Genomic DNA, 144179 nt, shown 5'->3' with positions numbered 1-144179 from the left:
TCGTCCACGACAGACTGGAAGCATTAAGCTCGTCCTGAGGACTGGTAGTCAGCTCGCCCGCAGAGGGTTGGAAGCAGTAAAATAAATATTGAGCTCGTCTAAGAATGATTGGTAGCTCCCTGAAAGGGTAAAAATAGACTCGCCTGTAAGAATTGGTAGTCCTGCGTGGACTCATTCCGCAGTTTAAAAAGGCTGGAAGTCAGGGACTCGCCTGTAAGACGGAATTGGTAGTCCTGCGTGGACTCATTCCGCAGTTTAAAAGGCTGGAAGCACTACGCTCGCTTTAAGGAAGCTGGTAGCGTGAACGCGCGTTAAAACTGTCTGTCTTTTATTGTTTTTTTGGTGGAATAAGTTGATTTCTACAGCACAATAAGGAGGCTGAACTATTCCACTGATTTGTTTACTGTCGGTTGCTGAAGTACTGGTGAATCGAGAAGAAGGTCGTGTTTTATCACATAAAGTTGACACCGCTTTTGAGAATAGCTCAAAAGTAGAAGGGCGTGTCAGCCACCTCTCTCTGTTCTCGTGCCAGCGAAAGCGCCGCAGGTGTGTGTGTGTATTACTAAGCGCTAAATAAACAAAGAACTATCAAATAAAATAAATCAAAAATTAAATATGGGAAATAAATCTACAAAACCCGAATTGACTGCAGATGAACAATGGTTAGAGAAAAAATGCCCTGGTGCAGGAAAGATAAGCGCAAATAGGTGGAGAAATCCCAAAAAAACAAACTGCACCGCCTGGGAGGGGAACTGTAGCCCTGGCCAAATACAGCAATTAAGTAAATGCCTACACGCAGAGATAGAAAAGACTAGTGGCAAAAAGAAAGTCCTGCGCATGTTCGAATACGTAAGTTTCTTTGTACCATGGCAGGAGGAAAGTAAAAAGCGTGAAGAGAAAAGAAACAAAAAGCAAAATAAACAAAGCGAAAAGCCACCTACCGAAACCACCAATCCTCCTCCTTGTCAACCACCTCCCTCAGCCCCAAGTCCCCCTGATACTGAGCAACCATACCCCCCAAATCCTTATTCCCCTGTTTCAAAAAATCCCTTCGTGAAACCACAAGACCCTTATGTCTCAGCGAGACAACAACTGGACCTAATGACCCGCGAAGACCCACCGCCATGGCCTCCAGGCCCGTTAGGGCAATTTCCGTTAATTCAGGCGCCAAACCCAGATTACGGAAAAATAGGAGAAACAAAGCAAAAAGAAAACGAGTCTGCCTCTGACTTCCTAGACAGACTACGACCAGTCTTTAGACAAAACTCAGGTCTAGAATATGATGAGGGCGTGAACACCCCTTTTGAACAACAACTAAAAAACGCGTTTCTAAAAGGCCTCCTCCCAAAGGTCCGCGCCCACGTAGATAAACATTGGGTCACTCAAAATACCGGAAGTCTAGCTGATGCTTTACAGCATGCAGAGCATGCAGTAAAGGTACAGAAAAACAAAACAGCACTGCCAGACTATGAGAAACCATTTCATTTGCATGTGGATGGCAGCTCAGGCTATATGAAAGCAGTATTGACCCAAGCTTTTGGTGACAAACAACGACCGTTAGCCGTTTACTCATGTGAACTAGATTCAGTAGCCTCAGGCCTACCTACATGTGTGCAAGCCTGTGCAGCAGCAGCAGAGGCTGTTAAAAAATCTGCCGACATTGTTTTGGGACACAAGCTGATTATCAAGGTCCCACACGCAGTAACTCCAATACTACTACAGGCTAATCTTTCTTATCTAACACATGCAAGACAGCTCTCCTACATAGGCATCCTGCTCTCACAGTCACACATCACTGTTGAAAAGTGTGGTCAGCTAAACCAAAGCACCCTGCCCCCAACAAAAGCAGAGTGGATGACAAAACTACTGGAAAACAAAGAAATAGTTTTGAGCAACCAACTGCCGCGTGATTCTCTCCCAGTCTCTTCCAGGTCCTGCTCACAACACCCACAGCATGCAGGATTGCTGAACGACCCTCGTGGATTCATCAAAGCCACACAAAGAAGGTTGAACCAATCCAAGACCCACCAACATCTCCTCAAAGTGAGTGATAAGTTTAGACTCTGGTCCTCCCCAACCTCTAGTGTTCGCTCGGTGGGGGGTAGGGTGATCAGTGGCAACACTCGTGATCCCACTCCTCTGGCTGAGGTCTACTCATTAGAGGCTACGGGTGTGTCTGGTGGTCGAGAAGAGGAGAACACTCACAGGAATGGAGATGCTAGACAAAGAACCCAAGATTCCACTGAGGGAGAAAGGAGAGATGGACATAGACGACGTCAATATTGGACAACAGGATGCCAGCTAACAACAGTCACAACCCTGTGCTTCATGTTTGTGTTCTCAGTGTTCCTGACAATAGCCATTCCACTAAACTCATTCCACATTGGAGGCTATCAAGGTGACAAGTGGAACGAATATGACTGGTACCTGTCAAGCACGGACTGGGACCAAGGCTGGGACACTGTCTTCACCTATACTGGCAACGACTGGACACCCTACAGTGAGTACTGGCTGTGTGGACAACGTGCCTACTTCATACTGCCACCCGGATGGACGGGCACCTGTGCCCCAATCTTCATTTCAGACCACACCTTCAGGATGTCAGCTGTAAATATCTCTCAGACTACAAGACGACGACGAGACGTCTCCGCAGTGGAACCACATGACCCCATCTATGGCAGTGATGTGCCAGAGGGATTTAAGCTTTGGACCACCGGACAAAAGGTCCTCCACTCACTGTTTCCATGGGTGGGCACCGGAAAGAACATTTTAAGGATTGAAACTTTGGATTACCGCTTTGGACTGTTCCTGAATGCCTCGTGCAAAATCAACAATCAACAAAATGAAGAGATTGATGCCCTGCGCATAACTGTGATGCAACACCGAGTCGCACTGGACATGATTCTGGCTGAAAAAGGAGGACTCTGTATACTCTTTAACAACACATGCTGTACGTACATTCCAGATAATGTTCACTCTTCCAACATGACCGACGCCTTACGCACGCTGAAACAACTCAGGGACGCTCAGCAACAGGACTATGTCACGAACACTGAAGATTGGCTTACCTGGCTGTTGAGTGGTTCCTGGAAATCTCTTTTAATAAAAGGACTGGTTTTTGTAGGAGTTCTTCTACTCCTACTCTGTTGTTTTACTTCTTGTATTTTGCCATGTGCACAATCAATGATTAATAAAGTTGTTGCAGTTCATGTGCAGGCATACCTGACACTGCCCATGGACAAAGATGATGATAAATCCCCCTGACACTGAAATGCTGTGATACACCAATGTATGACGTGCTGATTAAAAATGCACTGCAAGAAATCAATGGTGTTTTAACTAGTGTGAAAGTTAAACAACAGGAGGGAAATGTGAAAAGATTTTGTTTATTATTCAAATATGCTTTGCTTGTGATTGTGTAAACTCTGAATGACGATTCACCCTGATAAAACATGAAACCTTGCCTATGCTTATCAAATGCCTGTGAAGACAAGTTCCTGTGCAAAGAGCAACGGAAAATGCCACTTAAGCAGACGTTTAGTATAGTACGGACAGAATGTTTAGTAAGATATGCATTTGTCAGTTAAGCAATATATTCTGAGAACAGGCGGAGACTGCCTCCGTCTGCTGTGTAACCTACATGCCTATATAACCTGCAATAAAGAAGAGTACTGTGTGACTCTCCCGAGAGTTCACCCATTGTACATATGATTTTTTATATTGTCTCACTGTGTCTCTGTTTTACTTTGGCAGCTTTCTATTTGGGAATTTTCCCCTGACAGTTATATACCTAATTTCTAGTAAGTGGCCCAGCCCATCCTATATTTTTATGTATGTGGCCCTCAGTGAAAAAAGTTTGGACACCCCTGCTGTAGTTGAACTAATTGGTGTCTGTTATCTGGCTTCATGGACAGATAGAGCTGGGTGTCATCCGCATAGCATAGAAAATGTATGCTATGTCTTCTAATGATACTGCCTAAGGGAAGCATGTATACTGTAAGCAGAATTGGTCCTAGCACTAAACCCTGTGGAACACCAGGATTGACCTTAGTGTGTGAAGAGGACTCTCCATTTACATGCACAAACTGGAGTCTATTAGATAGCTATGATTCAAACCACTGCAGCGCAGCACCTGTAAATTAAATTAATTTGTGGCCACATTCAAAAGAACTTCTCCCTGTGACTTTGTCTTTAATAGCGTTTAATGAGTGGTCTTCACAAAAACTGCTTCTTCACTTAGTAGTTGACAACAGACCTTAATCTAGAGGTTTAAGATTACCATTAAGATTACCATTTCGTAATCTTCAGTTAGCCAGCTGCATAAATTTGGGCACCCCAACAGAAAATTTACATCAATATTTAGTAGATCCTCCTTTTGCAGAAATAACAGCCTCTAATTGCTTCCTATCGCTTCCAATGACAGTCTGGATTCTGGTTGAAGGTATTTTGGACCATCTCCACAACATCTCCAGTTTAGCCAGTTTTCGTGGTTTTTGAGCATGAGCAGCCCACTTCAAGTCACACCGTAGAATTTCAATAATATTCAGGTCTGGGGACTGACATGGCCATACCAGAACATTGTACTTGTTTCTCTGCATGAATGCCTTACTAGATTTTGAGCAGTTTTTAGGATTGTTGTCTTGTTGAAGTTTCAGCCCCGGCGCAACTTCAACTTTGTCACTGATTCTTCAACATTGTTCTCAAGAATCTGCTGATACTGACTGGAATCATGTGATGTTTGTGTAATGTATGTATGGTTGGGAGGGTAAGATGGCGCTGGCAAGGCTGGCAGCCTTAACCCGCTCGAGGCAGGCGTTGCCGGTTTGGAACAGTTAAAAACTAACAACCTGATTACCCCACATACATATTTTATGAGTTGTTTTTTTTTTTTTACTCAGAAGTATCACTGCAGGACTCGGTTGTGCATTAGCAACAAAAACTTTATTTGAGCCTGAGAGGGTTAACCCAATTTCCCTTGGGATGAATATAGTATTATCAGTCAATCAATCAACACCCGGTTACGCCAATCGGAGGTCACTAAAATCAATATTGAATCAGTGTGTAACTTTGCCAAAACAATGTCGGACTCCGTAGTTTTCTCTGGTCCCCTCCCCAATCAGGCCAGGGCTGTATCCCAATTCAGGGTCTGCAGCCTTAAAGTACGCAGCCTTAATGGTCCTCAAGGGCCGCGTACTCAAAGACCGCTAAGGCCGGAAGTGCAAGGCTTGTAGGCTTGTGAAATGGGATGTCTAGCCTGCCCAGGTTGCCTAGCAACCATGATACTAACATCTGGTTTCATACAGCTTTGTTTGACAGAAATGAAGGAGAACATATTTTGTTCACTTGTTTCTACATGAGCTCTGTGTGATTTAATAAGTATCTGAGGCTGAGACCACAGGACTGTAAAACATGATTTTTGAGCTTCATTTCTGTACTGAACAATTTTAAGATTAGCTAGTAAATAACAATTAGCTAATGTTGTTCATGAGACTAAAGTCATCTCACTTTGGTAAAGTAAATATAATATGGCCAATATTATAGTTATTATATTAATCATTATTAGTTATTACAGCAGTGAGTTTGAACTCCGTGTCAAATACTGAGCTTCAGTAAAGATTCAAGTTGCAGTTATTTATATTTCCTATCACCTTAAATCTTCACTCAAAGACAAGTATCTTTGACAGTATATATAGATGTATTATATATAACAGACAAATATTGTTTTTACAGTATGTTGGCATTGCTAAATTTGGCTCAGTGCCAGTCCCTATATGTAACATTTAAAAGAGACATAAATACTAACTGCACTTTCTGTGGGGATCATCCAGAAACTGTGACAGATCTTTTTTGGTACTGTTCCTCTACACAGAGATTCTGGAAGGAATTTAGCATTTTTTTTATTGTCCATATTTTAATGGAGTTTTCTTAATAATGGGAAAATGTTTTATTCTGTTTCTTGAAGTTCCCCAGGAAGAATGATAAATGTTTTTATAATACATTTGTTAATACTTTTAGCTAAATTTTCTATCCATAAATGTAAGTTTATTAATAAAACACCATATTTCTGCCTTTTTCTAAGGATATGGAATTGTACATACAATCAATATCAGACTCAACCAACAAAAAGCCTCTCAGAACAATATTTATATGTTGATTTTTGCGCATACTCATATAATAATTTTTTTTACTCCTGGTTCTGTATGTTCATGTTCTGTTCTTTTGTAAACTTCATCTGTTTGTATGTTCTACACTCATTGTGTTTCAATAAAGTTCAATAAAAAAAGTATGTTCTAAATGAAGCTTCAGACGTCACTAATCACGTGACTCTGGCCAAACGAATCAAGCCTCGACACAGTGCTTCTGAAGCAGCGTGTTGATCTTTTTGACACACGCACCGGAGCGTCAGCTTCAAGCGGACCATCACTACCTCTCACATCTAAAGGTAAGTGCCAAGGTAACTTTGAACTGAGTTCAGTCAATCTCGAGTTTTTCGAAGTTTTCTGAATGAAGTTTTCTGTTGCTCTCTGTGAGAGAAGACCGTTAAAGGCGAGGCTCTCCAGAGTGTAGCAAAACAGGAAACCACAGCTGTGTGTGTGTAAGTGTGCAAACGAATAAATTAGAAGTGCAAGTGAGCCACGAGTATAGAAATGTCAAGTTTCGTGAGTTGTTTTTCTCATCACTGATCACGCGCTCAACACTCTACACATACTTGCATCACACGCGCGCTCTCAAGCATCAGTATTGTACAATTCTGGGCGTCACGTGAGTTGCAGGTGTTACCATAAAACGGAAATCTCCATTGTTCTGTAGCAGTGGTTCTCAAACGTTTCACAATGAGTTTCACCCTTACGAGCGACATCAAAGCGCAGTAGTATAGGCCTATTTAACACCACATACACATACTTGCAAACATTCAAAAGGGCTCTGTGTGTGTGTGTGTGTGTGTGTGTGCGTGTGTGTGTGTGTGTGTTTGAGAGTATATATACATGTGGACTGGTGTTCCAGATTAACTGGAGTTGGTTGAACAGATGTGCACCAAACACTAAATGTGTCATCTGTGACATTTGTGAGGTTACCTAAAACACACTCCATCAGTCTTGTTCCTCTTGAACAACAAAATGTTTAAAAATGTCGCGGGTTTACCTGGTGATATTCTCATGCCGATGCTGTTCACAGGACAGCAAGAGTAAACGATCGGGATCTAATAATCAACTCGCAAAATAAAACAAAATAAAAACAAAACAACAAACACAAAACACCAGATATTATGATACAGACTTATAGTTTGCACCGATGTTTTTTCGAAATTCTATAAATTCTATAAGCGAAAAGTGAGCGCGAGAGCCCTCGGTGCGCCTGCTCGCTGCTGAAGTCAAAGTAAACTTTGTTGTCATCTCCGCTACATACAGTCCAGTATATAGAGAGACTAGACGACGAGGCTCCAGTTACAGCAGTGCAAGTAAACAAACAATAAATATAAGAAGAGTAGAAAATAAATATTCACTTTAGGACCAGGGGTAAACGGATCAATAACAAATAAAAGTTTATAATTTACAGATTGATGATTTAAAGTCTCACACACAACCCCTGGAAAGGGGAGGGAGACATGCTGCTTCCAAATAGAGCACATTTCATTCATAATGTTGTAAATCCAAGCCCATTATGTATTCACGATCTGAATACTGGGTTGTGTAAAATCCCAGAAATAATCCTTAGACAAAGTGAATCTGTGAACTAAGGTGTAGGTCTATTAGGTTAATTGTGGTGATACTCTAGTTGGGGGATTTGTGTTCATATTGGAGTGCAAAATTAAAACCAATGGAAGGTGGACAAGAAAAGTTCAAAGCCATCAGGTGCTCAGTTTAGAAAAAGAGAAAAGAAAAGGAGGAGAAACGAGCAAAAGATACAGGAAGCAGATGTGTCATTGGATAATGGCAGGTCATCCTGAAACAATCAGACTAAACTCCAAACAATTCATTATGTTACAGATTTTAATATTAATTAGTCATTGTTGATTTGTCATGTTCTCATTGTATGACGAATTATGATGGCTGTTTGCATATACACTCTCTCTCTCTCTCTCTGTCTCTGTCTCTCTCTCTCTCTCTCCGTGTGTGTGTGTTTCTCTGGTGAAACAACAGTTTTATGTTAATGTACAATCCTTAATATGTTGTGTGTGTGTGTGTGTGTAAAGTTCCACAATACATGTGGAACTTTCTATTTTCTCTGATTTTGTGTCTTGCAAATAAACCTTTAAAATAAATTAAATTTTATTATGTATTTATTTTTGGCCTACATCAGTAAGAAATGCCAAATTATATACACAAAGTTATAGAAATCACCACCCCCGTTATTCATGATGATTTCAATAACATCACATAATAACATGTAACATCACATCCTGTAAGCATAGTCTGCCTGTGTCTTTTCTCTGGAAATGAACATTTTCAGCCAATATAGGTAATACATCAACATGGCTGCCATGGCTAAGTTAGGAATATTTATAATGTAATTTCCAAAACTTGCATATGATCTGCAATTTGTAGCAGATCTACTGACTGTCACAGAGCAGCTGGAGCAGTCTCAAATGGAGGTCAGTCCACTACTGCCACCTGTGGCCAAGTGCCATAGCCTACTACTAGATTAACTCGTGACACATCTGCACCTGTTTCTATGACCACATTGAGTCTGAGTGGCTGCACTTACACTGGTGCATTCAAATCCACCCACAAACATATTGAAAAATGCAATGTGGATTGTCAAGACTCAAACCAATCATTAAGCAAAGACAGCAGGGATCACTTGTTTCTGTTTATTATACAGCCAGATTTACTTGTGACACACATGTGCAGCTGGCTTTATCACCTATTTTGAATTTGTTTCAAGCACAATACATTTGTAACTTTCAGTGTTTTCCGGTCTTCCAAAAGAAGAAAAAAAACCTTCAACTACATGACATGCAATTGTGTATTTGTTTTCGCCTTATCATACACTTGAAGTTTTACAAATCACCACTCCTTTTGTTAATATCATTTCAGTCTCAGACAATCTAGTTTTTCTTACAGAGATTGAATGCACCTTCTGCGGATGGCGGTACCACACAGTGTGCGTGGACTTCCCCTGTACAGAAGGCAACTACAAATGTTGTGAATGCTAAATAAACAGAAACAAATGATCTCTGTTGTCTTTGCTTAATGATTGGTTTTAGTCTTGACAATCCTCATTGCTGGCATTCCATCTTTCAATGCCAGCAATGCCAGGTATCGGTGCTCAAACCTTTTGTGTTTGTTTCCAATAAGTTTCCCACCTCGGGAAACAAAAATGTGTTCTTTTACTTGTCAGATGAACATATGAGACACTTTGACTCTTCAGTGCAGTGTGGAGCCTAACAAAGATCTGTTTTGTGTCCCAGCTGATCAGCAGGAGGAGAAGAGTCTGACGGAGCAGCAGAGGAACATTTTCAGCTACTTGGACTCAGCTCAGCCACTACAGAGAAAACAATGAGCTCAACACAGAAGGTGACAGACAGAGCAGGGCGATATGACCAAAAATATTTATCACGATATACATTTGAAAATTTGCGATAACGATATAACTGACGATATAAACTAAATATAAATAAATATAAATGTAAAATAAACTCCACAACTTTATTAAAAAAAACCCATCAATGTATTTTCACTTAAACAAGCAGCTGTTTTTTTATGTGCATTAAAGTTATATAAAAATTTAACAGTGCAAATGCAAATTCCTCGCTGCTAGTTTAACCAAAAGGCATTTCCAGTGGAAACTGGCCGACATATCCTGAGCATAACCATGTATAATATCCACAAAACTTAAAAAGAGGTTATACAGTCGTGGCCAAAAGTTTTGAGAATTGCATAAATATTGGAAATTGGAAAAGTTGCTGCTTAAGTTTTTATAATAGCAATTTGCATACACTCCAGAATGTTATGAAGAGTGATCAGGTGAGAATGTTGACGAGCACAAGGCTGGAGATCATCATGGCTGTATCCCAATTCAGGTTCTGCAGATTTAAAGTACGCAGCCTCAACGGTAGTGATGTGTCCTGTGTGTCGAAGCTTCGATACCTGTGTCGGGTAATCTCGGGGGAGTTTTTGTGAAGCGCGTATCGAGGCTTGCTTTGATTACGTATGCAGTGACGTTCGAGGCGTCACGGGCAGTCCGTACCATGTGACTGATTCAGGAAGTGTCTCGCCGGTTCGGGCCATTTTCAAAATAAAATGGGCAGCAAAACACAGCTGATTTCCCCATCACACTGTGTTCTGCAATTGAATTAAGCGAACAATTGATGAACATAATAGGTTATGGAGGCGTAGCAGGGAAAGGTGTTTTGTTGGTGTTTTACAGGCAATTCCAGAACCAGAGCAAAACCACGGAGGGGTTGGCAAGAATCCAGGAGCCAACCAGAGAAAGAGAGACCGAAAAGAAGCACAGAGAACCTCATTTCCAGAGAATGTGTGGTTTAGGAGACTAAAAGCTCGTTAGACACAGGTTAAATGTGAGCATAAAAGTAATGAGAAGGACTTTAGTTATAGTTTGCAGGATTTCTATGTTATGTAAATTGCCCAAGAAGAGTGTCAAGGCCAGATATATGTTACCCGTAGAGGGGGCGAAAAACCAGGAGTAAATTTTAACTCTATAGAGGCTGTTTCCAAAGAGTGATAAAAAGTAATGTCGGAACTGTTATTAGGAAAAGCTAATTATATCTGTTCGGATTTTACCGTGAACAGTGAGGGAAGTCAGAAGTGGGTTTAAACTGGGATTCTACTTAAAAAGGGGGTAATAATTAAGGGAGGACAGTTCACAGCCCAGCGCAAACGTGAGGTGCTGTCTAAGAGCTAGATGTTTGTTATATTTGAGCTATTACTGTCACATGAAAGTAAAACTTAATGAGATAAATTAGGGTTTATGTCGTCTTTTAAAAAAGAGGAAAAGGGGGTCTGTTGGGATTTAAATATATATTCTTAGTGCTTATTTGCTGATTATATTGTGAGGCCCAACTCTGAGTACAGTCTGTTCCAAAAAGTACTGACAGGAAACTACATGCTTATGCAGAAAATAGGAGCTGCAGCCAGAAAGTGAAACTAAGCAGAGTATTTGATCGAAACTTGAAGTGTGTGTGACGTCTAGAGGAAGTATATAAATAACTAGGCTTCCTGTTTGTGCTTCAGACCTGAGCTTATGTGTTCATGTGTTCAGGTCTCCATTCCTGGGAATGAAAAATAGAGATAAGTTTTTGAGCTTTGACCACTTTGAACCGTGTCTTTCTTTGCCGTAGGGAATACAAAGAACTGGGATTTAATACTTGTAGTTATAAAGAAAGCAATTCTGTTAAACACACCACATATTTTTTCTGCTCAGCTGCAGTATCCAGATGAAATACATAATCATATTACACAGTTTTCAACAAACTGCAATTTAGTAAATCCTCGAGTTAAAAGTAACTTTTTGTAAAACTGTTATATCTGTTACATCTGTTAAGTGGAATAAATTGCCTTATAAAATTAGAGAATTAGCAACTATTCAAAACTTCAATGAACATTTAAAAGCTGATTTACAGAGCTTTTAGTTGTTGTAAATATTGTAAGAGATGATTTGCTTTTGAAATTTGTGTAATGTGTCTCAATGTTATTATTATTATTATTATTGTTATTATTATTATTATTGATTGCTTATAGTTTAATTGTGAAACCCCACTGTGGATGTAAAATTATGTGGATATTTTGAATCCACTTTATTGTATAATATTTTATGTGATTGTATTGACCCTGTGCACTAGAAAATGCTAACTTCCTGGTTTGAGACCAGATGTGGGGTTGTACATTTCCGGTAGCTTTACTTTGCGGTCAATCGCTACTGTGAAGATATCAAAATCATGTCCAAAACTCGAAAACGGAAAGATCGCGTTAAGTTACAAAGAGGAGAAGGTGGGAACACTCACCACTGTTGTGTCATAAAAAATCTAATGATCAATTTTGACGTTTAAAGAGTTTAGATCGATCAGTTGTTTACATCACTCAACACAAGTAGAACTGCATTACAGAATCAGAAGACACATCGTCCACATTCAGAAGCACATCTCTGTATAGTGACTGGTCTTATGATTTAAACAGGCAAATGTTCAGCATTCAAACTACAGGTGAACAATAGTCAAACCAGATGTTTACCCGTTATGTCGATATCAGCTAGTCAAGTACACACCTACACAGCATGTTAACAAACTACGAAAAAAAGGCACACAAAAAAATGAACGATTGCTGGAAAGGGTTTCTATACATTAGTATTTACGAAGGGTATGTTGTGTGTACAAAAGGCCCCGTAGTTATGGTTTTATTCTGTTCAGTTGTTAGTTCACCTGTAGTTTTTAGAGTGGCCAGTAGAGGTCACCCCACCGAGCAGTGTTCTGGCCGACACTCCGTGGTAGCTGCAAACCTGAACTAGCACCTTACAGTCCTCCCAGTCCAAGCTATCTACCCAACATTAATGGTCCTTCGAGCCGGATGTAAGCTGCTTCTACCCTAACAAGATGGATGATATTCAGAACTTCTCAGCCCTTGGTGCGCGTCCACGGCGTAATGTACGTCGTCCCCTCAGCTATGAAGCTTATGAGACTGACTTCCCCGGGCTTGGTGCAGGTTACCAGGAGGAAAGTGAGACAGGAGGCGACACCCGTTCTTCCCACCATCCTCCGTCTGACCCCTCTGATGACTGCTCACACGGCCATGTCACACCATTGAGAGCAGAGTTAGAAGATATACAACGTGAAAGGTTCCTGTTCCAGCAGTCCCATGACCACATGAGAGCCGGGCTGGCTGATTTCCAGGCCCTTCATGCTAGTTTGCTGCAGCTGCTGGACCGTGCAGAGAGTCTGCAGCTCAGTCCACCGCCCAGAGCCCCTGCTGTTCATCTCCAGCCACCCCCTGTGGAAGAGGAAGAGGACTGGCCTCCACCACCTCCTCCTGTTGTGTTCAAGGAGGAATCTGTCTCCAGCTGGGGTCCAGTTGCGGACCGCATCAATACAGTGATGAAAGAGCTCCAGGATCTGAAGAGGGAGTCTATGGCTGCACAGGAGGGTCAGATCATCCCCCAACTTATGTCTGAATGACGGCAGATAATTCTGATGAAACTGACCCCGTAAGCACTTTGCAGCTGAGTCGAGGGTTCATGGAAATAAGGTCAGGAGGTGTCCAGCGTGAGTGCGCGTGCAGTCTGTCCATTTGGGACGTCTGACAGACACATTAGTGCAACTCAGAATGTGAGCAGCAACTCCTGTATACTAAACATAAGAAAAGTAATGTGTAGTGCTTCTTTTTTTTTAACCCGAGATTCCAGGGCTCATGCTTATATGGTTTTCTTTTATTTAAAAACAGGTTAGTTTAGTAACTGTGTCCTTGACCTTTTTACCGGCTTGAGGAGTTGGTTCCCTGGTGCAGATATTTGGGATGGTTCAAATGCCGAGTCTCCAAATGCAAACAACAGGATATTTTCCACGTTATTTCTTAAATGTGTATAAATGGGATGGGATGATGTTCGATAAAAATAATAAACAATAAATGTAAATCTGTTTTTCTAACTTTGCAGACTCATTTATCCACTCCAGTGACAGCGATAAAAAAAGATCATGGCTTTAAGGAGATTATGAACAAAATGCATTGCATTTTGTTTTTTGCTACATTAACAACTTTTCCAATTCTGATTCTCTGCAGGACCAACACGGACATCAGTTTAGACTGAAATCCAGTTCTGACGGCACACACAACATGTTCAAGCTTGCACAGAGGCATCTTTCTTTCAGCTGAACGAGTGAACCGTCAGCTCGTTCAAACACACGTTAAAGTCTGTTTGACGCGACATTAAAAAACAAAAACAAATATATGGAGATATATGGAGCATAAAAGCTGAATGCAGCTTCTCCGTGTCTGGTTCTGACTCTGGGAACTGATAAAAAAAACGGATCCAGGTGACCTGAGGGATCTGGAAGGTTCATACTGGGTCAGGAGGTCACTGATGTATTTTGGTCCTAAACCATTAAGAGCTTTATAGACCAGCATCAGAACTTTAAAGTCTATCCTCTGACGGACAGGCAGCCAGAGTAAAGACCTCAGAGCTGGACTGATGTGGTCCACTTTTTTGGTCTTAGTGAGGACTCGAGCAGCAGAGTTCTGAATGAGCTGTAGTTGTCTGACTGATTTTTTAGGTAGACCTATAAAGATGCTGTTACAGTAATCAAGCCTACTAAAAATGAATGCATGGACTAGTTTTTCCAGGTCCTGTTGAGACATCATATCAGTACTTACTTTTAAATGTTTACTCTTCCACCGTTTTTTTTCGGCAAAATTATCCACACCCACTGCCGCGCTATGCAATCTGGAATATGTTGGGCCATGAAGTCTACACCGACACATCCTTAAAATTCAGGGAAATGCAGACCATGAAGAGCCATCAAAATTTAGCGAATTGAATCATCTTTGTTTAGATGCAAGAAGAATCATATAGAAATGAAAAAGTATAAATATAAATCCAGAGCAAAGATATCCTCTAAATCAGCGTAGCACGTGCAGCTGCTGGGATTCACTTAAGCATTCGGCTCGTTGCTGTTGCAGATTTTTCTCTCGCTGTTCTGGCTCACAGCGCTGCAAGCACAAAAATAAATATCCCCAAAGGTGTGAAAGGGAGCTAATTAGTAAGGCTACGTCCACACGTACACGGGTATTTTTGAAAACGGAGATTTTCCGTTTTCGTTTTTAAAAATAATCCCGTCCACACGTAAACGCAGAAATGAAGGAAAACGCTGCTAGGAACATGCCAAAGCAGCAGGTGGCGATATATTCCTAACCGTGTAGAAATGTTGGCCAATCAGAAGTCTAGGAGCCTCGGTGGGAAATAGTAAATAAAGATGGGGCATAGAAGCAGAACCGAGTCGTATGTGTGGAGGGACAGTAACTGTGTGTGTATATGTAAGCATTTAAACACCGCAGAGAGTACAATTAACGGTAACAGTATTGTAGAAATTAATTTCACCGAAACAATAACGTGGCGCACAGTGTGACGTCAAAAAAGGCGCACACCTATGACGCTGCGTTTTCTCCGTTTTCCTCGTCCACACGTAAATGCAAAAACGGAGTTTTCGAAAATATCCACCCTGGCAGGCGTTTTTAGAAATCTCCGTTTTCAGTGACCGAAAACGCCGTTTACGTGTGGACGAAAGGTGCAAACGCATAGAAAAATCTGCGTTTTCAAAAATACCCGGGTACGTGTGGACATAGCCTAAGAGTATTGTTGCTCTCCCCAGGAGTAGTCCAGCAGTAGAAATCAGTCCAATAACAAGGTGTGTAACATCTAGCAGGGTGACAGAAAAACCCAGGGTAACTTCTAAGGACCTCAACGTCTCTCTCACATTGCGTTTTTTAACCATGTTTCCATTTGTCACTTCAGTCTTTACTCTGAAATACAGGAAGAGAAATCATGGCTGACACAATTTCTCATGAAACCAGGGGTGTGGTCCAACAGTCAGTTTTGGTGAGGAAGGTTCCTAACTGAGAGAAGTGACCCAGAAGTATCTGTGTAGCAGCCACAATGAATCAAGATCATGAGCTTTATTAACTGATCAAAGTCTATTCTTTCATCTTCTGTATTATTCAGTTTGCATTGGTAATGCCCATTATTGTAATGCTTTTTTAAGATGAGCAAAACTTTATTTTACTTTGGGTTAGCTGGGATAAGTGATGGATGGAGGGAACTTTACTTCAGTCACAGAAATCCTAAACAGGAAGGAGGAGCAGAGTTACAGTGGATCACTATCCAGCAGGGAAACAAGATTTATTTCAATTTCTTGGCCATGAGTGAGATTTACTAAGTGGGCAAATTAGGGTAACGATACCGTTCCAGAGTGATCTATTAATAGTGCACCAATTTACATTCAGAGATGCACGCAGCCAGTTGATTTCAGTATTAACTGGCTTTCTACCAACAAAAGCATAAAAACAGCAGATTCAATCATGGAGACACTGAATCTGCTAAACCAGGGGTCGGCAACGTTAGAGGCTCTTTAGTCCTTATACTGCGGCTCCGCGTGGTTTGGGAAAATAAATTAGAAGTATTTAGCTGAAGTGTATTTTATTTATGTTAGTTCTTTTTAACTTGTAGTTCTAAAATGGAAGATTATTGTCATATTAAAACATAAAAACAAAATTATATTCTATTTTTTTTTAATTGCTCAAAATAAGCATCACACTCGCGGAAGCCAAAATACCGCCAAACGGCATTCATTTATCGAGACTTTTAACCCCAGATAGGCCAATTATGGATCTTTGGATCCACATTATATCAGCAGCTGTTCTCCACCATACACTATGTTAAAAACAAACACCGTTCACACCTGACAGATGACAGCTTACAGTCCTGCGTAAAGTGACTTCGTACAGATTTGCAGACGCTGTGCGCAGAGATTCAGGAGCAGAAGTCTCATTGTAAACATATTACGGCAGACCCGACGATGTTTGCATGAACACGTTTTTCAGCATCTCTATATTGACCACTTTTCACACACGGTTGCTGTACGCATACAGCCGGCTGTAGCTTTTCAGCTCACAGCCCAACATATACCAACAACAACACAACAGCATAGGTAGCACAGACGTTAAGGCAGTGAGGCATGATTGCGGGTGCTCAGGTGCGTCCGCCTCCCCTGCAGCCGCGCTGCAGACCACGCCCCGCTGCACACATTAACCAGGTAAAATATTTAGGCAGAATTTTGCAAATATTTATGTTAAATTTTTTAGCAGCATAGTGCTTTTCCCCCAATTATTTTTTAAAAGTCAGGTCAAGGCTCCAAAAGCCCAAAGGCGATATAAGGGTGGCGGCTGACAACAGTTTTTGTTTGCTACATGGATCATTTTAGTTGAGCTGGGTGTCTTTGCTTTTGTTATATTTCTTTAAGAGTTCAAAATGTGTTGATTACATAAATAAAATCTAATTTTCTCTGTAACACTTCCTGGATTTCATAAGCAGCACACCTTAGTTGTTCACACAAAGCATAAAGGTAAAAACCAATATATACAGTGTTATCTTCATTTTAGATGTCAAAAACTATTTGCGGCTCCCAGTGTTTTCTTTTGCGTGGAAACTGGGTCCAAATTGGCTCTTTGGGTCTTAAAGGTTGCTGACCCCTGTGCTAAACTAATTAAAACATTGTAAGTGCAGGTCTTCAGTTTACGTTTCTTTGTGAAAACAGCACAGCAAAGGAGACTCTGATGTTTTGGTATAAGGGATAAATCTTCTGACCAAACCTGCTGGGACTGTGTGAGGTCCTGAGGCTAAGAGTAAGGATTTATCCACAGGAGAGCTGCGTTCTTACAAACCATCCCACTGTGTAAACCTGACATCTGTGGAACAGCTGAGCTGTATGATGTGTACAAGGACACAAAACATTATTTACCATCAGATCCCGAGCCCTCCATGTGTTAATCAAGAAACTGCTGCTGTGCTACATCCATAAATAATGAATAAATTAGGAGCTAAAGCTAAAAGGACAGTTTATTTGTACCATCTTCATGTGAACACATTCAAGAACATCACAGATGAAAGAAACATTAAAAACTTCCACACTACATAAAGCAAGAACAATAGTTTTTCTTTCAGGTGGTTTCAGAAAAACAGAAACATCAAACAGCTCCAAGACTCTCTTTGAAAGAACTAAAAACCTTTATTCTCATGGTCCAATCATGAGTGAACTCCCCGATGAAGCCTTGTGTGCTAAAACATGTCAGAGTTTTAAAGGTTAAACATGAGTTTCCAAAACGTTTTGCTGGAGAACAATGAACTATTTGACTGAGTTTCAATTATTTACAGACGAGCAAAACCAGGACAGAGAAAAAAGGACAAAACTGACTCAGTAAAACGACAGAAAATAAGATCCCATGTAAATCTGTATTATGTAGAAGTTCAGCCCAGCAACCAGTTCAGTTCAACACAAGTTTAAATGATTCTATCTGAACTCTGTGGAGCCTGATCTCAAGCTTTTTGAGTCTGACACTGAAACCAGAGGATCTTTCTGTCTCTTCAGATTCACTGTGATCCAGTGATGGGAGTGATTTCAGCCCTGAGTGATCACGCTGATGTTTGCACAGAGCAGACAATGAGGTGAATGTTTTGGCACATTGGTAACAGTGAAACAGTTTATTAGTAACGTGGGATCGTTTGTGTTCAGAGTATGAACTGAGATTCCTGAAGCTCTTGTCACACTGGTCACAGCTGTAGTTTCCTTCCATGTGTGTACGTTCATGATAGTTACGACTACTTGATTGTAAGAAGCTTTTGTCACAGTGTCTGCACTTGTACGGTTTCTCTCCTGTGTGGACTCGTTTGTGTGTTTTAAGTTGACCTGCAGTGGTGAAGGATGACCCACACTGATCACAGAGGTGCTTTTTAACCCCACTGTGAATCAGTTCATGTCGTTTTACCTCAGTTGATGTGGTGAAGCTTCTCCCACATTCTTTGCAATATTTCAGTTTGTCTCCAGTGTGTCTACGTTGATGTGTTTTTAAGTCAACTTTCCAACTGAAAGTTTTTCCACAGAGGTCACAACGAAACTCTTTCCCACCACCACAGTGATGACAGGGTTGAGAACTGGATCTATCTGTGTCGCTCTGCTTCTAAACAAAGACACAAAGACAGTGTAAGTCAGTCCTTCAACACTTTTATCCTGAACGTCGCCTGAAATAAAGAGCATCTCTGCAGACGTCCAATTACATTTGACTGTTTCAGTTAACACACTCAGTTTACTGGGCTGCAATAACTACAATACTACCACCATAATACTGCAGTAATACTAAAATCATAACTGACATGAAAATCTGAATAATCACTCAGAGCTGCTTTTCCATGCAGTAGAATTGCTAACATGCTAACACAGTTTAATGAGCAGAGTTGTTCCAAACAGTCAGGCTAAAATGACAAGATAACAATATAAATACATACCTCACAGTAACTGCACTTGTAGAGTCTCTTTCTGGTGTGGATCTGTTGGTGTCGTCTCAGGTGATGTGGAGATTTAAAAGTCTTCTCACACAGGTCACATTTATAAGGTCGTCCCTCAGTGTGGGTAAACATGTGTTGTTGTAACTGTGCGTCTGTAGCAAAGTATTTGCCACACTGTTCACAGCAGTACACATCATGTCTGGTGTGAATGCGTAGGTGTCTATTTCGGGCTCCTCTTAGGCTGAAAGTTTTTCCACAGATGTCACAGCTGTATGCTTTAATTCCAGAGTGGGTAACTAGATGAATCTGTAAGCTGCTACTGTGAGTAAAAGCTCTGCCACACTGATCACAGCTGTATGCTTTAATTCCACTGTGGATGAGTTGGTGTTTTTTTAGGTAAGCCTTCAAGGAAAAAGACTTTGCACACAAGTCACAGCTGAACGGTCTCTCTCTACTGTGGATGACCTGATGACGTTTTAGTTTATACTTCTCAGTAAAATCCTTCCCACACTCGTCACAGCTGTATGCCTTAATTCCAGAGTGGGTAACTAGATGGCTCTGCAAGTGGCCACTTTGAGTAAAAGCTCTGCCACACTGATCACAGCTGTACGCTTTAATTCCACTGTGGATGAGTTGGTGTTTTTTTAGGTGATCCTTTCTGGAAAAAGACTTTCCACACAAGTCACAGCTGAACGGTCTCTCTCTACTGTGGATGACCTGATGCTGTTTTAGTTTATACTTCTCAGTAAAATCCTTCCCACACTCGTCACAGCTGTATGCCTTAATTCCAGAGTGGGTAACTAGATGCCTCTGTAAGCTGCTACTGTGAGTAAAAGCTCTGCCACACTGATCACAGCTGTATGCCTTAATTCCAGAGTGGGTAGCTAGATGAATCTGTAAGCTGCTACTGTGAGTAAAAGCTCTGCCACACTGATCACAGCTGTACACTTTAATTCCACTGTGGATGAGTTGGTGTCTTTTTAGGGAACTCTTCCTGGAAAAAGACTTTCCACACAAGTCACAGCTGAACGGTCTCTCTCCAGTGTGGATGACCTGATGATGTTTTAGTTCATCCTTCACAGTAAACTCCTTCCCACACTCGTCACAGGTGTATGTTTTCTCTTTCTTTCTTCTGTGAGGTTTGTCGGCCTCCTGAGAGCGCTGACTTCTCGCTCCATGTTGGTCCTGCAGTGACAGAGATACAAACAGAGGCAGTGAGTGAAATGCAGTCGTGGAACAAACTGAACCTTCAAACTCCCTCCATTAACACTAGTTTTAAACCTGAAGGTGGAGTGTGGCACCAAACACCTTAAAGGTCTCTTATCGCCACCTGCTGGTAGTTCTAACACATTACATCCAACCTGGTGTTAAAAATAATTCATGACTTTTTAAACCAGGGGTGGGCAATCTCAGTCCTCGAGGGCCGGTGTCCCTGCAGGTTTTAGATCTCACCTTGGGTCAACACACCTGAATCACATGATTAGTTCGTTACCAGGCCTCTGGAGAACTTCAGGACATGTTGAGGAGCTAATTTAGCTATTTAAATCAGCTATGATGGTTCGAGGACACATCTAAAACCTGCAGGGACACCGGCCCTCGAGGACTGAGATTGTCCACCCCTGGTTTAAACACTAAAATCATGCCCATCCCTCCTGATTGTACACACACACACACACAAACTTATTTTATAAATTATATTATATTGTTGTTTTCTATTACATATTTCTATAACTTATATATATATATATATATATGTGTGTGTGTGTGTGTATAGGTTTGCAGTGTTGGGGAGTAACGGAATACATGTACCGCCGTTACGTATTTAGAATACCAAATATTTGTAACTGTATTCCGTTACAGTTACCGTTTAAAAAGGTGGTATTCAGAATACAGTTACTTTGTTGAAATAAATGGATTACACGGCGGTACTTTCCTGTTTCATATTGTCGCGGGTCAGGATTGTTTGGGTTTGTTTGACAGCTATGTTCTGTTGTTCCAGGCGGCAGCGTTACGGTTGCCATGGTTACAGGGTGACGCTCTCTCTCTGCGTGTTTCGTGGGTGAGAGAGCGCCTTTTTGTTGTTGTTGTTGTGCTAAGCTAATAGACAGAATGCTACAGGCATAGCTCTAAAGAATGTAGCCTCATGGGCAGTGTAGTCCGTGCTGCAGCGAGAATGGACTACCATACCCGTTATGTGTCTGTGAGCGAGGGAGGGAGAGAAAGGAAAAGTCCGAGCTGTCACGGAGCAAAAACGGGAGCTGGAAGCATGTAAATATAATAACAACCACTGCAGCCAAGAAGAGTGCCTGACGAGCCCAGTTGTAAGTAGGCTATTAAGACTCAACTGTACACTGTGTTCCTGTTTTCCTCCGGAAAAAATAAGTTCCGTTGGAGAAGCCTTTCAACGCCTCTCTCTGTCTCTGGCAAGCAAAGTTGACCCAGACAACAAAGTAAAGCTATTTTTCGGCTACCAACCCGACACGGAACCCGACGTATTAGCCAGAGGTCCCTTTACTACGTTTCGGAGCCGCGGACCTTCAGTAACAGTAATAAATCACAGCAATAGTACATTCACGTAGTTGTAAACAGCATGATAAGTAATCCAAAGTATTCAGAATACGTTACTGTCATTGAGTAACGTAACGGACTACGTTACAGAATACATTTTGGGGCATGTATTCAGTATTCTGTAATGGAATACATTTTAAAAGTAACCTTCCCAACACTGTATGTGTGTGTGTATATATATGATATATATATATATATATATATATATATACAGGGAGTGCAGAATTATTAGGCAAATGAGTATTTTGTCCACATCATCCTCTTCATGCATGTTGTCTTACTCCAAGCTGTATAGGCTCGAAAGCCTACTACCAATTAAGCATATTAGGTGATGTGCATCTCTGTAATGAGAAGGGGTGTGGTCTAATGACATCAACACCCTATATCAGGTGTGCATAATTATTAGGCAACTTCCTTTCCTTTGGCCAAATGGGTCAAAAGAAGGACTTGACAGGCTCAGAAAAGTCAAAAATAGTGAGATATCTTGCAGAGGGATGCAGCAGTCTTAAAATTGCAAAGCTTCTGAAGCGTGATCATCGAACAATCAAGCGTTTCATTCAAAATAGTCAACAGGGTCGCAAGAAGCGTGTGGAAAAACCAAGGTGCAAAATAACTGCCCATGAACTGAGAAAAGTCAAGCGTGCAGCTGCCAAGATGCCACTTGCCACCAGTCTGGCCATATTTCAGAGCTGCAACATCACTGGAGTGCCCAAAAGCACAAGGTGTGCAATACTCAGAGACATGGCCAAGGTAAGAAAGGCTGAAAGACGACCACCACTGAACAAGACACACAAGCTGAAACGTCAAGATTGGGCCAAGAAATATCTCAAGACTGATTTTTCTAAGGTTTTATGGACTGATGAAATGAGAGTGAGTCTTGATGGGCCAGATGGATGGGCCCGTGGCTGGATTGGTAAAGGGCAGAGAGCTCCAGTCCGACTCAGACGCCAGCAAGGTGGAGGTGGAGTACTGGTTTGGGCTGGTATCATCAAAGATGAGCTTGTGGGGCCTTTTCGGGTTGAGGATGGAGTCAAGCTCAACTCCCAGTCCTACTGCCAGTTTCTGGAAGACACCTTCTTCAAGCAGTGGTACAGGAAGAAGTCTGCATCCTTCAAGAAAAACATGATTTTCATGCAGGACAATGCTCCATCACACGCGTCCAAGTACTCCACAGCGTGGCTGGCAAGAAAGGGTATAAAAGAAGAAAAACCAATGACATGGCCTCCTTGTTCACCTGATCTGAACCCCATTGAGAACCTGTGGTCCATCATCAAATGTGAGATTTACAAGGAGGGAAAACAGTACACCTCTCTGAACAGTGTCTGGGAGGCTGTGGTTGCTGCTGCACGCAATGTTGATGGTGAACAGATCAAAACACTGACAGAATCCATGGATGGCAGGCTTTTGAGTGTCCCTGCAAAGAAAGGTGGCTATATTGGTCGCTGATTTGTTTTTGTTTTGTTTTTGAATGTCAGAAATGTATATTTGTGAATGTGGAGATGTTATATTGGTTTCACTGGTAAAAATAAATAATTGGAATGGGTATATATTTGGTTTTTGTTAAGTTGCCTAATAATTATGCACAGTAATAGTCACCTGCACACACAGATATCCCCCTAAAATAGCTCAAACTAAAAACAAACTAAAAACTACTTCCAAAAACATTCAGCTTTGATATTAATGAGTTTTTTGGGTTCATTAAGAACATGGTTGTTGTTCAATAATAAAATTATTCCTCAAAAATACAACTTGCCTAATAATTCTGCACTCCCTGTATATATGTATATATATATATATGTGTGTAAATAATCATTTACTGATAATAAATTGTATGTTTATTTATTTGTTTATTCATTTGTTTATTCAAAAGGAACCCCATTAGGTTCCACAACAGATGTTGCTCGTCTTCCGTCAAATACAATCACATAAAATATATTACAATAAAGTGGATTCAAGATATCCACATAATTTTACATCCACAGTGAGGTTTCACAGTTGTTAAAATATAAGCAATCAATAATAATAATATAATAATAATATCAATAACATTGAGGCACATTACACAAATTTCCTTTCTTACAATATTTACAACAACTAAAAACTCTCTTATCGACTTAAATCGACTTAAGTGTTCATTGAAGTTTTGAATAGTTGCTAATTCTCTAATTTTATAAGGCAATTTATTCCACTTAAAAGTTGCTCTAAATGTAACAGTTTTACACAAAGTTACTTTTAACTCGAGCATTTACTAAATTGCAGTTTGTTGAAAACTGTGTAATATGATTATGTATTTCATCTGGATACTGCAACTGAGCAGAAATAAATGTGGTGTGTTTAACAGAATTGCTTTCTTTATAACTACAAGTAAGCCATAGAATATTTTAGCCTGTACAGGAAGCCAAGAAAGTTGATTATGCATTTTATCAATATTAGTATAGTATGAACATCTTAACACTAATCTGGACGCCTTATTCTGGACTAACTGAAGTCTGTTAAGATCTGTCTTATTAGCTGCTGACCAAATGATTGAACAATACTCCAGATGAGACATTACTAGTGCATTAATGACATCTTTCATAATTGAAGAAGTGATACAGAAAGAGCATTTCATAGCCATAGCGATGCCTTGTCCCATTTTCTTAATAACAGAGTCGATGTGCTGAGACCATGAAAGGTGGTGATTTATGGTAACTACTTATGAGCACCTGCAATCGTTCTGGTGCTGTGACATAAAAACAAACGCTGACCCCTGACACTGGCACACAGTTTTGCCTCTTTTGCTCATTTTAATGTGTGATTAGTGCACGATCAGCTGGGCCATATCATACCGTTCATAGTTGTACCGGTATAATGTTGGGAAACGATAGGAAAGCGAAATATGACGATAGAATATGGGTAAAACGCGCATGCGCAGTGCCTTTGTTTTCATACGCACATGGAGGAAAAAGCATGGCAGCGACGGAGAATGAGAAGGGCGAAAGCGGATCGTTGAATGAAACAGATGAACCAGAACTGGTTTGTAAAAATGCTGCAACTTCAGTGGTGTGGAACTGGTTTAGCTTTCATCCGTCAGATACACAACAAAGCACTATTTGTGGTAGGACACGCTAGCAGGCCGTCGTTATTACTGTGTTTTTTGTGGAGTTGTAAAGTATTTTGTCTAGTGTCAGTTATATCATCAGTTATATTGTTATCACAAATTTTAAATGTGTTTGGTCATATCGCCCTGCTCTGTCTGTCACCTTCTGTGTTGAGCTCATTGTTTTCTCTGTAGTGGCTGAGCTGAGTCCAAGTAGCTGAAAATGTTCCTCTGCTGCTCCGTCAGACTCTTCTCCTCCTGCTGATCAGCTGGGACACAAAGCAGATCTTTGTTAGGCTCCACACTGCACTGAAGAGTCAAAGTGTCTCATATGTTCATCTCACAAGACAAAGAACACATTTTTGTTTCCTGAGGTGGGCAACTTATTGGAAACAAACACAAAAGGTTTGAGCACTGATACCTGGCATTGCTGGCATTGAAAGATGCAATGCCAGCAATGAGGATTGTCAAGACTAAAACCAATCATTAAGCAAAGACAACAGGGATCATTTGTTTCTGTTTATTTAGCATTCACAACATTTGTAGTTGCCTTCTGTACAGGGGAAGTCCACGCACACTGTGTGGTACCGCCATCCACAGAAGGTGCATTCAATCTCTGTAAGAAAAACTAGATTGTCTGAGACTGAAATGATATTAACAAAAGGAGTGGTGATTTGTAAAACTTCAAGTGTATGATAAGGTGAAAACAAATACACAATTGCATGTCATGTAGTTGAAGTTTTTTATTTTCTTCTTTTGCAAGACTGGAAAACACTGAAAGTTACAAATGTATTGTGCTTGAAACAAATTCAAAATAGGTGATAAAGCCAGCTGCACATGTGTGTCACAAGTAAATCTGGCTGTATAATAAACAGAAACAAGTGATCCCTGCTGTCTTTGCTTAATGGTTGGTTTGAGTCTTGACAATCCACATTGCATTTTTCAATATGTTTGTGGGTGGATTTGAATGCACCAGTGTAAGTGCAGCCACTCAGACTCAATGTGGTCATAGAAACAGGTGCAGATGTGTCACGAGTTAATCTAGTAGTAGGCTATGGCACTTGGCCACAGGTGGCAGTAGTGGACTGACCTCCATTTGAGACTGCTCCAGCTGCTCTGTGACAGTCAGTAGATCTGCTACAAATTGCAGATCATATGCAAGTTTTGGAAATTACATTATAAATATTCCTAACTTAGCCATGGCAGCCATGTTGATGTATTACCTATATTGGCTGAAAATGTTCATTTCCAGAGAAAAGACACAGGCAGACTATGCTTACAGGATGTGATGTTACATGTTATTATGTGATGTTATTGAAATCATCATGAATAAAGGGAGTGGTGATTTCTATAACTTTGTGTATATAATTTGGCATTTCTTACTGATGTAGGCCAAACATAAATACATAATAAAATTGAATTCATTTTAAAGGTTCATTTCCATGTATTGTGGAACTTTACACACACACATACATAAAACATATTAAGGATTGTGCATAAACATAAAACTGTTGTCGAAATTCACCAGAGAAACACATGAAGAGAGAGAGTGTATATGCAAACAGCCATCATAATTCGTCATACAATGAGAACATGACAAATCAACAATGACTAATTAATATTAAAATCTGTAACATAATTTATTGTTTGGAGTTTAGTCTGATTGTTTCAGGATGACCTGCCATTATCCAATGACACATCTGCTTACTTGTATCTTTTGCTCGTTTCTCCTCCTTTTCTTTTCTCTTTTTCTAAACTGAACACCTGATGGCTTTAAAACTTTTCTTGTCCACCTTCCATTGGTTTTAATTTTGCACTCCAGTATGAACACAAATCCCCCAACTCGAGTATCACCACAATTAACCTAATAGACCTACACCTTAGTACACAGATTCACTTTGTCTAAGGTTAATTTCTGGTAGGGCCGCTCAATTAATCGAATTTTAATCGTGATTACGATCTGGGCTTTCAACGATCATTAAAAATGACTGAGCCAATTATTAGCTCCTCCTCTCACGCTGCTCCGTGTGGCAAATCGAGCGCACCTCTCTGCGTTTCGAACACGCGTCACAACAATTAAGAGGACCCGAGGGAAGCTCGGAAAGCTCGGAAAGCTAAGCAGAAGTTATTTGGTGAGGAGAGGATAATGGCTGCTGAAGAAAGAATGCCATTGGTTGAAAAGAGAGGTAAAACGACTTAAGTGGTGTGGAAACATTATGGGTTCGCGGAGTCAGACGTGGATCAAGTAGACATAGTGTGGAAACTTTGCTACGGCTTCGTAGCTGCACCACAGAGCAACACTACAAATTTATTCAATCATTTGAAGACGGCTCACAAAGTGACATACGATCAAACAATGAAGGAACATAGAGAAAAAACTCTTGACAACACCTGCTTCATCCTCACAGACCTCCATTCACGCTACCCTGTACAACGCGACTAAATATCCCACCAGCTCCCAGAGACACAAGGAGATAACAAACGCAGTAACGTTTTCCTCGCCAAAGACCACTGCTCAATTAACACAGTGAACAACCAGTATTATGCAGTATTTTGAAGTTCACTAAACATAGATGTTTACAGTTTTCATTTATTTTTTATATTGCAAACATTTGCACTGTTATCAGTATTTGCACCCTGTTTTATATTATTTTTTGACATCTTTAAAGCCATTATTCAATACATTGTTATTGTTAAATAAATATCGTCAAATAATCGTGATCTGAATTTCAGTGAAAATAATCGTGATTATCATTTTTGCCATAATCAAGCAGCCCTAATTTCTGGGATTTCACACAACCCAGTACTCAGATCGTGAATACATAATGGGCTTGGATTTACAACATTATGAATGAAATGTGCTCTATTTGGAAGCAGCATGTCCCCCTCCCCTTTCCAGGGGTTGTGTGTGAGACTTTAAATCATCAAACTGTAACTTATTAATTTTTAATTGTTATTGATCCCCTTACCCCTGGTCCTAAAATGAATATTTATTTTCTTACTTTTCTTATATTTATTGTTTGTTTCCCTGCACTGCTGTAACTGGAGCCTCGTCGTCTCGTCTCTCTATATACTGGACTGTATGTAGCGGAGATGACAATAAAGTTTACTTTGACTTCAGCAGCAGGCGCACCTCGCAAACGGAGGGCGCCCTTACTTCCAGCAAATGGACGATAGAAAACCGATCGGTGCCTACGACATTTCCAATATGCTCTGGCATTATGTCGAGGCAGCATGAGTACGAACAATTTTTATTTTTCGCCGATGCCCGTGATGCCGCCCCCCACCACGATGCCGCTTCGGGAAACCGCACGGGTCAAAAATTGCTACTGCCTATACTACTGCGCTTTGATGTCTCTCGTAAGAGTGAAACTCATTGTGAAACGTTTGAGAACCACTGCTACAGAACAATGGAGATTTCCGTTATAAGGTGTAACCTGCAACTCACGTGACGCCCAGAATTGTACAATACTGATGCTTGAGAGCGCGCGTGTGATGCAAGTATCTGTAGAGTGTTGAGCGCGTGATCAGTGGTGAGAAAAACAACTCACGAAACTTGACCTTTCTATACTCGTGGCTCACTTGCACTTCTAATCTATTCGTTTGCACACTTAGACACACACAGCTGTGGTTTCCTGTTTTGCTACACTCTGGAGAGCCTCGCCTTTAACGGTCTTCTCTCACAGAGAGCAACAGAAAACTTCATTCAGAAAACTTCGGAAAACTCGAGATTGACTGAACTCAGTTCAAAGTTACCTTGGCACTTACCTTTAGATGTGAGAGGTAGTGATGGTCCGCTTGAAGCTGACGCTCCGGTGCGTTTGTCAAAGATCAACACGCTGCTTCAGAAGCACTGTGTCGAGGCTTGATTCGTTTGGCCAGAGTCACGTGATTAGTGACATCTGAAGCTTCATTTAGAACGTACCTTCTTTTTTAACTTTATTGAAACACAATGAGTGTAGAACATACAAACGGATAAAGTTTACAGAAGAAAAGAACATGAACATACAGAACCAGGGGTAAAAAAAACAGGTTATATTATAGCAGTAAAATATTTCTGTATCCCCACACTGTGAAAAGCAGATTTTTCCCACTGCTGACTCAGCTGGATCAGGGAGAGTGACTGACGTGGATATTGAACTGTCAGTGTTTTTATATAAGATTAAAGTACCTGAGGGTATGGCACCAAGCACCACTGAGAATTCCCAAACACTGATGGGAAAATTATATAGTGTAAGGAATTCATTGTAAGTAAGCAGTACTCCCTCTTTATTAACCAGCTGAGCCACCAATAGGATCCCATTTTGGACCCAAGTTTCCAGGAAAAGTGATTTATTTTGAAATAAAATATCTCTGTTGTTCCAGATGAGGTATTTGTGTGGTGAGAAGTTGTGTTTATAAATGAGGGTCCACGCTAAGAGGACCTGCTTATGGTTGCTTATGGTTTTTCCATATAAAATTAAAGTGCATGCGGTCAATGTCTTTACTAATCTTCTTGGAGAGAGCAGCATTTGCCAGTCGGGATATCCCTTCAGCTTTAGTAATTAACACTCTACCTTTCAGATATAAATCCCTTTGCAGCCACTGGTTGAACTTTTTTTTGTGTTTTTTGTATAATTGGAGTGAAGTTTGACGAGCATCTTGACTTTTGGTCTTTGGATATTAACAGTCCTGGGTATGTGACTTTTTGTTTAACAGAAATGTTACAGATAGCATTTGCAGTGCAGCCTTTAATTGCTAGTAATTCATATTTTTTTTAGGTTTAGACATAAACCAGATGCCTCAGAGAAATCACTAATAACACTAAGGGCTGGACGGATTTGATTTGCATTCTTCGAGAAGAGTGGTGTCATTAGCTAGCTGGCTGATGATGAGCTCCTTATCAGCTATGGTGATTCCTTGTATAACAGGTCAACTCTCGGGGTGGAGTCGTTAGTCATTTTAATTGAGTTATTGCAATTCGTGTACAAGGTTTTGAAGCTTTACAGAAAAATTCTCCAAAGCCAATTGTTTTTCCAAAGAGTGGAAAATAAATTGGTGTTCAATTGTATCAAAATCCTTTTAAAAAATCCAGAAAGACAATGAAGCTATTGTCAGATACCAAATCAGAGTAATCAAGTAGATCTAAAACCAGTCTAATGTCATTAGAAATGTGTCTATTTCTCATAAAGCCTGATTGTGTCTCATCGATAATTGTATCCAAGAACTCTTTAATTCTGTTAGCAAGTACTAAAGCCATAATCTCATAGTCATTATTGAGCAGACAGATGGGTCTCCAATGATCAATAAGAAGTAAGTCTTTGTTTGGCTTTGGAATAAGTGTTATGAGACCCTGAGTAAGAGTAGGAGGGAGGGTGTTATTCTCTATACTTTCTATCAAAACCTGCAGTAAGAACGGAGCCACGAGATTAGAAAATGATTTTTAAAACTCTGCAGTTAAACCATCTGTGCCAGGAGATTTTTTTTTTTTTTTTTTTTTTTAACCTGTCCCGTTTGGTTCTTTTGCCATCAGAAATATTGTCTAAAGGCGAAGAAAGATGCCCAATGGATTTACTTTACCAAATGGACCATCCCAGCCTTGCCGTAATGGTCTATTTGATTCACCTTTTATTGTTTATTTTATCTTCACTTGCTGAATACGGGACAGACTTGACTGGGGGAAAGAAAGGGGAGAAAGAAAGAGGGAAAGAAAAACAGCTGAGGAGAGGGACGGGGAAAAGGGCAAAAAACAAAAACCAACAGAATAAGCAGACAAAAAAATACATATATCGATCACCTGGATCACCTGTTGAGAAAGAAAAAAGAAAACAAGCAGAAGAAAACGAGAGTAATAAACAACATCACAATGATATATGGGAATATGACAGTAAATACTAATTATTAAACATTATTGTGAAGCACGTAAGATTGACAGCGCACAGTGTGCTTTGAGGTAAGAGCCAAAAAGGGTGTAGTTTGTGTGTGTGATCACCCGTGTGTACACCTGTGAGCATGAACGCGCTTGTTTTTAAGAGGTTCCTTCATGTAATGATCTGCTAGAGGGTGTGGGGGGCCACTGCCCCGTCCTCCAGGGCATGACGCAGGTGTGGAGGACATCAAAACTCCAGACATCCAGAGGCCCCCAGAACACAAGAGACCAAGGAAGACCAACAGAGGGGCAGCCGCGCCACTATCCCAGAAAGAGCTGAGGAGAGTCCCAGATGAGGGGTCACTCAGCAGCCACGGAGCATAAACCAGGGGGGTTGCAGTGACATGCCCGGGAGCTCTGCCGGCAGCCAGCTGTGCCTGAGTGACCGAGCCCCAGGCCGCGAGGCCGAGGGCACCCCACCCCCGAAGTGGCCCGAGTGAGCCCCAGGCTACATGCCCCGATAAGCAGCCACCAAGGAGTGAGCCGATGTGTACCTGGACGCCCATCCCCGGACACAAAGAACCACCAACACACCGATGTCTGAGGGCGTCCGCCACCGGCAGGGGAAAGTGGTGGCTCCCCTGCTGACCCCAGTAGGCACCCCCATACTCTGCAACCCGCCAGGGAAAGGGGGCCCAGGCCCATCCAGGAGATTTGTTGGCCTTAAGTGCAGAAATAGAATTACAAACTTCCTCCACAGTCAGAGGGCTGTCACAGTGACTTCTATCTTCCACAACAATAGTTTTTAGGTTGTTAATATTATTGAGAAATCGTGTTGAGACATCCTCATTATATTTTGATTTGTACAGTTTAGTATAGAACTTGGCACAAAAACTTTGAAATTTCTCTAGGATTGTCAGAGACAATGCCATTAATATTTAGTTGATTTTGGATCTGTATTTTTCAAGCCTGAAAAAGCAGAATTTTGTTCTCCCTCCTCCAGCCACCTCTTCCTGGATCTTACAAAAGCACCCTCAGCCTTGTGTCGATATAAATCATCCAATTTATTTTGAAGGTCTAATAAAGTTAATTTATCTTCCTCAGAGATTTCTTCTGGGGATTTCTGGTAATAACCCACATGGAAAAGATGAATATAAATCTTATCTTATAAGTTTGTATCTGTCTTGTGTGAAACTTGTATGAAAAGCATACAATAGTGAAAACAGATATAAGATCCCTAGAAAAATTATATAAATGACACTTGTATGTTTTGGATACTTACAAAAACAATGTATGAAAGTGGCGACTTTCATGAGTAAATCATATAAGCCTTGTATGATTTACTATATGAAGTAGGCCACATCTTATCCAATTGTACTTAGTAGTCAGTATAAACTTTTAATAAGTTTGGATATAATAGAATACTGCATGATGACCTTTTTATGACCCAGACTGATTGTTCTTTATGAAACTTGTTCTGTTATTTTGTCAGTTTCTTTCCCACAGTGATAATAGCTGAACAAGCAGTTTCACTCCCAGGAAGAGGAGAGCTGGACACTTTTATCTGCACTCCCTAATAAGAAGAGGGGCCGCGTCCTTCAGAATCACACACACACACACACATACACCTGCATACGCACTAACATTCTTCTGTCTATGAATAGACATATTCATTGTTGTATTACTCTTCTTGTGTATAAATAAAGACAAAATGATTAGCTGCAACCACTGTGGCTGCCAGCACCCAGACAGATGAAAGGGAGAGACAGACAAAAAAGTAAAATAAACAAAAGGCTAAATTAAATTAGAGCTTAACTGTAATGTATTCAAACTAATAATAGCAAGAATAACAACCTGTAAACTGGTATTAACAATGAAACATAGTTGGGATGAAGACCATGCCCAGAATGAATAGAATGAAAGAAAATCCATGATTCACAAAAACACATATTAAATGAAATAGAGTGATTCATAAGGTATATTAAATTGAAAGTGTGTGAAAAGGAAAATGTCTCCAGCTTGGGAAAAGGTGAAACTGCAGATCACCCGCAGCCCCTGGTGGATACAAATAAAATATAAATAAAATATTGTAATATACTATTCCTGATATATGAAAAAGATAATAGCATTAATAATAACATAATATTAATGTGAGGTGGATAATTGTTAGAAGTAGTCTGCATCAAGCTTAAGGTTTGCTCAAATTCAGTACAATGACATATGAGATGAAGGAAATAAAGAAAATATCTAAACTAATTAAGTGCATAGAGGCACTTGACCTGCTTGGAAACCTGTCATCCTAGATGAGACATTGCTGAACTATAGAGCACTCCTATACTAACTACTAATAAGCTAAACCCTGTATACAACAGCTAAAGTGGTGTCCAAGAAACGATGTGGGCTTCATAGATAATTGGCAAACCTTCTGGAGGAAACCTGGTCTTGTTAGGAGAGATGGCATCCATCCCACTTTGGATGGAGCAGCTCTCATTTCTAGAAATATGGACAAATTTATTAAACCCCCCAAAATATGACTATCCAGAGTTGGGACCAGGAAGCAGAGTTGCAATCTCGAAGCACAGGCCGAGGGGGCAGTGTGGCAGCAATTTTTCACACCAGCCTATTAATCAGCGAAAGACCAAGACAGACTTTTAATTCATTTGAAAGCCTGATGCTTAGCCTTGTCCAACCCAGCTGTAAAACTCGGAAACCAGTCTTACTTGTTATCATCTATCGTCCACCTGGGCCTTACACAGAGTTTCTCTCTGATTTCTCAGACTTTTTATCTGATTTAGTGCTCAGCTCAGATAAAATTATTATTGTGGGTGATTTTAACATCCATGTAGATGCTAAAAATGACAGCCTCAACATGGCATTTAATCTGTTATTAGACTCAATTGGCTTCTCTCAAAATGTAAAAGAACCCACCCACCACTTTAATCACACTCTAGATCTTGTTTTAACATATGGCATAGAAACTGAACATTTAACAGTGTTTCCTGAAAACCCTCTGCTGTCTGATCATTTCCTGATAACATTTACATTTACAATAATTGATTACACAGCAGTGGAGAGTAGACTTTATCACAGTAGATGTCTTTCTGAAAGTTCTGTAACTAAGTTTAAGAATATAATCCACCCACTGTTATCATCTTCAATGCCCTGTACCAACATAGAGCAGAGGAACTATCTGAACGCTACTCCAACAGAGGTCGATTATCTTGTTAATAATTTTACCTCCTCACTACGTACGACTCTGGATACTGTAGCTCCTGTGAAAACTAAGGCCTCAAATCAGAAGTACCTGACTCCGTGGTATAATTCTCAAACACGTAGCCTAAAGCAGATAACTCGTAAGCTGGAAAGGAAATGGCGTGTCACAAATTTAGAGGATCATCATTTAGCCTGGAGAAATAGTTTGCTGCTTTATAAGAAAGCCCTCCACAAAGCCAGAACATCTTACTGTTCGTCACTGGTTGAAGAAAATAAGAACAACCCCAGGTTTCTCTTCAGCACTGTAGCCAGGCTGACAAATGTCAGAGCTCTACTGAGCCAACAATCCCTTTAACTTGAACTAGTAATGACTTCATGAACTTCTTCACAAATAAAATGTTTATCATTAGAGAAAAAATTACCAATAATCATCCGACAGATGTTATATTATCTACAGCTACTCTTAGTACCATTGATGTTAAGACTCAATAACTTCAATAATTACTTCCTCCAAACCATCAACGTGTCTTTTAGACCCCATTCCTACAAAACTGCTCAAAGAAGTCCTGCCATTAATTAATTCTTCAATCTTAAATATGATCAACCTATCTCTAATAATCGGCTATGTACCACAGGCCTTCAAGCTGGCTGTAGTTAAACCTTTACTTAAAAAGCATCTCTAGACCCAGCTGTCTTAGCTAATTATAGGCCAATCTCGAACCTTCCTTTCATATCAAACATCCTTGAAAGAGTAGTTGTCAAACAGCTAACAGATCATCTGCAGAGGAATGGCTTATTTGAAGAGTTTCAGTCAGGTTTCAGAGCTCATCACAGCACAGAAACAGCTTTAGTGAAGGTTACAAATGATCTTCTTATGGCCTCTGACAGTGGACTCATCTCTGAACTTGTCCTGCTAGACCTTAGTGCTGCGTTCGATACTGTTGACCATAATATCCTATTAGAGCGATTAGAACATGCTGTAGGTATTACAGGTACTGTGCTGCAGTGGTTTGTATCATATCTATCTAATAGACTCCAATTTGTACATGTAAATGGAGAGTCCTCTTCACCCACTAAGGTCAATTATGGTGTTCCACAGGGTTCGGTGCTAGGACCAATTCTGTTTACATTGTACATGCTTCCCCTAGGCAGCATCATTAGAAGACATAGCATAAATTTTCACTGCTATGCAGATGACACCCAGCTCTATCTCTCCATGAAGCCAGGTAACACGCACCAATTAGTTAAACTGCAGGAATGTCTTAAAGACATAAAGACCTGGATGGCCGCTAACTTTCTGCTTCTTAATTCAGATAAAACTGAGGTTATTGTACTCGGCCCTGAAAATCTTAGAAATATGGTATTTCTATTATTTCTCCCATTTCTTTTGATCTTTGGGCTGAAGGAAGGACAAAACTCGGTGTATCAATGCTCAATCAACAATCTTTTATTCTATACAATTCAACACTTTATGAGCATAAACCATCATGATGGGGAGACATGCATGCAGAGGGTCACAGCAAATCTCCAACTGGTGGAGGGTTACTCAAGCTCTTATAGCCTCTAGTGGCCCCCACCTAGTCGTAAAATCCTAAACATTCACATTCTTTCTAACTCTCAGAGAGCCTGTGTTATGACCTTGGCTCCCTGTCTTTCTGACATAGAGAAAGGTGGGGGTAGAACTTCTGTGGAATGTGGTCTGTCTCTTCCACTATCAGAAAACAAGGCCTTCTGCACACAATATTCTCATCTTAACTCAACAGTATGAAATGCAATGAAACAGTGTAAATCATTCACATTAAATCAACAGTATAGGACAATATAGACCTATCTAATAAATCTAATGATTTTCACAATGTCATAAGCCATAGGTATAATGTAAATTATAGCTACATGCTAACTTTACTCTCTATAATACGGAGTAGGGTGTGGCTTACAGCAGTATAATGATTCACACAGTTCGATGATAGGGATAGGATAGCATATGACAAAATAAGAATCTTACAATTCCCCCTTTGATCTCTTTTTAAAGAGATCACTTACACCTTGCAATTGCAGGGCCCTCTGTCCACCTTTAACGTGTGGACCACGAGATGACCTCTGTGTTTGCACAGTTCACATGAAACAAAAACTATGATTACAACAACAATAGTAGGTACAGATGAAACTCCCATCACTCCCCAGTTCTCCCACAGCTTTTTTTTTGGAGCTCCAGTTTCCCACCCCCATTTTGGTGCCACCTTATACCTTCAAATGTACTTAGCAGAACTGCCTAGGAACAAAACCTGTGTGTTACACATTTGTCACTCAATTTTTCCAAACTGTCTTTCCCTCACTATTTTCAATCTCTTATTAGAGTGCTTGAACATGAAGTAGACTGCCTCCACAACAAATCAACACAGCTGTAAATGTGGCCAATTATCAATCAATTAACATTCAATAACAAAACAATTATTTTATGCATGTTTTAGTCAACCACTCACCCAGAGGACCTTCAATCCCAGAAAAATTCTTCTCCTCATTTCATAATGTCTGTCCTCCTTCCATGCCCTGGTAACTGGTCCATCCAGATCTATAGCATCTTGAAATATACATACAAGCCAAACCACACCTTGGTCACACCAACCCTTTCTCCACCCTGAGGATGTCCAACGCCATCCTAATCTGGACTTTAACGCCGACTGTTCCGACAATCCTTTTTATAACATTTCCTGGTCAGATTACCCAGTCTCTGCACACTGGAATAAACATAATCCACATGGTCAACATTTTACTGCGCGTTATTTCACCATCTTATCGATTCCAACGCTCCATCCTTATGTGGTTTGCTACATTATACTTATCTAGAACTCCACTCTGTCTCTAAATGTTTGGAGAATTTTATGTTTGGTGTCAAATTCTAAGAATTTGACCATAAGTGAAATTTATGATGTTATCACCCCCATCGGGGCTTACCTTTCCCACTTGTGGTTATATTCCACCCTCGAATAGTCGAAAACTGTTGGTGTGGTCAAGCAGGTGCTATAGGAAACAGAAACTCAGGACAGAACAGTTATCAGTCATGTGCTTCACACACAATTGACATATATTTTGATTTCATATTGATCCTCTGAGTGTAATGGCACATTTTAATTTGAACTTACCAAAACTAAACACAATAGGTTTTTCTTTCTTTACTTTGCTCTTGTTCTTTTGCAGTTCCACATCCTATCACATGCCCCTGTCGGTTATATTCTGCCTTTTAAATTATTCAAGGAAGAATCTACATTTTGTGGATCTTTGTTTTGTTTTGTTTTTGCAGGAGCAGGAAGATAACAGAGAGCAGAGGGGGAGACTGTAGCTTCACATGAGAGTGTGGAACTGCAGACTGAACCCTTTGGTTGCTAATTTTGAGTTACTGATGTTTGAATTAAGAAAACTGTGTTTTATTGGCTGTGTTTTAATTAGGGTATCACATTATATTGTTGGGAATGTTAAATGCTACAGTGAAGAAAACGTTTGATTTTACTCATGACTGGAATATGTTACTAATAAACATAGCAGGTCACTGTAAAAGCCAATTCTTAGAGGAAAAAGCCAAAAACTTTAACAATATTCATGAATAACAGGGGAATGGTAGACACACATTCAAAATAGAGATATGTAATAACAAACACCTAAATTTTGCTCAACATTTGCTACTCCTAAGGTCGGTGCAGTTTCTGTCTCAGCATCAAGTCAGTCAAAACATTTAGTCAGTCCATCACAGTCCAGTCACATGCATTCATTCACACACATTCATACCAGATGTTGCTGATAATGGAGTCTCACGCGCAACCTATTCAAGCATCCATCACCAGCAAGATGACATCATCATTTTAAAAGGAAAACAATTCCTTGTTTTTTATCCTGGATTGACTCGCTGCAACCCTTTTAGACTCAGGACTTACCATCTCATGTGATCAGTGTCCCATATAAGTGAATTTCTCCCAAGCCCATTATAATCATGGAGAAAAACACTTTGCGACTGTTCTCAGTAAGGATATTTCATAGCGCTTTATATTTCAATCTCTCAGGCCTGGTTTAAAGAGCTGATTGTAAAATCATGAACTCCCAATATATCACCACCGGTGGATCACACCTCTCAGTGCACTGTAACAAAAGCAAACACAAGCGTAACCAATAAAATACTAATAAAAAAAAATACTAGGGCCTGTTGCAAACATGTCCAAGCATAAAACAATCTCTCTCTCTCTTAGAGAAAGAAAACAACCCAAACCTCACTGATAAAATGAACCTAGTACTAAGCAAAACCCCAAAATCAACCAGAAATTCACAGGAAAGTTTTGCTTCCTCCCGGAACAACATTGTGTGGGAATGAGAACCTCAGGTGCCGTAACACCTTTTGTTCCTCCTTGAATTAAATCTCAATCACAGAAAATGCGGCGCTCAGACATAAAACTTACACCGTTAGTTCATCATTTTCACTCTGTACCACTGCTCCTCATCAGGCTGTGTGAAGCACAATAAACAATTCAATCAAGGCCTTGAGCAGCCATAAACAGACACCACGCACAGACATTGTTTTCATAACCAAACTGTCTTAGACCTTGTCCCTTAAATCTATATAAATGCTCTCTGGGTGACATAAAACACATTCTAAGTAATCAATGGCTCCTCATAATAATTGTGTATTTGGATGTTTGTGTGCAGCATTTTGCATATCAGCATAAGCATTTGTTAGCAAAGCATTCTTTATTGCATCAGCGTGTGTGTGTGTGCATCACTCTTCATTGCACAAGCGTGTGCATGTGTAGGTGTGTGGATCACTTCTCAGTGAATCAGCATTTCTATTTAGGTGTGTGTGTGTATCTGTGTCTTTTCTCACTCAATCAACGAGTGCACGTCTGTGCATGTATTTCTCTCCATTCTGAGTCAGTGTATGTAGATGTAAAAGTGTACTTTATTGATCCCCGTGGGGAAATTCCTCTCTGCATTTAACCCATTCACTCAGTGAAGCAGTGGTCAGCCATTGGGCGCCCGGGGAGCAGTGTATAGGGACGGTACCTTGCTCAGGGGTACCTTAGGGTAACTGTTCAGGGGAATCAAACCCCCAACCTTCCGATCATGGGGCCACCACTCTACCTACTGAGCTATCCCTGCCCCCAGATGTGTGTGTTTGTGTGTTCATCACAGATCCCTGTGGTGCTCCTGTGCTGCTGACCACAGTGTCCGACGTGATGTCCTTCAGCCTGACGTACTGTGGTCTGTCAGTGAGGTAGTCGGAGATCCAAGAGACCAGGCAGGGGTCCACCTGCATCCTGTTTAGTTTCTCCTGGAGCGGACAGGACCGGATTGTATTGAAGGCACTGGAAAAGTCAAGAAACAGGATCCTGACCGTGCCTTTACCCTTGTCCAGGTGTGAGTGGGCTCTGTGTAGGAGGTACAGGATGGCATCCTCCACTCCGACATCTGCCTTGTAGGCGAACTGTAGTGGGTCCTGGGCATGTTGTACCTGTGGTGGGAGGAGGTTGAGGAAAAGCCACTCTAGAGTCTTCATAAGATGTGACGTCAGTGCCACCGGTCGGAAGTCATTCAGCTCATTGGGCCGGTTCTTTTTGGGGACCGGGACGATGCAGGATGTCTTCCATAGGGCGGGCACTCTCCCCAGTCGCAGGCTGAGATTGAAGACTCGTTGTAGCGGCTCCCCAAGTTCAGCAGCACACGCCTTTAGCATCCTAGGACACACCTTGTCTGGGCCTGCTGCCTTTCTGGGACGAAGCTTCCTCAGTTGTCTCCTGACCTGATCCACTGTGACACTGGGAGATGGTTGGAAGGGGGAGGAGAGAGGCTGTCGAGCTGTTTAGAGAGGGTTTGGAGATGGAGGTGGGGGATGTCATAGTGTCAGGGAGGGGGGGAAGCGAGGTAGGTAGGAGAGTGGGGAGAGGGCTCTGTAGTAAAGGTGAGGGTGATTGTGGGGGGGTTGTGGGCTGGTCAAACCTGTTGAAGAAGTTGTTGAGTTTGTTTGCCTTCTCCACAGTCCCCCCCACTGTGCTGTTCTTGGTGTTGTGGCCTGTGATGGTTTTCACACCATTCCAGACCTCCCTCATATTGTTCCTCTCCAACTTCTGCTCCACCTTCCTCCTGTAGGTGTCCTTTGCTTCCCTCAGGCAGCGTTTCACCTCCCGCTGTGCTGCTTTCATCTCCTCCTTCACTTTGCTCCTGAAAGCCTTCTTCTTCATGTTGAGGACAGCTTTGACTTCCTGTGTTACCCATGGTTTGTTATTAGGATAACACCGTACTGTCTTAGCAGGGGCGACCGTGTCCACACAAAAGTTGAGGTAGTCCGTCAGACAGTGTGTCGCCCCCTCTATGTCCTCACCATGTGGGCTCAGAAGCACATCCCAGTCTGTGGTGTCATAGCAGTCTCTCAGAGCATCCTCCTTTTCTGGGGTCCATCTCCTAATGGAGCGTGTTGTGACACACCCCTCGCCTTTGGACGAGGGGTGTGTATTGTGGCTGTAGATAAACCAGGTTGTGGTCTGACTTCCCTAGTGGGGGGAGGGGGGTGGCTCTGTATGCATCTCTCACATTAGCATACAGTAGGTCAATTGTCCTGTTGCTCCTTGTGGGACAATTCACAAACTGGTGAAAAGCAGCCAGAGTAGAATCAAGAGTGGCATGGTTAAAGTCTCCAGATATAATAATGAAAGCCTCTGGGTTTTGTGTCTGCAGTCTTGCTGTAACTGTGTGTATTTTCTTACAGGCAGCTGCTGCGTCGGCCCTCGGAGGGATGTAAACACACACACAGATCACATGACTAAACTCCCGAGGTAGATAATATGGCCGCAAGCTAACGGCTAGCAGCTCCAGGTCCGAACGGCATACAGATACTTTAACGGAGACGTGTCCAGGGTTACAATATCTGTTGTTAATGTAGACAATGAGTCCCCCACCTCTGCTTTTTCCGCTGGCCTGTGTGTCCCTATTGGCTCTCACGGATGTGAATCCACATAGGTCTACGTTAGCCTGCGGTGTTAGCTCGGTTAGCCACGTCTCCGTGAAGATAAACAAACTGCACTCACGGTAGAGTCGGTGGTTGTTCAGAGCAGTCAGTTCATCAATCTTATTCTGTAATGAGTTCACGTTGCCCATGATCACTGTTGGGATTGATGGTTTGAATCGGCTCCGGTGATCCGCTTTCCTCGCTCCAGCCTTGCAGCCTCTGTAGCTCCTCTTTATCTCAGCCGGGATGTTGTGTCTCATGCCGGTCTGTGCCTTTGTGTTAAGTGCCAGCAGCTCCGCTCTTGAGTAGATGAAGGAGCTGGTTCCAGAAGTTTTAAAAAGTGTGTTATCCATAGTATATCTAAGAGGTAGAAAGTAAAGAGACTAAAGGAAGGTAAGAAAAGTTTGAAAGACTAGTCTAGCACAGTTAAAAGTTAAGAAACAAGTACGGTGTTGCAGAACTACTTGGAAAGGCTGCCGTCACTCCAGCGCCATCTTGCATCTTGCAAACTATCGTATACACCAACCTGTAAATGCTCTTTTGCACAATATTATTACTGGATTTTTTGCACTAACTTCTTTCCTTCCTAGTCTTCCTTAGATAGTGGATAGTTAGTTTTTGTTAATTTATGTTGTAATTTATGTTAGGTCAGTCTGTCTGGTCTTTGCTAGCCAGCTAACTAGGCCTCTTAGTTAGCTAGTTTAGTGTTTTCTGTTAACTTATGTTGTAAATTTATGTTGCATGTAGCACCTTGGTCATGGAGTAACGTTGTTTCGTTTCACTGTGAACTAACTGTATATGGTTGAAGTGACAACAAAGCCAACTTGAACTTGAACTTGAAAAACCTTTATTCTCATGGTCCAATCATGAGTGAACTCCCCGATGAAGCCTTGTGTGCTAAAACATGTCAGAGTTTTAAAGGTTAAACATGAGTTTCCAAAACATTTTGCTGGAGAACAATGAACTATTTGACTGAGTTTCAATTATTTACAGATGAACAAAACCAGGACAGAGAAAAAAGGACAAAACTGACTCAGTAAAACGACAGAAAATAAGATCCCATGTAAATCTGTATTATGTAGAAGTTCAGCCCAGCAACCAGTTCAGTTCAACACAAGTTTAAATGATTCTATCTGAACTCTGTGGAGCCTGATCTCAAGCTTTTTGAGTCTGACACTGAAACCAGAGGATCTTTCTGTCTCTTCAGATTCACTGTGATCCAGTGATGGGAGTGATTTCAGCCCTGAGTGATCACGCTGATGTTTGCACAGAGCAGACAATGAGGTGAATGTTTGGGCACATTGGTAACAGTGAAATAGTTTATTAGTAACGTGGGATCGTTTGTGTTTGGAGTATGAACTGAGATTCCTGAAGCTCTTGTCACACTGGTCACAGCTGTAGTTTCCTTCCATGTGTGTACGTTCATGATTGTTACGATTAGCTGATTGTGAGAAGCTTTTGTCACAGTGTCTGCACTTGTATGGTTTCTCTCCTGTGTGGACTCGTTTGTGTGTTTTAAGTTGACCTGCAGAGGTGAAGGATGACCCACACTGATCACAGAGGTGCTTTTTAACCCCACTGTGAATCAGTTCATGGCGTTTTAACTCACTTGATGTGGTGAAGCTTCTCCCACATTCTTTGCAATATTTCAGTTTGCCTCCAGTGTGTCTACATTGATGCCAACTGAAACCTTTTCCACAGAGGTCACAATGAAACTCTTTCCCACCACCACAGTGATGACAGGGTTGAGAACTGGATCCATCTGTGTCGTTCTGCTTCTAAACAAAGACACAAAGACAGTGTAAGTCAGTCCTTCAACATTTTTATCCTGAACGTCGTCTGAAATAAAGAGCATCTCTGCAGACGTCCAATTACATTTTACTGTTTCAGTTAAAACATTAAGTTTACTGGGCTGCAATAACTACTATACTACCACCATAATACTACAGTAATACTAAAACCATAACTGACATGAAAATCTGAATAATCACTCAGAGCTGCTTTTCCATGCAGTAGAATTGCTAACATGCTAACACAGTTTAATGAGCAGAGTTGTTCCAAACAGTCAGGCTAAAATGACAAGATAACAATATAAATACATACCTCACAGTAACTGCACTTGTAGAGTCTCTTTCTGGTGTGGATCTGTTGGTGTCGTCTCAGGTGATGTGGAGATTTAAAAGTCTTCTCACACAGGTCACATTTATAAGGTCGTCCCTCAGTGTGGGTAAACGTGTTGTTGTAACTGTGCATCTGTTGTAAACTCTTTGCCACACTGTTCACAGCTGTACACATCATGTCTGGTGTGAATGCGTAGGTGTATATTTTGGCTATCTTGCCGGCTGAAAGTTTTTCCACAGATGTCACAGGTGTATGCCTTAATTCCAGAGTGGGTAACTAGATGACTCTGTAAGCTGCTACTTTGAGTAAAAGCTCTGCCACACTGATCACAGCTGTACGCTTTAACTCCACTGTGGATGAGTTGGTGTTTTTTTAGGTAACCCTTCAAGGAAAAAGACTTTCCACACAAGTCACAGCTGAACGGTCTCTCTCCAGTGTGGATGACCTGATGACGTTTTAGTTCAGCCTTCCCAGTAAACTCCTTCCCACACTCGTCACAGGTGTATGCCTTAATTCCAGACTGGGTAACTAGATGCCTCTGTAATTGGCCACGTTGAGTAAAAGCTCTGCCACACTGATCACAGCTGTACGCTTTAACTCCACTGTGGATGAGTTGGTGTTGTTTTAGGTAACCCTTCCAGGAAAAAGACTTTCCACACAAGTCACAGCTGAACGGTCTCTCTCCAGTGTGGATGACCTGATGCTGTTTTAGTGAATTCTTCCTAGTAAAACCCTTCCCACACTCGTCACAGGTGTATGTTTTCTCTGCCTTTCTTCTGTGAGGTTTGTCGGCCTCCTGAGAGCGCTGACTTCTCGCTCCATGTTGGTCCTGCAGTGACAGAGATACAAACAGAGGCAGTGAGTGAAATGCAGTCGTGGAACAAACTGAACCTTCAAACTCCCTCCATTAACACTAGTTTTAAACCTGAAGGTGGAGTGTGGCACCAAACACCTTAAAGGTCTCTTATCCCCACCTGCTGGTAGTTCTAACACATTACATCCAACCTGGTGCTAAAAATAATTCATGACTGTTTAAACACTAAAATCATGCCCATCCCTCCTGATTGTACACACACACACACACACACACACTTATATTTTTTTGTAATTTAAATTATTATTTTTATAATTTATATTATATTGTTGTTTCCTATTACATATTTCTATAATTTTTATATACAGTTAAGCCCATAATTATTCATACCCCTGCCGAATTTTGACTTAAAGTTACTTTTGTTCAGCAAGCAAGTTCGTTTTTGAGCAGAAATGACACAGGTGTCTCCCCAAAGATAATAAGACGATGTACAAGAGGCATCATTGTGGAAAAAAATATTTCTCAGGTTTTATTTATATTTTAGCAAAAAGTATCATGTCCAGAATTATTCATATCCTTCTCAATAATCAATAGAAAAAAGCCTTTATTGGCTATTACAGCAATCAAACGCTTCCTATAATTGCAGACCAGCTTTTTGCATGTCTCCACAGGCATTTTTGCCCATTCATCTTTAACAATGAGCTCCAAATCTTTCAGGTTGGAGGGTCTTCTTGCCATCACCCTGATCTTTAGCTCCCTCCACAGATTCTCAATTGGATTCAAGTCAGGACTCTGGCTAGGCCACTGCAAAACGTTAATGTTGTTGTCTGCTAACCATTTCTTCACCACGTTTGCTGTATGTTTTGGGTCATTGTCGTGCTAAAATGTCCACTGGTTCCCAAGGCCAAGTTTTTCTGCCGACTGCCTGATGTTGTTGTTGAGAATCTTCATGTATTGCTCTTTTTTCATGGTGCTGTTGAGGCACAATGGTCACAATGATGTTGCCAAATGAAGGCAACATCATTGTGACCAAATAATTCAATTTTTGTTTCATCTGACCATAACACTGAAGACCAGAAACCTTCTTCTTTGTCCAGATGAGCATTTGCAAAGGCCAAATGAGCTTTGGCATGCCTTAGAAGTGCCTGGAGAAGTGGCGTTTTCCTTGGTCTGCATCCGTGGAACCCAACAGTGTCCGTTGGACTGTCTGCCTTGAGACATTGCCACCAGCAGAGCCCAGATTCACCAGAATGGCCTTGGTGGTGATCCTTGGATTCTTTTTCACCTCTCTCACTATTCTCCTGGCCAGCACAGGTTTCACTTTTGGCTTCCGACAACGTCCTCTGAGATTTTCCACAGTGCGGAACATCTTGTATTTTTTAATAATACTTTGTACTGTAGCCACTGGAACTTGAAAACATTTGGATATGGCCTTGTAGCCCATTCCTCACTTGTGAGCAGCCACAATGCACAGCTGCAGGTCCTCACTGAGTTCCTTTGTCTTAGCCATGAATGTCCACAGACCACCTGCAGAGAGCTGCTGTTTTTCAACTCTTGAGTTGATCAAAACAGCTATTTCCAATTAATCAGGGTAATTAGGATGCTTTAGAACAGCTTTGACTATTTGGAATGGTATGGAACTTTGGATTTTCCCAGAGACTGTGACAGTTTGTAAAGGGTATGAATAATTCTGGACATGATACTTTTTGCTCAAATGTAAATAAAAGCTGAGAAATATTTTTTTCCACAATGATGCGTCTTGTACATCATCTTATTATCTTTTGTGAGACGCCTGTGTCATTTCCAGTCAAAAAATAACTTGCTAGTTGAATAAAAGTAACTTTAAGTCAAAATTGGCCATGGGTATGAATAATTATGGGCTTAACTGTATATATATATAAATAATCATTTACTGATAATAAATCGTATGTTTGTTTATTTGTTTATTCAAAAGGAACCCCATTAGCTTCCACAACAGATGTTGCTCGTCTTCCGTCAAATACAATCACATAAAATATATTACAATAAAGTGGATTCAAGATATCCACATAATTTTACATCCACAGTGAGGTTTCACAATTGTTAAAATATAAGCAATCAATAATAATAATATAATAATAATATCAATAACATTGAGGCACATTACACAAATTTCAAAAACAAATCCTCTCTTACAATATTTACAACAACTAAAAGCTCTGTAAATCAGCTTTTAAGTGTTCATTGAAGTTTTGAATAGTTGCTAATTCTCTAATTTTATAAGGCAATTTATTCCACTTAAAAGTTGCTCTAAATGTAACAGTTTTACAAAAAGTTACTTTTAACTCGAGAATTTACTAAATTGCAGTTTGTTGAAAACTGTGTAATATGATTATGTATTTCATCTGGATACTGCAGCTGAGCAGAATAAATGTGGTGTGTTTAACAGAATTGCGTTCTTTATAACTACAAGTAAGCCATAGAATATTTTAGCCTGTACAGGAAGCCAAGAAAGTTGATTATGCATTTTATCGATATTAGTATAGTATGAACATCTTAACACTAATCTGGACGCCTTATTCTGGACTAACTGAAGTCTGTTAAGATCTGTCTTATTAGCTGCTGACCAAATGATTGAACAAAACTCCAGATGAGACATTACTAGTGCATTAATGACATCTTTCATAATTGAAGAAGTGATACAGAAAGAGCATTTCATAGCCATAGCTATGCCTTGTCCCATTTTCTTAAAAACAGTCGATGTGCTGACACCATGAAAGGTGGTGATTTATGGTAACGCCGAGTAGTTTAATCTGGGTGACGTGTTCTAACACTGGCTATGGAAAGACTCAGTTGTGGGCTGTTGACTAATCTGCTTCTAATTAACATAGATTTGGATTTAGATACATTTAAAATCATGTTATTTTTACTTATCCAGTCAAACACATTCAGCAAATTTTGTTGTGACACGCTGATCAATTCAGAGTTGTCACTGGCTGAATAAAACATGGTGGAATCATTGGCATACCCAAGATTAAGCCAAGACATATTGCAGATCGTTTGTGAAAACTGAATAGAGAAGTGAGGCAGCTGCCTTGGGGTAAACCACAGTTCATGTCGCAGCCCTCGGAGAAATAACCAGTATAATAAACCCTTTGTTATCTTCTGTCCAAATAATTTTTCATCCAGCACAGAGCAGCTGGTGAAAATCAATAACATTTTAGTTTATCAATCAAAAGATCAAAATTTATCAAATCAAATGCAGCACTAAAGTCCAAGAATACCACTTTCCCATCATCTAGACGTTTATACCACATGTTATCTGTCATATGAATTAGAGCTGAGCTGGTAAAATGACCAGCTTGGTCCAGTGAAGAAAAATGTCTGATTGTAACCTGAGGGGTTTTTTTACATTAAGAAAAAGGCACCAAACATCAAATCAATTTAAGCCTAAACAGTAACACATGAAAGTAGAGCAGGGCGATATGACCAAAAATATTTATCACGATATACATTTGAAAGTTTGTGATAACGATATAACTGATGATATGATTGAGGCGAGACAAAATAATTTACAACTCCACAACTTCATTAGTGCAAAAAACCCATCAATGTATTTTCACTTAAACAAGCAGCTGTTTTTATGTGCATTAAAGTTATATAAAAATTTAACAGTGCAAATGCAAATTGCTTGCTGATAGTTTAACCAAAAGGCATTTCCAGTGGAAATTGGCCAACATTTGCTCCGTTGAATTTGCATTTTTTATATAACTTTAATACACATAAAAAAACAGCTTCTTTAGGTGAAAATACATTGGGTTTTTCTTTTTTTTTTAATTTGCACTAATAAAGTTGTGGAGTTGTAAAGTATTTTGTCTAGTGTCAATTATATCGTCAGCTATATCGTTATCGCACATTTTCAAATGTATATCGTGATAAATATTTTTGGTCATATCGCCCTGCTCTGTCTGTCACCTTCTGTGTTGAGCTCATTGTTTTCTCTGTAGTGGCTGAGCTGAGTCCAAGTAGCTGAAAATGTTCCTCTGCTGCTCCGTCAGACTCTTCTCCTCCTGCTGATCAGCTGGGACACAAAACAGATCTTTGTTAGGCTCCACACTGCACTGAAGAGTCAAAGTGTCTCATATGTTCATCTGACAACAAAAAACAACAAATTTTTGTCTCCCGAGGTGGGCAAACAGACACTAAAGGTTTGAGCACCGATACCAAATTTAGCAGTATGGCAGACCAGTAGCAGGAGAGACTGAGGCCTGTCATTAGAATCAACTGCCCAGTGGGCCGACACAACGATTTGTACCGATAAGACAACAACAGCTGTGTTTTATCCTGGAATACATTTCTTTTACATTTTCTTGAAATGTTTTTCATTGTAGCACTTTTACCTCCAACTAGGGGTGCAACGATACACAAAATTCACAGTTCAGTTCGGTTCGATACTTTGGTGTCACGGTTCAATATTTTTTTTAGAGACAAAAATGTTCATGCCTTTTTAATTTGTCATTTATTAAAATTATAAATATATATTTTAACTTAAAAGTACAGTTTTTAAATTTAATGTTGCTGAAACAACAAAAAAATAAATAAATCTGTAGATAACAGCAATGTTATGTTTGTCCATACTGCCTGCTGTTGCTGCTGTTACGGAGAGTTCCAGCAGGTGTCGCTGTGGTTCTCTCTGGGTTATGTGTACTTCCTGTTATGAATGTACGAACGTTCATGTTGGCTGCTAATAAATGCCTGGCATACAGTTACAGCGGACTGATTATTGCAAGCAAACCTACACGGTGTCAGAAGTGGGATGTATTAGAAAGCTTGCACAGTCCAAGAAGAAAAGGGGAGCCGGTAAGGATGACGTAAAAAAGCAATCTCCGCACAACATGGCGGACGGATTCCGGTGCCCAGATCCTCTCATCTTTGACGGCAACCTCGCTGAAAACTGGCGTAAGTTCGAGCGCGAATATGATATCTTTATCGCCGCTGCCCACAGTGACAAAAATGCTAAGACTAAGGCCTATATACTCCTCACTCTGGCGGGACCAGAGGCCATTGAAAGAGAGCGATCATTCACGTATGCCCCCGCAGTCATATAAGCTGAAGGCGTGGTAGAAGTCGCTGCGGAATCGAGGGAAGACCCTGCATGTCTAAAGAGAAAGTTCAGGGAGATCTGCAACCCAGAGACCAATGTCATAATGGAGAAGCATAACTTTAACAAAAGACAACAGAAACCATTGAAGCATATGTGAGCACGTTAAAGAACATGGCCAGAACTTGCAGCTTTGGTGCACTACAAGACGAATTAATCAGAGACAGATTAGTATGTGGTATAACCAGTGACAGCGTCAGACGTTCCCTGCTTAAAGAGACGGAACTCACTCTTGCCAAGGCGGTGCATATATGCCAAATAAGCGAGCTCACAGATCAACATAGCAAAGCCCTCTCTACACCAAAGCACATTACATCTGCTTGTGTGGACACTGTACAGATTAAACATGGCAAGTTCAAAAGGAAAACAAATAAGCCTCTAACGAACATTCAAAATTGCAGAAACTGTGGCGGTTCGTATCCAGCCACACGGGAGCAATGTCCTGCTTTCGGACAAGAGTGTCACGTCTGCAAAAAATACAATCATTACAAAAAACAATGCAGATCAGCAAAATCACGTCAAAGAGGCAAACAAGTGAACCAAATTTCAGAGGATACTGACCCAGACAGTGATGAGATTTTGCATTGAGCACCTAACAACGAAGGGCGAGAACAATCACAATAAAGAAGGATACTGCCCAGTCAAAGTTTTTGAAAAGGCCCTCAAACTAAAAGTAGACACTGGGGAAAAGTGCAATGTAATCTCACTAGACACTTACAGAAACATCTGCAACAACGAAACCCTGCCCCAGTCACGAAAACAGGTAAATCTCGTTGCTTTTGGAGGCACGAAGATCAAGTCCACAGGCACAGTTACTCTCAAATGCAAGCTAGGTGGACAGTTATATGACCTGCAATTCCAAGTTGTAAAACACGATGTGCAATCCATCATCGGATTAAAGGACAGTGTGCGAATGAAACTGGTTAGTTTCAGCAAGGAAGTCTACCATGTTGACACAGATCAGAATGAGACACTAGCGCAGAAAGTGTTTCACGAATATGCAGACCTGTTTAAAGATGAAGTCGGTGACTTACGTGTAACCTACTCAGTGAAACTCACTCCAAACGTGTCACTTATCATCAACCCTCCACGGCGCGTTCCTGTTCCTATGCAGAAAAGAGTTAAAGAGGAACTCCAAAGAATGCAGGCCTTGGGAGTAATTGAACCAGTGGAGGAGCCCACAGAATGGGTATCCAACATGGTCGCGACACACAAAAAGAATACTGACGATGTTCGTATCTGCACTGATCCAAGGGATCTGAACAAGGCACTAATGCGACCTCACCATCCCATGCGAACTGTGGAGGAAGTAGCTGCTCAGATGTCTGGAGCGACCATCTTCTCAGTTCTGGATGCAAAGAGCTCTTTCTGGCAAATCAAACTAGATCCTGCCTCATCTCTCCTCACTACATTTGCAACACCCTTCGGCAGATTCAAATTCCTGAGGATGCCCTTTGGCATCAACACCACTTCTGAAGTCTTCCAGAGAGCCATGGAACAGATATTCATGGGATATCCATGCGCAGTGATTGTGGACGACATCCTAGTGGGAGGCAAAGGAATAGAGGAGCATGAGAAAAATTTGAAAAAAGTTCTGGAGCGGGCCAGACAAGTAAACCTCAAACTGAATCCAAAAAAGTGCAAGTTCAGACTTAAAGAAGTGAGCTATGTGGGACACATATTCACTGACGAAGGACTAAAAGCAGATCCAACTAAAATCTCCGCGATCAATGAAATGCCACCACCAGAGGACAAGACGTCTCTCCAACGTTTCCTGGGAATGATCAATTACCTGGGCAAGTTCATCCCAAACTTAAGTGAACTGTCAGCACCACTTCGTCAGCTGCTTCACAAGGATGTGGTGTGGAGCTGGACTCAACATCAGCAGGATGCTTTCGACAAACTTAAAGCGTGCCTCACCAGCCCACCAGTAATTCAATACTATGACATGCACAAGCCAGTGACTCTCACATGTGATGCTTCCCAGCATGGTCTAGGGGCTGCATGCCTTCAGGACGACAAACCTGTAGCGTATGCATCAATGACTTTAACTCCAACGGAAAGAAGGTACGCTCAGATAGAGAAGGAGTTACTAGCTGTAGTGTCCGCATGTTACAGATTTTACGACTACATCTATGGAAAGCCAGTGGTGATTGAAACTGACCACCAGCCTTTGGTCACAATCCAAAACAACCCCTGAAACTACACCAAATTCCTGATCTTCCCTGATCCATCACAGCCACAGACATATTCGAATGGGACAACCGCCACTACCTTGTGCTCGTGGATTTGTATTCTGGATGGTTTGAAATAGATAAACTTGAAAACCTAACATCTGCCTCAGTCATTAACAAACTCAAACGCCACTTCTCAGTACATGGGATACCACAAAAACTGTACTCAGACAATGGCACCCAGTTTATCAGCCAGACCTTTCGTGAGTTTGCCACACACTGGGAGTTTGTACATGTCACAAGCAGCCCTGAGTTTCCTCAGTCAAATGGACTCAGTGAAAGAGCTGTCCGGAGTGCTAAAAGACTCCTCGAAATAGGGCTGAAAAGGATGAGCCAGAATTGTTTTGTAAAATTGGTGCAGCTTAATTGGTTTGGTGTTTGTCCGTCAGAAACACAAAAGAGCACTTTTGTTGTAGAACATGCAAGCGGGTTGTCGTTATTGCCGTATTTGTCGGACTAAGGTGCTTGTAAATCTGGGAGTAATCTGGGTCCTAAACTCCGTCCATTAAAGTCCAGAAGTCAAACGAACATCACTGAGACTTTAAAACTGTCTAAATTATTTCACCTTTAATGAAATGATCAGCATTGCTACTTTACCAGGTGTAACTATTTAGTTTAACATCCAGGCATCCATGAAAACAGAATTCGTTACATTTAACGGAGTTAGAAGTTAGCAGGAAGTTAGCGGAAGTTAGCTCGCTAGTTTTGCTAGTTACCTAAACATGATGTAGCATGTTCTGACTGAGAGATTTCTGAAAAAATTCAAACTGAGAGTTGAAAAACTGTCTAAAGTCTTTCATCTTTAATAAAATGATCAGTGTTCTGCTCTACCAGGTGTAACAATTGAGTTTAACATCCAGGCATCCATGAAAATGGAATTTATGACATTTAACGGCATTAGAAGTTAGCAGGAAGTTAGCTCGCTAGCTTCTATCTAAATTCAATATAGCATGTCCTGATTGCGGGGTTTTGGAAAAAAATTCAAACGTACAGCTCTGCTATCACTTCCAACATAAATGGAGATAGGAAACTAAACAGCAGTGACGTTTGTAGGGTTACTGAAGGTGGGCTAGCTGGTATATAATGATGTGCTACATGATCGCTAGCGACACAGCTATGTTAGTATAACATAAACAGTGAAGCTGGAGGATGAACGCTAACTTTTATCCACTCGATAAAAGTTAATGTGAAGCTTCCTGATGGTTAGAGACAAATGCAATCGCATAGCAGGATGCTGTAAACGGACCGAACTTCAGTCAGGAGAACAACTGAGTTAATCCATCCACAATAGAAGGTTAGTCATTAATATACTGCAAGAACATGGGAATAGAGCAGCTGTGATAGAATACAGCATTAATGAATCAATGGTACAGAAGTGGAGGAAGCAAGAAGAATGAGTTGAATAAAGTTTGATTTATCTAACTGCTTTTTCGCTTAATGTGCCTTATAATCCCGTGCACCTTATGGTCCGAGAAATACATATTTGACTTTTTTATTTGGCACACTGCAGTATAATGTTGCAAAGCACCTCTTTTTAACTTCAGTGGATATTATACATGGTTATGCTCAGGATATGTCAGCCCATTTCTACTGGAAATGCCTTTTGGTTAAACTTTCAGCAAGGAATTTGCATTTGCACTGTTAAATGTTTATATAGCTTTAATGCCTATAAAAACAGCTGCTTGTTTAAGTAAAATGAATGGATCGGGGTTTTTAAAGTTGTGGAGTTGTATTTTGTCTCGCAGAAATTATATCGTCAGTTTTATCGTTATCGCAAATTTTCAAATATATATCGTGATATATATTTTTGGCCATATCGCCCTGCCCTACCTCGAAACATCAAAAAGAGATGGAACTGATTTCTATTTGAACCTTTTACATCTACGCAACACGCCACGAGACAACATTCTTGGTTCACCAGCACAGAGGCTGCTATCAAGCCGAACGGGGTCAACCCTTCCTGTGTGCAGAAAACTGCAAACACCAACAGCAAAAGTGACAACCACTATCAAAATTCAACTCACGAAAAAGTGTAGAATTCAAAAACAGCACTACGACAAGTTCAGCAAGCTGCTCAGTCCATTAACACCAAACCAGGTGGTGAGATTACAAACACTGAGAGGACATGACAAGATTGGAGTTGTAAGTAAGGTATGTGCTGAACCTCGCTCTTATGTCGTTGAGTCGTGTGGAAAAGAATACAGGTGCAACAGACAACATCTTCTGCCTGTGAGCGAGCCTCAACCCGAAAAGCTCGCTACAACACAAAACAAACTGGACACATCTCCAGTGGCGTGTCTAGAAAATTTTTGTTGGGGGGGAGGGGCGCAGGTAGGGGCACAGGTTTGGAGAAGGGTGGCAGATGTAATTGGCAGATAATGTTAAAAAAAAAAAAAAAAATCTACCAACCGTTAACCATAATTCAATAACCCTATAAATCTAATAACCAGATGCGCTTTTAACTCTTATTAGAATGAGGTTTTAACCACTACGGTGCAAAGTTTTTAGATACTGCGTTGATAAAGTACAAGAGATACAGTCAGTGCTTTGTCAGTGTTTATTATTATGTTAACTTTATCTGCCTATTAAAAAAAGGCAGATTAAAAAAAGAAAATAATCTTCTTACAAACTGGTGTTTTGAAACAGGAAAAAAGTGGGGAAACAAATGAAAAGACTAAAATTTGAATGAAACCTGAAAGCAAGTAAATACTTTCTATGCTGCCTTATGGTAAACTTTGGTAATACTGATACATAAAGAACGACACTGGCTGATGATGAAATACAGTCAGCTGGCATAGTGACACTGCCAGTATTAACCTGCAGGGCTGGACTGGGACAAAAAAAAAAAAAAAAAATCGGGCATTTTGACTAGAGACCGGCCCACCAGATATTAAAGCCATAAAGCCCTTGAATGAAAACAAACACTGTTGTGACAGTGATGTACACTGTCTTTTTGGTATATGTATGATTTCTATACATTTTACATCAGATAAAAACTTTGTTTGCAAGATTCAGATAATTATTTAATAAAAGCGAGATATTTTAAATGAGAATAAGAAAGAAAAGTATTTCTTTGTTTCCACCTTTCCCTGTCAATGCCCTACCTGGCCCCCTGGCATAACTTTGCTAGACCCGCCCCTGCACAGTTACCAGCTGTCAGCTACATAGAAAAGGATCCTGGTGTTATTTGTCTCTCAGAAACAATTCATAACTTCCCTTCAACTCATTCATGTCACCTAAACGGTAAACCTGTTTCTCCATCACCTGTTCAGCTCTGATGATTCAGTAAGGACATCTCCTGGTTTCATCTGCATGTTTCCCTCTCACCAGATAACCAAACCGATATCATGACCAGCAGCTTTTACAGCTGTGGCTCCAGCAAACATCAGCTGATACTAGAAAGTAAAATTAAATAAATTCTAACAACAGCTGATTAAGCTTAAACGTGCTGCTGTTGTTTAGCGCGACATCTGCTGGTTTCCTCTTTCTGGCGCAAAGTGGGCGATAAACAAGAGAGAAAAGCCGATCAGCTGATCATTGATCAGTTTCATGATTGAAGTAGGAACAGGAGAGGGAGAGGGAGAGAATGAGAGGAGACGAGGCAGCTGTGCAGCAAAGACACAAAATAACTCCAGATTTGTGTCTTTTTTTCATTATAGCGAAAGTACAGGACAAACTGCGTCTCTTCTCAGCTCAATACAAAATGTGTAATATTTTCTCTGAATGAGGGACCATTCCATTTTTAAGGAGCTGTTGGAAACTCTACTAACTAAACTTATGAATAAAGTTCACTATCAATAACATCATAGCACCCACCCAACTGTATAGAAACTCCGTCATGCTAGCTCACGCAATACGAATTACTGTAACTGACTGTAAAAAGCCAGCACAATGAAAATAAACTCCACCTAAACTTGTTTTATATCTGACCCAGATAGACTGCAGGTCATAACTTCTTACCTGAAGTTCAGTTCACCTGACACTCGGACCAGCGGCCCTCATCCACCAGCTGGCCTCTGTGGAAGCTACACCACAGCCACCAAAAAACTGAATTAGTTTTACACACCGACCAGCATCTGGCCAATCCACCACCTCTCATTGTTCAAGCCATTACAAAAAAATAAAAAAAAGTCATCAGCCCACCGGGCAAATGCCAGGTTTGCCCGACGGCCAGTCCAGCTATGTTAACCTGCAACCAAATCTGCAGCTCCATACAGCTATGTTACGACTTGGATTATATCTTATAACTCATAACTCTTATGTTAGCTCCCCCCAGTAGCCTACTGTCTGATATATTCAACGGTTGCAATAATTCTTTAAGTGTTATTTTTTTCCTTGGTATTCTAATTTTACCGAAGTTTACTAAACTCAACAAACTTAATATTACTTACAGGGACATTTATTCTCTCCTCATTTTCTTTCGCTGAAAAATTGTTTTCTGCTGTGCCGTGTTTCATGCTTGGCTCTCCTACCTTTGCTAACGTGATGCTCATAGTGCAGAATAGTGCTGGGCGATATGACGATATATATCATGTGGACGATAGAAAAGTGTCTATCGTGCCATTTGTCTTCTATCGTTTCTAACTCGAATTTTACAAATTATTACATAAAATATATCATTAACCCTTTACAACCAGTCGGAGCAGGCACACTCTGTTTTCCGTTGTTCTGGGAATTTCTCCTACCCCGCAAACCGTCCTACCTGTTGTTTCTGAGCATGTGCGCGCATGCGCACAACACATAAAGTGAAGCAAAGCGCATCCGGCTGTGATTTAATGCTACCCCGTTGTCATATTTGCAGGAAAATAGGTAAGTAGTAAGTATTAGTACTTTTTATTGACGTTGATACTTGAGTTTTTTAAGCCTTTGTGATTGTTTGTCAATATTAAAGTAAAGTCGCTATCTGCTTTCTGCACAAAACTGTCGAATTTGCAGCTTCGGTGAAGTCTGCTGTCAAGTTACTGGACACGTGGTATTTGCACAACACTTCTGAATCCGCAGCTTCGGTGTTTTAAGGCTGTTTCGGTAATGTCGTTATTTAATAAGTTAAATTATTTGCATTGTTAACTGCACATATTGAAGCTCAGAAGAAAATGTTTACTTACATTCGTAGATATGGAGAAGAAGTGGGAAGAGATTTACGCGTTTATTTCTGCGGGCTCCTACCCTTCAGGATATGACAAGGCTCAAAGGCAAAATCTCAGAAGATATGCCTCAAAATTCCAACAAAAGGGTCAGTAATTTATTGTTAATACTAACAACTCATATATGTGGTTAAATTAATTTATAAATATATATTGTTCTACTGCAGATGGAGAACTCTTTGTTGGAACCAGAAGAGTAGTAAAAACCATGGATGATGCCAGGAAGCTATTTCATGAGTTTCATTCATCTCCAATTGGAGGACACACTGGCACACACAAAACGCTAAATGCAGTGTGTTCCAGATTTTACTGGTTTGGTATGACAGTTGACATTAAAACATGGGTATGTATTAACTGTTTGCATTGTTGTTAAATGCCGTTTAAAATAAGAATTTTTTTTTATATCAGTTAAAAGAGAAACTGTACACTTGCAAAATATAGATAAATATGATTAATTAGTGATATTACAGTAATAACCTGTAGGCCTGGCAGAGATTTGAAGACACACACAAAGTTTTGTTGCTAAATTGTTTGTTCGTTAGAGAATATATCATTAATGATGTTTTTTTTTTTTGTTTTTTTTATAAATGAGAATGTTGAACATTTACGTGAACTCCATAAATATTTTTACCTTAAAGATTCTGGAATGTGACCAGTGTCAAAAAGTTCGGAAACCACTGACTGCTGTGCAACCGTTGCAGTGTATTCAGGTAAATATTATGCCCCTTTTACCCATCAAACTATGCTTCTAGCTCATATTCATGAAGGCAGGAGTGTTTGCCAACTAATTTTAACCATCGATGTTAATGTGTACATTATACAAATTGTTATTCAAATTATTAATTTGTCCTTGATAGGTGTCTGAAGTGTGGGAACTTATTGGTATAGATCTTACTGGACCTCTTCCTAAAATGTCAAGCGGCTTCCAGTATATACTTACTGCAACTGACTACTTTTCAAAATGGGTTGAAGCTTTCCCATTAAAAACGAAATCTGCATCTGAGGTAGCCAATGAGATGAAAAGACCAATGACAACATAAAAAGGTATGCATAATTTTTATCTATCAGTTTTTAATAACATTACTTATGTTATTCAAACTTAATTGTTACTTAATAATTTATTAATTTCTTTACTTCTAATTAAACTTTCATTACTGTCTTTACATATTTCGATGCCTGCATTTAGAGCCCTCCGAAAACTGGTGAATGACCAGCAGAATAACTGGGATCTGTATCTAGATCCCACCCTGTTTTCACTGCGGTCAAAAGTACACACCACAACAAAATACTCACCTTTTTTTCTGATGTATGGAAGAGAGGCAGTATTTCCATCAGAAGTGCCTGCTCAAGTGCCGGTGAGTGTTTGTCAAATTCTTTCTATGTTAGAACTAAGAATTGAAACCATTTAAGTAAAAAACCCAGTAATGTCTTTATGAATATGATATCATTTGGTTTTAATTGCTAATATCTACAAAATTTTAGATTTCCAACATCATTCTGCCAGACGACAAAAGGTACAGTGACTATGTACAGTCTGAAAGTGAAGCACAACATGCAGTTAAAGAAACTGCACAAGAAAACATTGCGAAGTCACAAGACAAGCAAAAGGTTGCATACGCCAAGCGGGTCCTGAAAAAGTACAAAAATGTTGTGTACAATGTAGGGGATCAAATTCTGCTTCTAAATATGAGGAAACGTGGGCGAAAAGGAGGAAGACTTGAACCAGATTTTTCAGGTCCCTAAACAATTGATGACATCAGTGGAAAATGTGTTAGACTGAAAAACGCTGAGGGAAATACTTTAAAAAGTCTATACAGTATTGACCACATTAAACCTTATAGAACAAGCCACCCTGTCCAAGTCTCAACTCCAACTGAACCTGTTGAGAGTAGCCCATCTTCTGAGATGCAGCCTTGCAGTCCTCAGCATCATCCTGAAGCGCTGCAAAATAACAGACCCTCTGTCATACAGTTTGCACCAAAAATAGCTCAGGTAAAATCAGTCCAAGCACCAGAAGAGCTTGTACCAGTGACCCCCCAGAAACCCAGCACGCAAGAAAAAGGTGGCATAGCTAAAAATCTCATTCTGACCGGTTGGTCAATTGTTGCCAGTTTGGCTAGTCGAATGGATAGAATTTTTTTTTTCTCCCCTCTTGCTAATTTTGACCTGTTGGTCCAATTTTGGCTAATTTCTCCCCTCTGGCATGGTTATTTTGTTGGCCCGTTGGCCCTTGTCTGTTTGTGGCCCGTTGGCCATTGACCGTGATTTTCAAATGGCAACTGTTATTACTAAAGAAACTTATCATATTTTGTTTTTTAGTGAAGTGGCTTTGGGCTGCAAAAGACACCGGGCGTGTGGAGGCAGTCGTTGGGCCATACAAATTGTATGACTCTTCTTTTCGCACACTGGAGGACAGTGGGTGGCTTTCTGATGAGGTAAGTGAAGTAATCATTTTTGGTCCTAGTGGTGGTCTGTAAAAATAATCTTCTTTTAATCCAAACAGGTCATTGATGGATACCTGCACTGCCTCATTAGGAAACAAAAGGCAAGTAAGAACGTATGCCAGTTATTTCACAAAAGCATTTTATACAATTATGTAATCTTTTAAAAAAAAAACTCTTGCATTTTTCAGGAACCCGTGTATCAGTTGTCTTGCGTTGTTGCAACCTCTCTGTTTTCTGGGAAGTTTAAATGTGTCACCAAGGTAATGTAGATGTTATATAGGTCATATAGTGCATGTTATGTACATGAATCTAAACCTTTATAAACTTAAAAATATTCCACAGATGTTGTTTCCAGCTGAGGACATTTGGTTGTGCCCACTGAACTTCGGTGCACACTGGATCCTTGTGGTACATTGTTCTTTTTAGCAGCATATTCTTATTTTGAAAATGCTTACAACTGATTATGTTTACTTAAGTGAGTGTACTACACATATTCTACTAAATACCATTTTTATTTTAGGTTGTCAAAATCTCCTCACGATCTGTACTGCTGTTAGACCCTCTTGGAAATGAAGGTTGTTATGAAAGGAAAATTATGCGTAACTGGAGGTATTCATCATTCATTAATTATCTGTTTTGGGTTGTTTGGTTTGTGGGGGGTTTTTTTATATTTAGAGCAAAATGCTGGCTACATTTTAAAAAATTGTTTTATTTTTATTAGGAATTTTCTGAAGATGAAAGGAAAGGAAGAGTCCCGAGTGGATTGGAAAATGGAGACTCTGCCACACAACAAGCAGATGGACTCCAGCAGTTGTGGAGTTTTAGTGTTGAAGGTATTTAATAAGCCATTGTATTTAATTGTATTTATTGTATTTAACTAGAATTACGTTAATCAATTGCAATTACTGTAACATATTTTACAGTTTGCCGAACACTACCTTATGAGTGGAGAGGTTACTAGGGTGCTGTCCACTCCAGAAGCCATTGGGCTGCAACGCACAGAAATTGCTTGCGAACTACATGACTCAAAGTAAGTTGAGTCATGTGCTTTTGTATTGGAATAGCACTTTCAGTTTTGTTTAAAAACTGTTATTTTGAATGCCGGTGTGTTTCTAGGTAATGCTGATGACTACTGTGTGGTTTGTTCCATGCTGGAAGCCGATCCTGAGTCCAGTATGATTGAAATGGTAAAACAAATAAACCACAAATGCAATATACAGTTGCTTGCAACATTATTCGGCCCCCTTGAACTTTTCCACATTTTGTCATATTACAGCCACAAACACGAATCAATTTTAATTGTAATTCCACGTGAAAGACCAATACAAAGTGGTGTATACGTGAGGAGTGGAACGACAGTCGTACATGATTCCAAACAATTTTTACAAATGAATAACTGAAAAGTGGGGTGTGCGTAATTATTCAGCCCCTGAGTCAATACTTTGTAGAACCACCTTTATCTGCAATTACAGCTGCCAGACCTTTAGGGTATGCCTCTACCAGGTAGAGACGTTGTTCTTTCACGTGGAATTCCAATAAAATTGATTCATGTTTGTGAATGCAATCTGACAAAATGTGGAAAAGTTCAAGGGGGCCGAATACTTTTGCAAGCCACTGTAGTAATTATTTTCTCATGAAATTCGTAATGTTGGTTAACACACTTACACCCCCCCCCTTCTCCCTCTTCAGGTGCAGTGTGAGTTTTGTCTCAGATGGGCACATTTTGGATGTGCTCAATATGAGAGCAGCCTGGTCAAGTACTTGTGCGACAAATGTGCATAATTGTTATGAATACTGTTTCTTTTCCACTTCTTTCTCCCTGTGTTCTGTTGGATCTGTAAATATCAAATATATATATCTGTAAATATATGCTGTCAGTCACAGTAAAGTACAAAGAGCAGCCTGGTCAAGTACTTGTGTAAAAAAAAAAATGTGCATAATTTGTTATGAATACTGTTTCTTTTCCACTTCTTTCTCCCTGTGTTCTGTTGGATCTGTAAATATGAAATATATATATATCTGTAAATATATTCAGTAAATATATACTGTAACTATAATGGAGTGAGTTCATTGTCAAAGTTTATATAGTCAAGTGTTCCAATCACTTCAATGGTGACAGCTGTATAACTTAAGCACCTTGGCATGCAGACTGCTTCTACAAACAAGTGCCAAAACATGCTACCTTTGTTATTATAAAGTAGAAGCATACTCTGAGGGGAAGAATTACGTGCCAAAACATGCTACCGTTGTTATTATAAACTAGAAGCATACTCTGACGGGAAGAATTACGTGCCAAAACATGCTACCGTTGTTATTATAAACTAGAAGCATACTCTGAGGGGAAGAATTACGTGCCAAAACATGCTACCGTTGTTATTATAAACTAGAAGCATACTCTGACGGGAAGAATTACGTGCCAAACCATGCTACCTTTGTGAATGTGACCTACAAGCACACTTTAATGGGTAAAAAGAAGTGTCAAACCGTACTGGCTTTATGAATATCAGCTACAAACATACTCTGATGGGCAAAGTTAAGTGGCAAACCGTCATACCTACTTAAATTTGTACTGGAATTATTGTGTGGCAGCAGAAATGTGCATAAATTACGTACAGTAGGACGGTTTGCCAAAGTAGGACGTTTTGTCAGAGGACACCGTAAAATTTTCCTACAGGTAGGACGTTTTGCCAAAGTAGGACGTTTTGTCAGAACACCGTAACTATTTTTAAATCCCTGTAGAACTGTAACTACTTAAGGTAGTGCAATAATGTTTTGGGGTTTGTTTGCATATGAAACCATAGGAGTTGTACTTACATCTTATTCCATTAGCTTGCCCTAGGTCACGGTTTTCTTCCACATATAGCTTTGCAAAAATTGCATTAAAAGCACTTCCAGCAACAAAAACATAATATTCCGGACTTGCAGCAACAAAAATATATTCCAGAAACAGGCTTTGCTGATCTGATCAGCTGTTCATAACACTTCCTACATTGGAATATAAGTCAGCGCGAACTATCGGATGTCCGCCATTACCTGTCTGAAACCGGAAGTGACGTCATTTTTGTGGAAAATGTAGTTTTTTAAGCTTCAAAGTCTATGTTGGTGTTTTTAAAAGTCATGTTTGACTTTAAGTCAAATTACACTGTTGTAAATAGTTTATTTTGATGCACATGCTGTGTTTTTGCAAATTTGCATTTATTTATTTTCATTTTTCCTGTAGTATATAAAAATTTGTGTATCTCAAAAATAAAACTATGAAGACACTCAAAATAAATAAAAGTAAAGATAAGCTCTGCCGGACTTGGTTCTATGGTAGGTAGCCTGTGCAAATATATTAGTGTCGTCTTCTCACTAGACATACTCTTCACTTTATGCAAGAGAAAAAGTATTAAAAAAATGATATTTTTCGCAAAGAAACTCTGTCTTGTGGTTTTGCAACATGGTGCTGCTTTACGTGCACCTGGATTTGCAACATGCTTTACAGTAACTCAAAACAAAGACTGCACCCTCTCCACTCCCTGTTTAAAGTCTGCATACTTTCCAGATGACCACAGTTCAGGTGGTATATCGTGATATATATCGTTATCGTGATATAAAATAATTCATATCGTGATAAATATTTTTTCCATATCGCCCAGCACTAGTGCAGAAGCCAATGCTGCATTCACTTACACTCGGATATCTGAGCTTCACTGTGAAAACACAATCGTACGTTTGATATTTGATTGAATTTTATTGTTTTAGCTTCGGGGTGGCACCTGGGGTGGCCAGTCTGGTTGGGGGGGTGGCCTGTGCCCCCCCAGGCCACCCCGCTGGACACGCCACTGCACATCTCGACGAGCAGATTAAACTGAGCTCGATAAAACACAAACCGACGAACGTGAAACAATTCGAGTTCAACTTGACCCACCACAACTTGGCACAAAACAGTCAGAACAGGTGGTAACACCTACAAAATGCAGAGTACACTCTGATGACAACTTGTACCGAACCAGATCTGGTAGAGTGTCTAAACCGAATAGGAAATATGTGGATTAAAAGCACACTGGTGCTGTAATTTCAGTTTTGAAATGTGTTTTATCTCTTGTTATGTTAATGCATACTTGTTGCAGTTATGACAGTGATTGCCCTGAATTTTATTTGACATTTGAACCTTCATTTTTTTGTGTAATCCATAACCTGATAAGTTCTTCCATTACGGTGGTGTTATTTGATATGGGTTTGCCTGAGAAGCGCAAAACTAAGAAGAAGAAAAAAAAACTGAAAAGGGGGATGTAGATAACAGCAATGTTATGTTTGTCCATACTGCCTGCTGTTGCTGCTGTTACGGAGGGTTCCAGCAGGTGTCACTGTGGTTCTCTCTGGGTTATGTGTACTTCCTGTTATGAATGTACGAACATTCATGTTGGCTGCTAATAAACGCCTGGCATGCAGTTACAGCGGACTGATTATTGTAAGCAAACCTACAAAATCTATCTGATAGAGAAATCACTCATCTTTGGAAAAGAGAGTTTATTACAGAGAAATGGCTCTTTCCAAAATAAAAGCTATACTATACGCTTCTTCTGGGCTATATTCTCAGCAGCATATTAAACATATCAGGTCCCCATAGGGAGAATCATTTGCTAACGCGTGTCTAAATGACTCTGTAAAGTTTGTGGCATGCGTGCTTGTTGTTTTTGTCTGCTTCCACTTGTCCTTGCACTAGGATGATGTCGGCGTAAATGTGCAGTCATATTCGTTGTGTTCCCACTAGTGCTGTCAGCATTAATCTCGTTAAAATGACATTAATGCCATAACGCCGCAAATCTCCGTTAACAAGTTACTGCGGATCGCCCCGTGCGTGGGGCTGGACGGCGTCAAAACGTTAACAAGCTAACTGCGCTAACGCACTAGTTCCCACCAGTTTGAGCATTGCGTGGCACATCCGACATACTGTTTTACTTTTGTCCATGACACGCTTACCATCAGGGTCATGCTTCACATGAAAATCAAGACAGTTCCAAACGCCAGATCTGAATGAGGGTGGGGGAGGTTAAATTTTCAAGTAGCGTTGAGGCAGTTGCCGTGTTGCAACGAGCTTAGCTTCTGTCTTGCTAGCTTGCGCTGCGCTCAGTGGATCTGCACTCGACAGTGCAGCCTAGGCGGAGTAGTTGAACGCAGATCCACTGAGCGCTCAACACAGACAGCATCGTCGGAAGAAAAGTTGATAAAACAAATAAAAACATATTGTATTGTTCGATACATATGCGTACCGAACCGAAAGCGCTGTATCGAACGGTTCAATATCGATACAAGTATTGTTGCACCCCTACCGCCAACATGGTGTTTGTTTTTTTGTTTGTTTGTTTTTTTTAAAGAACACACACTTCCTTCACCTCTTCTACATTCCTATGTTTCTCCCAGAGCAGATCTGAGGGGCAGTCCCTCAGTCATACACATATACTTTTAATCTCACCCTTAAGAGGTGGTCCCCAGGAGTTTCACAGCATGGTTTAGCACAGTGGTTCTCAAACTGTGGTACACATACCACTAGTGGTACTTAGTCTCTCTCTGGTGGTACACGGAAAATCTCAATTTTTTTTTAAAGACTAAACAATATGTAATTGTGGAGGTATGCAAAGACGACACAAGTGTTCCCGGGGCTCTTCTGGGAGAGAGGGTGGACCAGAAAACGTCTCCCCGAGCATGAGTCTTCTATAAAGAGCAGGCTTTCCTTATTGCCAGTGGTCGCGGCCGCTTCTGCAAGTGAGTAATAATCCTTTGCAGCCAGCAACAGTGAATTGGCGAAGCCAGCTGTAGGAGGAAGACTTGAGTGAAGAGGAATCCACCGTCATCCGTCCCTAGCAAGGACAGTGTGCTCTACATGAGCTCAAGAGCAATACCATCACCCAGGCCCGAGAGAGAGAGAGGAGTTTCTCGGTCCGAGGGAGTAGCGCCGTAGACGTGGACAAAATTGTTGGTACCCTTCAGTCAATGAAAGAAGAACTCACAATGGTTACAGAAATAACTTTAATCTGACAAAAGTAATAATAAATAAAATTCTATAAATCTTAACCAATGACAGTCAGACATTGCTTTTCAACCATGCTTCAACTGCATTATTTAAATAATAAATGGATGAAACATCTCTGGACTAAAATGATGGTACCCCTAGAAAATGTGACCAAAGCGACATGTTAATCCAAGGTGTGTCCACTAATCAGCATCATAGGTGTCTACAATCTTGTAATCAGTCAGTGGGCCTATATATAAAACTCCAGGTGTTCTTTGACATGGTGTGTACCACACTCAACATGGACCAGAGGAAGCAAAGCAAAGAGTTGTCTCAGGAGATCAGAAAGAAAATCATAGACAAGCATGTTAAAGCTAAAGGCTATAAGACCATCTCCAAGCAGCTAGATGTTCCTGTCACTACAGTTGCACATGTTATTCAGAAATTTCAGATCCATGGAACTGTAGCCAACCTCCCTGGATGTGGCCGCAGGAGGAAAATTGATGACAGATCAAAGAGACGGAAAATCGGAATGGTAACAAAAGAGCCCAGAAAGACTTCTAAAGAGATCCAAGCTGAAGTTCATGCTCAAGGAACATCAGTGTCAGATCGCACGAGCCGTCGTTGTTTCAGCCAAAGTGGGCTACATGGGAGACGACCAAGGAGGACACCACTGTTAAAAACATATCACAAAAAAAAATCCAGACTGGAATATGCCAAACTACGTGTTGACAAGCCACAAAGCTTCTGGGAGAATGTTGTGTGGACAGATGAGACAAAGATTGAACTTTTTGCCAAGGCACATCAGCTCCATGTTCACAGATGGAAAAATGAAGCATATTAAGAAAAGGACACTGTCCCAACTGTGAAACATGGGGGAGGCTCGGTTATGTTCTGGGGCTGCTTTGCGGCATCTAGCACAGGGTGTCTTGAATCTGTGCAGGGTACAATGAAATCTCAAGACTATCAACGGATTCTAGAGAGAAATGTGCCGGCCAGTGTCAGAAAGATTGGTCTCAGTCGCAGGTCATGGGTCTTACAACAGGACAATGACCCAAAATACACAGCTAAAACCCAAGAATGGCTAAGAGGAAAACATTGGACTACGCCAACCCTCCCAATTTTTCTGGGAGAATCCAGAATTTCATTGCCCCTCCCGAAAATCTCCTGGAACCACCATTCTCCCAAATTTCTCCCGATTTTCCACCCAGACAACAAAATTGAAAAATCATATCAAAGAATTCCTAGCGTGGCCCAGCTAATTCTGACAATGGCGGCAGCAACTTAGTTTTAATATTCTTCTTATTACTCTTTCTGGGTTGCAAAATAAACTTTTGAAATATTTTCAGGTCAGAATGTAGCTGTGTAAACTTCAAATATCTGAGCCGGCAAGAACAGCGAACTCCTGGCGTCATCGTTTTCAAACCCCCTGTGGTCTTTTGCTACTCAGGTTAAACATGATATATACGTCACTTAGACAACTTAAAAATATTATTGTTTGGCTTTTTTCAGTGTTTTGTTTGTTCCTGAGTAAATCGGTTAGGCTAAGATCAAAGATATTAGATTAGATTAAATAAAACATTATTATTCCCTCGGGAGGGTTCCTCTGGGGTTTTCACACAGCTGAAAAGACATCAAACAGAAAACTGATTAAACAAAAGTGCGAGATGGTCAAGAATTTACGCCAGCATCCGGTTATATTTTAGATAGCAGGGAGCAGATGGCAGAGTTTCACTCCACTGAGAGAGCTCGTGACGTAATTCTGAAGGCTAGACCGTCCAACTTCACAATCGCTCACTTCCAGCCTAGTGAGCGTGACGTGGCCCGGGACCTTTCGAAGGACCCGGGCCACGTGTACAAACAAACAAACAAACAAACACACACACACACACACACACACACACACACACACACAGAGTGCCCTTTTGAATGTTGGCAAATATGTATATGTGGTGTCTGTGAAGGTTCTCAGTCATCCAGGTCATCATAGTCTAAGGAGCTTGGAAAGAAAAGCATCTGAACTTCTTTAAGTAGCTTGAAATACATTTAAATCTGGGACTCTCCACCATTTGACCCTTAGAACGGAAGAAGCTTCTCGGATGAGAGGTGAAACGTCTTCATGTGTATGTGGTGTTAAATAGGCCTACTGCGCTTTGATGTCGCTCGTAAGGGTGAAACTCATTGTGAAACGTTTGAGAACCACTGCTACAGAACAATGGAGATTTCCGTTATATGGTAACACCTGCAACTCACGTGACGCCCAGAATTGTACAATACTGATGCTTGAGAGCGCGCGTGTGATGCAAGTATGTGTAGAGTGTTGAGCGCGTGATCAGTGGTGAGAAAAACAACTCACGAAACTTGACCTTTCTATACTCGTGGCTCACTTGCACTTCTAATCTATTCGTTTGCACACTTACACACACACAGCTGTGGTTTCCTGTTTTGCTACACTCTGGAGAGCCTCGCCTTTAACGGTCTTCTCTCACAGACAGCAACAGAAAACTTCATTCAGAAAACTTCGAAAAACTCGAGATTGACTGAACTCAGTTCAAAGTTACCTTGGCACTTACCTTTAGATGTGAGAGGTAGTGATGGTCCGCTTGAAGCTGACGCTCCGGTGCGTGTGTCAAAAAGATCAACACGCTGCTTCAGAAGCACTGTGTCGAGGCTTGATTCGTTTGGCCAGAGTCACGTGATTAGTGACGTCTGAAGCTTCGTTTCGAACGTACTTTTTTTTTTTTAATTGAACTTTATTGAAACACAATGAGTATACAACATACAAACAGATGAAGTTTACAAAAGAATAGAACATGAACATACAAAACCAGGGGTAAAAAAAAATATCTTATTAGTACGCGCAAAAATCAACATATATATATTGTTCTGAGAGGCTTTTTGTTGGTTGAGTCTGATATTGATTGTATGTACAATTCCATATCCTTAGAAAAAGGCAGAAATATGGTGTTTTATTAATAAACTTACATTTATGGATAAAAAATTTAGCTAAAAGTATTAACAAATGTATTATAAAAACATTTATCATTCTTCCTGGAGAACTTAAAGAAACAGAATAAAACATTTTCCCATCATCAAGAAAACTCCTTTAAAATATTTACGATAACAAAACTGCTAAATTCCTTCCAGAATCTCTGTGTAGAGGAACAGTACGAAAAAAGATGAGCCACAGTTTCTGGATGATCCCCACAGAAAGTGCAATTAGTATTTATGTCTCTTTTAAATGTTACCATATAGTGACTGGCTGGGTAACATTTATGAAGAATTTTATATGAGATTTCCTTCACCTTGTTTACAATTATATATTTATGGGATCATCCAGACTGTCTTCCAGGTGATATATGGAACATGTCAGTTCCAGTAAGATATTATATATATGGGAGAGACACGATATCTTCTTGGAATAAACTACGTATTCTCTTATTGCTGTTACCAAGTTCCTGTGAAAAGCAGATATTTCCCACTGCTGACTCAGCTGGATCAGGGAGAGTGACTGAGGTAGATATTGAACTGTCAGTGTTTTTATATAACATTAAAGTACCTGAGGGTATGGCACCAAGCACCATTGAGAATTCCCAAACACTGATGGGAAAATGATATAGTGTAAGGAATTCATTGTAAGTAAGTAGTACTCCCTCTTTATTAACCAGCTGAGCCACCAATAGGATCCCATTTTGGACACAAGTTTCCAGGAAAAGTGATTTATTTTGAAATAAAATATCTCTGTTGTTATGGTTTTTCCATATAAAATTAAAGAGCATGCAGTCAGTGTCTTTACTAATCTTCTTATCCAGATGTAAGGAGAGAGCAGCATGTGCCAGTCGGGATATCCCTTCAGCTTTAGTAATTAACACTCTACCTGTCAGAGATAAATCCCTTTGCAGCCACTGGTTGAACTTTTTTTGTGTTTTTTGTATAATCGGAGTGAAGTTTGACGAGCATCTTGACTTTTGGTCTTTGGATATTAACAGTCCTGGGTATGTGACTTCTTGTTTAACAGAAATGTTACAGATAGCATTTGCAGTGCAGCCTTTAATTGCTAGTAATTCACATTTTTTTTAGATTTAGACATAAACCAGATGCCTCAGAGAAATCTCTAATAACACTAAGGGCTGGACGGATTTGATTTGCATTCTTCAAGAAGAGTGTGGTGTCATCAGCTAGCTGGCTGATGATGAGCTCCTTATCAGCTATGGTGATTCCTTCTATAACAGGTCAAATCTCACGGTGGAGTCTAATCATTTTAATTGAGTTACTGCAATTCGTGTACAAGGTTTTGAAGCTTTACAGAAAAATGCCAAATTTTTCCAAAGAGTGGAAAATAAATTGATGTTCAATTGTATCAAAAGCCTTTTAAAAATCCAGGAAGAGAATGAAGCTATTGTCAGATACCAAATCAGAGTAATCAAGTAGATTCAAAACCAGTCTAATGTTATTAGAAATGTGTCTATTTCTCATAAAGCCTGATTGTGTCTCATTGATAATTGTATCCAAGAACTCTTTAATTCTGTTAGCAAGTACTAAAGCCATAATCTCATAGTCATTATTGAGCAGACAGATGGGTCTCCAATGATCAATAAGAAGTAAGTCTTTGTTTGGCTTTGGAATAAGTGTTATGAGACCCTGAGTAAGAGTAGGAGGGAGGGTGTTATTCTCTATACTTTCTATGAAAACCTGCAGTAAGAACGGAGCCAGGAGATTAGAAAATGATTTATAAAACTCTGCAGTTAAACCATCTGTGCCATCTGAGACAGAAATTAAGTCTTTCTTCTAGGAGTCAAGTAATTTATCATTTTCAGTTTTGTTATTGTAACCATATATATTTACTGTAATGAAAGTACTGTTATTGTGTCTAATTATTGAACAAAGGTAGTGATTGTCCTGCAGGGAGGGGGATGTTTTGCATCCCTGTAGACTCGGGAGGTGAACTGCACAACGATGCCTCTGGGTCTGGTGCTACCTTGTCGCTTGTCTCCGAGTCGGTGTATGGTGTCGATGGCGTCAGGCAGCCTGTGATTTTGTTCTGCCAGAACAGATCGGCATATCTCTATCACCTTTCCTCTTACGTCTTCTTTCTCAGTCTCCTTGACTCCATGTAGTCTGAGATTCCAACTCCTGGAATATCTTTCCAGCTCAGATATTCTCTGATGGCCGTTGTCCACTCGGCCTTCCTCTTTAGTTACTTTTTTTTCCAGGTCGCAAACTTTCCCCTTCATGTCTTTCATTTCCGCGCGTACAAAATCAATCATCTTTTTGAGTCCCTCAATCTTTATCGTATTATCTCTCACCATGTTCGAGTTCTCTCTCACCATGCTCTCGATGTTATCAGACCTGGTGTTTATTAGTGCCGATAAACTGGAAATGATATGACATTACTATTTTTCAACAGACAGTTGAAGCTGTGTTCAGCTTACTGCACCTTATATCAGTTGCATGGAAGTAGCTGTAAGTAATCGGGACACTACAGCTTCAACCAAAAAGGTAAATGGCTGTAAATAACTTTGTTGTTTGCAAAACTTTTGCATATAATTTTAAAATTGTCTATTTATATTTGCATTTAAAATATGATTCATTAAACATGTTTGTGGTTGTTACAGTAAAATATATAACTTTTTCTATTCGGATTTTATGTTTTTGTCTGATTTTAGATCAGATGTGTTAGTACAGTATCAAAATGAAAACATGACTGTAAATTCAGACATGTGAGGTTGTGCTGAAAAAAATGATACCAAAGAAGGCAAAGTAAATCGTTTTTAAAAGGGAAAATCATAAGTAGTTAAAAATGGCTAATTATCCCCTGGAGCCCAGAGGGTTAAACGTTTTTTATAAAGTAACGCAATAGTTACTTTTCAAGTATTTTGTCAATGGAAAATTGTACTTAGTAGTCAGTATAAGCTTTTAATGATATAAGTTTGCATATGATAGAATACTGTATGTTGACCTCTGATGACTTAGACTGTTGTCCACTACAAGACTGTTTTATAAATTCTTTCTCACAGCGATAATAGCTGAACAAGCAGGAAGAGGAGAGCTGGACACTTTTATCTGCGCTCTCTAACAAGAAGAAGGGCTGCGTCCTTCTGAATCTCACAACACACACACATACACCTGAACCACTCTTATCTTCACTCCCTACGCACTAACATTCCTCTGCCTATGAATAGACGTATTCACTGTTGTATTGCTTTGTATATAAATAAAGACCAGAGCGGTAACAGGTTGCGCATCGCAGGGCCCCCACTCTGGTGTGAGCGTTCTGTGATCGCCCTTGTATACAAGTAAATGCTGCAGCGTCTGTGTGTTTCCACCCTTAGACTCTTAGCTGAAGAAGTGTCTTTAGAATAAATCTCTTGACATTTATTTTGGTCCTTCGAGAGCCGGATCAGAAATATCAGAACTGTTATCTGTGACTCTGTTCCAGGATCTGGCATACTGTTTCCTGACACCGTGGAGCCAGCACCGAAGACTGTGCACAGCCCTCTTAGACGAGGAGGACCCGGGACGTTTGAGTCCGGGCCGGTCTGGTCCACGGCGGTGGGATTCAGTCTGACGATCCGAACCACCAGTGAGACGTCTGAGGGTGAGAAACACTATTTTTGATATATAAAACGGCCGCAAAGGTTTAAAGAAACGTGATAAATTAGGTTTAAGTTCACCAAAAAGAACTAAGTTTAGACTGGTTTACAGGTAGCCATTAAGTACTTCGTCATAAATTAGGTTTAAGTTCGTCAAAAGAAACTGTGTTTAGACCGGTTTTAGAGGTAACCGTCAAATACTTCGTAACAAATTAGCGCGCAAATGTCTATGTGTGTATGTGTGTAGAAGTAAGTTGATTTTACAGCACAATACGCTGCTGAACTACTTCTATTTTATTTGTTTTCTTTGCTTGAGGCTCAAGTACTGGTGACAAAAGAGAACGGTTGAGTTTCGTCTCGTAAAACTGATACCGCTTCATTTTTTAGAAGTGAAGTAGAAGGCCGTATCAGTAAACCACTCTGGAGTCAAGCGTGCCAGTGACGGCCCAGCAAAATCTTTGGAAATGGGTAATAAACAAGCAAAATTAACACCTGATGAGGAATGGTTAGAAAAACAACAAACAGGAGCAGGTAGAATAAGTGCAAATAGGTGGAGAAATCCACAAAAAGCAAAGAACTGCAGCTGGGAAGGGAAATGCAATCCCTCAGCTGTTACCCAGCTGAAAGCTGTCCTGAAACAAGAAATTACATTAACAAAAGACCCAAAGAGGAAATTAAAACGTGAAGAAGAATATAAACTTTTCCAAGCATGGGAAACTGAAGCTGAAAGGAGAACTGAAAATAAGAAAAAGAAAGAAGAAAATAAAAAACTATTTCAACGCACTTTCATTAAAGGATTACTACCACCCATTAGGTCTCATGTAGAAAAGCACTGGGTAACGCAAGATACGGGCACAGCAGATGAGGCGTTTCAATATGTTAACCATGTACAGACAGTGGTGAAACGGAAAGAGAAGGTCTCAGTTTTTGCCCTCGATGCTGACACTGTTCTCACAGCTTTTAGTGGAGGCTACAAGGGAGGCTTCAGAGGCCAAAAGAGAGGGAGAGGAATGCGTAGGGGAAGAGCAAGAGGTAGAGACAGACCTAGATACACACCAAACAGTAATTATAGCACTACATGCTGGAAGTGTGGAAAAGAGGGACATTTTGCACGTGACTGTAAGAAACAAAGAAGACAGTGACTCAGGATAGTAGCTCAGGTGAAGAGAACAGTTCAGATTAGGAAGAACATAATAATCCCTCACCAAGTAAAAATTAGAGATCCAAGTATAAGTTTAAAAAGGGCTGGAAACAGACCCAACTGAATACATATAAATGCAAGAGGAATAAAGTTAAATAAAACAACTGTAATGTATTCAAATTGATAAAAGCAAGGATAACAACCTGTAAACTGGTATGAACAATGAAACATAGTTGGGATGAAGACCGTGCCCAGACTGAATAGAACGAAAGAAAATACATAACTCACACAAACACATATTAAATGAAATAGAGAGATGCATAAGGTATATTAAGGTTTTGTCATTGTTCAGTCAAGGAAAGTGTGTGAAAAGGAAAATGTCTCCAGCTTGGGAAAGGGTGAAACTGCAGATCACCCCCATCCCTCGATGGATGCAAAATAAAATATAAATAAAATATTGTAATATACTATTGCTGTTATATAAAAAGATAATAACATTAATAATAACATAATATTAATATGAAGAGGCACCTCAGTCAGCTATGATGTGAGGTGGATAATTGTTAAAAGTAGTCTGCATCAAGCTTAAGGTTTGCTCAAATTCAGTATAATGACATATGAGATGAAGAAAATAAAGAAAATATCTAAACTAATTAAGTGTATAGAGGCACTTCACCTGCTTGAAAACCTGTCATCCTAGATGAGACATTGCTGAAATATAGAGCACACCTATACTAACAACTAACAAGCTAAACCCTCTATACAACAGCTAAAGCTACACAATTGAGAAGCTGAATTAAATATATGGTCACTGCTAAGCTGATGAGCAGGTTACACATTTTTTAGAGCAGGAGCTGCATAAGAACACATCAGAGGGAGGGAAACAGCTATTAAAGCTCAAACATGAAGCTGTCTGTGGGCTCGGTTTTTTTCCCTCACGCTTCTGATTTGTCTTTGGCAGCAGCCTTTTTGCATCCTGACTTATGTGTGTAAAGCGTTTAAGCCATCAGTAACTTGTTTTTGTTTTGTTTTGTTTTTTGTTTTGTTGGGTTGAAAAATGAATAAATCTGTGATCATACTTCTGGATCACAGTGGCACATAATGATTAGGCATATGATTTACTAATGGAGATGTAATAACTTTATTCTAAAATTCAAGGAGAACAAACAAGAACAACATCTTCAGTTATGTCTTGTTGTTGTTCTCTGTGCAGTGTGCTGAGTTTTGTTTTTTTGTTTCTTTTGTTTTTTGAAATGTTGCTTGAGTGATGAGTACTGTAACTTCTGTTCAGAGCCGGCTGAGAGCTGGGTTGTCTGTTTTGTTTTAGGTGACAAGCCAGAAAAGTTAAAACTTAGTTTCTTGTTTTGAAAAAAAGGGGGAAAAGGGAGGTTTTGTGTTTCTCAGCAAAGAACAACTACAATTTCATTTTCTGTTTTTGAGAAAGGAGAATTTAAAATAATAGTAATAATAATAATAATAAAACAAAGAGTGATGTTTTGTTTAAGTGGTGAAGACAGCTAATACTGCAAAATACCATTTAGTGCATGATCTGCGAGCAATAAATGAAATCATCTTATTTATCTTTAAGCTGTACTGAATGCCATCATATCATTCCCCTCAGCACCTTCTTTAATTTCATATATACAGAGATTGTTGCGACGCAATCTTCCTCCCAGGTCTGTGACTTTGGTCTGGAGAGTTTTCTGCTGGTCCAGACATCAAATTAACGTATCTCTCAGGTCCACAGTTAGTGTCTCAAGTTTGCTCACACGTTGTTCTACTTCAGTTAACCTAGTGCCGTGATTAAGGATATCCACGATGACATCTCTTCAATTCAATTCAATTTTATTTATATAGCGCCAAATCACAACAGTCTGATTTGGGAGACAGACAGCCTCAGTAGATCCTATAATAATAGATACAGAGAAAAATCCAACAATCATATGACCCCCTATGAGCAAACACTTTGGCGACAGTGGGAAGGAAAAACTCCCTTTTAACAGGAAGAAACCTCCGGCAGAACCAGAATCAGGGAGGGGAGGGGCCATCTGCTGAGACCGGTTGGGGTGAGAGAAGGAAAACAGGATAAAGACATGCTGTGGAAGAGAGACAGAGATTAATAACAGATATGATTCGATGCAGAGAGGTCTATTAACACAAAGTGAGTGAGAAAGGTGACTGGAAAGGAAAAACTCAATGCATCATGGGAATCCCTTGGCAGCCTATGCCTATTGCAGCATAACTAAGGGAGGATTCAGGGTCACCTGATCCAGCCCTAACTATATGCTTTACCAAAGAGGAAAGTTTTAAGCCTAATCTTGAAAGTAGAGATAGTGTCTGTCTCCCAAATCCAAACTGGAAGCTGGATCCACAGAAGAGGGGCCTGAAAACTGAAGGCTCTCCCTCCCATTCTACTTTTAAATACTCTAAGAACAACAAGTAAACCTGCAGTGTGAGAGTGAATTGCTCTAATAGGGTGATATGGTACTACAAGGTCATTAAGATACGATGGGGCCTTATTATTTAAGACCTTGTATGTGAGGAGCAGGATTTTGAATTCAATTCTGGATTTAACAGAAAGCCAATGAAGGGAAGCCAATACAGGATAAATATGCTCTCTCTTTCTAGTCCCTGTCAGTAGTCAAGTCTGGAAGTAATAAATGCATGAGCTAGTTTTTCAGCATTACTCTGAGACAGGATTTTTCTAATTTTAGAGATGTTGCGCAAATGGAAGAAAGCAGTCCTACATATTTGTTTAATATGTGATTGTCTTGGTGAAAAATGACTCCAAGGTTCCTCACAATGTTACTGGATGCTGAGGTAATGCCATCCAGAGTAAGAATCAGACAATATTTCAAGACTTTTTAGGTCCAAGTAAAAAAACCTCAGTTTTATCTGAATTAAGAAGAAGAAAGTTAGTGGCCATCCAGGTCTTTATGTTTTTAAGACATTCCTGTAGTTGAACTAATTGGTGTCTGTTATCTGGCTTCATGGACAGATAGAGCTGCGTGTCATCCGCATAGCATAGAAAATGTATGCTATGTCTTCTAATGATACTGCCTAAGGGAAGCATGTATACTGTAAGCAGAATTGGTCCTAGCACTAAACCCTGTGGAACACCAGGATACATGCACCAGTGGCCGCCGCCGTCTTCCTCGTGGCCGCCCACGGGACCTGCTCAGTGGCCGCCGCCGTCTTCCTCGCGGCCGCCCACCGGACCTGCTCAGTGGCCGCCGTCGTCTTCCTCGCGGCCGCCCACTGGACCTGCTCTCACCTGTCTCCAATCGTTGTCATTGTTAGTCATGTATTTAAGCCCTCTGTTCCCTTCAGTCCTGGTCGTGTCATTGATGTTAATGTTATGTTGTCGTCTCTCCGTATATATGTTCAGTTCAGTCAGTCAGCCATCCAGTCTTTCAGCCAGTCAATCCTTCATTCCTGCCCTGTTCATCCACGCTTCATAATAAACCATCTTCAGTTCTTCACTATCCACGAGTCCTGCGTTTGGGTCACTTCCTCGCCTCCACACACGACACTCCTGACACCTATAGAGGTTTAATCATGCTGCATTAACTCCGCCTTACCTTAATCTTCTCAGTTTGCCCCACACCAATGAAATGTTCTTCTCTTTCCTTTTGGTTGCCAAGTGCCCGGTCACACTGCATGTCCCTCCTCAGTGCTTCAAACTCTACCTCTGTACACTGTAACTAAAATAGAACTAGAATAGAGTCATTTAGTTCTGCAGGTTTTACTAGAGTGTGCATTTGAGTAATTTAAATATATCAATCCACAGACAACTGGACCTTGCCACACACAGGAAAGCTAATTTAGGCCCCATTTTTCTAAATTGAGGTTTGCTCATTTTTTGTAGGGGATCAGGCTTTAGCCTCTTTCCCTCCAAAATATCTGATAATTTAGATTTTCTCTTTTTTGGGGGGGGTTCATTCTTTGGGAGAGTTAACAATTTAGCTCTGCTAAGCTATATGTTCCCCCCTTTTCCCAATGCAGTTAAAATTATGACAGAATCTTTCTCTGCTTTCTCCTCCACACTGCATTCATTTTTATCTTTCTTCCGTTTGAAAGTAACTACAAATTGCTCACACACAGAATTATAGCACTGTGGATAGTTTAGTGCTGCACGTTTTGAGCTAGCATCTTACTATTAGCTTCAACACTTGAACTGAGGTAGCTGCCACTGGTCTATATGTAGTCACACTGAAAAAGATAAAAGACAGATTATTTGTCATATCTGCATACAGATTTACACATATGTACACATTTGCACCCACACAGTTACATACATGTCAGGGGGATACCGAAGAGCAGTGTACCAGGGTCAGAAACAGCAGATGTTTAAATTTCTCATTTCGTGTTACCAGAGATTCTGATTTTCATCAGTACCACAACTTTTAGTAAATCCCCATGTGTACGTTTCATCCCTTCAATAATGCAATGCTCATAAGGTGATTAATAACTTCTCTAAGTTTACTTATCTGTACATGCCCTACTGGGGTTCTAATGCTCTGTGTGTATCTGTTCTAGTGTCAGTGAGAGTCATGTCTGCGCCCTTTATGTATTAAACTTTCCTAATCTTAAATAATATTCTAATGTAAGAGTGTTAGTAATGAATATATTTCTAATAATCTCCTATCCAATGCTTTCATGTGGCCTAGTTCTTACTATTTGTGTTCTTTTTCTACTGGGAGAGTAACACAAGGGGTGGAGCCCAGGGCTTTAAACTTATTAGTTTGTTGGGAGCATTACTGATGCAGCTGCTTCATGTTGTTCACTGTAGATATCATGGATAGTTAGGTACTCTGGTATCAGTCACAGTCCATGTACTGAAGATTTCTGTTGGCAGTAACTTCCTTGTTGTTATGGTGCTGCCCACATTCCTCTCGGAGTTCTCCAGGAACATCCACACAGAGAACATCCCAGATGCAGACGATGTTGGCTCTTAGAGGCCATCGATTGTCAGTCCTCAGCAGATTGATGAGTATGTCAGCTGACTAAAAGTGTGTTTTAATACACTTTTCCAGCCCTCTGCAGATAGAGTCTTTCATTAGACTTGAGGAGACTCAGTTTCATGAATTGTGGATCTTCACTTGGACCCTCCTCTCTGGAGTTCCTGGGCTTTCACATGTGCCAGCCATTGGATGTCGTCATACAGCTGACTCCTCCTCTCCACCCTTGTGCAGGCCTCATCAGTGACGTAGGCCTTTGCAGTGCCAGTGTTGCTCTTCTCCACAGGCTCATGGCCTGGTGTCTTTCACTGGTGATCTGTGTTTCTCCCCTTCAGTTGGTGAGCTCCTTCATCTGTAAGGAGTTATTTCTTCTTTTTTTCCATAGCAGGAGAGTCGTTGTTTGAAGTATGTGCATACATCAGTTAGTTAATAACTGTTTTCATTTGCTCCACGCTTTTTCTTTTGCCTGTGAGCTCGACCTCATGTTACTCTCCATTATCTTACTCCTGGTCTTTGAATTCTCCTAATTAGCTTCCTTTCCTCTGACTCACAACTTTCTTTGTCCCACCTGTCTAATCACTCTTCACTCTTCAGCTCCTTTATCTAACTTCCTACATCTCAAACTTTCTCGTGTTTACTTCTCCTCCTCTAAGCCATAATCACTTTTGTCATGGTTTTTGTTTTTTGTTTTGTTTTTGTTTTTTAATACAAAGGCTCAAATTTTGATTTCTCCTTATTGCATTTTAGGTCAATGTGTTTTCTTTCTAATTACCAGCTTTTGCTGGAACAAAGGCTAGGTCATCCCCACCAAACCCTGCTCCTGTGTATTTCCTCCCTGCACGATGCACACTGCTTATTTAGGGAGCTTTCTGTTTCCTATTGGCAGCAGAGATTTATCTATATTTGCTTCTTTATTTTTCTTGTAAAACTAAAACAAGATCATAGGGGCTTTATTATCATATACAACAGTTTTTATGTTTTTCTGCTCAACTTTCCTGTAAGTGACAAGATGCAGCTGTGGGATTAATCCTGTCACCATTCAAAACCCTGATTCCTGAAATAACTGCCCCCAAATTTGCCACAATACCTATTAAACTTGACAAATTAAAAGTAATAGTAATTTTGCATATGTAAGAATTACCATATTGCATTTGCTAAAGACAGCATTTTGCAAGTTATTCCTTAAATGTATAAAGTGCAATTTATTCATTTATTTACTTTCTTGGATGGTAAAAATCACTCTGATGTTTTGGGACTCTTAAAACTTAAATATTTCCTGATTCAAGCCTGACACTCGAGGCCCCAAAGGGTTAAGGCCCTCTTATGTCACGCACCTCTGAAGCTCGTCTAAATGTTATTTCTCTTATAGCTATAGAAGAAGAATTACACACAGTCTGACCAGCATCAAGGCAAGTGTTTTAGATACCAAAGATCCCTTTAATAATCCCTTCCCCCATACAATATCTAATCATGCTTTTTATTTTATTGATCAGCATTTCTAATGATCCACAGCTGCAGGTTAACCAGCCATGCATCCCACAACTTTATTTCTGTTGTTTCTTTTCCCAGCCAAATATTCTTTTTCTTTAAATTTTTTATTCTTTTTTCTAAAGTGCTTGACTGTGATCACTTTGCATTCATACCTACTCTTTCTCTTACTTTACTATTACACTTAATGACATTATTTATTACATTTTTCTAATTACTGTCTTGTTATTGTTACCATTGCACTCTAATCAGCTGTCATTGTATTTAGGCTTTTTGTTTACTCACTGAATTATATTATTCTCAATTCTTTTCACTGCTTCTCTACTGTTATGTCTTATGCCCCTCTGTCATTCAGTTCTGTCTTACTTCCCTGTTCCTGCTTTAATAGTTTGTTATATTTATTTTAATTTACCTGAGAACCAGTTTACTGGCCTTATCATTTTCCTCCCAGGTGTTTCTTCCAATATTTTATTCTCAAATTTAGAGCTTCTTTCTTCCTGTTCCTCACTCTAATGGGCACTATTCTTTTTTACATTTTGTTTTTTGTTCATAGTACTCAGCATTTGATCACTTGTTTAAGCATCTTAACTGATGTGGACTGCAAACTTTACAAACAAGTTACATCTCTTTTTTTTCTTTTTAAGCAAACTATTTTGCTTCCTGTCTCAGGTGACTCCTCTGAACTTCGCACAAGCTCACCATAACAATAACCTCTTTGAGACATGCAGGTCAGTCTTTTACTTTTCTTCTCACACACTCGCATTTGGCTTAGATCGTTTGAAAGCCTGTGCACTGGTCAAGGACACTCTTGGCAGGATGTCAGGGCCCACCCCACACACTCCACAGTCAGAGCAACTTGAGCCAGCTACACCCTGTGACGCTGTTTACGGGCCGCCTCCTGCAGCAGTGGCTGAGCTGATGTGAGCTCTCTCAATACAACACTTTCCCTTTTTTTTCTGCTACTGTCTCCCTCTGCCACACTCAACAGGCGCTAAACTTTACTTGAAATTGTTAAGTCACAATCTCTGACTTATTAAACCACCATTTCCAACAAAACTCTTCTATTTCACTTCACTATTTTCCATCCAGTGATTTTAGCTCTTATACTCTCGGTTTAATACATCAGTTAGTTGCATTTAAACCCTGTCTACCCTTTTTTTTTCTCTTCCCAACTACTTATTTGTGATGGCAGCATTTTAAACAGATCTCTAGCAGGTGTCTCTTTTTGTTAATTTGTTCATATTTGTCCTCATTACCGCTTCACCCAACATGTCAGCCTATTTATTCTGAACTCCTCTAAGCTTCACACAATTTATTTCCAACAATCATTCATTTCACATCATATTACTCAGGTATCTTTTCCACTTTCTGTATGCTTTTGGGTGAGTTCATGAGCCCTCTGCAGAACTTTTTTAACAAAGGCAAAACTTCATTATTTACTTCTCTTGCACTCCTCTTTGGTGAGTGATAACAAACCCTCAATATACCGAATTTCCCAGAGGGACCCACCCGAGGGATTAATAAAGTTTTATCTTATCTTATCTTATATACATTTCACATGCAAACTCTGAGACATTATTAGATTCTTTTACAACTCCTGCATTTTACTGAGATCGATTTATGGATGCTGTTTTGACTCTCTTATCTTCATTGTTGCCCAAACATGTTCTTATTTATTTGGTCTCTATCTCTCGTTCCGTACTAAGATGTTCAGATGTTCTTAGATCATCACCACTGCCTTCTATATTTCTCCAAACACAGCACAGACCTCCCTATTTCATTTATTATTTGTTTGTGTGATTTATTTACTTTCCCTCTAATTATTTTAGGCCTGAGTTTTATCCCAGCTATGTTTTATTATTAGAATTAGTTTATAGTTCTCATTCTTACTGTTATTAGGTTGGATATGTTACAATTTAGCTCTAGGTTAGGTTATCCTTTTTTTTTTTTTTTTTTTAACTTTAGTCAAGCAGCTCTATTTCCAATTTATTTAACTTTTGGTCATACTTTTATTAAGCTAATAATAAAAAAAAAAGTGCCTGCAATCCCTATTTACTCATTATCCCTATTTTGGCAATTAATATCTTCTTTTACTGAAATTTACCCACAAATTTTCCACCTTACTTCATATTGCTTCTTGACAAATATTATTTCTACAGATCTTTCTGTTTAAATTCCTTAAACAACAACATTATTTTTCAGCAGCAGTGTCTATTTTCCTCTTTACATTCAACAACTCTTAATTTTTGCAGACTTATCTCTTTTCACTGCTCTGATGCTCCTCTCACTTCTCCACATACCTTAGGGATGATTCACAAACTGCCTGCAGACACAGCGCTCTGCAGCACAGAGAGCTCAGTTTTTTTTTAAGTCTCTCAAATCAGTCCCTCTACAACTTTTTACTTATCTACTAACCTCCCTTTTCCGTATTTATTTATCAAAACCCACCCCTTACGCGTATTCCTCTTATTTACGGCAAGAGTTATTTTAAGCAATATTTACAGCAATACATGGTTATACTCTAGACTACTACTTTGCAATATTTACAGCAGTGATTACACTTACTGACACTGGTCAGTAACACAGGTTACATGCTTAAAAACACTTCAGTGTGGGTTCAAAGTGTGTGTGTGTGTGTGTGTGTGTGTGTGTGTGTGTGTGTGTGTGTGTGTGTGTGTGTGTGTGTTTATTTTGTATGGTATTTTATCGTGATGTGTTCAGAATCTCTGTTACAATGTTACTGTTTTGGTTGTGCTGCATTAAAGACGTTAAATTAATTAATTATTAAGTAAATTATTCAAGAGAACTCTCCTCCTACATTAACTGCCCTTTTACAGTACCAACTTAGTAAACCACGGTGAAGCAAAAATGTCTTGTGCTGAAGACTCTACATGAAAGTTAAAATATATATGTTCAGTGCAGCTAGATATATAGAGTATATAGTTACATAGTTATACATATCAAACAAAAATCCACCACATTCCCCCCTGTGGTACCTGGAGGTACCACCTAAAAAAGACCCCATGACTAAAGAAGAACAAAAAACGTGAAAACTAATGCGTGCGCTGTTTTTTTTGCTAACATACTTAAAAGCAAGCTCTACATAGAACATAAGAATTTGTATAAAGATCCCACACAGTTGTTGCTCAAATGAATAAGCCCTTCCTTCCACCAAAAACCTCATAGTCATCAACATAACATTCTCCCAAGATTCCATTTCTTTTAGTCAGTTAATTTAAGACAAATTGATTCATCTTCATTTGCAAATCATACTACACAGTATCCTTAACAGAATCCTCAAGAAACTTAAAAACCTGCCTAATTACAGGAAAATGAAAGTAAGGCATAAAACACATCAGTAGAGGATTACACAACACCATAAGTGACATTAAAAATAATACAATTAAACAATTTTTCCCAGTTTTGGATTTCATCTTTGTCAGGTGCATCTTCTTTTTCTGAACAGACTTCTCAGTGTGGGCTTTGAAATGTCCTTTGTTAGCTTCAAGGTTGACATTTCTCTGCAGTCAGCTTCAACCTTTACTCAACTTGTGTCCCTTTTTCAGTCCCATATTTCAACCAATTTATGAGTCCCAGAAAAGTCTCTCTTGGTACTTCTTGAATGCTGGATCTTGCATAGCTTCTAAGAATACTCGAGACGACTTGGTCCTACTCTTGATTAAAGTCAGGGTCGGCGATGGGTAGTAGTTGATTTTGCACATCCATCATTCGGAAGCTGGTTTGGGCACTGTACAGCTCCACCTGGGCTGTAGGCTCTGCAGCAGGTTCAACAGCTACTGGATGGGTCATGGCTCAGCTGTCTGGAGCAGCCTGTTTCACTCCATTGTCCCCTCACACTTGTCATCAGATCGCCAGCACCTGCTTCAGGACCTCTGCATCTCCATCTGTTATCCAGAAGCCATCTCCTGCAGAAAGATAGCTTTGCAGAGTGCATTAGTTGTGTTCACAGTTAGCAATACAGGCCCTTTATGAGGACTTATCTATGGACATTTGTGAGTATGCCATGCAATGTTAGTTGTTGTAGTCTTGTTAGTTCACAACTGCATGCACCTTAGTACTAGAGTTAATATTTGTACCCAGTTGACCTCTTCCTTAACAAATTCCAATTCATTGCTTTATTTTGTGGAGTACTTTGAAATGTTTGTCTCAAATGCTGTTATAAAGACCTAGCTATCAATTTAGGAAGTGCATAGTAAAGCTGCCACAAGTTGTTTCATTTAGCTATTCATGTGTCTGTTTTCTGGTGATCAAGACATCTAATCACAGCCACGGGACCAGGGAGCTTTAGGGCGACTAGTAGCTGAGTTACTGCTTCTTCATACAATACATTATTGGGGATCTGTTTGCTTCTATAAGATCCTCTTTGTTCTTAAACAGTATTTGAGCACATGTCACATTTATATGCTGAATTTGGATAAACATTAACTCTGTCACCGGCTGCCAATTCACATTTCATCATTAAGACTGTTAGCCCAAGACTTAGTGTTGCTGGCTATATGGCTGATCAAACTTCCCACACCTCTATAGCCGCCGAATTGGAATTTTCAAAGCTAAGTTAGACAATACCACATTGACCACACAGTTCTTCATGTTGGCAGTAGTTAAACCATCACTCAAAAACCATCACTTGACCTAACTGTCCTAGCCAATTATAGGCCAATCTCCAACTTTCCTTTATGTCAAAAATCCCCACAAGAGATGCTGTAAAATAGCCACAAAGGAATGTCTTATTTACAGAGTTTCAGTCAGGTTTCACAGCACATCACAGCACAGAAACAGCTTCGATGAAAGTTAAAAATGATCTTCTTAAGGCCTCTGACAGTGGATTGATCTCTATGTTCGATACTTGTGAACATATTATTCTAAGAATCCTCCCACATACACAAGACTAACCATTGAGCTTCACAAGGTTCCACCCCAGGATCTATTTCTGTTTACATAACATGTGCCTCCTTTAGGTAACACCACAAAAGACACAACATACCTCTGCCGTGCTGATTACACCCTCTCTCTCATCCATCCATGAAGCCAGGCAACACACACCTGTCAGTCAACCTAAAGGAATGCTCTGAATGGCATTACCTTGGTCTCCATTAACACTGTGAGGTTTCTTGGAGTCATTTTTTTTATCCCAATATGCACTATTATGCGAATATTAAGGACTGCTTTCTTCAATTTCTGCAATATCTCTAACGTCCTGTCCTAGAGTGATGCTGGAAGACAAGTTCATGCATTTATTACTTCTAGGCTGAGCTATTATTATTATCAGGTTGTGGTAAAAACTCCTTAAAAAGCATTCAACTACATCAAATTGTTGCACATGAATACTGAAAGGGACTAGAACGACAGAGTATATTTCTTTCATTGACTTCTCTTCATAGGCTCTTTGTTAAATCTGTTTTTTTTAATTACCATCCTGCTCCTATAGTACTGTATCTCCCCACTTCACTCCCAAACTTTAAGCTTACTAGAATATTTAAAAGTAAAATGGGAAGCCAGGCCTCCAGTTTTTAGGTCTCTCTTTTGAGTTATTATTAGTTATTATCAATCTCTGGCTCTCCTACACAGCATGTTTTTAGTCCTGTCTCCTTCTCCTCACCCCAGCTGGTCACAGCTGATGACCACTCCCCCCTGTGCCCAGTTCTACTGGGCATTTATTCCTGTTAAAAACGGAGTTCCTCCTCTCCAAGTTTCTTGCTAAAAGGGGGTCAGATAAATAATCGTTTTGTAATGTTTTATTTTTGCAGTTTATCCTTGGATAATAAAGTGCCCTTAAATGACTGGCATCATAATTTCATGCCTGTTCAACCTTGAGTTGAATACTATACAGCTTGACAGCCTTTGTTCTTACATAAAAATAGCCATTGAAAAGCTAAAACAGCTATATTAGACTAATCATACAAATTTTCATGCATGGGTTGTTTATAGACAGTAATCATAAGAAATTCTCTAATTGGATCTTGTTACACATTTTGGTGGCAGACAATTACTTCACACCCCATTTTCCTTAACCTGAGTGATAGTAAATTGTGGACCGTAAATAATACATGTAATTGGCATTATAATTACAATACACCTGGATGGCCATGATGAACACTGAGACCTCCTGAAAAACAAACAGTTTTAATTGCAGGGTTAAAGGTCTACTTCAACTTTTGTAAATTTGTATTGTAAGTAAAGTAAGTAAAATTTTATTTATATAGCACATTTCTAGATAGAGATCACAAAGTGCTTTACAAGATATAACAAATTAAAAAGACAAAATACAAACAAAGTTAGCAAAAAGCAATTTTAAAAAGATGTGTTTTCAGCTGTTTTTTAAAAGTAATCAATGAATCAGCGGATCGTAAGTCCTGAGGAAGGGAATTCCACAGTCTGGCGGCCACAGTAGCAAAAGCTCTATCACCCCTAGTTTTCAGTCTCGTATACGGAATGACAAGTAGGCCCTGACTACTCGACCTCAGAGACCTACTAGGGGCATAGGGCTGTAAAAGCTCAATAATATATGGTGGTGCTTGTTGTTGAAGAGCCTTAAAAGTTAAAACCAAAATCTTAAAATGGACTCTAAATTCGACGGGAAGCCAATGTAACTGCATAAGCAACGGTGTTATATGTGAATATTTTGAAGCTTTCGTCAAAAGTCTTGCTGCAGCATTCTGAACGATCTGCAGGCGCTCCAAAGAACCTTTGTTTAGACAAGTAAACAGGGAATTGCAATAGTCCAGTCGTGAAGAGATAAAAGCATGAATAACAATCTCCAGTTCGGTATAGGATATTATAGAGCTCAATTTAGAAATATTTCTTAAATGATAAAAGCAAGACCGAACAAGAGATTTAACATGACTATCTAACGTAAGAGCAGGATCAAGGATAATCCCTAAGTTCCTGACAGATGTTTTTACAAACGTTGAAAGAGGACCAAGAGCATTTATTATACTGGGTATATGTCTATCTGGGGAACATAAGAGGACTTCGGTTTTATTTTCATTTAGTTGGAGGAAGTTTTCAGTCATCCAGCCTTTAATGGTTTCCAAGCACACATTTAAAAGCTGCAGCTTAGAAGCCTCTTCCGGTTTAAAAGATATATAGAGTTGGATATCGTCTGCATAACAATGGTAACAGATATCCTCAAAAGGGCTCAAAATGTGCTGGAGAGGAAGTAAATAAACTAGAAACAGTAATGGCCCTAGCACAGAGCCTTGTGGCACACCAAAAGACAGGGACGCAGAAGATGATCTATACTTAGAAACTGCCACAGTAGAATATCGTTCAGAGAGATACGAGGAGAACCATTTCAATGCAGTCCCAGAGACACCGACCCAGTATTTCAGCCTGTTAAGCAAAATATAGTGGTCAACAGTATCAAAGGCCGACGTAAGATCCAACATTAAGAGAACAGAACATTTACCTGCATCGCTTTGTAACAAAATGTCATTAGAAACTCTAAGAAGGGCTGTTTCAGTGGAATGAACTTTACGAAAGCCAGATTGAAATTTGTCGAAAATACTATATTTATCTAAAACTGCTGTAAGCTGCTTAGCCACAATCTTCTCTAGAATCTTAGCAATTAACGGAATTTTTGAGATCGGTCTATAATTGCTAGTGAGAGATGGGTCCAGCATAGGCTTTTTTAACAAGGGATGTATAACAGCAGTTTTAAAATAGGCAGGGACTATGCCCGAGGCCAAGGAGGTATTAATTATAGTAAGAATACAGGGACCAGTAGAGTAAAAGACATTTTTGAATAATGACGCGGGTAAAAAATCAAGAGAGCAAGAGGATAATTTTGTTGCACTAACTATATTTCCCAGCTCTGGTAGTGAGACAGGTGAAAAACCTTCTAAAACAACAGGCCGAGCTGGCGTGGGAACTGACAGCGCAGACGCTGAAAAAGACAGGTTTTTCCTTATGTTGCTAATTTTTTCTAAAAAGAAAGCAAGAAAAGTTTCACAATCTTCAACGGAAGAAATAATAGCAGCAGGTGGAGCAGGAGTAATAATATTAGTAATAGTATCAAATAAAACTTTAGGATTACCTCTGCTCTTTGCAACCAACTGAGAAAAGTAAGCAGCCCTCGCAACTCTAATAGCATTGTTAAAAGAGGCTAAAAGATCCTTTAAATAAAGGAGATGAACATTTAAGTGGGTTTTCCTCCATAACCGCTCAGCTTTACGACAATTACGTTTTATAAGACGAATGTTGTCATTTAACCAGGGTACAGACTTAGAAGCAGGCACAGGTCTCATTTTAATCGGACAGATTTCATCTAAGATCGAAAGACAATGATAATTGAATAGATCTATAGAAAAATCAACATCGTTTTGTGGGGATAATGTTAAATTAAAAGCATCAGAGAACTTCTGTGCTGTGGAGGAATTTAAAGTGCGGGAAATAACTGTCCGATGAACAGGAGACATAGGCTCATAAAAAGACATATTAAAAAAGACACAATAATGGTCAGAAATAAAAATATCCATAGAACAAATATAATCAATATTCAGACCCAAAGAAAAAACAAGGTCCAGTGTATGGCCTTTGTTATGTGTGGGGCCCGATACATGTTGGATAAAATGAAAAGAGTCCATGATGCTGGTAAAACCCCTAGCAAAGAGGTCGGACTCATCATCAACATGTATATTAAAATCTCCCACAAGAAGCAATTTAGACAACCTCATAGTAGAGGACAGAAAATCACTAAACTCGGCTAAAAACGAGCTGTTTGGGCCAGGAGGGCGATAAACCAACGCACAGCAAAAAGGATCCTTCTTTCCGATTTTGATGAGCTGCAGTTCAAAAGACAGAAAGTGTCCAACTTTCACTGAACGGCAGTTAAAACGGCTCCAGAATGCCACCGCGAGGCCTCCTCCACGACCAGATCCTCAAGGCTGGCTAATGACAGAGAAGCCATTTGGGCACATTTCAATAGTAGACGAATAATCCGACCCCCGTTGCCAGGTCTCAGTCAAGAACAGGAAGTCCAGATTTTTAGAAACAATAAAATCGTTAAGCACAAACGATTTATTCGTCAAAGATCGGGCATTAAAGAGCGCCATGGACAGCGGGGTGAAGACATCGTTGCTGGAAAAAGCTCGAGTTTCTCGAATTAAAGGGCCTAAATTCTCGGGATCAGAGCCCTCACGTTCATATATTCCACTCACCGAGGGGATGAAAAGCCAGTCGGCAGGAGAGACTGGATGAACCCTTCTGAAACAACACGGCCTCGGAGAGCCGGGCCCCCTATATCCAAGTAGGGCCTTGGGAGACAGATTCCCCTCCATACAGCTGTCATGTGCGTAGGCAACAGAAAAAGCTCGACATTGCTTTCCAATCAGCCCCCGCCGCCAGAGGAGCCTAAACTTCACCTGGATGCCCGATCTCTTTCCTCTTCTTCTCCGTGGTCTACGGGGAACGCTGAAAGCGCTGGCCGAAGATCCAGTCACAGGCAGAGGGTGGAAGGTACCAGAGGAGTGCGGAGGAAAGTGTGGAGAATGGAAAGTCCCACAAAAGGAAGAAGAAAAAACATCTTTGGGCGTCATTGACGACCGGATGGATAATAGCGTCAGACGATCGTAGACTAAGGCAGCCAGTACATCATTAAAACAGTTAAAAAACAGCAGAGTAGAAAGAAAAAACATGCCAATAGAGCGAGACCAGCTACACCCGGCAGCGGCGAAGCCAAACACAGGCGCCATCATGCCGGAAGTGAAGAGCAGAGGATTGACCTATTGACCTATTGTACTAGGTCAATAGTTGCTTACCTATAGAGGTTTAATCATGCTGACTCAACTCTGCCTTACCTTAATCTTCCCAGTTTGTCCCATACCAATGAAATGTTCTTCTCTTTCCTTTTGGTTGCCAAGTGCCCGGTCAGACTGCATGTCCCTCCTCAGTGCTTCAAACCCTACCTCTTCACACTGGAACTAGAATAGAACTAGAATAGAGTCATTTAGCTATGCAGTTTTTGCTAGAGTATGCATTTGAGTAATTTAAATATGTCAATCCACAGACAACTGGACCCTGCCACACACAGGAAAGCTAATTTAGGCCCCATTTTTCTAAATTGAGGTTTGCTCATTTTTGTAGGGGATCAGGCTTTAGCCTCTTTCCCTCCAAAATATCTGATAATTTAGATTTTCTCTTTTTTGGGGGGGTTCATTCTTTGGGAGAGTTAACAATTTAGCTCTGCTAAGCTATATGTTCCCCCCTTTTCCCAATGCAGTTAAGATTATGACAGAATCCTTCGCTGCTTTTTCCTTTACACTGCATTCATTTTTATTTTTCTTTTGTTTGAAAGTAACTACAAATTGCACACACACAGAATTATAGCACTGTGGATAGTTTAGTGCTGCACGTTTAGAGCTAGCATCTTACTATTAGCTTCAACACATGAACTGAGGTAGCTGCCACTGGTCTATATGTAGCTGCACTGAAAAAGATAAAAGACAGATTATTTTTCATATCTGCATACAGATTCACACGTATTTGCACCCACACAGTTACATACATGTCAGGAGGATACCCAAGAGCAGTGTACCAGGGTCAGAAACAGCAATGTTTAAATTTCTCATTTCATGTTACCAGGGATTCTGAGTTTCATCAGTACCACAACTTTTAGTAAATCCCCATGTGTACGTTTCATCCCTTCAATAATGCAATGCTCATAAGGTGATTAATAACTTCTCTAAGTTTACTTATCTGTCCCATACCCTACTGGGGTTCTAATGTTCTGTGTGTATCTGGTCCAGTGTCAATGAGAGTCATGTCTGCACCCTTTATGTATTAAACTTTTCTGTAATATTCTAATGTAAGAGTGTTAAGTAATGAATATATTTTTAATAATCTCCCATCTAATGCTTTCATGTGGCCTAGTTCTTATTATTTGTGTTCTTTTTCTACTGGGAGAGTAACACAAGGGGTGGAGCCCAGGGCTTTAAACTTATTAGTTTGTTGGGAGCATTACTGATGCAGCTGCTTCATGTTGTTCACTGCAGATATCATGGATAGTTAGGTACTCTGGTATCAGTCACAGTCCATGTAATGAAGATTTCTGTTGGCAGTAACTTCCTTGTTGTTACGGTGCTGCCCACATTCCTCTCGGAGTTCTCCAGGAACATCCACACAGAGAACATCCCAGATGCTGACGATGTTGGCTCTTAGAGGCCATCGATTGTCAGTCCTCAGCAGATTGATGAGTATGTCAGCTGACTAAAAGTGTGTTTTAATACACTTTTCCAGCCCTCTGCAGATAGAGTCTTTCATTGGACTCGAGGAGACTCGGTTTCATGAATTGTGGATCTTCACTTGGAAGATCCTCTCTGGAGTTCCTGGGCTTTCACATGTGCCAACCATTGGATGTCGTCATACAGCTGACTCCTCCTCTCCACCTTTGTACAGGCCTCATTAGTGACGTAGGCCTTCACAGTGCCAGTGTTGCTCTTCTCCACAGGCTCATGGCCTGGTGTCTTTCACTGGTGTTCTGTGTTTCTCCCCTTCAGTTGGTGAGCTCCTTCATCTGTAAGGAGTTATTTCTTTTTTTCTTTCATAGCAGGAGAGCCGTTGCTTCGAGTATGTGCATACATCAGTTAGTTAGTGACTGTTTTCATTTGCTCCACCTTCTTTTTTTTCTTTTGCCTGTGAGCTCGACCTCATGTTACTCTCCATTATCTTACTCCTGGTCTTTGAATTCTCCTATTTAGCTTTCTTTCCTTTGACTCACAACTTTCTTTGTCCCACCTGTCTAATCACTCTTCACTCTTCAGTTCCTTTATCTAACTTCCTACATCTCAAACTTTCTCGTGTTTACCTCTCCTCCTCTAAGCCATAATCACTTTTGTCGTGGTTTTTTTAATACAAAGGCTCAACTTTTGATTTCTCCTTATTGCATTTTAGGTCAATGTGTTTTCTTTCTAATTACCAGCTTTTGCTGGAACAAAGGCTAGGTCATCCCCACCAAACCCTGCTCCTGTGTATGTCCACCTACATGATGCACACTGCTTATTCAGGGAGCTTTCTGTTTCCTACTGGCAGCAGAGATTTATCTATATTTGCTTTTATTTTCCTTCTAAAACTAAAACAAGATCATAGGGGCTTTATTATCATATACAACAGTTTTTATGTTTTTCTTCTCAACTTTCCTGTAAGTGACAAGATGCAGCTGTGGGATTAACCCTGTCACTATTCAAAACCCTGATTACTGAAACAATTACCCCCAAATTTTGTCACAATACTTATTAAACTTGACAAATTAAAAACAATAGTAATTTTGCATATGTAAGAATTACCATATTGCATTTGCTAAAGACAGCATTTTGCAAGTTATTCCTTAAATGTATAAAGTGCAATTTATTTATTTATTTACTTTCTTGGACGTTAAAAATCACTCTGATGTTTTGGGACTCTTAAAACTTAAATATTTCCTGATTCAAGCCTGACCGTCGAGGCCTTAAAGGGTTAAGGCCCTCTTATGTCACGCACCTCTGATACTTTTCTAACTATTATTTCTCTTATAGCTATAGAAGAAGAATTACACACAGTCTGACCAGCATCAAGGCAAGTGTTTTAGTTTTAAAGATCCCTTTAATAATCCCTTCCCCCATACAATATCTAATCATGCTTTTCATTTTATTGATCAGCATTTCTAATGATCCACAGCTGCAGGTTAACCAGTCATGCACCCCACAACTTTATTTCTGTTGTTTCTTTTCCCAGCCAAATATTCTTTTTCTTTAAATTTTTTATTCTTTTTTTTTCTTCTTCTTTGTTGTTATCATTTATTTGATTTTCAGTTGTTTCAGATGGGACAGACATGACTTGGGGATAGGAAAGGGAGAAAGAAAGAGAGGAAGGAAAAGAAAAACAGAAGGGAAAAGGGACAGTGAGAAAGGGCACTTACAAAGACAAAGAGAAAAAAAAAATCTCCTGGATCACCTGTTGAGAGAAAAAGAATAGAAAACAAGCAAAAAAAAACCAAACAAAAACAAAGCAACATACTAAACACAACACCATCACGTTAATCTAGCTAAGTGTGAACAGCAGTAAATACTAAATATTGAAAGTTGTTGTGCAGCACGCAGGACAGACAGCGCACAATGTGCTTTGAAGTAGCAGCTAAGAAAGGTTTAGTTTATGTCTACAAACAGTGAACACCCGTGTGCACACCTGTGTGGATCAACACGCTTGTATACAAAAGGTTTCCCCATGTAACGGTCTGCTAGAGGGTGTGGAGGCCCATAGCCCCGTCCCCCAGGGCATGAAGCAGGCATGGAGGAGATCCAGGCTCCAGACATCCAGAGGCCCCAGAGTGCGAGAGCCCAAGGAGTACCACCGGAGGGGCATCCGTGCCACCCTCCTGGGAAGGGCTGAGGAGGTCCCCAGACGAGGGGGTCACCCAGTAGCCACGGAGCAGAAGCCAGAGGGGGCTGCACTGGCATGCCCGCCGGCTCTGCCGGCAGCCAGCTGTGCCAGAGTGAACCGAGTTGCAGGCCCCGAGCCCGGAGGCCCGAGGGCCCCTTTGCCCCGGAAGAGGCCTGACCGAGCGACAGGCACCAGGCCCCGCCAAGTAGCCACCGGGAGTGAGCTGGTGCATACCTGAGCGCCCAGTCCCGGACACCAAGAACCACCAATGCACCAACCCCTGAGGGCAGGGAGTGTGGTGAGGGGAGATAGGCCTCCACACTTGGAGGGCCTGGGAGTACCCAGGGAGGTGGAGTCTAAGACCCGACCTGACATATAGACACAGACAAACAGGCACACACAGACATAAACATGCTTTCCCACCCTCATGCACACATATACAAACACTCAGCACTCACCCAACGTAGGGATAGACATACATAGACATGTACACACAATCATACTCCCCAAACATACTCTATGCCCCGGGTCCAGGTACCCTCGCCCCCAGAGGGGGAAACGGCACCCAGACCCAAGAGATGTGACCCTTTCCCCCGGGGTGGAGGCAAGCAGACCGCCCCAGGCTCCGCAGTAGCAGGGAGGCCAATCGGACAGCCTTTATTTATTCTTTTTTTCTAAAGTGCTCGAGTGTAATCACTTTTCATTCTTACCTACTCTTCCTCTTATTTTACTATTACACTTAATGGCATTATTTATTACATCTTTCTAATTATTGTTTTATTATTGTTAACATTACACTCTAATCAGTTACTATTATATTTAAACTTTTTGTTTACTTGCTGAATTATTATTATTGTTCTCAATTCTTTTCACTGCTTCTCTACTGTTATGTCTTATGCCCCTCTCCCATTCAGTTCTGTCTTACTTCCCTGTTCCTGTTTTAATAGTTTGTTATATTTATTTTAATTTACCTGAGAACCAGTTTACTGGCCTTATCATTTTCCTCCCAGGTGTTTCTTCTAATATTTTATTCTCAAATTTAGAGCTTCTTTCTTCCTGTTCCTCACTCTAATGGGCACTATTCTTTTTACATTTTTTGTTGTTTTTTGTTCTCAGCATTTGATCACTTGTTTAAGCATCTTCACTGATGTGGGACCTAAAATTTACAAACAAGTTACATCTTTTTCTTTTTTAAGCAAACTATTTTGTTTCCTGTCTCAGGTGACTCCTCTGAGCTTCGCACAAGCTCCCCATAACAATAACCTCTTTGAGACATGCAGGTCAGTCTTTTACTCTTCTTCTCACACACTTGCATTTGGCTTAGATCACTTGAAAGCCTGTGCACTGGTCAAGGACACTCTTGGCAGGATGTCGGGCCCACCCCACACACTCCACAGTCAGAGCAACTTGAGCCAGCTACACCCTGTGACGCTGTTTACGGGCCGCCTCCTGCAGCAGCGGCTGAGCTGATGTGAGCTCTCTCAGTACAACACTTTTCCTTTTTTTTTTTAACTGTCTCTGTGAAAAGATTTTGTTTATTATTCAAATATGCTTTGCTTGTGATTGTGTAAACTCTGAATGACGATTCACTCTGATAAACATGAAGCCTTGCCTATGCTTATCAAATGCCTGTGAAGACAAGTTCCTGTGTAAAGAGGAACGGAAAGTTCCACTTAAGCAGACGTTTAGTATAGTACGGACAGAATGTTTAGTAAGATATGCATTTGTCAGTTAAGCAATCTATATTCTGAGAACAGGCGGAGACTGCCTCCGTCTGCTGTGTAACCTACATGCCTATATAACCTGCAATAAAGAAGAGTACTGTGTGACTCTCTCGAGACGATTCACCCATGTACATGTGATTGATTATATTGTCTCACTGTGTCTCTGTTTTACTTTGGCAGCCTTCTATTTGGGAATTTTCTCCCGACAGTCTCCCTCTGCCACACTCAACAGGTGCTAAACTTTACTTTAAATTGTTAAGTCACAATCTCTGACTTATTAAACCACCATTTCCAACAAAACTTTTCTATTTCACTTCACTATTTAGCATCCAGTGATTTTAGCTATTATACTCTGGGTTTAATACATCAGTTAGTTGCATTTAAACCCTGTCTACCTTCTTTTGTTCTCTTCCCAACTACTTATTTGTGATGGCAGCATTTTAAAAAGATCTCTAGCAGGTGTCTCTTTTTGTTAATTTGTTCATTATTCGTCATCATTACCATTTTGAGTGAGTTTATGACCTCTCGGCAGAACTCTCTACAACAAGCAAAACTTCATTATTTACTGTTCTTTGGTGAGTGATAACAAACCTTCAATATACATTTCACATGCAAACTCTGAGACATTATTAGATTCTTTTACAACTCCTGCATTTTACTGAGATCGATTTATGGATGCTCTTTTGACTCTCTTATCTCCGTTGTTGCCCAAACATGTTCTTTTTATTTAGTCTCTATCTCTCATTCCTTACTAAGACATTCAGATGTTCTTAGATCATCACCACTACCTTCTATATTTCTCCAAACACAGCACAAACCTCCCTATTTTCATTTATTATTTGTTTGTGTGATTTATTTACTTTTCCTTTAATTATTTTAGGCCTGGGTTTTATCCCAGCTATGTTTTATTATTAGAATTAGTTTATAGTTTTCATTCTTACTGTTATTAGTTTGGATATGTTATAATTTAGCTCTAGGTTAGGTTATCCTTCTTTTTACTTTAGTCAAGCAGCTCTATTTCCAATTTATTTAACTTTTGGTCATACTTTTATTAAGCTAATAATCCCCCCCAAAAATGCCTGCAATCCCTATTTACTCATTATCCCTATTTTGGTAATTAATATCTTCTTTTACTCAATTTTACCCACAAATTTTCCACCTTACTTCATATTGCTGCTTGACAAATATTATTTCTACAGATCTTTCTGTTTAAATTCCTTAAACAACAACATTATTTTTCAGCAGCAGTGTCTATTTTCCTCTTTATATTCAACAACTCTTAATTTTTGCAGACTTATCTCTTTTCACTGCTCTGATGCTCCTCTCACTTCTCCACATACCTTAGGGATGATTCACAAACTGCCTGCAGACACAGCGCTCTGCAGCACAGAGAGCTCAGTTTTTTTTTAAGTCTCTCAAATCAGTCCCTCTACAACTTTTTACTTATCTACTAACTTCCCTTTTCCGTATTTATTTATCAAAACCCACCCCTTACGCGTATTCCTCTAACTCTTATTTACGGCAAGAGTTATTTTAAGCAATATTTACAGCAATACATGGTTATACTCTAGACTACTACTTAGCAATATTTACAGCAGCGATTATAATTAAAGGTTAGTAACAGCTATTTACATATTTACACTTGGGCCGAAGGTGTCGCCTTTCATACAGCGACGCGCGCAGTTACCCAGCGTGTCCAGACCGGTGGACCTGCTGCTGGGTAACTTTCCCACACGCCCAGCACAGCTGCAGGGGTCAGGTAGCGGCCAAGGTCTCGGCCAAAGGCCAGTCAGGAATCTGAGTACCCCTGCTCTGGCTTATCACAATAGGTCATGACACGGTCAAAGGTCAGACATTAATCCTAATTATTAAATCTTATACAGCAAGTGGCACAATCTTAAAACATATAATACACAGGTTACATGCTTAAAAACACTTCAGTGTGGGTTCAAAGTGTGTGTGTGTGTGTGTGTGTGTGTGTGTGTGTGTGTGTGTGTGTGATATTTTATCGTGATGTGTTCAGGATCTCTATTACAATGTTACTGTTTTGGTTGTGCTGCATTAAAGACGTTAAATTAATTAATTATTAAGTAAATTATTCAGGAGAATTCTCCCCTTACCTAACTGCCCTGTTACTGTACCAACTTAATAAACCTCGGTGTCTTGTGCTTAAGACTACACATGAGAGTTAAAATATATATGTTCAGTGCAGCTAGATATATAGTGTATATAGTTACATAGTTATACATATCAAACAAAAATCCACCACAGACTGGTGTGGTCCACTTTTTTGGTCTTAGTGAGGACTCGAGCAGCAGAGTTCTGAATGAGCTGTAGTTGTCTGACTGATTTTTTAGGTAGACCTGTAAAGATGCTGTTACAGTAATCAAGCCTACTAAAAATGAATGCTTGGACTAGTTTTTCCAGGTCCTGTTGAGACATCATATCAGTACTTACTTTTAAACGTTTACTCTTTGGCCGCTCTGCTTCTACTGGTTTTTTTTTTGGCAAAATTATCCACACCCACCGCCGCGCTATGCAATCTGGGATATGTTAGGCCACAAAGTCTACACCGCTACATCCTTAAAATTCAGGGAAATGAAGGACGTATTTGAGGGCCACATTTCGAACAGCCTTCGAATTGGGACAGCCTTCGTCGCGTTGCTGTGACGTAATCAGCCTTAAAATGCAGCCTTTAAGGCTGCAGACCCTGAATTGGGATACAGCCCAGGAGTGACATGTTTAGCCACATGTTCTCCTTAAGTTGCTGGCTGTCTGAGTGGTGTCCCAGAAACGATGTGGGCTTCATAGATAATTGCCAAACTTTCTGGAGGAAACCTGGTCTTGTTAGGAGAGACGGCATCCATCCCACTTTGGATGGAGCAGCTCTCATTTCTAGAAATATGGACAAATTTATTAAACCCCCTAAAATATGACTATCCAGAGTTGGGACCAGGAAGCAGAGCTGCAGTCTTACACGCCTCTCTGCAGCTTCTCTCCTCCTGAAACGACAGCCTCAACACAGCATTTAATCTGTTATTAGACTGTTAAATATTTCACTTTAATGTTGTAACTATGCGGTCACTTCTGTCTTTAAACAAAATATTTTCCAGTTACAGAAATCATGAAATCCAAACTAAAGTGTTACTGTTGCTATATGCATTTTATATAAATAATCGATGATGGTACTGACATGAAGGAAGAGAAAGTTACAGGTTGCATCCTTTGAGTTTGTCTCGGTGCCTTTGGGCGATTTTTAGGACAGATGTTTCTGTTCAATTCTTAAATCCATTTTTTCAAACACAAACACTATTTTAAAGCTTCTAAAGAGTAAAATATTAATGATAATTATAATAACAATAATAAAAACAGAAGCTCTCAGATCCATCAAACCAAGCAGCAGAAAGAACAAGTGAAGAGAAAACTTTAACCTTGTAGACTTTATTATGTTCCAGCTGCTCTACAGACGCTGTGACCTCGAACTTAAGCAGGTCATAAAGTATGTGCAGCTCAATAACTTCATAATTACACCCTGTGGTATTTAGGCAGCAGAACAACTAAGAATAACAACTACAAATAATGTTTTTAGGTTTCTGTTGTACTGCAAGGTTCTGTACAGGAGAACCAAACCAAGAGCAAATATTACGTCTCATTTACACCAAAGCACGAAGAGCCATCAAAATGTATCAAATTGAATCATCTTTGTTTAGATGCAAGAAGAATCATATAGAAATGGAAAAGTATAAATATGAATCCAGAGCAAAGATATCCTCTAAATCAGCGTAGCACATGTGCAGCTGCTGGGATTCACTTAAGCATTCGGCTCGTCGCTGTTGCAGATTTTTCTCTCGCTGTTCTGGCTCACAGCGCTGCAAGCACAAAAATAAATATCCCCAAAGGTGTGAAAGGGAGCTCATTAGTAAGAGTATTGTTACTCTCCCCAGGAGTAGTCCAGCAGTAGAAATCAGTCCAATAACAAGGTGTGTAACATCTAGCAGGGTGACAGAAAAACCCAGGGTAACTTCTAAGGACCTCAACGTCTCTCTCACATTACGTTTTTTAACCATGTTTCCATTTGTCACTTCAGTCTTTACTCTGAAATACAGGAAGAGAAATCATGACTGAAACAATTTCTCATGAAACCAGGGGTGTGGTCCAACAGTCAGTTTTGGTGAGGAAGGTTCCTAACTGAGAGAAGTGACCCAGAAGTATCTGTGTAGCAGCCACAATGAATCAAGATCATGAGCTTTATTAACTGATCAAAGTCTATTCTTTCATCTTCTGTATTATTCAGTTTGCATTGGTAATGCCCATTATTGTAATGCTTTTTTAAGATGAGCAAAACTTTATTTTACTTTGGGTTAGCTGGGATAAGTGATGGATGGAGGGAATTTTCCTTTAGTCACAGAAATCCTAAACAGGAAGGAGGAGCAGAGTTACAGTGGATCACTATCCAGCAGGGAAACAAGATTTATTTCAATTTCTTGGCCATGAGTGAGATTTACTAAGTGGGCAAATTAGGGTGACGATACCGCTCCAGAGTGATCTATTAGTAGTGCACCAATTTACATTCAGAGATGCATGCAGCCAGTTGATTTCAGTATTAACTGGCTTTCTACCAACAGCAGCACAAAAACTGCAGATTCGATCATGGAGACACTGAATCTGCTAAACTAATTAAAACATTGTAAGTTCAGGGGTCCGTTCTTCGTACCTCGCTTACTACATCCAAGATCAAATGACACATCCAAGATCAAATCATCGCGCCAACTTTGAGCTCGCTAATCTGGTTCTCCGAACACACCTGTTGTTGACGATTAGTATAGCTGGATGAAGTAATCTGAGATCACTGGGTGGCTTAAAAGGGGCTACGCATCGATAGTAGAAACATTGATCGGCAACCCTGTGATTGGTCGGCGAAGATGTCGAAGGAGCGCGCTCAGTATTTCACGGCAGCAGACCAAGAACTCTTGATTGAGGGATATCAGGAGTTTCAGAGTCTAATTAAAACACAGGGGAACACTGCAAAGGCTGCAAAAGCAAGGAGAGAGGGCTGGCAGAAAGTTGCTGACAAATTAAACTCGTAAGTGATCCATGATATTACATTATATCATGTGATATTATATTATATTACATTATATATTCTTTTTCACATTAGAGCCACAACAGGACCCACTAGAACATGGGAAAAAGTAAAAGTGAAATATAAGAATATTCCACAGAATGGTAATATTTATCACTTATATTGCTTTTAGTCTATGACAAGAGACCCTGGAATAATCTGTTTGTTTGTTTATAACAGCAACCAAGAAAAGGGCAGAGCAAATAAAGACAGGTGGTGGTCCTGCACCCCCTCGTCACACCCCTTTTTGTACTGTGACATTTATTGACATTGTGGGGTTTTTTGTGTGTAGTTTGACATAACACTCCATCACTTTTACCTGTTCCCATGCAAGGGGTGACTGAAGCATGCACAGTAAGTCGGGAGTAAGTATATACAGTACAGTAAGTATATATACAGTGGTTTGCAAAAGTATTCGGCCCCCTTGAACTTTTCCACATTTTGTCACATTACAGCCACAAACATGAATCAATTTTATTGGAATTCCAGGTGAAAGACCAATACAAAGTGGTGTACACGTGAGAAGTGGAACGAAAATCATACATGATTCCAAACATTTTTTACAAATAAATAACTGCAAAGTGGGGTGTGCATAATTATTCAGCCCCCTGAGTCAATACTTTGTAGAACCACCTTTTGCTGCAATTACAGCTGCCAGTCTTTTAGGGTATGTCTCTACCAGCTTTGCACATCTAGAGACTGAAATCCTTGCCCATTCTTCTCCCATTATGCACACCCCACTTTTCACTTGTATATGTATATATATATATATATATATACACATATATACATATACATATATATATATATATATATATATATATATATACACATATATATATATACATATACATATACATATATACATATACATATACATATACATATATACATATACATATACATATACATATATACATATACATATACATATACATATATACATATACATATATATATATATACATATACATATATATATATATATATATATACATATACATATACATATACATATATATATATATACATATACATATATATATACATATACATATATATATACATACATATATATATATATACATACATATATATACATATACATATACATATATATATATATATAGAGAGAGAGAGAGAGAGAGAGAGAGAGAGAGAGAGAGAGAGAGAGAGAGAGAGAGAATAATACCCTCACGGGAGAATCGATATCTCTCTATGAGCACACCGTCGTGCTGAGCTAAAGGATCCTGTCTATCCCGCAATATACGCTAAATTCTGTAAACTCTCCTTATCAATCTTGCACCTTCCTTGCTCGCGTACAAACGGACAGGACATGGCTGCGACAGACTTCCCAAATCCACCTTCGCTTTTATAGTCGTGGTCTCTCATCTTGATTGCACGTAGTAATTTACTATTACTACTCTAAAATATGAATTACATCTGACATGATCTACTACATGTAATAGAATGATTACTAGTACATTTCCCTTTTTTTCGGAAATGACCTGTATGTATCTGTATGAACTCAATAAGAGAATCAAATGCTGCATTATCTTTAGTTACATTGATAATATTTATTTATGGTAAAACAGTGGCAAAATATCGCTCTTGCTTTCATATAACTGCAGCGGACATACCTGAGTGGCCGCGATCTAATCCTGTTTACATAAAGTAAAACTGCTCCCGAGCAGGTTTACGCTTACGGATCTGTTGCTATGACAGCAAGTCCCAGATGAGCTTCGGAGAACCGAACGATCCAAGATCACGCGAAATCGTCAATATTCAAATCAGGCTAACTTACTTAGCCAGGTACGAAGAACGGGACCCAGGTCTTCAGTTTATGTTTCTGACTCTGATGTTTTGGTATAAGGGATAAATCTTCTGACAAAACCTGCTGGGACTGTGTGAGGTCCTGGGGCTAAGAGTAAGGATTTATCCACAGGAGAGCTGCGTTCTTACAAACCATCCCACTGTGTAAACCTGACATCTGTGGAACAGCTGAGCTGTATGATGTGTACAAGGACACAAAACATTATTTACCATCAGATCCCGAGCCCTCCATGTGTTAATCAAGAAACTGCTGCTGTGCTACATCCATAAATAATGAATAAATTAGGAGCTAAAGCTAAAAGGACAGTTTATTTGTACCATCTTCATGTGAACACATTCAAGAACATCACAGATGAAAGAAACATTAAAAACTTCCACACTACATAAAGCAAGAAAAATAGTTTTTCTTTCAGGTGGTTTCAGAAAAACAAAAACATCAAACAGCTCCAAGACTCTCTTTGAAAGAACTAAAAACCTTTATTCTCATGGTCCAATCATGAGTGAACTCCCCGATGAAGCCTTGTGTGCTAAAACATGTCAGAGTTTTAAAGGTTAAACATGAGTTTCCAAAACGTTTTGCTGGAGAACAATGAACTATTTGACTGAGTTTCAATTATTTACAGACGAGCAAAACCAGGACAGAGAAAAAAGGACAAAACTGACTCAGTAAAACGACAGAAAATAAGATCCCATGTAAATCTGTATTATGTAGAAGTTCAGCCCAGCAACCAGTTCAGTTCAACACAAGTTTAAATGATTCTATCTGAACTCTGTGGAGCCTGATCTCAAGCTTTTTGAGTCTGACACTGAAACCAGAGGATCTTTCTGTCTCTTCAGATTCACTGCGATGGGAGTGATTTCAGCCCTGAGTGATCACGCTGATGTTTGCACAGAGCAGACAATGAGGTGAATGTTTGGGCACATTGGTAACAGTGAAACAGTTTATTAGTAACGTGGGATCGTTTGTGTTTGGAGTATGAACTGAGATTCCTGAAGCTCTTGTCACACTGGTCACAGCTGTAGTTTCCTTCCATGTGTGTACGTTCATGCTTGTTACGATGACTTGATTGTAAGAAGCTTTTGTCACAGTGTCTGCACTTGTATGGTTTCTCTCCTGTGTGGACTCGTTTGTGTGTTTTAAGCTGACCTGCCGTGGTGAAGGATGACCCACACTGATCACAGACGTGCTTTTTAACCCCACTGTGAATCAGTTCATGTCGTTTTACCTCAGTTGATGTGGTGAAGCTTCTCCCACATTCTTTGCAGTATTTCAGTTTGTCTCCAGTGTGTCTACGTTGATGTCTTTTTAGGGTAACTTGCAAACTGAAACTTTTTCCACAGAGGTCACAATGAAAGTCTTTCCCACCACCACAGTGATGACAGGGTTGAGAACTGGATCCATCTGTGTCGCTCTGCTTCTAAACAAAGACACAAAGACAGTGTAAGTCAGTCCTTCAACATTTTTATCCTGAACGTCGCCTGAAATAAAGAGCATCTCTGCAGACGTCCAATTACATTTTACTGTTTCAGTTAACACACTCAGTTTACTGGGCTGCAATAACTACAATACTACCACCATAATACTACAGTAATACTAAAATCATAACTGACATGAAAATCTGAATAATCACTCAGAGCTGCTTTTCCATGCAGTAGAATTGCTAACATGCTAACACAGTTTAATGAGCAGAGTTGTTCCAAACAGTCAGGCTAAAATGACAAGATAACAATATAAATACATACCTCACAGTAACTGCACTTGTAGAGTCTCTTTCTGGTGTGGATCTGTTGGTGTCGTCTCAGGTAATGTGGAGATTTAAAAGTCTTCTCACACAGGTCACATTTATAAGGTCTCTCCTCAGTGTGGGTAAACATGTGTTGTTGTAAGTTTGCGTCTGTAGCAAAGTATTTGCCACACTGTTCACAGCAGTACACATCATGTCTGATGTGAATGTGTAGGTGTGTATTTCGGTTCCGTCTCTGGCTGAAAGTTTTTCCACAAATGTCACAGCTGTATGCCTTAATTCCAGAGTGGGTAACTAGATGACTCTGTAAGCTGCTACTTTGAGTAAAAGCTCTGCCACACTGATCACAGCTGTACGCTTTAACTCCACTGTGGATGAGTTGGTGTCTTTTTAGGGAACCCTTCAAGGAAAAAGACTTTCCACACAAGTCACAGCTGAACGGTCTCTCTCCAGTGTGGATGACCTGATGACATTTTAGTTCAGCCTTCCCAGTAAAATCCTTCCCACACTCGTCACAGCTGTATGCCTTAATTCCAGAGTGGGTAACTAGATGACTCTGTAAGTGGCTACTGTGAGTAAAAGCTCTGCCACATTGATCACAGCTGTACGCTTTAACTCCACTGTGGATGAGTTGGTGTTGTTTTAGGGAACGCTTCCAGGAAAAAGACTTTCCACACAAGTCACAGCTGAACGGTCTCTCTCCAGTGTGGATGACCTGATGCTGTTTTAGTTTTGCCTTCCCAGTAAAACCCTTCCCACACTCGTCACAGGTGTATGTTTTCTCTCTCTTTCTTCTGTGAGGTTTGTCGGCCTCCTGAGAGCGCTGACTTCTCGCTCCATGTTGGTCCTGCAGTGACAGAGATACAAACAGAGGCAGTGAGTGAAATGCAGTTGTGGAACAAACTCAACCTTCAAACTCCCTCCATTAACACTAGTTTTAAACCTGAAGGTGGAGTGTGGCACCAAACACCTTCAAGGTCTCTTATCCCCACCTGCTGGTAGTTCTAACACATTACATCCAACCTGGTGTTAAAAATAATTCATGACTATTTAAAAACACTAAAATCAACACACAATTATTTTATAATTTATATTATTTTGTCGTTTCTTATTACATATTTCTATAATTTTTATAGATGTATACATAATTATTCAGTGATAATAAATCATATGTTTATTTATTTGTTTATTCAAAAGGAACCCCATTAGCTTCCACAACAGATGTTGCTGATCGTCCGTCAAATACAATCACATAAAATATTACACAATAAAGTGGATTCAAGATATCCACATAATTTGGCTCACATCCACAGTGAGGTTTCACAATTGTTAAAACATAAGCAATCAATATCAATAACATTGAGACACATTGCACAAATTTCAAAAACAAATCATCTCTTACAATATTTACAACAACTAAAAGCTCTGTAAATCAGCTTTTAAGTGTTCATTGAAGTTTTGAATAGTTGCTAATTCTCTAATTTTATAAGGCAATTTATTCCACTTAAAAGTTGCTCTAAATATAACAGTTTTACAAAAAGTTACTTTTAACTCGAGCATTTACTAAATTGCAGTTTGTTGAAAACTGTGTAATATGATTATGTATTTCATCTGGATACTGCAACTGAGCAGAAATAAATGTGGTGTGTTTAACAGAATTGCGTTCTTTATAACTACAAGTAAGCCATAGAAAATTTTAGCCTGTACAGGAAGCCAAGAAAGTTGATTATGCATTTTATCAATATTAGTATAGTATGAACATCTTAACACTAATCTGGACGCCTTATTCTGGACTAACTGAAGTCTGTTAAGATCTGTCTTATTAGCTGCTGACCAAATGATTGAACAATACTCCAGATGAGATATTACTAGTGCATTAATGACATCTTTCATAATTGAAGAAGTGATACAGAAAGAGCATTTCATAGCCATAGCTATGCCTTGTCCCATTTTCTTAATAACAGAGTCGATGTGCTGAGACCATGAAAGGTGGTGATTTATGGTAACTACTTATGAGCACCTGCAATCGTTCTGGTGCTGTGACATAAAAACAAACGCTGACCCCTGACTCTGGCACACAGTTTTACCTCTTTTGTTCATTTTAATGTGTGATTAGTGCACGATCAGCTGGGCCATATCATACCGTTCATAGTAGTACCGGTATAATGTTGGGCAATGATAGGAAAGTGAAATATGACGATAGAATATGGGTAAAACGCGCATGTGCAGTGCCTTTGTTTTCATACGCACATGGAGGAAACAGCATGGCGGCGACGGAGAATGAGAAGGGCGAAAGCGGATCGTTGAATGAAACATATGAACCAGAATTGGTTTGTAAAAATGCTGCAACTTCAGTGGTGTGGAACTGGTTTAGCTTTCGTCCGTCAGATACACAACAAAGCACTATTTGTGGTAGAGCATGCTAGCAGGCCGTCGTTATTACTGTGTTTTTTGTGGAGTTGTAAAGTATTTTGTCTCGTCAATTATATCATCAGTTATATTGTTATCGCAAATTTTCAAATGTATATCGTGATAAATATTTTTGGTCATATTGCCCTGCTCTGTCTGTCACCTTCTGTGTTGAGCTCATTGTTTTCTCTGTAGTGGCTGAGCTGAGTCCAAGTAGCTGAAAATGTTCCTCTGCTGCTCCGTCAGACTCTTCTCCTCCTGCTGATCAGCTGGGACACAAAACAGATCTTTGTTAGGCTCCACACTGCACTGAAGAGTCAAAGTGTCTCATATGTTCATCTCACAAGACAAAGAACACATTTTTGCTTCCCGAGGTGGGCAACTTATTGAAAACAAACAGAAAAGGTTTGAGCACTGATACCTGGCATTGCTGGCATTGAAAGATGCAATGCCAGCAATGAGGATTGTCAAGACTAAAACCAATCATTAAGCAAAGACAACAGGGATCATTTATTTCTGTTTATTTAGCATTCACAACATTTGTAGTTGCCTTCTGTACAGGGGAAGTCCACGCACACTGTGTGGTACCGCCATCCGCAGAAGGTGCATTCAATCTCTGTAAGAAAAACTAGATTGTCTGAGACTGAAATGATATTAACAAAAGGAGTGGTGATTTGTAAAACTTCAAGTGTATGATAAGGTGAAAACAAATACACAATTGCATGTCATGTAGTTGAAGGTTTTTTATTTTCTTCTTTTGGAAGACTTGAAAACACTGAAAGTTACAAATGTATTGTGCTTGAAACAAATTCAAAGTAGGTGATAAAGCCAGCTGCACATGTGTGTCACAAGTAAATCTGGCTGTATAATAAACAGAAACAAGTGATCCCTGCTGTCTTTGCTTAATGATTGGTTTGAGTCTTGACAATCCACATTGCATCTTTCAATATGTTTGTGGGTACATTTGAATGCACCAGTGTAAGTGCAGCCACTCAGACTCTACTCAATGTGGTCATAGAAACAGGTGCAGATGTGTCACGAGTTAATCTAGTAGTAGGCTATGGCACTTGGCCACAGGTGGCAGTAGTGGACTGACCTCCATTTGAGACTGCTCCAGCTGCTCTGTGACAGTCAGTAGATCTGCTACAAATTGCAGATCATATGCAAGTTTTGGAAATTACATTATAAATATTCCTAACTTAGCCATGGCAGCCATGTTGATCTATTACCTATATTGGCTGAAAATGTTCATTTCCAGAGAAAAGACACAGGCAGACTATGCTTACAGGATGTGATGTTACATGTTATTATGTGATGTTATTGAAATCATCAAGAATAACGGGAGTGGTGATTTCTATAACTTTGTGTATATAATTTGGCATTTCTTACTGATGTAGGCCAAAATAATAAAATGTAATTTATTTTAAAGGTTATTTGCAAGACACAAAATCAGACAAAATAGAAGGTTCCACATGTATTGTGCTTGAAACGAATTCAAACGTGGCGATAGAGCCAGGTGCAGATGTGTGTCACAAGTTAATCTGGCTGTAGGCTATGGTACTCAGCCACAGGTGGCGCTGGTTGACTCGACTCCATTTGAGCGCACACAAAGTGAATTGCACGCTTTAGTTGTGCAGCAAAAACTCTGAATTCGGAGTGATAACAAGTACGAGGGGAACGAGTACGAGGGGAACGATGACGAGGACAAGATTCTCCCGATTGTTTACTCTTGCTGTCCTGTGAACAGCATCGGCATGAGAATATCACCAGGTACACTCGCAACATTTTTAAACATTTAGTTGTTCAAGAGGAACAAGACTGATGGAGTGTGTTTGACGGAGTGTGGGATTAGTGGTGAGAAAAACAACTCACGAAACTTGACCTTTCTATACTCGTGGCTCACTTGCACTTCTAATCTATTCGTTTGCACACTTACACACACACAGCTGTGGTTTCCTGTTTTGCTACACTCTGGAGAGCCTCGCCTTTAACGGTCTTCTCTCACAGAGAGCAACAGAAAACTTCATTCAGAAAACTTCGAAAAACTCGAGATTGACTGAACTCAGTTCAAAGTTACCTTGGCACTTACCTTTAGATGTGAGAGGTAGTGATGGTCCGCTTGAAGCTGACGCTCCGGTGCGTTTGTCAAAAAGATCAACACGCTGCTTCAGAAGCACTGTGTCGAGGCTTGATTCGTTTGGCAAGAGTCACGTGATTAGTGACGTCTGAAGCTTCATTTACAGTGTACTTTTTTATTGAACTTTATTGAAACACAATGAGTATAGAACATACAAACAGATGAAGTTTACAAAAGAACAGAACATGAACATACAAAACCAGGAGTAAAAAATAATTATATGAGTACGCGAAAAACATCACATATATATATTGTTCTGAGAGGCTTTTTGTTGGTTGAGTCTGAAATTGATTGCATGTACAATTCCATATCCTTATAAAAAGGCAGAAATATGGTGTTTTATTAATAAATTTGCATTTATGGATAAAAAATTTAGCTAAAAGTATTTAGAAATGTATTATAAAAAAAACATGGAGAACTTAAAGAAACAGAATAAAACATTTTCCCATCATCAAAAAAACTCCCTTAAAATATGGACAATAACAAAACTGCTAAATTCCTTCCAGAATCTCTGTGTAGAGGAACAGTACCAAAAAAAATGTGCCACAGTTTCTGGATGATCCCCACAGAAAGTTCAATTAGTATTTATGTCTCTTTTAAATGTTACCATATAGTGACTGGCTGGGTAACATTTATGAAGAATTTTATATGAGATTTCCTTCACCTTGTTTACAATTAGATATTTATGGGATCATCCAGACTGTCTTCCAGGTGATATCTGGAACATGTCGGTTCCACTAAGATATTATATATATGGGAGAGACACGATATCTTCTTGGAATAAACTACGTATTCTCTTATTGCTGTTACCAAGTTCCTGTGAAAAGCAGATTTTTCCCACTGCTGACTCAGCTGGATCAGGGAGAGTGACTGAGGTAGATATTGAACTGTCAGTGTTTTTATATAACATTAAAGTACCTGAGGGTATGGCACCAAGCACCATTGAGAATTCCCAAACACTGATGGGAAAATTATATAGTGTAAGGAATTCATTGTAAGTAAGCAGTACTCCCTCTTTATTAACCAGCTGAGCCACCAATAGGATCCCATTTTGGACCCAAGTTTCCAGGAAAATCTTTTATTTTTAAATAAAATATCTCTGTTGTTCCAGATGAGGTATTTGTGTGGTGAGAAGTTGTGTTTATAAATGAGGGTCCACGCTAAGAGGACGTGCTTATGGTTGCTTATGGTTTTTCCATATAAAATTAAAGAGCATGCGGTCAATGTCTTTACTAATTTTCTTATCCAGATGTAAGGAGAGAGCAGTATATGCCAGGCGGGATATCCCTTCAGCTTTAGTAATTAACACTCTACCTGTCAGAGATAAATCCCTTTGCAGCCACTGGTTGAACTTTTTTTGTGTTTTTTGTATAAGCGGATTGAAGTTTGACGAGCATCTTGACTTTTGGTCTTTGGATATTAACAGTCCTTGGTATGTGACTTCTTATTTAACATAAATGTTGCAGTGCAGCCTTTAATTGCTAGTAATTCATATTTTTTTAGATTTAGACATAAACCAGATGCCTCAGAGAAATCACTAATAACACTAAGTGCTGGACGGATTTGATTTGCATTCTTCGAGAAGAGTGGTGTCATCAGGTAGCTGGCTGATGGTGACCCTTACGCACAGAGATTGTTCCAGATTCTCTGAATCTTTGGATGATGTTATGCACAGTTGATGATTATAATTGCAAAGTCTTTGCAATTTTTCACTGGGTAACACCTTTCTGATATTGCTCCACTATCTTTCTATGCAACTTTTTTGGAATCCGGTTTGTAAAATCAGTCTAATGTTATTAGAAATGTGTTTATTTCTCTTAAAGCCTGATTGTGTCTCATTGATAATTGTATCCAAGAACTCTTTAATTCTGTTAGCAAGTACTAAAGCCATAATCTCATAGTCATTATTGAGCAGACAGATGGGTCTCCAATTATCAATAAGAAGTAAGTCTTTGTTTGGCTTTGGAATAAGTGTCATGAGACCCTGAGTAAGAGTAGGAGGGAGGGTGTTATTCTCTATACTTTCTATCAAAACCTGCAGTAAGAACGGAGCCAGGAGATTAGAAAATGATTTATAAAACTCTGCAGTTAAACCATCTGTGCCAGGAGATTTGTTTGCCTTAAGTGCAGAAATAGAATTACAAATCAAAAGTAGTTAAAAATGGCCAATTATCCCCTGGAGCCCAGAGGGTTAATCGTTTTTTAAAGTAACGCAATAGTTACTTTTCAAGTAATTCATTACTTTCAGAATCTTGTAACTCAGTTACTAACTAAGTGACTTATTTGAAGAAGTATCTAGTAACTATAATTAATTACTTTTTCAAAATAACTTGCCAACACTGTTTATAAGGAAGTGAATCATTCGCAGGATTTGTGGAGTGTTCTGATGGTGAGAGATAGCAAACCACAGATTGATCTATTGAGAGATATGGAGCCAGAGAGGCAGAGGAGAGGTTCTGTCATGTGGGAGTATTTTCGGTTGATTTTGGTCAGTTTTGGTTCGGTTTGCCAGCTTTGTGTTCTTGTTGTTTGTTTTTGTTTTTTGTGTGTTTCTTTTATCTAAACGTAAAAAAATTAAATTGTCAAAAATCTGCTTTTCATATCTGCTTATCATTTTTGATAGTCTGTGGAACCCAGGACGACCAGATACCTGCATCTCTACCAGTTTCTGTGCACTCCAGCCTCTTCTGAGAGGGTGTTTTTTAAGGCAGGAGAAATTACTCCATGAAAACAAGCAGACTCGGCCATCACACAGTGGAACAAATTCTCTTCTTAAATAAAAATGAAAAAGGGTTACCTTAAATGCATCATGCTTTTAATTTGCAAGTTCATAAGCATTTTCCCTTTCCAGTTCACAATCAATTCTGCCCCCAGGTCAAAAATATGTATAAGAATATTGGCCTAATATAATATTATTAATAAACATACCTGTTCAGCTGTCCAGTGATTAATTGTATTCAAAAGGACTTCTCCCTGTGACTTTGTCTTTAATAGCGTTTAATGAGTGGTCTTCAAAACAACTGCTTCTTCACTTAGTAGTTGTCGATAGGGATGGGTATCGTTTAGGTTTATCCGATACCAGTACCAAACCGGTACTTTTGAAACGGTGTCCGTGCTTAAACGGTGCTCGAACCGGTGCTTAAAGAATGAAGAACACAAACTTTGTCCAAAAACCTCTCATGTTTAGCTGTGTTTTTGTAAAAAGACAACCATGTTAGATGTGAGTGAAGTTGGCCCCCCCACCTTCTTCAAATCTAACAAAAGTGGTATCAAACGTTTGTGCTACGTTGGTGCTGGTTTGGGCTGCAAAAATTTTCGTTTGTGCCGCTTTCATTTTAAAGATATTAATAAAAATTTCTAGAGGTCATCAGAGGTCAACCAGCCGCCCCCACATTAATTAAATCAAACAAAATTGGTGTCAATCAACTGTGCTACGTTTGTGCTGGTTTGTGCTGCAAAAGTTTTCGTTTGTGCCGCTATCATTTTAAAGATATTAATGAAAATGCAAACGTCAAAAGGTCAACCAGCCCCCCACATTACCCAAATCAAACAAAAGTTGATGTCACAGGTTTGTGCTATATTTGTGCTGGTTTGTGCTGCAAAAATTTTTGTTTGTGCCGCTATCATTTTAAAGATATTAATAAAATAACGTCTTGATGCGTGCTTAATCATCCAGGTAAGTAAATCCCAAAAGGTTGATTCTGTTCATCAGGACATTTTCAGTTGGAGAAACGTTTCGTCACTCATCCAAGTGACTTCTTCAGTCTCAGCTGACTGCAGGTTTCCCCAACCTTATAAACACATGTGAGTGAAGTTGGCCCCCCTACCTTCTTCAAATCGAACAAAATTGATGTCAAGCATTTGTCCTGCAAATTATTTTGTTTGTGCAGGTTATGTTTCCCTAATTTTATAAACAGTACATGTACAGTGAGAGAGAGATGTTAGACTTCTTCAGTCTCAGCTGACTGCAGGTTTCCCCAACCTTATAAACAGTACATTTGCATAGTGAAGGAAACTAGCACCACTGAATGAACAATGTGCTGGGGGGTTAGTTCCATGATTGTTAGTATGCAAATTCTTATGACCATTGATCAATGACAACTAATCAAAGCCTACTGATCAATGGCCATGAGTACCATTCACAAAAAGTGGGGAATGGCTACAATCACAGCATTGTAGGATGGCGAAAGATGTACCCTTGGGCCCCCCTTCTCGATTCAGAGATGGTCAGCATCCTGACAGCCCGATGGACGAAGCTGTCTCTCAGTCTGTGTGTTCTGGCCCGGAGGCTCTTCAGTATCCTTCCTGATGGCAGCAAACTGAAGACGCTGCTGAAGGGATGAGTGGAGTCACCTGTAATGGAGAGGACCTTCCAGATGAGGCAGGTGCAGCTGCTCTCACTACCCGTTGTCATTTTTTCCTGCAGAACCCAGTGCAGGAGTCATACCACACAGTGATGCAGCTGGTGAGGATACTCTCAACTGTGCCTCTGTAGAAGGTGCTCATAATGGGGGTTGAATCTCTTGTGCTTCTCAGTTTGCAGAGGAAGTAGAGTCGCTGTTGGTCTTCTCCACATTCAGGGACAGGTTGTTGTTGCTGTACCACTCTGCCAGATGGTTAACTTCACCCCTGTAGTAGATCTCGTCGTGGGTCAGCAGAGTGAAGAGAAGGGGGCTCAACACACATCCTTGGGGAGCCCCCGTATTCAGTGTTCTTGGGCTGGAGGTGTTGCTGTCGACCTGTACTGTCTGCTGTCTTCCTGTCAAGAAATCTAGCAGCCAGTTATACAGCAAGGTGCTGATCCCCAGCAGATCCAGTTTGTGAATGAGTTGCTGGGGAATGATGATGCTGAAGGCTGAACTGAAGTCTATGAACAGCACTCTGACATATGAGTCTCTAGTGTTCAGATGTGTGAGGGCTGAGTAAGGGGCAGTTGAAATTCCATCATCGGTTGAGCGTTTTGACCGGTATGCAAACTCAAATGAATCCAGGTTGGGGGAAAGCGATAATTTAATTTGATGCATGACTAACCGTTCAAAGCACTTCATAATGATGGAGGTGACTTTGACAGAACGGTAGTCCTTAAAGCAGGAGGTAGATGACTTCTTGGGTACAGTAATGACGGTGGAGGCTTTGAGGCATGTGGGAACGGCGGCCTGACCCTAGTGATGTGTTAAGATGTCTGTGAAAACATTTGTGAGTTCCACAGCATAGTCCGTCAGTGCTCGTCCAAGGATGTTATCAGGACCTGGAGCTTTGCGTGTACTGATTTTGGCAAGGGATCTCCACACACTGTCTGGGGATTTGTTCACCACAGTCTGCAGAGTGGGCTTGTAGTCTGTGATGGTTTGTATTCCTTGCCACTGCCTCCAAGTATCTCAGCTGTCGCTGAAGCTTTGCTGTAGCTGATGCCACGTGACAGGTTTGCCCTTGCTGTTTTTTGGCTCACCTAATTCCCAGCTCTGAAGGCTTGCATTTTTCAACCTTAGGAGCATTTAAACCTGACCTGTGAGCCATGGTTTCTGATTGGCCCGGACAGTGATAGTCCTGGTGTCACGACCTGCAGGATCGGCAAGGTGCTGATCAGAATCTCTCCACTCCTAGCCCTCCTTCTCTTCTCTTTTTCCTTCTCTCTCCCCCTCTCTCCTTCTCTCCCCTGTTTTGCCGGAACTCATGGCGGCTTCACGCCCTCGGTCCACGCCTTCCTGGATTGGGAACACCTGGGCCTCATCAGACCAGCTGGTATATTAAAAGGAGGAGATCAGCTGTTCAACGCTGGATTGTTGTGAAGGCTCTAGTCAGTACACGTCTAGCTCAAGTTTCCTGTGCCTCCGTCTCAGAGACTTAACGAGTGTTTCTTTGTTCCTAGATTCCCCGGACCCGTCCCCGTGTTTCCCCGTGTGGAGTGTGGAAGGAGTGACTGGTCGCTAGCGGAGAAGAGAGAGGCTGAACTGAGCGCGTGTGTGATTTCCCCCGTTTTCCCTGGAGCCCTGCCCCTCACGTCTTGTATATAGCACTAACCCCTCACTGTCTGTACATACACTTGGTGAAGATCTGTAAATAAACCGTCTCTGTTTAAACGCTACTCAGGAGTCCTGCGAGTGGATCCTCTAAGCAACCCGTGACACTTGGTCTCTGTGACATCATCGATGCATTTTGGGATGTAGGCAATGACAGTTTCTGTATATTCCTGAAAGTCTGTGGTGTTGTCGTGTGTGGCAGCCTGTGGTGGAAAAGCAGTCTTGCAGTGCCTCTGAGGACCCTTCTGGCCACACCTGTACCTGCTTACGAACTGGTTTGGTGACTTTGACCAGGGCCTGTGGGAACCCATGGCACACCTAGGTTTCTGCCTGTAGTACTGACCCTTATGCAAAATAGGTGGAATTAAGACACAGTTCCAAAAGCAAACACAACTGATCAGTGCTGAGAGTGGTCCTGTTGCTGAGGTTGGGGTGATCCTGTAATCTCTTATGAACTACCTCCAATGCTTCTATGACTGGGATGCAAGTGAAGACAGATGTAACATCTCTCTCTCACTGTACATGTACTGTTTATAAAATTAGGGAAACATAACCTGCACAAACAAAATAATTTGCAGGACAAATGCTTGACATCAATTTTGTTCGATTTGAAGAAGGTAGGGGGGCCAACTTCACTCACATGTGTTTATAAGGTTGGGGAAACCTGCAGTCAGCTGAGACTGAAGAAGTCACTTGGATGAGTGACGAAACGTTACTCCAACTGAAAATGTCCTGATGAACAGAATCAACCTTTTGGGATTTACTTACCTGGATGATTAAGCACGCATCAAGACGTTATTTTATTAATATCTTTAAAATGATAGCGGCACAAACGAAAATTTTTGCAGCACAAACCAGCACAAATATAGCACAAACCTGTGACATCAACTTTTGTTTGATTTGGGTAATGTGGGGGGCTGGTTGACCTTTTGACGTTTGCATTTTCATTAATATCTTTAAAATGATAGCGGCACAAACAAAAACTTTTGCAGCACAAACCAGCACAAACGTAGCACAAACGTTTGACATCAATTTTGTTCGATTCCATTAATGTGGGGGGGCTGGTTGACCTCTGATGACCTCTGGAAATTTTTATTAATATCTTTAAAATGAAAGCGGCACAAACGAAAATTTTTGCAGCACAAACCAGCACAAATGTAGCACAAACGTTTGATACCACTTTTGTTCGATTCCATCAATGTGGGGGGGCTGGTTGACCTTTTGACCTTTACATTTTCATTGATATCTTTAAGACAGAAGCAGCACAAACGACAATTTTTGCAGCACAAACCAGCACAAACCAGCACAAACGTAGCACAGTTGATTGACATCATTTTTGTTCGATTCCATCAATGTGGGGGGGCTAGTTGACCTCTGATGACCTCTAGAAATTTTTATTAATATCTTTAAAATGAAAGCGGCACAAACGACAATTTTTGCAGCACAAACCAGCACAAACGTAGCACAAACGTTTGATACCACTTTTGTTAGATTTGAAGAAGGTGGGGGGGCCAACTTCACTCACATCAATGTGAGCCTTTTCTGCAGCTATAGGGGATTTATGGTATCACTCTTGGCTGGAAGCAGTACTTAAACAATGGGGGGAAAAGACACCAACTTTGTCTAAAAACTTCTCATGTTTAGCTGTTTTCCACTTTTTCTTTGGTCATTTTAGCCTTTTTGGCCAGGGTGAAGGGAGCATCTGCCATCAAACAAGAAAACAGCTGCATGTAGCTACGACGGTGTTTGCTAGTTCACCTTACGTGCATTAATTTAATAACGTGGTTAGCTTACTCAACGTAAATTACACACGAACAACATTAAGCTACTCATGCAGAGAAGCTGCTGCTGCCATCATCATCCGTCATCATTTCTGCTACACTGGCAGGGCTAGGGGCCACGACTCTCCTCTTCGGGTTCTCGGGAATGTTGCTAACTCCGGGTCCAATAACAGGCACCACACCGGCAGTAGATGTGCTCAATGTGAGGTCTCGCAGCAAGCTATCAAATACGGTGCATTTCTCGGCTTTTAAAAAAACGCTATGCGTCGCCAGGTGTTTCATCAGATTTGAGGTGTTACCTCCTTTGCACAGTATCACAGTATCACCTTAAAGCACTTGTTGCAGGCTGCTGAGTTTGCATCTTTTGCTGTGAAGTACAGCCAGACTTTTGACTGCTTCGCCTTGGGCGTTTTTAATCTGTAGCTCTGCTCTAAAAGAACTTACGTACCTGGACCCGCCTACTACGCTTGCAAAGGTAAAATGATTGGCTGGAATCCAAAGTGTATGACATCTCAGGAAAAAAGAAAAATAAAGCACCGAAATGTGCGCTGTTTTTCGGTTTGGTTACTACCGTTTATGTCAGAACCGGTGCAATCATGGCACCGGATACCGGTACCCATCCCTAGTTGTCATCAGACCTTAAACTAGAGGTTTAAGATTACCATTTTGTAAACTTTAAAATAAACCTCAACACAGTGAAATGAAGTTTCTAGCAATAGTTATTTAAACTAAATTAGCCAGCTGTATAAATTTGGGCACCCAAACAGAAAATTTACATCAATATTTAGTAGATCCTCTTTTTGCAGAAATAACAGCCTCTAATTGATTCCTATCGCTTCCAATGACAGTTTGGATTCTGGTTGAAGGTATTTTGGACCATTCTTCAATTTGTGACTCTGCTCTTACTATGGATGTTCATATCAAATCTCTGGTTCAGTCCTGCTTCTATTATTTAAGAAACATTTCTAAATCAAGCCCTATTGTATCTCGTTCTGAATTGGAGATTGTTATTCATGCATTCGTTTCATTCACTAGGAGGTCCCTGCGATCATGTGATCAGGGCCTACTTGTTATTCAACATACAAAGCTGAGAACCAAGGGAGACAGAGCTTTTGACTGTGAAACTCTTCCTCGGAGTTTAAGATCTGTGCAGTCAGTGATCTCTTCTAAAAAACAACTAAAAACACATCTTTTTAAAATTGCATTTTGTTAACTTTTAACATTTTATACTCTGTCATCGCTTTGTGAAGTACTTTGTGATCTTTTTACTTACTTAACGTCTGCTTCCTCCATGCATGCCGCCTCTTGTTATGTCCAAATAACTCAATTTGAGTTTCATCAGTCCACAGCACCTTATTCCAAAATGAAGCTGGCTTGTCCAAATGTGCTTTAGCATAGCTAAGGTGACTGTTTGTGGCATGCGCGCAGAAAAGGCTTCTTCTGCATTACTCTCCTATACAGCATCTCCTTGTTGCGCTGAATTGTTGAACACAGTGACACCATCTGCTGCAAGATGATGTTGTAGGTTTCATCTTCTATTAGTTATTTTATTTTGTATACAGCTACATTTTGTACATATCTCACACGCAGCACCTCAGTTTTGCAACTTTCTCATCACTTTAATCTTTTGTTCATCTTGTAGCTGAACATCTTTGTGTTTCTAGATTTCAGATCACGTGTCTTTGTGTTGATGGTTTATGTATTCGTGAAGAACTTTCCAAGTGATTTCTGAATATTTACTTTTACTTCTGCCATCTGTGTTAAACACAGCCTCCTGGTGTCCTGTGATCGTGACATCATCATGAGAATATGTTGTTACAGCAAATACTAAATAATGACACACACCATTATAAATCTGATTTTAAAGGATTTATTGTTTATCTTTGTTCTCAGATTGAAGACAGAATAAAAAAAGGTCAAACATTCATATTTAATGACATTTTTAATAAATATAATATATAAGACTCAAGTCATATGAACAATTTACAAAAATAATCAACATTTCTTAACAAATATTTTTGTAAAAGTCTGAACAAATAAATCAGCAGAAATGGTTCCAGTTGCTGCTTTACTTCAACTTTGCTTCATCGTTTCCATCATCATCATTTAGAAATCATTGGAGGACACAGCAGAGTTCCCTGTGGTGGTGAAAGAGAGAAGCACCATTAGACAGATATACACAGTGTCTTTTTATTACCTATATTATAATCTTCACACTTTTGATAGAAAGTCACTTTTGGTTTTTCTAAACTTTGCGACCACATTTTTATAAATATTTTGTTTCTCACCTCATTTATTTGACTGCCGAGTTCGCTGATGACACGACCGTGGTGGGTCTCATTGGCAAGAACGACGAGTCAGCGTACAGAGAGGAAGTGCAGAGACTAACGGACTGATGTGGTCCAGGACTCGAGCAGCAGAGTTCTGAATGAGCTGTAGTTGTCTGACTGATTTTTTTAGGTAGACCTGTAAAGATGCTGTTACAGTAATCAAGCCTACTAAAAATGAATGCATGGACTAGTTTTTCCAGGTCCTGTTGAGACATCATATCAGTGCTGGGCGATCGTGGCTCAAGAGTTTGGAGTTCGCCTTGTAATCGGAAGGTTGCCGGTTCGAGCCCCGGCTTGGACAGTCTCGGTCGTTGTGTCCTTGGGCAAGACACTTCACCTACCGCCTACTGGTGTTGGCCAGAAGGGCCGATGGCGCGATATGGCATCCTCGCTTCTGTCAGTGTACCCCAGGGCAGCTGTGACTACAACTGTAGCTTGCCTCCACCAGTGTGTGAATGGGTGGGTGACTGGGTATGTAGAGCGCTTTGGGGTCCTTAGGCGGGACTAGTAAAAGCACTATACAAATACAGGCCATTTACTTACTTTTAAACGTTTACTCTTTGGCTGCTCTGCTTCTACTGTTTTTTTTTTTTTTGGCACAATTATCCACACCCACCGCCGCGCTATGGAATCTGGGATATGTTGGGCCACGAAGTCTACACCGCCACATCCTTAAAATTCAGGGAAATGAAGGACGCATTTGAGGGCCGCATTTCGAGCAGCTTTCGAATTGGGACAGCCTTCGTTGTGTTGCTGTGACGTAATCAGCCTTAAAATGAGGCCTTTAAGGCTGCAGACCCTGAATTGGGATACAGCCCAGGAGTGACATGTTTAGCCACATGTTCTCCTTAAGTTGCTGGCTGTCTGAGTGGTGTCCAAGAAACGATGTGGGCTTCATAGATAATTGGCAAACCTTCTGGAGGAAACCTGGTCTTGTTAGGAGAGACGGCATCCATCCCACTTTGGATGGAGCAGCTCTCATTTCTAGAAATATGGACACATTCATTAAACCCCCTAAAATATGACTATCCAGAGTTGGGACCAGGAAGCAGAGCTGCAGTCTTACACGCCTCTCTGCAGCTTCTCTCCTCCTGAAACGACAGCCTCAACACAGCATTTAATCTGTTATTAGACTATTAAATATTTCACTTTAATGTTGTAACTATGCGGTCACTTCTGTCTTTAAACAAAATAATATTTTCCAGTTACAGAAATCATGAAGTCCAAACTAAAGTGTTACTGTTGCTATATGCATTTTATATAAATAATCGATGATGGTACTGACATGAAGGAAGAGAAAGTTACAGGTTGCATCCTTTGAGTTTGTCTCGGTGCCTTTGGGCGATTTTCAGAAGGACAGATGTTTCTGTTCAATTCTTAAATCCATTTTTTCAAACACAAACACTATTTTAAAGCTTCTAAAGAGTAAAATATTAATGACAATTATAATAACAGTAAAAAAACAAAAGCTCTCAGATCCATCAAACCAAGCAGCAGAAAGAACAACAAGAGAAGAGAAAACTTTAACCTGTAGACTTCATTATGTTCCAGCTGCTCTACAGACGCTGTGACCTCGAACTTAAGCAGGTCGTAAATTATGTGCAGCTCAATAACTTCATAATTCAAATATTACGTCTCATTTACACCCGAGCACGAAGAGCCATCAAAATTTATCAAATTGAATCATCTTTGTTTAGATGCAAGAAGAATCATATAGAAATGAAAAAGTATAAATATAAATCCAGAGCAAAGATATCCTCTAAATCAGCGTAGCACATGCGCAGCTGCTGGGATTCACTTAAGCATTCGGCTCGTCGCTGTTGCAGATTTTTCTCTCGCTGTTCTGGCTCACAGCGCTGCAAGCACAAAAATAAATATCCCCAAAGGTGTGAAAGGGAGCTAATTAGTAAGAGTATTGTTACTCTCCGCAGGAGTAGTCCAGCAGTAGAAATCAGTCCAATAACAAGGTGTGTAACATCTAGCAGGGTGACAGAAAAACCCAGGGTAACTTCTAAGGACCTCAACGTCTCTCTCACATTGCGTTTTGTAAACATGTTTCCATTTGTCACTTCAGTCTTTACTCTGAAATACAGGAAGAGAAATCATGGCTGAAACAATTTCTCATGAAACCAGGGGTGTGGTCCAACAGTCAGTTTTGGTGAGGAAGGTTCCTAACTGAGAGAAGTGACCCAGAAGTATCTGTGTAGCAGCCACAATGAATCAAGACCATGAGCTTTATTAACTGATCAAAGTCTATTCTTTCATCTTCTGTATTATTCAGTTTGCATTGGTAATGCCCATTATTGTAATGCTTTTTTAAGATGAGCAAAACTTTATTTTACTTTGGGTTAGCTGGGATAAGTGATGGATGGAGGGAATTTTACTTCAGTCACAGAAATCCTAAACAGGAAGGAGGCGCAGAGTTACAGTGGATCACTATCCAGCAGGGAAACAAGATTTATTTCAATTTCTTGGCTATGAGTGAGATTTACTAAGTGGGCAAATTAGGGTGACGATACCGTTCCAGAGTGATCTATTAGTAGTGCACCAATTTACATTCAGAGATGCATGCAGCCAGTTCATTTCAGTATTAACCGGCTTTCTACCAACAAAAGCATAAAAACGGCAGATTCAATCATGGAGACATTGAATCTGCTAAACCAGGGGTCGGCAACGTTAGAGGCTCTTTAGTCCTTATACTGCGGCTCCGCGTGGTTTGGGAAAATAAATTAGAAGTATTTAGCTGAAGTGTATTTTATTTATGTTAGTTCTTTTTAACTTGTAGTTCTAAACTGGAAGATTATTGTCATATTAAAACATAAAAACAAAATTATATTCTATTTTTTTTTAATCGCTCAAAATAAGCATCACACTCGCGGAAGCCAAAATACCCGCCGAACGGCGTTCATTTATCGAGACTTTTAACCCCAGATAGGCCAATTATGGATCTTTGGATCCACATTATATCAGCAGATGTTCTCCACCATACACTATGTTAAAAACAAACACTGTTCACACCTGACAGATGACAGCTTACAGTCCTGCGTAAAGTGACTTCGTACAGCCCCGATTTGCAGACGCTGTGCGGAGAGGTTCAGGAGCAGAAGTCCCATTGTAAACATATTACGGCAGACCCGACGATGTTTGCATGAACACGTTTTTCAGCATCTCTATATTGACCACTTTTCACACACGGTTGCTGTACGCATACAGCCGGCTGTAGCTTTTCAGCTCACAGCCCAACATATACCAACAACAACACAACAGCATAGGTAGCGCAGACGTTAAGGCAGTGAGGCGTGATTGCGGGTGCCACTCAGGTGCGTCCGCCCCCCCTCCCCTCCCCATTAACCAGGTAAAATATTTAGGCAGAATTTTGCAAATATCTATTTTTAATTTTTTAGCAGCATAGTGCTTTTTCCCCCAATTATTTTTTAAAAGTCATGTCAAGGCTCCAAAAGCCCAAAGGCGATATAAGGGTGGCGGCTGTTTGCTACATGGATCATTTTAGTTTAGCTGGGTGTCTTTCCTTTTGCTATATTTCTTTAAGAGTTCAAAATGTGTTGATTACATAAATAAAATCTAATTTTCTCTGTAGCACTTCATGGATTTCATAAGCAGCACACCTTAGTAGTTCACACAAAGCATAAAGGTAAAAACCAATATATACAGTGTTATCTTCATTTTAGAAGTCAAAAACTATTTGCGGCTCCCAGTGTTTTCTTTTGCGTGGAAACCGGGTCCAAATGGCTCTTTGGGTTTTAAAGGTTGCAGACCCCTGTGCTAAACTAATTAAAACATTGTAAGTGCAGGTCTTCAGTTTACGTTTCTTTGTGAAAACAGCACAGCAAAGGAGACTCTGTGAAGTTTTGGTAAAAGGGATAAATCTTCTGACCGAACCTGCTGGGACTGTGTGAGGTCCTGAGGCTAAGAGTAAGGATTTATCCACAGGAGAGCTGCGTTCTTACAAACCATCCGACTGTGTAAACCTGACATCTGTGGAACAGCTGAGCTGTATGATGTGTACAAGGACACAAAACATTATTTACCATCAGATCCCGAGCCCTCCGTGTGTTAATCAAGAAACTGCTGCTGTGCTACATCCATAAATAATGAATAAATTAGGAGCTAAAGCTAAAAGGACAGTTTATTTGTACCATCTTCATGTGAACACATTCAAGAACATCACAGATGAAAGAAAAATTAAAAACTTCCACACTACATAAAGCAAGAAATATAGTTTCTTCCTTTATGTAGAAAAAACAGAAACATCAAACAGCTCCAAGACTCTCTTTGAAAGAACTAAAAACCTTTATTCTTATGGTCCAATCATCATCATCATCATCATCATCATGATGATGATAATAATAATAATAATAATAATAATGGATTGCATTTATATAGCGCTTTTCAAGGCACGCAAAGCACTTTACAATTCCACTATTCATTCACTCTCACATTCACACACTGGTGGAGGCAAGCTACAGTTGTAGCCACAGCTGCCCTGGGGAAGACTGACAGAAGCGAGGCTGCCATGTCACGCCATCGGCCCCTCTGGCCATCATCATGAGTGAACTCCCCGATGAAGCCTTGTGTGCTAAAACATGTCAGAGTTTTAAAGGTTAAACATGAGTTTCCAAAACGTTTTGCTGGAGAACAATGAACTATTTGACTGAGATTCAATTATTTACAGACGAGCAAAACCAGGACAGAGAAAAAAGGACAAAACTGACTCAGTAAAACGACAGAAAATAAGATCCCATGTAAATCTGTATTATGTCGAAGTTCAGCCCAGCAACCAGTTCAGTTCAACACAAGTTTAAATGATTCTATCTGAACTCTGTGGAGCCTGATCTCAAGCTTTTTGAGTCTGACACTGAAACCAGAGGATCTTTCTGTCTCTTCAGATTCACTGTGATCCAGTGATGGGAGTGATTACAGCCCTGAGTGATCACGCTGATGTTTGCACAGAGCAGACAATGAGGTGAATGTTTGGGCACATTGGTAACAGTGAAACAGTTTATTAGTAACGTGGGATCGTTTGTGTTCAGAGTATGATCTGAGATTCCTGAAGCTCTTGTCACACTGGTCACAGCTGTAGTTTCCTTCCATGTGTGTACGTTCATGCCTGTTACGATTATGTGATCGTGAGAAACTTTTGTCACAGTGTCTGCACTTGTACGGTTTCTCTCCTGTGTGGACTCGTTTGTGTTTTTTAAGCTGACCTGCAGAGGTGAAGGATGACCCACACTGATCACGGAGGTGCTTTTTAACCCCACTGTGAATCAGTTCATGTCGTTTTAATCTACTTGATGTGGTGAAGCTTCTCCCACATTCTTTGCAGTATTTCAGTTTGTCTCCAGTGTGTCTACGTTGATGTATTTTTAAGTCAGCTTGCCGACTGAAAGTTTTTCCACAGAGGTCACAATGAAACTCTTTCCCACCACCACGGTGATGACAGGGTTGAGAACTGGATCCATCTGTGTCGCTCTGCTTCTAAACAAAGACACAAAGACAGTGTAAGTCAGTCCTTCAACACTTTTATCCTGAACGTCGCCTGAAATAAAGAGCATCTCTGCAGACGTCCAATTACATTTTACTGTTTCAGTTAACACACTCAGTTTACTGCGCTGCAATAACTACAATACTACCACCATAATACTACAGTAATACTAAAATCATAACTGACATGAAAATCTGAATAATCACTATGGCTACGTTCACACTGCAGGTGAAAGCACATCAAATCCGATCTTTCTGACCCTATGCGACCCATATCCGATCATGGTATGACAGTGTGAACGGCACAAATCCGATATTTTCAAATCCGATCTGGGTCACTTTCGTATGTGGTACTGAATCCGATACATATCCGATGCTTTAGAAAGCGACTGCTGTGTGAACGGTCAAGTCGCATTAAATCCGTCTTTTACGTCACTGACACAAGACAGACGCCAATTATCAGCGCCGGAGAAGCGCCCGAGACGACATCGTGAACGCTTCCTGGCCATCCAGTGTAGGTGTTAGTGAAACTGTTGGGAAGACAACGTTGGAGAAACGTGAACATTTTATTTGTACTGTATAATCTGCAGATTCTGACAGAAATCTGCAACTATCCTTTGAAGCACCGCTCCTCTAAAACAGCAATAAGGATCATTATTAGGTTATTTACATTATTATGTAAATAAAAAAAATAACTTAAAGCAAAAATTGGGAAACGTAAAGTCCGAAGTCTTTATATTAAGGGCCATCAGTCAAACATAATTGTTTGCTCTGGGTCTAAACAGAGCGAGTTGTGTGTGACGTCTTCTTTTGCGCATGCGGGCTGCTTTGAGCGTTCACACTAGAGCGCGTTTGCTGTCGCATTTTAATTGTAGTGTGAACAAGCAGACAAAAAAAATCGGATTTGATCGAAAAATCAGAATAGAGCATTAAGACCTGCAGTGTGAACGTAGCCTAAGAGCTGCTTTTCCGTGCAGTAGAATTGCTAACATGCTAACACAGTTTAATGAGCAGAGTTGTTCCAAACAGTCAGGCTAAGATGACAAGATAACAATATAAATACATACCTCACAGTAACTGCACTTGTAGAGTCTCTTTCTGGTGTGGATCTGTTGGTGTCGTGTCAGGTACTGTGGAGCTTTAAAAGTCTTCTCACACAGGTCACATTTATAAGGTCGTCCCTCAGTGTGGGTAAACATGTGTTGTTGCAACTGTGTGTGAGTTATAAACTGTTTGCCACACTGTTCACAGCAGTACACATCATGTCTGGTGTGAATGCGTAGGTGTATATTTCGGTCCCCTCTATGGCTGAAAGTTTTTCCACAGATGTCACAGCTGTATGCCTTAATTCCAGAGTGGGTAACTAGATGACTCTGTAAGCTGTTACTGTGAGTAAAAGCTCTGCCACACTGATCACAGCTGTACGCTTTAACTCCACTGTGGATGAGTTTGTGTTGTTTTAGGGAACCCTTCAAGGAAAAAGACTTTCCACACAAGTCACAGCTGAACGGTCTCTCTCCAGTGTGGATGACCTGATGACGTTTTAGGTTAGCCTTCTCAGTAAACTCCTTCCCACACTCGTCACAGCTGTATGCCTTAATTCCAGAGTGGGTAACTAGATGTCTCTGTAAGCTACCACTTTGAGTAAAAGCTCTGCCACACTGATCACAGCTGTACGCTTTAACTCCACTGTGGATGAGTTTGTGTTGTTTTAGGGAACCCTTCAAGGAAAAAGACTTTCCACATAAGTCACAGCTGAACGGTCTCTCTCCAGTGTGGATGACCTGATGACGTTTTAGTGTAGACTTCACAGTAAAACCCTTCCCACACTCGTCACAGGTGTATTTTTTCTCTCTCTTTCTTCTGTGAGGTTTGTCGGCCTCCTGAGAGCGCTGACTTCTTGCTCCATGTTGGTCCTGCAGTGACAGAGATACAAACAGAGGCAGTGAGTGAAATGCAGTCGTGGAACAAACTGAACCTTCAAACTCCCTCCATTAACACTAGTTTTAAACCTGAAGGTGGAGTGTGGCACCAAACACCTTAAAGGTCTCTTATCCCCACCTGCTGGTAGTTCTAACACATTACATCCAACCTGGTGCTAAAAATAATTCATGACAGTTCAAACACTAAAATCATGCCCATCACTCCTGATTGTAGACACACACACACACACACACACACACACACACACAGTTATATTATTTTATAATTTATATTATTTTGTTGTTTCCTATTTCTATAATTTTTATAGATGTATATATTATCATTTACTGATAATAAATCCTATGTTTGTTGTTTATTCAAAAGGAACCCCATTAGCTTCCACAACAGATGTTGCTCATCTTCCGTCAAATACAATCACATAAAATATTATAAAATAAAGTGGATTCAAAATATCAACATAATTTGGCTCTTACATCCACAGTGAGGTTTCACAATTAAAATATAAGCAATCAATAATAATAATAATAATGATAATAATGATAATAATAATAATATCAATAACATTGAGACACAATTTCAAAAACAAATCATCTCTTACAATATTTACAACAACTAAAAACTCTGTAAATCGACTTTTAAGTGTTAATTGAAGTTTTGAATAGTTGCTAATTCTCTAATTTTATAAGGCAATTTATTCCACTTAAAAGTTGCTCTAAATGTAACAGTTTTACAAAAAGTTACTTTTAACTCGAGCATTTACTAAATTGCAGTTTGTTGAAAATCGTGTAATATCATTATGTATTTCATCTGGATACTGCAGCTGAGCAGAATAAATGTGGTGTGTTTAACAGAATTGCTTTCTTTATAACTACAAGTAAGCCATAGAATAGCTGGTCAGGATCCAGCTGGTCGACCTTAATCTTACAGAGAATGTGATGATTTTATGGATAATTAAAGTCAGTCATATATCCACAAACACAACAAGCTGAAAGTCAGTGATGCTGCTCGGTTTGCAGTCCTGAATATGACGGCACAAGCAGGATTCACTGCACTGTTAATGTTAGCTATGTTATATTGCTGCCTCTGTTCGGTGGTGTCGAGCCAAACGGACTTTAACGTGTGTTTGAACGAGCTGACGGTTCACTCGTTAAGCTGAAAGAAAGATGCTTTAATCACACGAGTCACACATGTGTCCACTGGACCATCTGGGAACTCTTCTTGTTTAGCACTCGTAATAACACAAACACTAAATCCTCCTTCTCTTGTGCTGTTTTGTAGCAGTGTGTACACCTGAGACTGTCACCTGTCTGTCTGTCCTGCACTCTCTCTCTGTTTCTTTCTCTCTGATTGTGGAATAAAAGTATGAACATGTATTTATAAGTTACACTTGTGTTTGAATCCTGCAGCTTATCACACATTTGATTTCCATGTGTGACAACTGCAAGTGTCCAGAGTGAGGACAGACTGAGGGACCCACTGCTGCACATCATCTGTGAGGCTTTGCACCCCTGATGATCCACCAGGACAAACTCAGCAGTGTGTGAGGAAGAGGAGGAGGAAGAGCCAGCAGCAGCTGACAGATGGAGAGAATAGACAGACTGTTCCCTGTTTGTGAAGGACTGCTAGGAAAGTTTAACATCACTAATTGTCTGTCCTGAATCAGTCTTATTAGGTAATGTTCAAATAATTTTATCATTCCAGTGTTTTCAGTGTGGGAGAAAGTACTCAGGGCCTTCAAGTTACACACTATGAAAGGCAGCAACAAGTTTAATATTCAGAAACCTAAAGTATGTATCAGCAGCAGAATGGAGCTAAAAATAAATGTTTGTTTCAGTTCTATGAAGCTCAGCTCAGCTAAGTATTTTGGATTAGTAGCACTGCTGTGTTTGTTGCATCATATGCTTTATATATTCTTTTCTTCTGTATAACGTATTTTCCACACTATAAAGCACACTTAAAATCCTTTAATTTTCTCAAAACTCGAGAGTGTGCCTTATGTATGAATTCTGGTTGTGCTTACTGACCTCGAACCGATTTTGGCGTGCAGAAATCTGTTAAAAAATGTTTTAGTACAACTTTGGTAAGCGGCACTGCTTGATGGATTGTCAGAGCATTACGGCTGCAGTAGTGAGGAGCTTCGCGGAGTAATCTGGGTCCAAAACTCCGTCCTTTTCAGGTCCCAAAGTCAAACGAACACTGAGAGTTAAAAACGGTCTAAATTCCTTAATCTTTAATAAAATCATCAGCGTTGCTGCTTTACCAGGTGTAACAATTAACATCCAGGCATCTATAAAAACAGAAGTTATTAAATTTAACTGAGTTAGAAGTTAACAGGAAATTAGCTCGCTAGTTTTCACCTAAACATGACATACCATGTTCTGACTGAGAGATTTTTGAAACTAATTAAAACGTACAGCTCTGCTACCACTTCCAACATAAACGAAGACGGAAAACGAAACAGCAGTGGCGTTTGCAGGGTTACTGAAGTTGGACTAGCTGGTATATAATGTTGTGCTACGTGATCGCTAGCGACACAGCTATGTTAGCATAACATTAGCACAGTGAAGCTGGAGGATGAACGCCAACTTTTTTTCCACTCGATAAAAGTTAACGTGAGGGATTCTGGTGGTCAGGGACAAATGCAATCGCATAGCAGGATGCTATACACGGGGCAAACTTCAGTCAGGAGAAAAACTCAGATTATTGTCGCCCGGCATAATTTGCAGATGATAATGGTTGTAGCCGCTGCGATGCTTCCGACCAAAACAGGCGCAGCTTGATGACATCATCATCATGCGCTACCGCGATAGAGCGGTATAGTCAAAATCTCTATCGTCGGCCAAATTTATATCGTTTCTATCGTATATCGTTTCTATCGCCCAGCCCTACATCATATTCTATAAGGATGTTATGTGTTTGTATACTTTCTGCCCAGTTTGTCCCATTTAGCAGAAGTCAGCCTGTTTAAGGCTCTGATATCTATTCTGTATGAATTAAAGCAGTTATGACATGGTGTGATTTTCTCACCCAATAAAGGAATATTTAATATATCAGTCTACTCTTCATTCTATCAGAAACAGTTATCACAGCTCGTACATTTTGTTTTTACACATATATGTAAGCATTGAGCCAAATTTAGTAATGCCAACAAATTAAACGAACAATATTTGTCTCTTATATATAATACACCTATATATACACTGTCAAAGATACTTGTCTTTGAGTGAAGTGATGAATATAATAACTATAATATTGGCCATATTATATTTACATTACTAAAGTGCGATGACTTTAGTCTCATGAACAACATTAGCTAATTGTTATTTACTAGCTAATCTTAAAATGACTGTTCAGTACAGAAATGAAGCTCAACAATCATGTTTTACAGTCCTGTGGTCTCAGCCTCAGATACTTATTAACTCACACAGAGCTCATGTAGAAACAAATGAACAAAATATGTTCTCCTTCATTTCTGTCAAACAAAGCTGTATGAAACGTTTCCAGCTGTTAGTATCATGGTTGCTAGGCAACCTGGGCAGTGCTACGGTGGCTAGACCATCCCATTTCACAAGCCTACAAGCCTTGCACTTCTGGCCTTAGTGGTCTTTGAGTACGCGGCCCTTGAGGACCGTTGAGGCTGCGTAGTTTAAAGCTGCAGAACCTGAATTGGGATACAGCCATGATGATCTCCAGCCTTGTGCTCGTCAACATTCTCACCTGAGTTAAGAAGACGATTACTGAAATGGTCTCAGCAGGTCCTTTAATGACAGCAATGAAATGCAGTGGTAAGGGTTTTTGGGGATTAAGTTTATTTTCATGGCAAAGACGGACGATGCAATTCATCTGATCACTCTTCATAACATTCTGGAGTGTATGCAAATTGCCATTATAAAAACTTAAGCAGCAACTTTTTCAATTTCCAGGATTTATGCAATTCTCAAAACTTTTGGCTACGACTGTATAACCTCTTTTTAAGTTTGTGGATATTATACATGGTTATGCTCAGGATATGTCGGCCAATTTCCACTGGAAATGCCTTTTGATTAAACTGTCAGCAAGGAATTTGCATTTGCACTGTTAAATTTTTATATAACTTTAATGCACATAAAAAACAGCTGCTTGTTTAAGTGAAAATAGATTGATGGGTTTTTTTGCACTAATAAAGTTGTGGAGTTGTAAAGTATTTTGTCTAGTGTCAATTATATCGTCAGTTATATCGTTATCGCAAATTTTCAAATGTATATCGTGATAAATATTTTTGGTCATATCGCCCTGTTCTGTCTGTCACCTTCTGTGTTGAGCTCATTGTTTTCTCTGTAGTGGCTGAGCTGAGTCCAAGTAGCTGAAAATGTTCCTCTGCTGCTCCGTCAGACTCTTCTCCTCCTGCTGATCAGCTGGGACACAAAGCAGATCTTTGTTAGGCTCCACACTGCACTGAAGAGTCAAAGTGTCTCATATGTTCATCTGACAAGTAAAAGAACACATTTTTGTTTCCCGAGGTGGGCAACTTATTGGAAACAAACACAAAAGGTTTGAGCACTGATACCTGGCATTGCTGGCATTGAAAGATGCAATGCCAGCAATGAGGATTGTCAAGACTAAAACCAATCATTAAGCAAAGACAACAGGGATCATTTGTTTCTGTTTATTTAGCATTCACAACATTTGTAGTTGCCTTCTGTACAGGGGAAGTCCACGCACACTGTGTGGTACCGCCATCCGCAGAAGGTGCATTCAATCTCTGTAAGAAAAACTAGATTGTCTGAGACTGAAATGATATTAACAAAAGGAGTGGTGATTTGTAAAACTTCAAGTGTATGATAAGGTGAAAACAAATACACAATTGCATGTCATGTAGTTGAAGGTTTTTTTATTTTCTTCTTTTGGAAGACTTGAAAACACTGAAAGTTACAAATGTATTGTGCTTGAAACAAATTCAAAGTAGGTGATAAAGCCAGCTGCACATGTGTGTCACAAGTAAATCTGGCTGTATAATAAACAGAAACAAGTGATCCCTGCTGTCTTTGCTTAATGATTGGTTTGAGTCTTGACAATCCACATTGCATCTTTCAATATGTTTATGGGTACATTTGAATGCACCAGTGTAAGTGCAGCCACTCAGACTCTACTCAATGTGGTCATAGAAACAGGTGCAGATGTGTCACGAGTTAATCTAGTAGTAGGCTATGGCACTTGGCCACAGGTGGCAGTAGTGGACTGACCTCCATTTGAGACTGCTCCAGCTGCTCTGTGACAGTCAGTAGATCTGCTACAAATTGCAGATCATATGCAAGTTTTGGAAATTACATTATAAATATTCCGTTTTAATTTTGCACTCCAGTATGAACACAAATCCCCCAACTCGAGTATCACCACAATTAACCTAACAGACCTACACCTTAGTTCACAGATTCACTTTGTCTAAGGATTATTTCTGGGACTTCACACAACCCAGTATTCAGATCGTGAATACATAATGGGCTTGGATTTACAACATTATGAATGAAATGTGCTCTATTTGGAAGAAGCATGTCCCCCTCCCCATTCCAGGGGTTGTGTGTGAGACTTTAAATCATCAAACTGTAAATTATTAATTTTTAATTGTTATTGATCCCTTTACCCCGAGTCCTAAAGTGTATATTTATTTTCTTACTCTTCTTATATTTATTGTTTGTTTACTTGCACTGCTGTAACTGGAGCCTCGTCGTCTCGTCTCTCTATATAATGGACTGTATGTAGCGGAGATGACAATAAAGTTTACTTTGACTTCAGCAGCGAGCAGGCGCACCGAGGGCTCTCGCGCTTACGTTTCACTTAAAGAATTTCGAAAAAACATCGGTGCAAATTATAAGTCTGTATCATAATATCTGGTGTTTTGTGTTTGTTGTTTTGTTTTTATTTTGTTTTATTTTGTGAGTTGATTATTAGATCCCGATCGTTTACTCTTGCTGTCCTGTGAACAGCATCGGCATGAGAATATCACCAGGTAAACCCGCGACATTTTTAAACATTTTGTTGTTCAAGACGAACAAGACTGACAGAGTGTGTTTTAGGTAACCTCACAAATGTCACAGATGACACATTTAGTGTTTAGTGCACATCTGTTCAACCAACTGGAACACCAGTCCACATGTATATACACTCTCTCTCTCTCTCACACACACACACACACACACACACACACACACACACACACACACACACACACACAGAGCCCTTTTGAATGTTTGCAAGTATGTGTATGTGGTGTTAAATAGGCCTATACTACTGCGCTTTTATGTCGCTCGTAAGGGTGAAACTCATTGTGAAACGTTTGAGAACCACTGCTACAGAACAATGGAGATTTCCATTATATGGTAACACCTGCAACTCACGTGACGCCCAGAATTGTACAATACTGATGCTTGAGAGCGCGCGCGTGATGCAAGTATGTGTAGAGTGTTGAGCGCGTGATCAGTGGTGAGAAAAACAACTCACGAAACTTGACCTTTCTATACTCGTGGCTCACTTGCACTTCTAATCTATTCGTTTGCACACTTACACACACACAGCTGTGGTTTCCTGTTTTGCTACACTCTGGAGAGCCTCGCCTTTAACGGTCTTCTCTCACAGAGAGCAACAGAAAACTTCATTCAGAAAACTTCGAAAAACTCGAGATTGACTGAACTCAGTTCAAAGTTACCTTGGCACTTACCTTTAGATGTGAGAGGTAGTGATGGTCCGCTTGACGCTGACGCTCCGGTGCGTGTGTCAAAAAGATCAACACGCTGCTTCAGAAGCTCTGGGCGTTTATCAATATGCGTACTTGTGCGTACTTGCGTTCTCGTGTACTCGTGATACGTCATCAGTCGGAGACCAAGTACTGTTCCAATTCGAAGTACGCATCACGCCGAGAACGCGAAAAAGTCCCGGATGTGTTCTCGATCCGCCCATTTTATCGAGCATGCATCGGTGTAGACTTGGGACAGCTATATATCCCAGAATGCATTTCGTCCAAAACTCAACAGCGGACTCCCGGCACATCGTCCCCCACCCCTCCCCTCCCCGCCCGCTCGCGGACTTCTCACTACTCAGGTTAAAGAAACTCCAGCAGCTGTCTATAGTATTGAGTGTCCACTAGAATAGAAATAAAAGCGTTCTAACATCTCACCTGCTTGTTTTTATTAAGGTATGTACACGTATGTACATGTACACTATTTTTATTAATAGAGGTTTCACTACTGAGGTTAAAAATGATATATAAGTCACGTAGATCACTTCTAAATGTTAATGTTTGGTTTATTTCAGTGTTTTCTTTGTTCCTGAGTAAACCGGTTTGGCTGTGATTAAAGTTAAGCTTCATAACATGTTACTCACAGTTAAATTAGGAGGGGACGGCAGTAAAAACTCGGGACCTGTGACATCATCACGTACGCTGGTACAAATCACGAGTCCGTGCTCGCGTTCTCGGCGGGTACGTACTCCCGTGCGTTCTCGGCGGGTACGTACTCACCGAGCACGCGAGTACGTACTCGCGTACTTGGGCATTGATAAACGGCCACTGTGTCGAGGCTTGATTCGTTTGGCCAGAGTCACGTGATTAGTGACGTCTGAAGCTTCATTTAGAACGTACTTTTTTTATTGCTTTATTGAAACACAATGAGTATACAACATACAAACAGATGAAGTTTACGAAACAACAGAACATGAACATACAAAACCAGGGGTAAAGAAAATTATCTTATGAGTACGCGCAAAAATCAACATATATATGTTGTTCTGAGAGGCTTTTTGTTGGTTGAGTCTGATCTTGATTGTATGTACAATTCCATATCCTTATAAAAACGCAGAAATATGGTGTTTTATTAATAAACTTACATTTATGGATAAAAAATTTAGCTAAAAGTATTTACAAATTTATTATAAAAAAAACATTTATCATTCTTCCTGGAGAACTTAAAGAAACAGAATAAAACATTTTCCCATCATTAAGAAAACTCCTTTAAAATATGGACAATAACAAAATTGCTAAATTCCTTCCAGAATCTCTGTGTAGAGGAACAGTACGAAAAAAGATGAGTCACAGTTTCTGGATGATCCCCACAGAAAGTTCAATTAGTATTTATGTCTCTTTTAAATGTTACCATATAGTGACTGGCTGGGTAACATTTATGAAGAATTTTATATGAGATTTCCTTCACTTTGTTTACAATTATATATTTATGGGATCATCCAGACTGTCTTCCAGGTGATATATGGAACATGTCGGTTCCAGTAAGATATTATATATATGGGAGAGACACGAAATCATCTACGTATTCTCTTATTGCTGTTACCAAGTTCCTGTGAAAAGCAGATTTTTCCCACTGCTGACTCAGCTGGATCAGGGAGAGTGACTGAGGTAGATATTGAACTGTCAGTGTTTTTATATAACATTAAAGTACCTGAGGGTATGGCACCAAGCACCATTGAGAATTCCCAAACACTGATGGGAAAATTATATAGTGTAAGGAATTCATTGTAAGTAAGCAGTACTCCCTCTTTATTAACCAGCTGAGCCATCAATAGGATCCCATTTTGGACCCAAGTTTCCAGGAAAAGCGATTTATTTTTAAATAAAATATCTCTGTTGTTATGGTTTTTCCATATAAAATTAAAGTGCATGCAGTCAATGTCTTTACTAATCTTCTTATCCAGATGTAAGGAGAGAGCAGCATGTGCCAGTCAGGATATCCCTTCAGCTTTAGTAATTAACACTCTACCTGTCAGAGATAAATCCCTTTGCAGCCACTGGTTGAACTTTTTTCATGTTTTTTGTATAATCGGAGTGAAGTTTGATGAGCATCTTGACTTTTGGTCTTTGGATATTAACAGTCCTGGGTATGTGACTTTTTGTTTAACAGAAATGTTACAGATAGCATTTGCAGTGCAGTCTTTAATTGCTAGTAATTCATATTTTTTTTAGATTAAGACATAAACCAGATGCCTCAGAGAAATCTCTAATAACACTAAGGGCTGGACGGATTTGATTTGCATTCTTCAAGAAGAGTGGTGTCATCAGCTAGCTGGCTGATGATGAGCTCCTTATCAGCTATGGTGATTCCTTCTATAACAGGTCAAATCTCACGGTGGAGTCGTTAGTCATTTTAATTGAGTTATTGCAATTCGTGTACAAGGTTTTGAAGCTTTACAGAAAAATGCCAAATTTTTCCAAAGAGTGGAAAATAAATTGATGTTCAATTGTATCAAAAGCCTTTTAAAAATCCAGGAAGAGAATGAAGCTAATGTCAGATACCAAATCAGAGTAATCAAGTAGATCCAAAACCAGTCTAATGTTATTAGAAATGTGTCTATTTCAATAAAGCCTGATTGTGTCTCATTGATAATTGTATCCAAGAACTCTTTAATTCTTTTATCAAGTACTAAAGCCATAATCTCATAGTCATTATTGAGCAGACAGATGGGTCTCCAATCAATAAGAAGTAAGTCTTTGTTTGGCTTTGGAATAAGTGTTATGAGACCCTGAGTAAGAGTAGGAGGGAGGATGTTATTCTCTATACTTTCTATGAAAACCTGCAGTAAGAACGGAGCCAGGAGATTAGAAAATGATTCATAAAACTCTGCAGTTAAACCATCTGTGCCATCTGAGACAGAAATTAATTCTTTCTTCTAGGAGTCAAGTAATTTATCATTTTCAGTTTTGTTATTGTAACCATATATATTTACTGTAATGAAAGTACTGTTATTGTGTCTAATTATTGAACAAAGGTAGTGATTGTCCTGCAGGGAGAGGGATGTTTTGCATCCCTGTAGACTCGGGAGGTGAACTGCACAATGATGCCTCTGGGTCTGGTGCTATTTTGGCGCTTGTCTCCGAGTCGGTGTACGGTGTCGATGGCGTCAGGCAGCCTGTGATTTTGTTCTGCCAGAACAGATCGGCATATCTCTATCACCTTTCCTCTTACGTCTTCTTTCTCAGCCTCCTTGACTCCATGTAGTCTGAGATTCCAACTCCTGGAATATCTTTCCAGCTCAGATATTCCCTGATGGCCGTTGTCCACTCGGCCTTCCTCTTTAGTTACTTTTTTTCCAGGTCGCAAACTTTCCCCTTCATGTCTTTCATTTCCGCGCACACAAAATCAATAGTCTTTTTGAGACCCTCAATCTTTATCGTATTATCTCTCACCATGTTCAAGTTCTCTCTCACCATGCTCTCGATGTTATCAGACCTGGTGTTTATTAGTGCCGACAAACTGGAAATTATCTGGTTTACATCAGCTTCTTCAGAGCTGGTGAATTAAGAGGGTGTAACAGGGAGAGGTGGGAACTCATTCATTTCCTCTTCGGCTAACGTAGCTGCGTTACGATGTCATCCAGGGAAGGACGGATGTTGTTTTTGCTTTGTGTTTTAATGTGAAGTGTTTATTTATTTTGTATTGCATGTTTTGGTTATATTTTGCGTAGTGTTTTATTTATATTGCATGTTTTTTAGTTACACCGTCAATCTGTCCTGGAGAGACTCCGCCCTTTTCCCATTTTACTGATTGGACACACCTGAGAGAAAAGGAGTGAATGGTAATTTACAGGGAGTGCTGAGTAACACAGACAGGCTGGGAGAGCTTGGCGTGAAGCGAGCCAGGAGGATACAGCGCCGATACGCAAGGACGCAGGGCGAGGTGTCCGACTGCTTCAGCAACTGGAGGCCAGATTTCGCGTCTGCAGAAACTAGAGGCAGTGCAGCGAGGCGGGCCGGTGCCGATTGGCGATTACAAAGAAGCAGCGGGCAGAGTTAAGAGCTCTGCCCACCTGGGGTAAGTCTTTTAACTTATCCCCTTTAACGAATGATAGCTGCCGAAAAGAGTAGTGACTGCCGCTGCCTTTCTTCCTTTAGCGCACCGGGGCGCAGAACGCGAAGAGGAAGACGAGGACGCCGCCGGGTTTCCCTCCACCGCGGTCAAGTGAGCCCTCACTTACGAAGTCACAGTCAAGCTAGCCGCCCCGGCAGCCGCACCTAAAATGTGGTTGCACTACTCTTATGTATATTACGGTACGGATGAAGACCGGCTTAGAAACGCAGTCTTTTGTGTCCTGACACTATTTATGTGTGCCTATGACAAGAGGCACACATATTACTATTCGTCGGATTTATTATTATTATGTGTGCCTATGGAAAGAGGCACACATATTACTATTCGTCGGATTTATTATTATGTGTGCCTATGCCAAGAGGCACACATATTACTATTCGTCGGATTTATTGTGTGGATGCTTTAAGGCATCCACACTATTGTTTTCCTGTTTCTCTTTATTCTTTATTATTATTGTGTGGATGCTTTAAGCATCCACACTATTGAGTTCCTGTTTCTCTTTATTCTTTATACTTTATTATTATTATTCTAGTTGCCACTTTTTCACTTTTTTTGGCACTTAACTACTTCCACAATTTTCAGCCGATTTTCACCGTTCAAATTTTAAACTATTCTGCTATTTCTGCTAATGATCGCTATATCTTTTGGTGTTTATTACTGTTATACTTTTTAAAATATTACACTTTTTTCCTTTAATTTGTCCCATTGAAATGAATGGGAAACTTCTGCAATTCTGCTAAATTTTGCTTGTTTTTGAAACTTAACTACTTTTTCCTACTTTCACGTAGAACAACCATTCAAACTTTAAAATGTTCTCAAATTATTGGGCTATTCAGGAATAAATCAGATTTTTCAAATCTTTTACTGTTTTATTTTTATGCCTCTTAAAGTTTTGAGTTGGAAAATTGTGATTTTTCACAAAATACATGCGTTGTTATGGTTGCTATGCACTTGGCTTCCAGTGTGCCACTGTAGGTTTCGCAGTCTTCTCTTCATGTCCGAACAACTTCTTGCTACTTGCTCAATTTTCACTCAACTTCCACAAATTATACATCAAAACGTAGGTATTTTTGCTGGCTTTCCGAAAATGTCACCATCATTGTTGTGAGACTTATAGAATTTTGGCAAATCTCCTCAGAGCAACACAAAGTCTGAAAACTCTCCATAGAAAGTCAATGGAGAGTTTGTTCAAAATCACCGCTTGATTTCTGTAATGAGAGGCATATTCGAATCGTCATATCTCCTTAACGAAGCGAAGTTAAAACATGAGGCTTGTCCCAGTATATCTTCAGACACTCCTGACGCTCACAATTCAAGAATTTTTTTTCTCACCTATTACCGTTCTGAGATGAGTTACACTTGTTTGAGCGTAGGAAATTCGTCCTTCGCTCAGATTTCTTCAGATTTCAAACTCTGGAAATGAACCACTTTTTTCTCTCGTCATAACTTTTTGTTGGATTTCCACAGAGACCTGAAAATTTCCATGATTGTTCACCAAAGCCTGCTGTCTCTTACGGTGAAAAAATGATATTGATACTCCAAATAGATTTAGAGTTAGAAAGCGTTGTTTGAGGGCAAGTCAAGGCAGTTTTTGCTTTGCTCTACTCAGTTATGGTGCATTAGAAGTCAAATATCTTTAATAATTCATATTTTAATGATACATTGTCAACACTTTAAGATTCCCCCATCTCTTCTGAACAAAACGGTGTAAGAATGACCGTTCTAGCCCCTATAGTTGGGAAATTATGGTCATTTGTTTGAGGGGAGTCGTCATTATGAGAAATAGACTGCAGAAATCCTGTGTCTCTCTGTGCTGCATGCACCTGTTTTGGCGGGAAAAAGTGCACAGGCTCTCTGATTGGTGGATTCAAATTCAGCAGCTCCCAGGCTGCTTGACTGAGCTAGAAACTTACTTCTCTCTCCCTGTGTGTGTGTGTGTGTGTGTGTGTGTGTGTGTGTGTGTGTGACAGAGAGAGAGAGAGAGAGCGAGAGAGAGTTTTTATGGGAGCATCTTATTATATGATTTAAATTCAATATATTTAGACTGGTTGACTGAATTTGATCCTGTGTGTGTCTCTCTGTGCATGCGTGTTTCCATATGTGTCCATATTTGTGATTGTGTCACTGTTATACTTTTTTTTGCTGATTTTTTTTCATTTAACAATTACATTTGAGGGACCCTTAGCATGTTCAGGATTCTTTCAGCTGTCCATTTTGCTTTTCCAATTTTTCTATTTAAGTTATTACTATTGTGTTGAGTCATAGCATTTCTGCTGCTTTTCAGTATTTGTGCTAAATACAGCATTTCTGCAAAATCATACTCTTTCTGCTATTTCATAAGATTTGTGCTAAATATAGTGTTTCTGCTATTTCTGCTAAATTTAGTATTTTTGATTTAATTAGGGTTTTTCTACCAAATCATAGTACAGTTTTACTGCTTTTTATAGGATTTTTAGAGGATATTTATATTGCTTAATATAGTATTTCTGCTTTTTATAGGATTTGTGCTTAATATAGTTTTTCTAAAAAATGTAGTATTTATGCTTAATCATACTATTTCTATATATTTCTGCCAGGTCCCCAGGCAGCTAATCCTCTGTGAGGACTGATACATACAAATACATATCAGGGCCTGCACGGCTTCCCAGCCAGCCAATCATATCTGGCGTCTGCCCTTTCTTCTCTCGTCATATCTCAGCGACAGATGTACAAAGAGCAATGCAAATCACAGTCAAAGTACACCAAAGTCCGCTGATTCACCCAGTACAAGAATTATGCTTCTAGTCCACCTAGTTTTTGAGTTACATGACGTTTTGTAACTGCAAAAAACGGGGTTTTTCGCCTCTCACCGCAATCTGATTCTGACTGCTCATCACCCTGTTTTCCAGGCCTTCGCTCTCTTTCCCAGTGGCGCAGTTGGTAATGACACAGGTCTGCAACCCAAAGGTTGTGGGTTCAATTACACCTTGGGCAACATGTTTTTTTTCCCTACAAATTAATACACTATCACAGACCACTAATTCATGTTCATCATTTATTACAATTCTGCAAACTTTTATGATTTTAGCAGCTTTTGTAATATGGACCTCAGATTCTTGTTAACACTCCATGGCACAAATACTGTTCCCTTTAGGCTGTGTGTGTGTGTGTGAGAGAGAGAGAGAGAGAGCGAGAGAGAGCCTTTTGATGGGAGCATCTTATTATATCATTTAAATTCAATATATTTAAACTGGTTGACTGAATTTGGTCCTGTGTGTGTCTCTCTGTGCATGTGTGTTTCCATATGTGCCCATATTTGTGATTGTGTGACTGTTATACTTTTTTTGCTGATTTTTTTTTTCAATTAACAATTAGATTTGAGGGACCCTTAGCATGTTCAGGATTTTTCCAGCTGTCCATTTTGCTTTTCCAATTTTTCTATAAGTTATTACTGTTGTGCTAAATCATAGCATTTCTGCTGCTTTTCAGTATTTGTGCTAAATACAGTATTTCTGCTAAATCATACTATTTCTGCTATTTTATGAGATTTGTGCCAAATACAGCATTTCTGCTAAATCATACTATTTCTGCTATTTCATAAGATTTGTGCCAAATACAGCATTTCTGCTAAATCATACTATTTCTGCTATTTCATAAGATTTGTACTAAATATAGTGTTTCTGCCAAATATAGTATTTCTGCTTAATTATAGTATTTCTGCCATTTTATCGTATTTGTGCTAAAACATAGTATTTCTACTAAATGTAGTATTATGCTTAATCATACTATTTGTATATATTTCTGCCAGGTCCCCAGGCAGCCAATCCTCTGTGAGGACTGATACATATAAAATTTACATATCAGGGCCTGCACGGCTTCCCAGCCAGCCAATCATATCTGAGGTCTGCCTTTTCTTCTCTCGTCATATCTCAGCGACAGATGTACAAAGAGCAATGCAAATCACAGCCAAAGTACACGAAAGTCCGCTGATTCACCCAGTACAAGAATTATGCTTCTAGTCCACCTAGTTTTTGAGTTACACGACGTTTTGTAACTCCAAAAAACAGCGTTTTTCGCCTCTCACCGCAATCTAATTCTGACTGCTCATCACCCTGTTTTCCAGGCGCTCGCTCTCTTTCCCAGTGGCGCAGTTGGTAATGACACAGGTCTGCAACCCAAAGGTCGTGGGTTCAATTACACCTTGGGCAACATGTTTTTTTTCCCTACAAATTAATACACTATCACAGACCACTAATTCATATTCATCAATTTGATATTTGATATACCTTTATTAGTCCCACAAGGGGGAATTTATATGATTACAACCATTATGTTTTAGAAAAAAAGAAATAAATGTGCATTGAACACTCAGGGGTCACTGTTAAAAAGTCTCATGGCAGTGGGGTTAAAGGACCTCCTGAACCTCTTGAGTCCTGCAGAGCAGTGAGATGAGCCTCTGCAGCTCCTACTGTCCTGAAGACTGTTCTTATTACTGCAGTCAGTTACATAAATCTATCTATCTATGTATAATACAGTACATTTTAACATACTGACCTTATGTTTATTTATGTCTTTTAACCATTATTTCAAATTCACAGAATCCTGTTTGAAACATTTAATGAACTTATAGAATTAAATTTCTGCATGTTGTTTTTTGTTGCAAAAAAAATCTAGTATAATAATATTTAAATTTACATATATTTTTCACGTTTTCAATGCCAATTTTGTGTAATGGCAAAGTTTCCCACTACCCGTGAATGCCTCTTTTTTATGTCTCTGGCTGACTCCTTAATCTCCGCCCAGTCTCTGCTCCATCCCTGCCGGTAAGCCTGCTTCTCTGTCTCTCTTCTCTGAAATAAAATGTCTATAAGCTGTTTGAGTGATTTACCGAGTTGTTGTTAGTGAGTTATGAAGCCAGTCGAAGTATAAGTCATGTTAAAGTAACACAATGGCTGCTTTTTAGTGAAACGTTGTAATTTTAGTATTTAAAAGGAGTGTTTGGTATGCCCTAAGCGCTAACGCCTAGCCTAGCTCCTATAGGCCTAGTGTGAAATTAATATGGTTCATTTGATTGTTTAATACAGTTATTGTGTTGTATTTGGTTCATTCAGTGTGTTAGTGTTTCTGAGTCTCTTAGGGAAGCTGAAGTTAGTTCTCCTCTTCACAAATCAGTCAGTTAAAACGGCCTCATTCTATAGGTTGTAAGGTAATGAGCCGCCATTTTAGAACCACTGATTAGCTGCTGGAGCAGCAGGGTCGGCAACTTCAAAGGAGCCATTTTACCGCCTCTGACTGAAAGCCGGGAGAAAAAGAGTCACGTGCCTGTGCCGGTGTGTCTGTGTTGTGGGTTAATTAACAGAAGGGAGCAATAGAGTGAGGATAAAACACATAATATAAGAATAATGACATTTCTTAACAAGAAGAAGTTTTTTTAATTAATCAATTTTAGTTTTTAGTTAAATTTTTAAGAACTGTTTAACAAACACTTGTTTGTACAGGTTGTTTTTTTAAAATAAAACCTACACCTGCAGCTCTGTTTAACTTCTCACTTTGTGAAAAATTAATGAAATCTAAAAAAGGCCACCTTCAAATAAATAAAATGCAGCAGTGCACCATTAATATTATAAATATGATATGTAGATATTTAAAACAACAGCATATTAAATGATACTGTGTGCAGGTAATATTTTTAGGAAGCAGAATTTGAATGCAGACCAACTCAAATGTTGAAGCCTACAAAAATATCATCCAAGCTTCATTTATGATTGTTCATGCTTGAAATTGTGATGTCAGAATTTGATAAAGTGTGCAGTGCTAGGTGTAGCAAATCACTGCTTATGAAATCTACTGTGTTATCTAATAGCACCAAACTAATAGAGCTATCACATAACTGAGAAACTTGTGTGGCTTATTACAAATGGATGAAACCACATTTTACCTTAATGAAGACAGTAATATTTAATAAGGTGTAGAAAAAAGAGGTGAGTTGTTTGTTGCTGTGGTAAACAAAGAAGTGTACTGAATCTTTTGGACTACACAGAGTGATGCAGTATTGACTCTGATGCTGATTTGAGTTGTCTCATTCTGTATTTTGTGCTTTGTCTTTTGTTACACAGAGTGAACGAGATCTTGGTTTTGCCTTTGCTGGTAAGTTAACAGTGATTGTAACTGAAGCAGTATGAACCTGGCATTGTGTAGCACATTTGACGACTTACATACAGTAGTTTGACTTTTTGTGATACGTTTCCATTTACTGATTGGCAAAAACACAAGATTTGTGACCTGTAGCAGCAAAGCCCCCACACAGGGCCTTGACTGTCCCTGAAAATGTCCCTGAAGTTTAGTAGCCCATTTATGTATGATTTAAATTTCATATGGCTTATTGAATTCAAACAGTTAAATGTCAGATGTCTTTATCCAGGTGTTCATTTTGTCCTTATGTTTGTGGATTTAAGTAGCAGACAAAACAATGAAAGTGTTTTAGGAGAGTCCGTATAAGTGGTGGCTCAAACACTTAAGAGCTGCACAGGTATTGATTCATATTGTCTGTCAAATTCTGCTGATGTATTATATTAAAGTCAGAACACTGTAGAAGTACTTTGCCTCACTCGGTATAAGTAATAGCTTTAACAGTTAAGCAATAATAAAAACGAAGAGAACCAGAGGTGTGAGTGGACATTGTTAGGTAAATTACAGCCAGTGTGTCTAATTAGTTTATTACTTATTTAGTGAATATAATGATTTTACAATTAAATAGAAATGTTGCCAAAAAGGGACATTGCAAAATACATAAATATTCCTAGCAACGGGTACAATGAAAGGACTTTTAGTGTAATATTTAGGACATTTAATTTAATCACAAACATTCTGCACCTCTGTTATTGTAACATGTCAATATTTACATGTAAAACCTCATCATGTAAAACATGATGAGGTTTTCTGTTGCTTCTGATTACAAGAATTACTTTGTATTTAATGTTTTAACCTGAAAGGACATTAAAAGTTTTGATTTTTCACACTTTATTAGCACTGACCTGTTGTAGAAAATGTTTGAGCCACAAGGCTTCTGTGTAGGAAATATTTGGTGTATCCTGCACTTGTGCCAACAAATATTGGTGCCTGTTCTTTGCATTTCTGTAGTAATAATGCTTTATTACACATGCTAAAGCCATGTGAGACCCTGCAGTTCAATTATCTCCTCTTCAGACTACAGTAAACTTAAAAAGCTTAAAGTAATTTAGGATTTTACTAGTTAATTTGTGTCACAGTAAATTGGATTGTGTGTGAAGAGGCTCAACAGTCTGAATCATCAACAGTGATCTGATGAATTGTTTCCTTTCTCTAGACTGCTGATCTGATCGTCTCAAGTCTGGTAAGTAAAGGTTTTTCTGAGGTGCAGTGCTGGGAAATGTTTCTCATGATAGGAGATTCAGTGTAGTGGTGTGAGTGAGCACAGCTATTGGTGATCATCAAAAGTCATCAAATCCTAGTAAAGTCTGTGTAAACATTTCCAGACCTACAGAGGTCCGTAGGTTATTGTAGCAGCACATATTTTTTCACATTAGAGCAGCTCATGAACAGCAGTTTAGGTACAATTAAGTCTTCAAATAGGCCTTGTGGATTTCAAAAGCTTCTTTCCTTCAATAATTAAGTCACTGTCTGAAAAACTGCTCTTGAATTAGTCTTTATAATTAAAGATTTTGTTGATGACTGGAAACAATCAAAAGCACAGATACAGCATCATTTCTGTATTTATGGTTAAATGATCTACAAAGAAATTATGGTCATATATATTTTTAATTAGGCCTTTAAATCGGTCATTATAAGTAGTCCTAGATTTAGTGGAGTGCTTATGCTGTGTATTAAACATACCCCAAATGTGACTGAAATATGTAGAAACAGTATTGTTTACTTTATGTTAACGGTAATGTACTGTATTTTTCGGGTTATAAGGCGTATGCAGCTAACCAAATATTCAGATAACTCAAACTATTCAACTCATTCACAGTAACTCTCAACATTTTCAGTGGTAACACATAACAATACACAACTTTTTCTGTTCAGTCCTCTTCCACAAATCTATCAAATTCTCATGGATTGATCGGTTTGAAATCTGCTTCGTACGCATGTCTCTAAACAGGTGCCAGATTCTCATACACACACCATAATATTATGTTAAGGACAATAGAATTACTCCGCGAGGCACCTGACTACTGTAGCTGTAATGCTCCAACAATCCATCAAGCGCTGCAGCTTTGTAGCTTCCAAAGTCGTACTAAAACATTTGACAGATGTTTGAGCGCCGTGTAACACATAAAATTGGTTTGAGGTCAGCAAGCACAGCCAGAATTAATACATACGGTAAACTGTTGATTTTGAGAAAATAAAGGCTTTTAAATGTGCCTTATAGTCAGAAAAATACTTGGAAGCCATGTTTATTGAAAATATGCCTAATTCCAGTCTCTTTCTGTCTACAGGTGACCTGCTGCAGAATACCCTCTCCCTCTATCATTAACAAGCAATTCAGTCTGTCCTATCACTCTCCCTCTCCCTGCTCCATCTTTTGACAAGCCATTCTATCTCTATCATTTCTCCGCCATGAGCTCTATCTAAGTTGACAAGCTTGAACCTGAGTTGAAACGCAATCCTGTGACTTGAAATC

At 39.9% G+C, this 144179-nt stretch overlaps 2 protein-coding genes and 4 long non-coding RNA genes across 6 annotated transcripts; 4 read left to right on the top strand and 2 right to left on the bottom strand.

The window, feature by feature from the left end:
* Window positions 1–42372: 42372 nt before the first annotated feature.
* LOC109200187 (uncharacterized) lies at window positions 42373–47621 on the bottom strand. The gene is made up of 3 exons (XR_002060378.2): window positions 47585–47621; window positions 42799–43645; window positions 42373–42473 (listed from the first exon to the last, which is right to left on the bottom strand). It is a non-coding gene; the product is annotated as an uncharacterized LOC109200187 (long non-coding RNA).
* An 8622-nt stretch (window positions 47622–56243) lies between these two features.
* Window positions 56244–59626, top strand: LOC109200186 (uncharacterized). Its single transcript, XM_025904494.1, has 12 exons — window positions 56244–56491; window positions 56787–56858; window positions 57006–57192; window positions 57335–57503; window positions 57631–58210; window positions 58468–58583; window positions 58652–58693; window positions 58781–58852; window positions 58935–59000; window positions 59113–59201; window positions 59314–59425; window positions 59516–59626. Exons 5-12 carry the CDS (start codon window positions 58054–58056, stop codon window positions 59624–59626), a joined length of 765 nt encoding a protein of 254 aa, XP_025760279.1. The 5' UTR covers window positions 56244–56491; window positions 56787–56858; window positions 57006–57192; window positions 57335–57503; window positions 57631–58053.
* A 61-nt stretch (window positions 59627–59687) lies between these two features.
* On the top strand, window positions 59688–60523 carry LOC112844884 (uncharacterized). The gene is made up of 2 exons (XR_003217642.1): window positions 59688–59779; window positions 60282–60523. It is a non-coding gene; the product is annotated as an uncharacterized LOC112844884 (long non-coding RNA).
* A 19408-nt stretch (window positions 60524–79931) lies between these two features.
* LOC112844886 (uncharacterized) lies at window positions 79932–94934 on the top strand. The gene is made up of 2 exons (XR_003217644.1): window positions 79932–80122; window positions 94328–94934. It is a non-coding gene; the product is annotated as an uncharacterized LOC112844886 (long non-coding RNA).
* Window positions 94935–101306: 6372 nt separating this feature from the next.
* On the bottom strand, window positions 101307–111528 carry LOC112844887 (zinc finger protein 708-like). Its single transcript, XM_025904493.1, has 5 exons — window positions 111311–111528; window positions 107067–107142; window positions 102567–103415; window positions 101746–102241; window positions 101307–101350 (listed from the first exon to the last, which is right to left on the bottom strand). The coding sequence occupies exons 1-5, from the start codon at window positions 111526–111528 to the stop codon at window positions 101307–101309; spliced, it is 1683 nt and encodes a 560-aa protein (XP_025760278.1).
* A 1034-nt stretch (window positions 111529–112562) lies between these two features.
* Window positions 112563–113199, top strand: LOC112844885 (uncharacterized). The gene is made up of 2 exons (XR_003217643.1): window positions 112563–112911; window positions 112984–113199. It is a non-coding gene; the product is annotated as an uncharacterized LOC112844885 (long non-coding RNA).
* Window positions 113200–144179: the final 30980 nt, after the last annotated feature.

The sequence above is a fragment of the Oreochromis niloticus genome, unplaced genomic scaffold (genome assembly GCF_001858045.2).
Source record: "Oreochromis niloticus isolate F11D_XX unplaced genomic scaffold, O_niloticus_UMD_NMBU tig00001931_pilon, whole genome shotgun sequence".
In the NCBI taxonomy this organism is placed as follows: Eukaryota; Metazoa; Chordata; class Actinopteri; order Cichliformes; family Cichlidae; genus Oreochromis; species Oreochromis niloticus.
This window is presented reverse-complemented; position numbering and strand designations above follow the sequence as displayed.

Bases quoted from the DNA above. Each gene is read 5' to 3' on its own strand.
- LOC109200186 (XM_025904494.1), top strand. From the start codon at position 58,054: ATGCAGCCTTGCAGTCCTCAGCATCATCCTGAAGCGCTGCAAAATAAC. The intron at 59,202-59,313 runs GTATTCATCATT...TATTTTTATTAG, and splicing joins AAAATTATGCGTAACTGGAG to GAATTTTCTGAAGATGAAAG. The intron at 59,426-59,515 runs GTATTTAATAAG...CATATTTTACAG, and splicing joins GTGGAGTTTTAGTGTTGAAG to TTTGCCGAACACTACCTTAT.
- LOC112844887 (XM_025904493.1), bottom strand. From the start codon at position 111,528: ATGACAACGGGTAGTGAGAGCAGCTGCACCTGCCTCATCTGGAAGGTC. The intron at 103,416-107,066 runs GTAAGTGCCAAG...CTGTCACTGCAG, and splicing joins ACTACCTCTCACATCTAAAG to GACCAACATGGAGCGAGAAG. The intron at 101,351-101,745 runs GTGCCCAAACAT...GACATGTTTTAG, and splicing joins ACTGTTTCACTGTTACCAAT to CACACAAGGCTTCATCGGGG.